A 106,639-nucleotide genomic window follows, 5' to 3' on the forward strand; every position below is an offset into this window, starting at 1 on the left:
GTGGGGGATGTCTGCCTGCTTCCATTCAGCCACCAAAGGGATTTTCCTAAAGCTCAGGTCTGACCATGTCATACACCCCCATTCAGTAATCTCCACTGATTTCCTGTAGCTTTCAGAAGCAAATACAAAATGCTGTTTGGCACCTGAGGCCCATAACCTACTACCTTACTCCTGAACCTCTCCTCTTTGATCCAGTGACACTGGCCTCCTGGCTTTTCCATGAACAAGATATTCCATTTCTCGACTCCAGGTATTTTCTCTGGCTGTCCCCCAAACCCAGAATGCTCTCCTTCCTCATCTCTGCCTCTTGACTTTCCTGGATTCCTTCAATTTCCAGATAAAATCGCACCTTCTACAGGAAGTCTTCCCCATTCCCTCTTTTATTTAAAAAAAAAGAATGCTTTTATTTTACTTTTCCTAAATTACATGTAAAAACAATTTTCAACATTCATTTTTTATAAATTTGAATTCCCAATGCTCTCCTTACCTTCCCTCTGAACTCCCTGAGAAAGCAAGCACTTAAATATAGGTTATATGTACAGGCATATTTCCATATTAGCTATCTTGCAAAAGAGAACACAGATTCCCCCCCTCCAAGAAAAAACTCCAAGAAAAATAAAGTAAAAAAGTATGCTTTGAGCTGCATTCAGACTCCATCAGTTCTTTTTTTGAGGGTGGAGAGCATTTTTCATCATGTGTCCTTCAGAATCATCTTGTATCATATTGGTGAGAATAGCTAAGTTATTTACAGTTGATCATTGCACAATATTGCTATTACCTGGTTCTGCTCACTTCACCTCGCATCAGTTCATATATGTCTTTTCCAGGTTTTAGAAACTATTCTGCTCATCATTTGTTATAACACAATAGCATATACCATGACAATCATATACCACAACTTGTTCAGTCACTCCCCAGTTGATGGGCATCCCCTCAATTTTCAATTCTTTGCCACCACAAAAAGAGCTGCTATAAATATTTTTGTACATATAGGTCCTTTTCCTTTTCCTTTGATCTCTTGGTGGTACAAACCTACTAGTAGTATTACTGGGTCAAAAAGTATGCACAGTTGTATAACCCTTTGGGCATAGTTCCAAAATGCTCTCCAGAATGGATGGATCAGTTGACAACTCCACCAACAGTGCATTAGTGTCCCGGTTTTCCTACATTGTTATTTGTCATTTTCCTTTTCTTTCATATTAGCCAATATGATAGGTGTGAGGTGGTACTTCATAGTTGTTTTAATTTGCATTTCTCTAATCAATAGTGATTTGGAGCATTTTTTTCATATGACTATAGATAATTTTAATTTCTTCTTTGGAAAACTCCCTGTTCATATCCTTTGATCAATTGAGAAGTGACTTGTACTCTTATAAATTTGACTCATTTCTCTACATATTTGGGAAATCAGACCTTTATCAGAGAAACTTGCTGTAAAAAGATTTCCCTCAGTTTTCCGCTTCCCTTCTAATCTTGGTTCATTGGTTTTGTTTGCGCAAAACCTTTTTAATTTAATGTAATTGAAATTATCCATTTTATATGGTATAATACTTTCTATCTTGTTTGGTCATAAATTCTTCTCTTATCCATAGATCTAACAGGCAAAATATTCCATGCTCCCTTAATTTGCTGATATCACCCTTTATGTCTCAATTATGTACCCATTTTGATCTTATCTCAGTATACAGTGTTTGATGTTGGTCTATACCTAGTTTCTGCCAAACTGCTTTCCAGTTTTCCAAGTAATTTTGGTCAAATAGTGATCCTTGTCCCAAAAGCTTGGATCTTTGGTTTATCAAACACTAGATGACTATGGTCATTTACTACTGTATTGTGTACCTAATCTATTCCACTGATGCACCACTCTCTTAGCCAATACCAGATTGTTTTGATAATTACATTTTGTAATACATTCCCAGCCCCTCTTAATTCCAGTGCCTTCCCTCTTTTGATTATTTCTTATTTTTCCTGTATACAGCTTATTTGTATACATTTATTTTGCTTAATGTCTCTGCCATTAGACTTTAAGCTCCTTGAGGGCAGGGACCGACTTTTGCCTCTTTTGGTATGCCCAGTGCTTAACACAGTTACAGCCTCACTGTATGATGACTAACTTTGATAGACTTGGCTCTTCTCAGCAATGCAAGGTTCTAAGACCTGAGGTGGAATAATGCTATCCACATCCAAAAAAAGAATTAGAGAGTCTGAATGCAGATCAAAGCATACTATTTGCTCTTTCTTTTTTATTTTGTTTCTTCTTTCTCATGGTTCATTCCATTGATTATAATTCTTCTTTGCAACATGACTAATGTGAAAATATGTTTAATGTGAATGTAGATGTAGAGCCTATATCAGATTGTATGCCATCTTGGCGAGGGGGAGAAAATTAAAAACTCAAAAGTCTGTGGAACTGAATGTTGTAAACTAAAAGTAAATAAATTAATTAAAAAAAAGAAATGTGGGGATCAGGTCCTGGGGTGGAGCTGCCACTGAGAGGCTAGAAAACCTGTGTGTCAGGGGAGGTTGGGGCAGGCCCGGTGTTCTTCCTAGAAAAGGAGCCCCAGGAAGATGGGGAGGTGGTGCAGGGGACCCAGACAGAGGGTGCTGGGAGCTGCGCAACCTGGCTGGGCTAGAGCTATTCTAAGAATCTTGGCCCGATTTCTCTTGCTTACCAGTTAAGACCAGAGATTGCCGGGTGAATTGAGTCCAGGGGGATTTGTCCTTGGATTTCCTCCAGCCAGAGTCATTGGCCACTGCCACTCTTTAGGATGATGTCATTTCAGGGTTGCTCCTCTGCTCCAACTCTCCCCGTTGCTTCCCAGATTACTGAAGAGGAAACTAAGAGAGGGGAGGAAGAGATCCGTCCACGGTTCGCATAGCTGCCAAACTTAAAACGCTAAAGCGATCGAACCGCGTGCCTTCCTCTGGTCAGGAATCCTCAATGCCTCCCTATTGCTTCTAGGATGAAATACAAAAGTCTCAGGCTGTTCTGCAGAATTTCAGACTCTCCTACAAGCCTCTTCACCCTCAAAGCTTCCATCACCCCTGGACTTCTCACATTGGCCCCGCCCCTGCAGCCTCTAGCTCTGATTGGCTGATTCCTCTCAGAGGGGGCCCCCCCCCCCAATATTCTTAGGAGGAAGGTTCTCCCCCACCCCATTTTTAGGAAGAAGTCCCGGTCTTCATTCCTCTCCAAGATGCTCTCCAGACTCTACACCCGGACTCTCCGGACTCTCCAGACTCTACACCCGGACTCTCCCCACCATGTCCCCAAGCTGGGTACCTTCATTTCTTCCCCTCTCCACCTTCACTTTTTTCTTTTGATGTGTTTGTTGTCTTCCCTCCACCCCCTTGACGGCGGGACTGTCTTTCTTGTTTTTAGTATCCCAATTGGTATCTTAGCACCGCGGTGCCTAGCACACAGTAGGTGTTTAATCAATGCTTGTTGACATGACTCGGTCTGGAATGTAAAGCCCTTCACAATTTGACTCCCAACCCTTCTAAACTTTGATCTGCAGCCAAACTTTCCTGCTTATTTTCCCATACGGTGGTTCTGTCTCCTGCTTTGGCATGGGCTGTTGTTTCTTATACCTCAAATGGTCTTCCTAGTCACCTCGACCTCAAAGAGTCCTTCTCATCCTTCCAGCGTCTGTCCAAGCTGTTCCCACTTCCTTCAAAATGCCTTTTTAGAGACCAAGATTGGCTCATAGCTTTAGAACTGGAAGGAACTGTCCTCTATCTAACCAAACTATCTAATGTTACAAATGAGGAAACTGAGGCTCAGAGAAATGATGTAATTTGACCAGAGGTGCACAGGTGACAGGTGAGGTTTGAATGCTCTTTCCACTATCTGTCCCCACTATCTTTGTCACAACTGGAAGGGCCCTTGGGAACTGCCTAGTCCATGAGCCAGGAGTCCAACCTGATAGTTTTAACTGTGGGGAAACTGAGACCCAGAGAGGGTTAGGAATTTGGCTGAGGCCTGAAAGTCAGAAGCCCTCATTGCAATCTGAAGCTTATTTACTATCTGTTCAGTATTCTGTGACTCCGTGACATTGACTTCTTTGCTATTCCTCTATCAGAATACTCCAATCTCCTGACTCCAAGCATTTGCATGGGCTGGTCCCCATGCCTGGAACATCTTCCTCATCTCTGCCTCCTGCCTTTCTTGGTTTCCTTTAAGTCTCAGCTAACATCCCACCTTCTCCACAAGAAGCCTTCCTTCATGCTCCTTCAGCTTCGTTCCTTCTCTCTAAGATTCTCCCCAATATATCCTGCATCTACATTACCTGCACAGAATGGTTTGCATGCTGTCTCCCCCGTTACAATGTAAATTTTAAAATTTTCTTTGTATCTCCGGTGCTTAACACATAGTACACCCTTAATAAATGCTGGTTGATAGACTGTGATCCAGCAGGGTTCTTCTTCAGTCAAATGTAGCCATTGGATTGCACAGCCTCTCTGAGAGTCCCTGCCTGAAATCTTTGTCTTATGACCAGAGTCTAAGTATCATAAAGTACCCTCCCTGCCCTCCAAATTAAATCTCTAACAACTGTTATGTTCTGCCCCAGGACAAAGACATGGTGGGGGGAAGGAGCTGTGTGGGACCGTCCTGGAGGAGGGGGAGTCTTGGAAGGCAGTTTTGTCTGCCCCTTTCTCCCCTGGGCATCAGAGAACTCAGCTTAGTTGTAGACAATGTGGAACAATCACCTGCTGTGGGCCAGAGGTTCCCCTGTTACCCCCACATGATGGAGACTCAGCCTTGACCTCAGAGAGCTTCTGGTCTGAGGCCAGAGACCAGGACTTGTGCCCAAGGACTCCTATCCTCAGTCTGGGGGGAAACAAGCCCTAGTCCTCCCAGCACTCAGTCAGTCAGTCAACAAACATTTCTTAATCACCTACTATGTGCCAGGCATTGTTCTAATCACAAGGGCAGAAGTGAAACAGTCCCTGCCTTCCAAGAGCTTACAGTCTGAGGGGGTGACTTGTGTACCCAGAACGGGACCCAGGGTACAGAGGAAATGAATCCAAGGTGGTTTTTGTAGGGAGGCCATCAGGGGATCAGGAAATGTGGAAGGTGGTGTTTGAGCTGAGACTCAAGGTAACCATCGATTCTGGGAGATGGCAGTGAGGAGAGAGTGAATTTCATGTCTGGGGGACTGCCAGGGCAAAGGCTTGGAGGTGGGAGATGGAGTACAGTGGCTGCTCACTGGGCTCGAGAAGCCAGAACTTGGTGTCTTTTAAGAGTTGGGGTGACCACATGACTCATATAGAAATATATTTTGCATGATTGTACATGTATAACCTATATCAAATTGCTTGTCGTCTCAGGGAGGGGAGAAGGAAGGGGGAGGATTTGGAACTCAAAACTTCAAAAAACAAATGTTTTTATATATAATTGGGGAAAATGTTATTCAAAGAAAAAAAGCTGGGGTGACCAATCATGGAGGAGGCTGATTTGAGTCCAAGGCCTGGGGAGGGAGGGAGGGAGGCAACAAGCATTGAAATATTAAGCTCTTAGTATGTGGCAGTCAACACTGGGAATACAAATACAAGCAAAAAGAAAGACAGTTTTGTTAGCTTATGTTCTAATGGTGGAAGACAAATCACAAAAGGGCTCTGGAAAGATGAGGGGCATGGTGCGGAGAGCTCCCCAGATCAAGGGGCATACTGGTGTTTAACAACTGTTTCTCCAGGGGAAAAAATGTACACTGGACACACTTTTAAGTTTAATCTGTTTTATTTCTTAAGGCTAGAAATCAACTGAACGATAAATTGACTTAAGCCATTCTGAGCTGGCTCCAGGCGTGGAGAGAGCCAGCCTCGGATTCATGATGCCTTGGGCTCTGGTTCTCCAGACACAAAGTGTATGACTTTAAGAAAGCAACAACCTCCCAGGTGCCCCAGGTACCTCTGGAGCTGTAGAAAGGAAATCATAGTTCAGGGCTGAAAAGATTTTTTTAAATGACGTAATAAGTAGAAGAAGGAAATGACAAACCACTCTAGTATCTCTGCCAAGATAACACCAAATGGGGTCATGAAAAGTTGGACATGACTGAAAAAAAAAAGACTCAACGACAACAACAAAGGGGCTGGAATACAAATCAATCAATGTCCAGTTATTAAGCGCCTACTGTCTGGGCGTACAAAGAAAAGAATATCCAAGTCCCTACCCCTCCTGGGTGCTTAGATTCTACTGAGCTTGCTCTGGGAACCTAGAGGGGCTAGGAGTGAAGGCAGAACTGAGAGCTGGGATGAAGCCAGAGACCTTCTGGAAGAGGTTGAGGGAAAATCTTGCTGGGGTGCTTTAGAAAAGAGACAAGAGTGGAAAGCAAACTTGGAATATTTATGCCCTGCACATTTGCATCTGCATATCATCCCTGGGTATGGTGGGCCTGGGGGTCATTCCTGCTCAGGATATTTCTGGGGTAGCTCCCCGGAGGCTCCCAGGCTTAGAGACTGACCTAGAACGAATACCTCTGGAAGCTTGAGGGATTTCCTGCCTTTGGTTGATTGCAAACTCTTAGAAAGCAGTGTGTGTATATCTTGGTTATCTTCTAGGAGATGCAGGGTTTTATTTTTTTTTTAAAGGGTAACAGCTGTAAAAACTGCAAAGACCTTTTTACACATTCAGATTGGATCTTCACAACAACCCTATTAGGTGTATGCTATTGTTCCTCCTATCTTAAAGATGAGGAAACTATTCCAGGAAACCTCTCCTCATCCTCCCCAGCTGCTAATGCTTCCCCTCAGATTGCCTTACATTTCCTCTATATATATCTTATATGATCCTAGTTATTTACCTGTTGACGCCCCCTTTAGGATGTGAGTGCCTCAGTTTGAATATTAAAGGTCATACCATAAAAAAAAAAATGGAAAGAGAAGCAAGTCCTATCCCTTTCACAGTTATAGGTAGAAGTAGTCTTAATCAAACAAGCTATAGAGGCAATTGCAAGAGATAAAAAAATATAATTTTGATTATGTGGAATTGAAAAGCTTCTGCACAAACAAAATCAATGCATCTAAGAAGGAAAGCCATTGAATGGGGAAAAATTTTTTGTATAATATTTCTCAGATAAGGATTCAACATCCAAGAGACACAACTAACAAAAGACCAAAATAAGACCAAAATCCACGTGAAAAGATAAGGACAAACGGTTCTCAAAAGAATTGCAAACTATTAGCCACCGTATAAAATAATGCTCCACGTCACTAAAAGAGATTGAACCCTTGTCATTTCCCATCCTCCTACTTTCCTGGACCTCCTGATTTCCAGCACCTCATTGTTCTGCCAGATCAATCACCTATGTAACTGATATCTCTACGGATCATTTCTTTCCCTGGTTGTAGGACTTTATCATTCCCTCCACCTTTAAGCCCCACCCCTTGAACTTTTTTATGTGTCTTCTCCAATTAGATTATAAATTCCTTAAAGGTAGAGACTGTCATGTCTTTCTTTGTATCCTTAGCGATTAATGCAGGGCCTAGCTAGCACATAGTAGGTACTTAATGTCTGACTCTGACTGTAACCCTGAGGTTTCACCTTTCACACAGCAAAATGGGAAGGATGACAAAGTGAAAGGACTGTGAAAAGATAGGCGCACTGATGCATTGTTGGTGGAGCTGTGGATACTAGTATAACCATTTTGGAAAGCATTTCTGAATTAGGCAAATAAACTGACCGAAATGTCCAAACCCTTTGACCCAGAGGTTCCACTATTAGGCATGTATCTTTGGGATAATTGATAAAAAGAATGTTCCCACAGACACCAAATATTTATAGCAGCACTTTTGGTGATAGCAAAGAACTGGAAACAAAGTTGATTCCCAGGGATTGAGGAATGGCTGAACAAATTGTGGTACGTTTATATAATGGACTATTATTGTGCAGCAAGAAATAAAAAAAATAGGAATACGAAAGATTATGAAAACATTTAAATGAAGTGAAGCAAGTGGAAATGCCAGGAAACAAGAGCAAACTTATGTCCCCAAATCACAAAGAACAAGCTTTACCTCAAAGGGGAGATGTGAAGACGCCTCCCCCATTCCTTGGCAGAAGCGTGGATAGGTGTGGCCAGTGGCGTGGAATGATTACACACATTTTTATATTTACAAGTTTTATGGTATTCGTCTGTGGTGCAGATTTTTTCCTTCTCTTTAAAAAATTCCTAGTTATATGGGATGGCTCTCTTGGAAGGGAGGAGGAGAGATACAGGGGAAAACTTAAGTGATTCGTAAAAGCAAGAAAGATCGATTCAACTCATTTAAAAAAGGACAGGGACCGCTTTTGCCCTTCCTCGTCTCTCCAGTACTTAGCACGGAGCCTAGCACAAGGGAGGCGCTTCATGAACGCTTGTTGATTGACTGAGGCTCAGAAAGGTCAACCACTTGCCTAAGGCCACAAGCGTTTGGAAATTTCGGATCCGCTCTTCCCACCTCCCAATCCAGCGCAGAAAGAACCAGTTCCGCTTCACCCTAAGCGGGTGTCAAGGGTCTCCCCCTCCCCAGTCCTCAAGGGTGCCTCAGCTCTCTGTCCCCAGCACCCCGAGAGGCTCCCCAAGGTCCTCTCTCTCCAGCATCCCTCATCAGCATCCCTCGCGGCTCCCTAATGTCCCCTCACCCCAGCACTCCTGGAGGCTCCCCGATGTCCCTTTCCGTAGAGTCTCTCGTGATCCCTTTGGCCCCTCCCCCCAGCTTTGTGGGTTCCACGTGTGCAGGTGGGCAGCATCCCTGGGCTGGGGAGCCGTTGGGGGCCGGTGTGGACCAGTTGTTGCTTCTGGCGGGAAAGCCTTCTGTTCTCGCTCCTCCACCTCCCCTACCAAGCCCCCAGAAGCCCCGCCCCGCGCATTGTTTTCGTCCCCTTCTCCCTCCGCCCCCAGCCCCAGAAGTCGAGACTAGGCCGGGAGAAGGAGGCGGACGGGCGCCGAGCGCTCCTCGGCCAATCAGCACCCTCCGGGCTCTGGGCCACTCCCCACGGGGGTAGGGGCGGGCGGGGCGGGGCGGTCTCGTAGCCCCAGTTTAATCCGCTCGCTTCCGCTGGAGCGGTTCACTGGCACGCTGAGCGCCGGCTCCCACGCCCCTCTCCGACGGTAGCATTGCAGCAGGGGCCGGCGGTCCAGGAGTCGAGACTCTTCCCGGGACCCCGGCGTCCGTTGACTACAGGACGCCCAAGGACCCCGGGGCAAGGCTAGCGGACCGCAAGAAGGGGTAGAAAGAAGGAGCCGGGCTTTGGCCTCGCTACCCCTCCGGAGGCGAGAGGCGCCAACCCCGGGGAAAAAGCCCGCGGAGCCGGCTCCCCTTCAAGGACCCGCAGGGCTGAGTCGTCCTGCCTCGTTAGTCCGCAGAACCTAGCTCTCGGGACCCAGCGGACCCCTCCTCGGACCTCAGCCCGGGAACCCCAAGGGGCAGAGATGGTGGCGGAGGGCGTCCCCGGCAGCCTCAAGCGGGGCGCGGCCCACGGCGCGGTGGCAGGTCCCCGCTCGGAGACCCCCGGCTGCGGCGGGGGGCGGGTGCGGCGGGTGCGCTCGTGCCTGCGTGCCAACCTGCTGGTGCTGCTGACCTTGGCCGGAGTGGCGGCCGGAGCGGCCGTGGGCCTGGCCGTGGCGCGTTGGGCGCCGCCGCTGACCCGGGCGCACCAGGTGGCTTTCTCGTTCCCCGGGGAGCTGCTGCTGCGCCTGCTGCGCCTCATTATCCTGCCGCTCGTGGTGTGCAGCCTGGTGAGCGGCGCGGCTAGCCTGGACCCGGCCTCGCTCGGCCGCATGGGCGGCTGGGCGCTACTCTTCTTCCTGATCACCACGCTTCTGGCCTCGGCGCTGGGCGTCGGGCTGGCCTTCGCTCTGCGCCCAGGCGTGGGCACCCAGGCCCTGGAGGCGCAGGGCGCGCATCTGCCCCAGACCAAGGAGGTGCTCGACTCCTTCCTGGACCTCTTCAGGTACCCGGCCTGCCCAGGGCTCCACGTGGTGCGGCCCTTTGCCACGTGGTGCCCGGATGTGGGGTCCCTCTCCCCCACATCCGTCCACTGAGTGACCTGGCACCCTCCTGCCCCCAGCTGGAGGTCGGACGGAGGCAGTGGTCCTCAGTCCCAGGAGCTTGGCCTCGCGGAAGCAAGCAAAAGTTAGCCCTTTCTCCCGCCCCCCCCCCCCCCCCCCCAGCCCCATCCCTGCCATCGGCGAAGGATGGATGGACCAGACTTCGCTCCTTGCTCCATATCCCAGGGATCAGCCCGGGCCCCACTTTCCCGTTTCACCGTCCCAAGCCGGCTGATGCTCTCCCCCTTTGTATTTTGCTCGTAGTTGGTGGGTGGGCTGAGTCTTTTCTGATGTCTTTGGGGAGGCGGGAGCTTTTGCTTCTAACCCAGTTCCATGGGTGTATACATGCTGCTCTTGACTCCCCGGCTAGCTCAGCTTCGGGACAGGGGCGGAGGAGTGTGGGGGGGGGGGCGCCCGACTTGCCTGTCCTCCCAGTTTCCAGCCGAAAAGCCATGCCCATTCCTGTCTGAGGATCTGGGATTTTTAGTGGACAGCTGTTTCCAGATAGGTCCCCTCCACCACCCCCAGGCTGATGATTCAGTATTTCTGTTTAGGGAAATGGAATGTTTGATCGGAACAGTCTGAGATCATGAGCAATTCACTTAACCTCTCTGCTGTGGAGTGCAGAGCTCCATCTCGGGGGTCCCCTTTGTGCCCCACATTCCAGGCATCTGATCAGCTCGGCTCATTTGTACAGAGAGGCAGGCTGAGGTTCAGTGGAGGGGTGGGGGTCGCTCCCCATCTCCTGATCCCTAGCTGAGGGAGGTAGAGGTCTCTGGTTGGCACTAGGGGTGCTCCTCAGTGACAGCAGGAGGAGGAGGAAGAGTAGAAACATTTCTCCCACCCCACACTGAGAGAGGAAGAAAAAGTCCCAGTGATTTTTCTACAGCCATACCCTGGTAAACTGCAGAGCCAGGGTTTTTGTTTCCCAAGGCCAGGGCAACCTCTCCTTTGGTGGTTCTCTCTGCCCGGCGCTGCAGCTGATAGACTGCTGGACCTGGAGGCAGGAAATCCCACCTCTGACATCCTGGTTGTGTGACCCTGGGAAAGTCACTTAACCTAACCTCTGTTTGCCTGGATTTCCTTGGCATAGGAGTAAAAACAGCACCTACTTTGCAGCCTTCCTTAAGGATCAGATGACGTAATATTTGTCAAATACTTGGCAATATGAAAGCTTTTCCCCTTTCCCTCCTCTGCTGTGGAGTTTTCGGGACTAGGGATGGGCCTTGATTTCTCTGGGGCTGTGTTTACTTTGCACAGTCCGGCGACAGTGGGATGGGCAGACTGGGTAGGTTGCTTCCTCCCCTTCCCCCTCCCACCTTATGGCCTGACAGGGAGATAACCCTGGAGACCGAAGGAAACCTCTTGCAGTCCTCTGATAAGCCTTGACCTGTTGAGGAAGGAAGCAAAGTGAATTCTGGTGATGAAGTGAGCTTCCTACCCCAGGGGGGTTTGACATCCCTGCCTCGGGGATCAGGTGATCCACAGGCCCAATTTTCACACTCACTGGGCCATTGGCTAATACCCTTTTTTTCACTCCATACATACACTCTACTCTCATAGAGACAGAGGATTAATACCTGGACACATTGACACTTGAACCTGGCAGGGTGAGCACTTTTTCTCCCTGAGGGACTCAGCGACTGATTCTCTCTCCCTCCCTCTCTCAGTCTCTCTCTCAGTCTCTCTCTCTCTCTCTCAATCTCTCTCTCTCTCTCTCTCTCTCTCTCTCCCCCTCTCTCCCCCTCTCCCCCTCCTCCCCTCCCTCCTCCCCCCTCTCCCTCCCTCCCCCATTCTCCCTCTCTCCCTGCTTCCTTCCCCTCTCCCCCACTCAGATAGTCGCTGGAGCACACACTCTCCCACACCCCTTTTGCTTCTCCAAACAACTCTTGTCCTGACACAATCCCCTGGCCACCCCAGGAAGGAACAAAACTCCCCGGGGTGATTGACACTTGCAACCTCTGCAACGTCTGCCTGAGTGACCATCTGTCCAAGAGCAGGTGCTTGAGAGAGAAGAGGATGACCCACAGGGTGAAAGCGTGCTTGGCTTTTTTCTCTAACCTGTGTATGTGACCTAACCCATCTGTCTGAGCGTGTCACGGTGAAGGGTTATTTTTTTTTTCTGCTATATGTGGCTGTTCTGTGACTGTCTGTTAAGTTATAGAAACACAAGCCTGCACAAAAGGCCTTTGGTTTGAGTGTGTTTATACATACATACATACAGATGTGTACATATGTGTGTCTACTGGAAGAAGGGTGGTTTTTCTTCCATAGACTTGAGTGTAGGGTGGAATATTACCATGAGCCATGAAAATTGGGTTTGCTGATGACACATTCTTAAGTCCCCAGGGCGTGGCCTTTGCCTAGGGCTGAATTGTGGGTTCCTCCCTTTCCAGCCAGGTTACAGCTAATCAGCAGCTTGCAGGAGGGGTCCTGTCCTTGGGATGAGCTCCCTGAGGTCCAGTAGAGGGGAGGGAGTTGGTAGAAGGCACACAGGGAGCAGCAGAGGCTGGATTGGAACCCCTCTCCTCCGATTTGCAAACCAGTATACTTCCCTCTGTCCAGAAGGACTCCTACTTGGGCTGTGCTAATGAAGCTGGCACCCTGATACCTCCCCCTTCTCTACCACAGGCCCACCTGCTTTGCTGTATAGTGATGTCAGGGTGTTCACTTTGCCAGCTGGTGGGGAGGGCCAAAGGGCCGGGTATCCAGGGAGGCCTCCTTGACTCTGTCTCAGAGAAAGGCCTTCCCTTGAACGGCCTGCCACATCTTCTGGGCTGTAAGGCCCCTCTTGAGAACTGGAAAGGTTTGGGAGAAGAGAGCTGAGAAGCCAGTTGTCCCAGATTTTCTCCCTTCTTCCCCTTCCTCCTTTCTCCCCCAGGCCTGGCTCTAACATGGAAGTGGATGGGCTCTCTCATTTTCTTTGCTGCCACCCTGTGCCCCCCCCCCCCCCCCCGCCCCATGCTGAAGCTGGTGCAGAGCAGCCTCTAAGAATGCCACGGGCTCTAACAGGCTTTCCTCTCCTTCCACTTGTTCTCAACCTTTCCCTGTTGCCTTTCCCACCTCCTTTCCACTGGTGTTAGGGGCTCATGGTCCTCTGAGAGGGAGAGTGGGGCCAGGTTCCTGCCCCACCCCCACAGCTGGGTGACAGAGAAGAGACTTCGGGAGGGCCGAGAACACCAGGGTCAGGCTGCACAGGGAAGAGAATTTCTCCTTTTGCTCTATCGAGTATTTAACTGTGTCTTGTGTTTTTATAGGAATATCTTTCCTGACAACCTGGTGTCAGCAGCCTTCAGATCTGTAAGTCTTCAGGGTTGAGGGAATGGGAGGGGAGGAGGGCCCGGAGTGGGCTTCAAGAAATAACCCTCCTTTTTTCCTTAATTCTTTTCACCTCAGTATTCCACCGAGTACAAGCTGAATGAGATCAATATGACCACACTGAAGGTAATTTGGGGGGAGTAGTGCAGGGGCAGGATCTCTCCTCCTTCCTTTCTCCTCCCTCCCTTTCCTCTCCTTTTTCTCTTCCCTTCTCCCTCCTCCTCTTTCTCTTCTCCCCCTCTCTTCCTCCCCCCTCTCATTCCCTCCCTCCCTCTCCTTCCTTCCCTTTCTCCTTCCTCCTTCTCTACTCCCTCTTCTTCCCCTCTTCCTTCCCTCCCTCTCTCCTTTCTCCCTCTCTCTCCTTCCTTCCCCTCTCTCCTTCTTCTCTACTCCCTCTCTTCTTCCTCCCCCCTTCCCTCCCTCTCTCCTTCCTTTTCTCTCTCTCTTCTCCCCCTCTCTCTCCTTCCTCCCTCCCTCCCTTTCGTCTCTCCTCCCTCTCTCTTTCTTCTCTCTTCCCTCTCTCTTTCTTCTCTCCTCCCTCTCTTCTTCCTCCCCCTTTCCTTTCTTCCCTCCCTTTCCTTCTTTCCTTCCTCTGTCTCTCCTTTCTCCTTTCTCTCTCTCCTCCCCCAACTCCCCCCTTTCCTTCTTCCCTCTTTCCCTCCACCCTACCCTTCAGCTGATTTTTCCAGTTCTTTTCACTTTCTTCCTGTCTAGTGAGCCCTGGACTGAGCTTGCCAGTAATCGTTAGGAGAGCAGAGCAAGGCAATTGAGAAAAGGGTTATTCAGAGAGGAATTAATGGAAAAGAACCAAGTGACTTCTTTTCTGACCCTTGGAATTGTAATGGCGAGAGGCAGGAAAGGCCGAGCAGTCACCGGGATGGTGGTGGCAGCAGCGGGGGGCTGTGGGTGCCTACCGAGCTGTGACCAGCCCGGATCCGGGTTAAGTCACTTCCACAAGCGTTTATTAAGGCAGCTCTATCTGGCTGGGGGGAGGGGGTTGTTTCAAGTCACTTCTAGCCTTTCCCTAAAATGCCTTGTCCCATCAGTGCCCCCACGGGCAGGCCCTGGGCATCCTCTCATCTCTAATCCCTTCTTTTAACTGAGCTAGAATAATCTCTTGTGCATGGATCTGGTCCAGCCCCTCTCTGTTGCCAAACAAGTCAAGTTCAGCCCTTCCAGCTGGGGCATTCAAGACTACAGTCCAGCATTACTTCACATTGCTCCTCTCTAGCCAAGCTGGACTAGTGTCTGCTCATGCCTCAGCCTCCTTCCTTTGCCCAAACCTTTCCCCAAATGCATTTTCTGCTCCTCCTGGCCGCCTGGGGACGTATCTAGCCCAAGCCCTTGAGATAAGGATGTTGGCATTCAGGAAGGTGAGTGATTGGTCTGAGGTCATGCAGGTAGTGAGAGTGTGTAGTGGGATTTCAGCCCCAAATTTCCACCCATCCTTCACAATGCAACTAAAATACCACCTCCTTCAGGGAGGCTTCTTAGATTCCCCGCTGTGGAACTTCACCTTCTCTCTCTAATGGAGTTCTCCTGGAACTGGGTCGTGGGTTCTAGGAGGATGGACTTGGAGTGAGAAAGACTTGGATTGGAATGCTTCCCTAGACACTAGATCTGTGACTAAACTCCCTGAGACTCAGTTTTTTTATCTGTAAAATGGGGATGGTAATGCCATCTTTCTCATGGGGCTGTTTGGAGGATGCAACAAAGTCATTCCCATAAAGCAGTGTACAAACATAAGCTGTAATTTAAACTTCGTTCCTCTCCTGACACAGTATTCTGCACACAGTAGGCACTTGGCACGCCTCTTTGTTTTGTCTTGACTTCCCCTGATAAATGTCTCCTCCTGGTCCTAGGAACCCATTGGGAGGGAAGTAGAGGGGATGAACATTCTGGGGCTGGTGGTGTTCGCCATGGTGCTTGGGGTTGCCCTCCGTAAGATGGGGGCAGAAGGGGAGCTGCTCATCCGCTTTTTCAACTCCTTCAACGAGGCCACGATGATAATGGTGTCCTGGATCATGTGGTACGTCCCCCAGGAATGGGGCCTTCTGGAGATACAGACTCTCCCTTGGGGAAGCTGGCTTAGGGTTGGAGGGCAGAAGGGAGCTGTCCTCTATTTGGAAATCCTGAGGCCGAGAGGGTGGGCAAGTGGGTGGCCTGAGTCCCACCTAAGGAGAAGGGGAGAGGTCAAGGCAGAGGCCTCTGCTTCCTCACCACAGGTATGCTCCTGTGGGCATTATGTTCCTGATTGCGGGTAAGATTGTGGAGATGGAAGATGTGGGCCAGCTCTTTGCCAGTCTGGGCAAATATGTCTGCTGTTGTATCCTGGGACACATCATCCATGGGCTGGTGGTGCTGCCGCTCATCTACTTTGTTATCACCCGCAAGAACCCTTACCGCTTCCTGTGGGGGATTGTACCAGCCTTGGCCACCGCCTTTGGGACCTCTTCCAGGTACTGTGCCCAGGGAGCTGCCCTAGAGCTGGCTTTGACTGGTCCATCAAAGCTGCTGTTTGAACAGGAAAGGTCTCAAAGAGATTCTGGTCTAGCTTCCTGAAGCCAAGTGTGGCTGAAGCCTTCCAGCTCTTGGCTTACCATGTACTCTGATACCCCAGAACCTCCTCCCTTGAGCCTCGAATCTTCCCACTCACAGTTTCTCCCAGCATGGTATCTAGCATCTCACCTGCACTTGGGCAGATCACATCTTTGCAGGCCTCAGTCACCTTGTTCCTAAAATGAAGGGATTGGCCTGGACCTATCTCCTTGTGAAGTCCCTGAATTGGGAATGGGGATGTAACTTGGAGTAGAATCAGGTCAGGTTGCACTGACCCGACCCCACCCCACTCCAGTATCCTTTATTATCTCCAGCTCAGCAACTCTCCCACTGATGATGGAGTGTGTAGAGGAGAAAAACGGTGTCTCCAAACACATTAGCCGGTTCATCCTCCCCATTGGAGCCACAGTGAACATGGATGGCGCTGCCCTTTTCCAGTGTGTGGCTGCTGTCTTCATCGCCCAGCTAAACAATGTACCCCTCAAATTCATCCAAGTCATCACGATCCTGTGAGCAGGGAGATCGGGAGGCAGGGCACCCGGTGTGGGGGTGGGGGAGCAGGGGATCGAGACAAAGAGAATCTGATATGTGGAGCCAGTGTGGACCAGGGCAAATCGAGATACACTGGAATGATTGAGAATGGGGGCAGGAGAGGCGAGGGAGACCCTGGAAGCTTGGGATGGATGGGATAGGGAGTTAGACCTGGGACAAGTTGGGGCAAGGGGCTCCGCTGACTTGTGAACTGATTCCCTTCGGCAGCATCACTGCCACAGCCTCGAGTGTGGGCGCAGCTGGCATTCCTGCAGGGGGTGTACTGACTCTGGCCATCATCCTGGAAGCCATCAGTTTGCCTACCAAAGACATCTCCTTCATCCTGGCTGTGGACTGGCTAGTGTGAGTACTCCGGTCTCCTCTTTCTCCTACCCCCAGACTCTCAGGCTGAGTGTATTACATGGTTAGGGCAGGTGTTCCTGATTTGGAGGGAGTGAGCCATGGGGGGACCAACCCAGCCTCCTGCAGGCTCTCATCCATCCGCCTCTTTCCTCTCCCCTCCACCTGTTCCCAGGGACCGCTTCTGCACCATCATCAACGTGGAAGGGGATGCCTTTGGAGCTGGCCTGCTTCAGTGCTATGCGGAGCACAATGAGGCAGGCCTGGGGAGTCTAGGGCCTGAGCTGGCAGAAGTCAAAGATGATGCCTCTGTGGTCCCCCTGTCCCCTGAGGCTGACCCCCTCATTCTCAAGACGGTCAAGTTTGGTGGCCCTGCTGGGGACGCAAACAGCTGTGAGGAGGAGTCAGTCATGTAAAGCTGGGGCCCCCAGAAAGATGTAGAGACAATACTTTTTGGAGGGGGTTCCTTTCCCACACTCCAGTGGCCCAGGTGTGCCAGCCCTCCCTTTCTGGGCTACATAAACAGTTTGCTGCTGCTGGGGAGGGTCAGTTCAAACCCATGGCCTATCTCCCCCATTCTCTCCCCTTTGGGACCCTGACTGGTTGTGTTCTGGAGGCAGCTTCTAGGGTCCAGAGAAAGGGCTGGGTTGACAGATGGGCACTTCTAACTTCCTTTTGCTGCCTGGGGACCTCGAGTTGGACAATTTGGCTCCCCTTGCTGACCAAAGTTTTTGGTGTCTTCTCCCACCTACCTCCACACCCCTTGCAGGCCGAATGTGCTAATGTGTGCGCTCTCCTCCGCCTGTCCTCAGGACACACTGTTCTGGCCCCTGTTCTTGGGCCATCAGAGCCAGAGTGACAGCAGCATCTGAGGGCTGGGGGGAGGGGAGCAGATCTGGCCCCCAGCCTATTCCCTAGTTAGGTTGGGGAGGGGTCTGGTCCAAGGCAATAAATGTGTGTCTAACCATTCCCGGGCTCATGTGCTATCTTGGGGGCACCTGTCAGAGGATGGAGCCCTTTGGGCCCTCTGGAGCTGGAGGGTAGAAAAGAGGGAAAACCAAAGACTAGTGGCATGGGGTGGCAGGGAGTAGGATTCTGAGGTCCTGGCTGCCCCAGGAATAGGGGGAGAGTGCCATCTAGTGGTTGGTGGGATCTGTGAACCACACAGCAGACAGTCTGGGCCAGCCCAGTAGCAGGGAGTCTTTTATTGCTACCCTTGCTGAATACCCCTCCCCATGACCCCCGGCATTCCTGGACAGCCTCGATCTTCTCCATGCAGGATGGAGAGATGGCTCCTGGTGTGGAGCAGCCACCAACTCCTCACCACGTCACCCGCTGCCTGCGAGGCTCTTGAGAGCTGGGTTGGGGTACTCCGGGTTCTCGATGGCGCCGGGCCCAAACTTGAGCTCCAAGAAGCGGCGGTAGTTGTTGGGGGCCTGGGCCAAGAAGCCCGCAAACTGAAGTGGCACCAGCGGGTGGAGGAAGTGCTCGGGGAACTCCACATCCTGGCGATGGTCGAGCCATGTGTCCTTGGTCATGACGCCATTCCGGGGGTAGAAGGGCCACAAATCCACGTGGAGGTGGTTGGTCTCACTGTACTGGACCCGGAAGAAGTCTCCCTCTACGGCCTTCTCCCACACGAAACCTCGCTCGTCCACCACCGAGCCGACCTCAGCCCCCCGCAGCTGTTCGCAGTTGGCCACGTCCTCGAGGTAGATGCCGAGGTCAACGTCATAGTCCCATGGGATGATGTCGCCGTGTCTCACTGCTCCCAGCAGGCTCCCCCCTTCCAGCCAGTAGCGGACCCGGGCAGCCTCGAGGACTCCGATGACGTGCCGGGCGGTCTCGCGAAGGGCCTGCAGGCAGCAGGGGGGCGTCCAGCGGCCCTCATAGAGGTAGGAAGGGGTGTCACCCACCACCGTATCAAAGCACCTGGCTGTCTCCTTTCCACAGCCAAACCACTCCTGCCTCCCACCCTCCCAGCTGACCAGCCGCATGCCCAGAGTCCGCAGGAGTGCATCACGCCTGGCACGGCTTTCCTTCTCAGCCTTCCAGCGGGCGTGGGCTGTAGCCAAGGGAGGCTGCCGGGCAGGGGCAAAGGGCAGGTCTAGGAGGCGCACAGACCAGCCTCGGACGGACGTTTGAAGGAAGAGGCTGGTGCTCATGGGCCGGGCGAGGGGCACGGAGAGGTTAAAGAGATCCCGTGTCCTGACTACCACCACTACCTCTCCATCCAGGGCATCGCAGAAGGGGGGGTCTGGGGCTGGGCCATAGCTGGCTGTCCACTCACGCAGATTGACCTCCAGTGCCAGACAGTGGGGGGGGTTTGCTGTTGCCACAGGTGCAGCCACCAGTCGGGCATGGGTGTTTTTCAGCTCCTCTGCCATGCGCTGGAGCTGCCCGGGGGACTCTGCCCTCGTCCCATCAGGCACCAGGGCCACAAACTCTGTGTCCACGTAAGTCTCAGGCTGGGAAGCAGCAGCTGGCCGATCTAGGGAAGGCTGAAGCAGGGCCAGCCGGACATTGGGAACAGCAGGCAGGGCCAGGGGTGGGTAGGGGAGAGTGTCAGCAGCCACCACGATGGGCTGGGTAGGGTCATGATGCAGGAAGGAGGCCACCACCTCGGGTACAGCATTGTCAAAGGCTTCAAATTCCCGGATGAGCACGGTGACCCGAGGGTCTGGGGCTGAGTGGGAGAGTCGGGGGGGCCGGGCTGCCCGGCCCCCCCGCCGGCGCTGCTGCTGCAGCCGCGACACATAGAAGAAGACAAGGAGGTTGAGGGTAATAGCGGCCGCCAGCGCGACCTGGCATCGGGTAAGACGCATCTGGCTTTCAGAAGTAGGGCTAGCCCCAGGATCCTGGCAGCCTGTGTGGGTTTGGGAGGTGGGGGAAAGGCAGGGAGGCATTGAGGTTTACACCCCCAAAACATCCCCTCTTCTTCCACTCCCTCCCTCCCTTCTTCACAATGTATAGCACCCCCACCCTCCCCACTGACTTCCGCCCTGCCACTTCCTAAGATTGAGAGCTGGTGGGACCTTGGAGCTTACCTAGTCCAAACCCCTCATTCTACGGAGGAGGAAACTGAGGCCTGAGAGGCAGCAAAACCGCCCAGTCTGCTTCCAATTCAGCGCTGCTTCTGTTACCACTACACACACTCCCTGTTCCCTTGACAGGCCTTCTGTCCCTAGTGGTAAACATCACAGGCATTTTCTGCTTAACCAATCACAGGCCTTGTCTCTTGGAGAGGATGAAGCCCCTCCTGCCCTCTCCCGCCCCCCAAACTCAGCCGGACCCTCACAGTCTGAGGGCCCGGGACCATCACTGCTGCAGGCAGGCCACACACACACACACACACACACACACACACACACACACACACGGGAAACTTGCTTCTTTCTGTCTCTACTTTGAGTCCCACACATGGGAGGACTTCAGTCTGCCTATCTGTGGGGCACACTGACTGCTGCCCCCCTTTTCTGTCTCTGCTCTGGAAGAGCCCTGGGCTCACCTCAAAGAAGCCGTGGGGCCTGCACCTCTCACCCTCCCTGGCCTGAGGCCCCCAGGGTCAGTGCCCACCCCTAAGCTCCTGAAGCAGGGACCACTTCTGAAGAAGCAGTCAGTGGAACCGGTCGGCAGTCAGAGTGCAAGGTCTGGATGATGCCGGGCAAGCCTCAGTTTCCACATAAGGCTGCTGAAAGGAAATAGCTTCACTCAGAAGCTCTCTGTAACCCTTAAAACACCGCAGAAACCTGAGTTGCTGTTCCATCGGACGATTGTCTGCACTGGATCTGGATTCAGCGGGCAGGAGGTCAATAAATACCTGAACCTAGAGGAGAGTCTGTCCCATTGTTGGCACCCTGGGCCCTGCTCTACCCTGTCCTGTCTCTGTCTGACTCCAGACTGGTCCTACCAGGCTAAGCCAGCTCAAGAAAGCCTTCCGGTTCCATCTTTCAACCCTCCCAAGCCCCCTAACCAAACCAAACAGCCTCCTTTCCAGACCTGGAATTCTGTCAGTCCCTGCTAGTACACACAATGGACAGGTGTTTAAAGGCCTCATAGAAGGATATAGCACAGTACGGTGGCAAGTTCACTGACTACAGGTCTGAGTTCAAATCTTGCTGCTCACCCATAGGACCCCTCTGGCCTCAGGTTCCCGAGCTAGGTTTGGAGGTCCCCTCTGGGCCTAACCATAGCATCCTATGATCAGAGTCCAACCTGGCCATTTTCCTGAGGCTTAGGAAGGGAAGGATTCTAGGCAAAGCTGCCAGAGCAGTGGGCAGCAGCCTCTCTGCTGGGAAGAGTCTACACATCACAAAGGTTTGCCACCATGGGGAGCAAGGCCCTGGACTGGGTGCAGGGGGGTGGGGTGGCAGGAAGAACCCTGAGAGGGGTAAGGCATAGTCCTGATCCTCTCCGGATGTTGAGTCTAGGAGGGGAGACAAGACAGACATAGATAACTACTATACCAGTATACTGCTGGATTGAGAAGGGCTATTAGATGTCATATCCAAGGCCCTGGCTGCAATCCTAGCTCTGACCCTGACTTCCTGCAAGCCCTTACAAAAAATCCCTTCCTTTCTCTGAGCCTCAGTTTCTCCATCTGTAAAAGAGATGTTCTGGTTCTCTGCTGGTCTAGGATTCTGAGAAAATGAATGTGGACATCTGGGTGGAAGGGGGATAGCCCATCCTAGGTCCCAGTCCATCCCAGTTTCTATTCTAGCCCAGTAGGCAATCTCATGCCCCCCAAGGTAGGGGGCCCTAGAGCTTACCTTTTTTAGGAGAGAGATGTATAGAAATCCCCAAGGCTGACTGCTTTTCCTGCTGAGGGGTTAGGGAGGGAAAAAGGCTGAATTAGATGTGGCTTTGGGACCCCTTTCAAGGAACGGGCATCTCACCAAATAGCATAGCTGCACAGCTTTGACATCTCCCCCTCCTCAGGTTTACATGGTGTATCCCAGTGAAAGGCAGAGCTGGCCCCTTGAAAGGGGCAGGGCTGGTTGTCTGCCTTTCTCAAGGAAGGACAGTGAAGGGGGGAGGGGAATGAGTTGGCCTCTCCTTAAAATGGGTGGAGTAACCTCTGGTAACTTGCAGCACCTTCCCTCTTCTGCATCTGTCTAGATTTAGGAAAGGGGCGAGTAAAAAAGAGGGAGCCCGATGTCCAGTAACCATAGCAACCTACCTCCCTCCTCCCAACTGCAAGCCCATAAGCTCTCCCCAAACACAGCATCCCATCCCCAGTGGGTCTGGACACCTTAAACGAGACTGAGAAGAACTGCCTGTTACCACAGCAACCATTATTCCTAATTAGGACCCCCTCCTCCAATCTTCTCCCCAGCTTGTTACCTGTGTGTGGTGGTGGGGGGGGGAGGGGAGGGAGGGAGGGAGTAGGAAGTATCACAATCACCCTTTCTTTCTCTGGGCATTAGCTCACCGGGGTCTAGGTGTGGTACTGGGCCTGGATACCATAGCAACCTGCATAGCTGGGGATGGACTAAGCGGGAGATGTATGGGAAGGGGCAAGATTAAGGTGACCATAGTAACAGCTCTATGGCAGTTGCCATGGCAACTGACCTATGTGAATGGGGGGGAGGGACTAGGGAACAAAATCAAGGGTTACTCTAGCCACTGATCCTGGCCCAGGGAATCCTAAAATTCCGGGGTCCGGGGAAGGGGGTAAAGGGTTTGAAGCAGGTAAGCATTGCCATGGCAACCAACCAGGTCGATAGAGGGGGGTGGGATCGGCTGGGGATTGGAGAGAATCACTGAGGCCAGCAGGATTGCTATAGCAACCCATAGGGAAGGGAGGGGGGAGGGGGGAGGAGAAGAAATCCAGGATTGGCAGTTTGGAGTACCCATGGTAGGCAAGATAGAGGTGTGGTGTGTCGGGTCACTGTTGCTATAGCAACCGGTGGAGGGGAGGGGTGGGAGCCAAAGTGCACACTGGTTTCCCGTTGCTATAGCAACCCTATAAGGATGGGGAGGAAGGGGTATAAGGAGGGGCTAGAATGGGAAGGGGACGCGAAGAGGTGGGCCAGTTGCCGTAGCAACCGGCGGGCCAGGATGTGTCTTGGATGTGAGGTTGGGAGGGGAACGATGCAGAAAGGCCGGTCAGTTGCCATAGTAACTGGCGCGAGGGGCGGAGCCGGGAGTCCGAGTCCGGTTGGGGTGCTGGGTAGGACGGAGAGGGGAGGGGTGTCAAACGACTAGCACCAAGGGCAGCCCTCCCGGCGCGCGGCCGCTGCCCCGCGCGCCTGCCTCGGGGGCTGAAAGCGCGCGTGCGCGGGCTGGCGCGTCGCGACAGCCACGCGAGGCTCCTCCTTTCCCTCCCTCCCTCCCTCCATCCCCGCGGGCTCGAGCGCGCGTGCGCGAGAGCAACTGCCTTCCGCGAGGGAGGCGCGCGGGGCAGGCGGCGGCCCGCGAGGGCGCGCGCGCGCTCCAGCCGCCGGCCTCCATGATGGAGGAGCGAGCGGCCCCCGCCGCCGCCGCCGCAGCCGCCGCAGCCGCAGCCGCCGCCGCCGCCGCCGCTGCCGCCGCGACCGCCCCCGCCTGCCGCCCGCCGGCCCCCGGCCCCCCCAAGGGCGGCGGCGGCGGCGGGGGCGGGGCCGGCGGGGGCAGCCCCGGGGCGGGCCCCGAGCCGCTTAGCCTGCCCGGCATCCTGCACTTCATCCAGCACGAGTGGGCGCGCTTCGAGGCGGAGAAGGCGCGCTGGGAGGCCGAGCGGGCCGAGCTGCAGGTGAGCCGCCGCCGCCGCCCCCGCCCCCGCCCCCCGCCGCGCCAGGACCCGCCCCCGGCCCGACCCAGCCCGCCCCCCGCCGCTGCCCCGGGCCGCGGGCCCCTCACCCGCCACCGCCTTCGCCGCCGCCGCCGCAGCCGCCATCTTGGAGAGCAATGGCCGCCGCCACCCCCCCCCGGCGGGAGGGAGCGGGGAGGGGGGAGCGGGGAGCGACCCCCCTCCCCGGGCTCGGGCTCCTGCCAGGGAGGGCACCGCACAGGAGGGGAGGGGGACAAAGAGAACACACACCCCCCGACCCAGGCTCCTGCTCCTGCGGGGGAGGGGAAGGGGGACAACCACCCCCCCCACCGCGGGGGAGGGGAGACAATGGCCCACCCCCCAGCCCCGGACATCCCCCCTGCAAAGAGAAGAGGGGAGATAGAGAGGACTAGAGGGGCCTCCCCCTCTCTTTCCCAGGCCTGCCCGGAGAAGGTGCTGGGGGCCAGAAGTGGGGCCCTGGAGGGGCAGGGTGCGCCGGGAGACAGACCTGGGAAGGGGGATCCCCACGGGCATTCCTGTGGCCCGGAAGAGAGGGCTGCTTCCCGCATGGAGGAGGGGAAGAGGCTCCTGCCCGGGGAGAGGGGGAAAGGGGACCCTTGAGGGGCGAGAGAGGGTTTTCCCCGCCCCCCACCCCCGTAAGGGTTTGAGGGGACCGGGGGAGGAAACAGCTCCCCATCGGGAGGAAAAGATACTCCGGGAAGCTGAGGGGGGTTGGGAGGGCCGGGTGGGAGCGTGAGTTTTAGACGTAGAGTAGAAATAATTCTATGTAAGGGGTAAAAGGCCCCTTGCTCCAGACTGGACGAAGGGCATCCAGAGTTTGCTTCCAGGTTTCTGTTAAAGAACAGCGTCTGCCTCTGAGAGTGCCCATGGCACCTTTGGGGCAGCTCCCCCCCCCCCTTCTTTCTGACTCCTGGGGAGTCAAGGGGGACATTCTCCTTTTCGAAGATCACACTCAGGACCCTTTGAAGACTATCTCTTATTCCTTCACCAGCTCTTCTGGTGGCATGAGTTCAAGATCCTAATTTACCATACTAAATGCGGCCCCCATGAGGTAGGGTCTTCCAGAGTTGAAGGGGAGGATCCCCAGAATAGGAGAGCTAGAATGGGAGCAGGTATTGGCTGCTCTAGGGCCTCTGGCCTAATGGGGAAGGTGGTGCTGAGAATGGAGTGTGGGTGGAGGCGGCCTGGGAATGAGGGATGTTGGGGTCACAGCCCCTAGAATGAGATTGGGAGGGCCAAATTTGGGAGAGGGTGGGCAGGACCCCAAGCTGGGGCAGGAATAGAGGTTTGAAGAAGGACTGCGACCCCAGTAATAGCAATATTTGTAAAGCAATCTGTTGTCGTAGATCAGGGCTGTCAAACCTTAGGTTATCTTAGGGCCACGTTAAAATAAAATAACACCCAGAATAAAAAATACAGTGCACCAATACAAAGTGGGGGAGTGGGAGTCATCAATGCCACAGGCAAAGCGCTAAAGCAAACACAAAGCCCAGAAGGACAACACGACAGTATAAAGGTAGGTGCATACTGACCCGTCTGCATCACACAGATCGATTCATATGTTCCATCCGTAATACTGCTTAAAAACACCAAAGAAAATTAATGTCAGTGAGATTATTTATTGGTGATGGAATTAAAAAATCCGATATGCATTTCATGCAAATTATTATTTTATTTTTTCGCTCGTGATCATTAAAACCCACAGGTGGGCCGCATAAAATCACACTGTGGGCTGCATGAGGCCTGTGGGCTGCGTTTTGGACAGCCCTGTTGTGGATCTTTGGCTTCTTGATATGTGGGAAGAGGGTTGGATCTAGGTTCAAGTTGGGGCTCTGCTTGGTGACCATGGACAGATCATTTCATCCCCTTGGGCCTACGTGAGGGGGTAGAACTAGACAGTCTCTGAAATCCCTTCCAGCAGTGCAGCCATGGGCTTGTGTCTCTGATGGGACTTGGGAGGAGGGAATGAAGCCTCAGGATGTGGGACCCTCCAAGACAGAGATCAGGGCCACTGGGAGTGAAGACAGAAGGAAGCCAGTGACAGGAGGCGAGCGGGGGCCCCGGCATGTGGATGGGGAACACTTGGGTGCCTGCTTCCTGTGGGTACTGAGCTGGCAAAGATGAAGCAGCCCTTGCCTGTAATGAGCTTACATTCTGGGGAGAGGCAGTATAGGCACAAGAAGCCCCGAAGAATTGGGGAGCAGGGGAAAGACCCCAGAATCCAAACCAGGCCTCTGATACTCACTGACTCTGTGACCCTGGGCAAGTTATTTTACTGCTCTCTGCCTCAGTGGCCTCATCTGTAAAATGGTAATAAAAGCCCCTGCCTCCCCCCCAGTTGGGGTGATCACGTGGGATTGTATAGGTGAAGTGTTTTGCCGACCTGAAAGAGCCATAGAAGTGCTGCTGCTTAGTATTTAAGCCCTAACAATTGTGTAGACAATTTAACCATTTTAGGTGGACTTTTTTTTTCCCAGAGAACAATGTTCTGTCTCCATTGTGTACAGGCTCCTGAACAGAATTCACCTTTTTGTGCCTGTTCAAGGTGATCGTCGTGAACTTTTATTCACTTTTGGGGCCGCTCCCCCTGTGCCCTGGTCTGCCTGTGATGGGCTTCCTTGGGTCTTTGCTGTTGCGTCCTGCTGTTTGTGGGGTGCCTGCCTGGAACAGCTTCTCCCCACCCTTTTCATCTGCTCTTGGTTGGGAGGCAAGCTGCCCTCCGGTCCTGCTGGAGGGCCCTGTTGGGGGATGCTGGGTGGTCTGGACTCCCCTGGAAAGGCAGAGCTGGGGCTGGAGCCTGTCCCTCTTTGTTCTTCGCCGAGGGGTGGCCAAGAGAGGATGAGGAGGGAAGAATGGGGCAGAGCGAGAAGCACCAGAGGTCCCATTCACTGACTCTTATGTGCCCACTAGGTGCGGAGTGAGAGGCCCTGACCCTCAGGCGGCTGATGTGATGGCAGACATTTGTGTGGTGTCATTCTTGTAGGAGGCTGAAGATCCTGTTATCCACTGTTTGTAGATGAGGAAACAGGCTGGGGGTCACATAGGGACAGCTGGCAATCCCAAAGAGGCCATGATTGGGGAGCCCTTGGGGTGGGGGAATCCACCCCGAGGCCCCATTTTGTAGCTGGAATCCCTGGCAGTCAGTCTCTTTCTTATTGATGGTCTGTGCCGGCCACTGCTCTGGGCCCAGGAGAGGAGAGAGACCTTTCTTCAGGTTTATAACTTGCTTTACGTGCATGCTTCCTGAGGGAGGCGCTCTGAAGATACCGTGGCTGTGTGTGTGTGTGTGTCTTTGCACGTGCATGTATGCACAGACACAGACATGCACGCACCCACACTGTTCTAGACCTGGGGTTCCATCCCTCAGACTTCCAGGCATTTCCTGGAGCCCTGAAGTCACGGAGCCTGGGTCGCTTGTAATTCCAGTGATACTGCTGGTATTGTGTCCATTTTACAGAGGGGGAGGTTGAGGTCCAGATGGGTGTGGTGGCTTTTCCAGGAATGCCCCCCAGGTGTGTCCACTTCCAAGCACAAGCCACTGGGAGGATATGAGAGGACAACAGGGTGCTAGATGCTCTTGGGCAGCTTCCTTGTACCCCCCCCCCCCAGCCTCAGTTTCTTCTATAAAAGGAGGGCGTCAAGCTAGCTGGTCTCTAGGAACCCTAAGAACACAGGGCTAGGCAACAGGTCTGGGATTTCATTGGGACAGGGAGCTCCTGGAGGAGAAAACTGCCAGTGCTGCCACCTCCTCTGCAGTTTTGTAATATGTGAGGGTTGATGGAAAGTGGGAGGGGGCATGGCTTGCCGAGGTCAGATAGGCTGACATGTCAGAGGCAGAATTTGAACCCAGGGCCTTCCTCTGTCTGAGGCCATTCTGCATGTCGCCTGGGTTTTTGAGGGGTGTGTGGGTCAGGGTTGGACATGGCATCTGTCACATGAGTAAAGGTGGAGGCTGCACCTTCTAGGCACTTCCTGGACCTCAGGAGCCTCAGACCAAATGGGTGGGAAATGTACTGCTGGCTAGAGCATCTGGGGTCTCCAAGGAGGGGGAATGTGTTGGCATTCAAAAGACTAAGTGATGGGGCAAGAGCCCTGGATTAAGGAGTCCAGGGGCCTATGTTCAAATCCCCAATCTAGCACTCACTAGCTTTGTGACCAGGAGCATTCAGGTAATCTCTGAATGTATTTCTTCTTCCTACTAAATGGGGATCAATAAATAAACAGTAAGCATCTGCCGTGTGCCAGGCATTAGGAATCCAAAGGGGAAAATAATGGGAGTCCTGTCTTTAAGGAGAGACAGCACACACACGTGGAAGCGTATATAAAACACATGCAGGATAAATACACTGTTGTTTTTGGAGGGGAGGCTTCTTGTGGAAGGGTTGGTGGAACTGCATTTTGGAGGAAAAAACACATTAAGAGTCAGAAGGAAAGAGGGAGGGAAGGAGACCATCCCTTCCAGGGTGCTGGGGAGGCCCATGGGGTGAGGAGGGTAATAATGGGATGACCATGTTTCATTATGAATGAAGACATCGAGGGCTTCATTCACTCTGCTCCTGAGAAGAGCCAGCCTTGCTTAGTCACTAACCAGCTGGTTGTCTCTGACAGGAAGGAGAGAGATGAACAGCAGGAAGAGAAGTGGGAGAGATTTCTCAGCTCTGACTGAGTGGGTGGGTGTGTGGGGATGAGTTCTGGAAAACTGGAACCATGTAGAGGGAGGGGGGGAGGGTACAAGTGTGCACCATGGGAGTGGTGGAGGGAGGAGGAGAGGAGAGGGTATCTTCTCCTCAATCCCTGTGACTTGGGAGAGGCAGAATTGAGCCATTGGTTGAGTGTTGGAGATTATGAGCTGACCTGGTCTGTAAATCCCAAACTTAGCAGTATAGGGGTGGGGAATGGGGAGGGGAACAGCCATCATTTATTAAGTGCCTATGGTGTGGGCATGGGTGTAGCATCCCCAGTAGGAAGCTGGGCATCCCTCTTGTCTCCTGTTGCCTGCTTTCCTCGACTTTCCTGCCTGTTCCTCCTCATCCCCTCGGAGCAAGGCTCCTGAGTGTTTGGTTGGCAGATCACCCACAGTGATCTTTGGGGTGGGCAGACAGATTGAGTTGGGAGAAAAGAGGAAGAGAAGGCCTCGGTAAGAGATTTTCCTACTGAGACTTTGAAACCACAGGAAAGACACTGAGCTTGGGTTGGGAAGCAGCAGGTTCAAGGCAGATTATGAAAGGTGACTGAATAAAAGTGTCATTTTAGGGATGTGAATCTGGCAGCTTGAGTAGTGAGATGAATGTGAGGTGAGGGTGCCAGGGAGGGGGGAAGCAGGGCCCTGACCTGGAGCTGTCACCTCCTAACCTGAGCAGGGGACATAGCAGAGCAGCATGGTGAAGGGAAGATGCTGAGTGAGTCGGTCTTGGGCCTTGAGGTCATTGTAGAACCCCATCCCAAGGGAAGGCATCACAGAATCATAAGACTCACGGCCTGGGAAGCATTGCTCATCTAAGCTCCCCTCAAGCATCTCTAATTGGTATGTCCTATTGAAGCAGGACCTTGAGTGAGGCTTAGATGGTCCTGGGCTCAACTAAATGTTGCTGAGGGAGTCAGCAGACATGCAGGCTGGTGGTTGTCCCCGGCAGAGGGCTTCCCGGCAGTGTGGGCCCTTGGCTAGTGGGGGCATGGTCATGGTCATCTGGAGAGCCTGTCTGGGCCTGGGAGAAGGGCTGCAGAAGAGTGCATTTAGCTGGATGCTAACCAGACAGGAATCTTCTTAGCAGCATTTTAGGCTCTCACCTGAAGACTTTCAGAGATGAGAGACTCACTATTCCTCCTTCTCTCTCCTGCCAAGTGGGGCATTCTGTTTTTGGATAACTCTGCTTATTAAGGACTCTTTTTCTTATGGGCTTTGAACCTGGAGTATTCCATGGTATGTTATATCTCTTGCCCTCTAACCTGTGCCCTCCCTCTTTTCCTTCTTTCCTCCTCAGGCCCAGGTAGCTTTTCTCCAAGGGGAGAGAAAGGGTCAAGAGAACCTCAAGACAGACCTGGTGCGACGGATTAAAATGTTAGAGTTTGCACTGAAGCAAGAACGGTGGGTGAGCTTCCCCTTCCCCCCTTGCCCCACACACCTGGAGCTCTTGGGCAGAACCTTAGAGCTGGAGGGAGCTGGGAGGACCTCTGGCTCAGCTTATAGGCTGGCTTTGCCAGGAGTATCTCTGAGGCTTCATGGGGAGAGCAATCCTGCCACAGCCTGGCCAAGTTTATGGCAGCACCAAAGCCTGTGCCCAGCTGTGGCCAAGGGCACAAGGAGAGAAGATGAAAGAAAGCCATGCTTCCAAAGGGCTTTCGGTTCACTTGGGGAGCCCGGACATTGATACACGAAACAACTAGAGGGCTACAGAACCATGTGGAAATAGGGGAACAAGAGCTAGAAGTGATCTGGGCACACATGCCAACAGGGCCCCCACTCTAAAGCTGCGGGGGACTTTTGAGACCCTCTGGTCCAACCTCTTTGTTTTCCAGCAGAACACATGGAGGGCCGTGGAGAGCTGAGTTGCCTAGGATAGGCCATTGAGGCCATAGGTGTTGGGGCTGGGGGGCCTCCCCTGGCTCCAGAGCCAGTACATTAAGGGACAGGGGTCTCAGCTAGATATGCTGGCTGTTTTGTAGGTGAGCCACTCCCTTGTGGGAGTGTGGGTGGTAGTATCTCCTGGCTTTGGACTGGGTGACTTTGCAAGCCTCTGGATCCTTCTATGACATCATTTGCCTCTTTAAAGGGGTCACTGGGCCTCCAGGAACAGGGAGACTGTTCCTTGCTGAGGCAGACTGTGCCACTGTGGACACCTCTGGTTGTCAGGAAGATTTTCTTCACATTGACCTGCAGTCAGCCTCTCCACAACACCCATGCACTGCTCTTTGCTGGGTCCGTGGAGTGTAAAGCTTGGCTTTGGCAACCCTTGCACTTTGTGAAGACAGTGCCATGGCCCTCGGAAGCCTTCTGTCTTCCAGGTGCAGCCTCCTTGAGTCATGTCTCTGAAAGGGTCCTCACCTGACAGGGCTGCCAGCATCTCCACCGTCTCTTCTGCCTGGCCCAGGAGGCTGGTGAGGCCTTCAAGGCCTCATTTTACAGAGAAGGAAACTGAGGCCCAGAGATAGGACGGGTGGTCAGCGTCCTCCCGCTCCACATGGCTGGCTCAGCAGAAGGAAGGGAGGCTGCTGAGTGGGGAGCTGAGCCTGCCCAGACAGGACGGCGGCCCAGAGAGGCAGTGGAGTTCAGGGGGAAGGTCCTGGCCCCAGCCCTATCATGAGTGCTGGGCTCTCTTTACCTCCTTTGGGTCCCACTCCCCTTGGACAGTCTTGGGGAAGTCCAGGGATGGACAGATGCCTTTCGACAATCATGTCTGGAAGTACAGGAAATGAAATATCAAGGAAGTGGCCAATAGTGAAATAAAATAGAAGTTTTTTCCCCTGTAAGGTCATAGAACCCCTCAAATCAATCCATGGTACCCCAAGTTAAAACCCCTTTTCTGGACTGTACATTCTAGAACTCTCTAGGTCACACAGATCCCAAGCCAGCTTGGGGTCAAACCCAGGGCCTTGGATACTACATCTGGTATTTTTTCCCACTGCACAACTGCCTTCTGGCAGCTTGGCCCAGTGGCTCGTGGCTCTCCAAGGTACCTCTCAAGTCCGAATTAGTCTAGCAGTTCTCAAATTCTTTGGTGTCAGGGCCCCTTTACACTCTTCAAAATTATTGAAGCTCCCTCTCCCCCAAGGGCTTTTGTTTATGTGGGCTATATGGATATTTGCCATATCAGAAACTAAAGCATGGCAGTATACATAGAATGGATTCTGTGAGTGACTTGGGACCTTCAATGACAGCTTCCTTTTCTTCCAGAGCCAAGTATCACAAACTGAAGTTTGGGACTGATGCAAACCAAGGAGAGAAGAAGGCAGACATGCTGGAGCAAGGTGTGAAGAGCTGGCCCCTGGATGGAGCTGGGGGTGGGGGTGGGGAATTGCTGGGAGGGCAGGGGCTCCTTCCAATCCCTGCCCACTGCGGGTGTCCCGGCTGCTGTCAGGGCCATCACCTTAGTCTCTCTCTGGTCAGTCCCCAATGGTCCTGTGGAGCCGGTGTCTTTGGAGAGCAGCCAGCTGGTGTGGAAGGAAGGCCGGCAGCTGCTTCGACAGTAAGTGTAGCCTGAGGTGTGGGGTGTGGGGTACGGTCAGAAGGTCTCTGAAGGTTGCAGAAATGATACTTCCGAAAGAGCTTGGGTGATCCTTGGTGATACCTGTCATCTCTGGGGCTGACCCTGCTCTGAAAGCCAAGTAGCTCACACTTTGATCCTGCCTTTTGGGTTGAGGGAGGGTGAGCAGAAAGGAGACAGAAGCCCTGGGGGGAGGGATGAGTTAGTGGCCCTTTGGGGAGCTCCCCCTTTGCCAAGAAAATGCCTGGTTTGAAGGACAAGCATCCACTCTCCCTTCATTGGCTTTGCCTTAGGTCCAGAGCTTCTGGGCTCTGTAGGGCTTTCCCCAAAACCGATTTCCTTTCCCCCCTCCCTCAAAGGTACTTGGAAGAAGTGGGCTACACGGACACCATCTTGGACATGCGTTCGAAGCGTGTGCGTTCCCTGCTCGGCCGCTCTGTGGAGCTGAATGGTGTAGCCGAGCCTGGTGATAGCAGCCCTGGAGGGCTTCCTGCAGGGGAGTCAGTGTTGGCAAAGCAGATTGAAGAGCAGATCAAGAGGTTAGGGCCCCCAGCTCTGCCTTTTTGTCTGGATTTTGGCCTGGGTCCATCCCTTCCTGCCCAGCAGCCCAGAATTCCATTCCTTCCTCACTTCCCAAAGCTGATGGCTGGTTGTCCCGAGCTTCTGACACCCAATAGGAGGGGAGCATTTGTTAAACACATGTGCTGTGTGCTAGGCATGGCTGTGTGCTTGAAAAATACTACCTCATTTGATCTCTGGTAGGTATGTTGTGGTGTTTCTGTGGGTGTGTTTGAATTTCTGGATTTATCATACATACATGGGGGGATTGCAGAGAGTGGCCTCTGCTCACAGCATCAGTCAAGTCAGAAGGCTACTGCATTTAGGCATAGGCCTAGGACCATCAAGCCTGACCAGGGCTAACTGTTCTTTCCTGCTGGCCACTTTCCCTGGCTCAGGGTGCCCCCTGGACCTCTGGGCAGCCATTGGAAAGATGGGCCTGGCTCAGGAGGTGGCTGGGTGGCTGGGGGCCGGGACTGGGAGGCCCTTGTGGGACATTATAACCCAAAGTTTGGGGAACATTACAGCCTGATGTTGCCTGATGAGAATGGAGCCTGGGACTCTGCTCTGGCTATAGATCTCTTGGGCTCTGGTGGACCCCACCCCTTTCCCCCTTCATGTCTTGGATAGGAATGCTGCAGGGAAGGAAGGTGTGGAGCGGCTGGGCAGCTCTGTGTTGGAGAAGATCCCATTCCTGCAGAATTGTGAGGATGAAGACAGCGATGAGGAGGAGGAGCTTGATAGCTTGCAGCCCAAGAAACAGCGGGTCAAGGTGGGGCTCCCCGGGCCAACTCCTGGGAGGGCTGCTGCCCAGGCAGTGACCTTGCAGCCCAGTCGAGCCTTCCGCAGAGTAGGCGGAGATGGGGAGCAAAGGACTCTTCCCTGACCCCTCTTCTGCTCTGGCAGCTGGTAGAGACAGCCATGGAAGCTGGCCTGCTCTGTGCCTCCCAAAGATAGAGAAGGAGTGGGGCCCCATTTTTGCCCTCAGGGACTTTAGAGTCTGACTGGGGAGATAAGAGATAAACAGAGAGAGAGGGACAGGGAGGTGATGGGAGAGGAGGGACCACAGTGTATGGGGAGGACGAGGAGCTGTCTTCTCAGATCCAGGGCCCTGGATTCAAATCTTGGCTTTTCTGCTAACTAGCTTTGTGACCTTGAGCAGATGAGGTCTCCTTCTTGGCTTGTGGTTTCTTCTTTGGAGTAATGAGGGAGCCTGACTCCAGATGGTTGAGGGGCCTTTTAATTAATTCTGTGGTTGGTGTATTTGAGGGAGAGCAGGGGTAGATGAGGCTGACTCGGTAAGTTCAGACAGCTTTGGATTAGACCTGACCAGAGGCATGCTGGGGTCTGTAAATAGAGTGTTTGTGGGCAAGAGGAATCTGGACCTTGTCCAAAGGCTGCTTGATCAGCAGTGGCGGGGAGGGAGGTCTGGGGTCTGTCCTGTGGCCCCCAGTTTCTTGTCTTCTGTCCCCTCAGTTATCATCGAAGCCCCTGGTCCCAGAAATGGATGAGGATGAGGATGACGAAGACTCTGAGGATGCCATCAATGAGTTTGACTTTCTGGGCTCCGGGGAGGATGGGGAAGGGTCTGCTGATGCTCGCCGCTCTGGGGATGGCACCGAACTGGGTAAGCAGAGGGGACCTGTTCCCAGCTCCCTGAAGGATGTAAGCCCAGGCCTCTCCCTCCCAGGCTGTAGCTGCTTCCTGCCCCAGGCTCCTCTTCCTCTGCTTCCTGAAGGGGCCTCCCTCTGGAGGCCATGAGGAAGCCTGCAGGCTTGACCTGTGCCCTCGGAGGGAGGCTTGAGGGAGAGAGCTGTGGTCCAGGGAGGGAAGTAAAGGGAGGCCCTGCCCTAGCCCTCCTCTCCCTCACTTCTTGCTTGGTGACATGCCCCCCAGCTCTGCCTCTGCTTCCAGGGGGCCTTGGCACTGACCTCTAGGGGCCCCAGGGGGTAAAAGAGCTCATGCTCCTGCCCGGACTGGGACAAAGGGAGGGAGAGGGGAGCCCTGAGGGGACTGGCAGCTCACCCTCTCTGTGGTTTTCTTTTTCCCACCCGGGCAGAGAGCCGGCGGGTGAAACTGCAGGGCATGCTAGCTGATCTTCGGGATGTGGATGGGCTGCCCCCGAAAGGGACTGGGCCCCCGCCTGGCACGCCGCAGCCTCGGCCCCATGATGGTGAGGATCCTGGGCTCCTGTGGCTCAGTCGGCCGAGCATCCTCCTTCCTGCCTTTGGAGACGGACTGGGGCTGACACCGGGGAGAGATTTAGAGGCGGGGTAGATGTCAGCTCATTATAAGGAGGATTTGAACTGACACCAGAGCCTTCTAGCAATCAGTTGTGCTTGGGGTGGTAGTGAACTCTTTGTCATTGAAGGGCTTCCAGCAGTGGCAGGCGAGTCAGTGATCAGAGGTGCTTTCTGGGGATTGGCTTAGGAAGGCAGCGCCAGGCAGCAGGAAGAGTCTGTAGGTCCTGCCTCGAGGCCTCAGCCCAGTCCAGAGAGGGCCGTGTCCTCCAGGGCTCGAACTGTGAGCTGGCTGTGCTTCCCAGGTTCCCTCGGCTTCTCCTCTGATGTCTTCATCATGGACACGATTGGGGGTGGAGAGGTGAGCCTGGGGGATTTGGCCGACCTCACCGTCAGCAACGACAACGACCTCAGCTGTGATGTGAGTGTGGGCCTGCCTTCCCCGGGCACCCCAGGGGTTAAAGGACCACAGAGGCCTCTTTCCCATTCTAAATCATCTCCGTGGCTGCTGTCTAGACATGCCTGGCCATTCAGTAGCCATGTGACCCTGGCAAAGTCATTTCTCCTCCTAGGCTTCAGTTTTGTTATCCACAAAAGGAGGGGGCTGGATTAAATGGCCCCAAGGTTCCTATGGCTTATGACCCTAGGAGTGTTTCCCTGGCCCTAGGGGGTAGAAAGGTGTGTGAGAAGCAGAGGCTAGTGGGAGTGAGTGAGCTGGGAGCATGGGGCCTGGGGCCTGAGTGGCTGAAGAGACAGAGGGACAGGTTGTGGGCAGGAGCTGCAAAGGACATCTACTACCCAAAGTGGAGTGGGGTGATTTTCTAGGGAGTGAGCCTGGCAGAGATGCTTGGTCTTCTGGCCCATGAGTTTGATTTGGAAAGGCCTTGATAATTATTTCAATAGAATTGGTTTCCCAGGGGCTTGGTGACCCATGATTGTGGTCTGGCTCCTGGGGGAACTGAGGCTGCTGGGTCACTCGCGTTTGGGGGAGTTTGAAGTGTATTTGGACTACAGTCTATGGGGTATCTGTACTCAGGCTGGCCCCACATGGGGTGGGCTGTTGGCTGGCCTGGGCCATCATAGAGAAGCAGCTGCTCAAAGTTTCTGTCCCCCCAAGACTGCACTTGGAGCTCCAGCCTCTCTTCCCCCCACCCCAGACAGATGCATATACATGGGTGTGGTTTCCTTTGTAATCGGTCTTCTAAAACCTTTTGAGGAGGGGCCCATAGGGGTGCATGCCACAGAAAAGGGGAAGGACCCCTGCTTCTTTCTTCTTCCTCAGTGAGGGGGCAGACTAGATGATCTCTGAGATTGGGAGATTCTCTCAGCCTGACCAAGTCAAGGAGGATGCGTGGCTCCCTGGGTCCCAGATGTCTTTGCAGCTGTTGGGCACACCCCCGGAGGTGTGAAAGAGCGGGGTGTGGAGGGGGAGTGCAGAGAGATACTTTGTCTTACCTTCCCTCCAGCTCTCCGACAGCAAAGATGCCTTTAAGAAGACCTGGAACCCCAAATTCACCCTCCGCTCCCACTATGACGGCATCCGCTCGCTGGCCTTCCATCACAGTGAGTCAGCCCTGCTCACGGCCTCAGAGGATGGTACCTTGAAGCTTTGGAACCTGCAGAAGACAGTGACAGCCAAGAAGTAAGTGGGGGTCCCAGGAGGGGGCCAGTGAGCACCACAGCCTGTCCACTGACACCCCATGTCCTCTCTTCTGTGCAGGAATGCCGCTCTGGATGTGGAGCCCATCCATGCCTTCCGGGCCCACAGGTGGGCAAAGGGCAGCCTGTCCTTTCTCCCCTTTGAGAGCCCAGAGGCTGCTGGGGGGTGCCACAGTGCCTAGAGCCCTGGACCTGAAGTCAGGCAGCCCCGAGATCCAGCCCAGCCTCAGACCCTTATTAAGAGCTTTGGGACCCTGGGAAAGTCTCTGCACACTGCCTGCCCTCCCTCCTAAGGTTGTTGGGAGGGTCAAAAGAGTGTGTGTAAAGTGTTTAGCCCAGCGCCTGGCACACAGTAGGCACTCCATACGTGTGAGCTACATTATTATGATTCTTGTTACTGCCCTGAGAAGTGGACAGGGTGAGCAGGGCCCATGCCAAGGTCCTCCCAGATGAGAATGACGTGCCCTGGGCTGATGACAGGAAGTGTCTCTGGAGGGCTGGGTCAGGGGACTGCCTGGGGCCCAAGCTTCTCAAGGCTGTGACAGGGCTCAGGGCCTCACTGCTGAGGGTGGCTTGGTGTTGGCTCCTTGCTGAGCTGCCAGGAATGGCTCATCTCTTCCCATCCCTCCCTCTGCAGGGGCCCTGTGTTGGCAGTAGCCATGGGCAGTCACAGCGAGCACTGCTACAGTGGGGGAGCAGATGCCCGTATTCACTGCTGGAGGATCCCAGACCTCAACATGGACCCGTATGATGGCTATGGTGAGGGCGGCCCTCCCTGGCCGTCTCTTCTCCTGCAGGCTACAGGGCATCTACCTTAGATTGCCTCATTCCCCCAGACCCCCTCCCTGGGAACCCACCCCAGTTATGGACTAGCCAGGCCCCTCCTATGTGCTGTTCCTTTCTGAGTCCAAAGTCTGTCCCTGAAGGCATTGGAGGCCGAGCCAGAGTAACGTTCCTATGGCATAGGCAGTGGGACTAGGAGGCTCTGCTTAGCCAGACGTGCTGCCCTTAGGCCCTCCATCACTGATTGGGAGGAACAGAGGTGAGTCTGGCCTTGGGTCCCTCTGACACTTGGCATTTTCTCCTTGTGGGTCGGGCCTAGATCCTGGTGTGCTGAGCAGTGTCCTGGAGGGCCACGGGGATGCTGTATGGGGCCTTGCCTTCAGCCCTACTTCGCACCGTCTGGCCTCCTGTTCTGCGGATGGCACCATTCGTATCTGGGATCCCAGTGGCAATAGCCCCACTTGCCTGTGCACTTTCCACACAGCTGGCGGTGAGTGGGGTTGGAAGTGGGGGGAAACAGAGAGCCCTGGGGAGCTAAACCTCCCATTGGAGGGGCCTTAGAGGTGATTGGCTCCTGCCACCCACCCTCAGTCTGTCTCTCTGTCCCCTTCCTGCTGGGGCAGACAGAACAAGCTCATCCTTCCTCCTTCCTGTTCTCCAGGGGCTGAGCCCAGCCTCAAACCCTGCACTCTCGGGCCTAAGGCTGCTGCCGTAACCTGCCGGGGTGAGGTGGGGTGGGAGAAGGTGTCGCACAGCTTTCTGCCTCTCTTGCCCTGAACAGAACATGGGATCCCCACGTCCGTGGCCTTCACCAGCACAGAGCCAGCCCAGGCCGTCGCTTCCTTCCGCTCAGGTGACACGGTCCTCTATGACCTGGAGACTGGCAGCGCCCTTCTCACACTGGAGTCCCGAGGGAGCAGCGGTGAGCAGGAGTCCCTGGGGAGAGACTTTCCTGAATGTTCCCTCCCATTTCTAAGGCAGGAGGCAGGAAAGGGGAGGTTGGGCCCTTGTCCTTGGCAGAATCACAGAATGGGGCAGCTGAGAGGGATTCTCTGATAGGAAACAAGATCCAAGTCAAGCATCTGCCATGTGCTTTCCATGGTTTATTTTATTGGATAAAACCCTTCCCCTGGGTGGAAGGTATTGTTCTTATCCCCATTTGACAGATGGGGAAACCGAGGCAGGCCAAGCCATGTACACACAGTAACCCTGTGAGGAGGTATCTGGAGCTGGATTCCAGTCCTGCCGGTTACACTTAGTGTGACTCCACCTTTAGTACACATTTAGCAGCTGTTCTTGTTCCATTTTATAGATTGCTGGATGGGACCATAGAATGGGGAATTTCAGATCTAAAAACCACCTTAGAATCTATTCAAAAGTCCCATTTTACAGATTGGGGGAGACTGAGGCCAAATGCTAGGAAGTGACGATGCAAACATGGACGAGGCTAATTGGTTTATCTCCAGTCCTGTTTTTTTTTTTGCTCTTCACTCATTCTGCTCCTTTTAGGTCCCACCCAGATCAACCAGGTGGTGAGCCACCCCAACCAGCCCATTACCATCACTGCCCATGACGACAGAGGCATCCGATTTCTGGACAATAGGACAGGTAGGAACAGGTGGCATGTGTCTCTGTCCTGACAGCAATCCCCCACCTCTTCTCGGCCTGACCCTGAGATAGGTATACAGACGGGGAGGTGAGCCGCAAATCCCTGCAGGTTTGGTCTATGGGGAGCAGGCCCATACTTGAACCTGCTCTCTGACCTGGACAGGTAAATCTGTGCATTCCATGGTTGCTCACCTCGATGCGGTGACCTGCTTGGCTGTTGATCCGAATGGTGTGTTCCTGATGTCTGGAAGTAAGTCCTCCTTTTCTCTGCCTGTCCCTGCCGCCCAGATGCTCCCTGTCCTAGGAAGCAGGACAGCAGGCTCTGTGGGAGCAGTGAAAGCAGCCTGGCCAGGAAAGGGAGGCTCATTTTGGGCATAGGGATAAGGCTTACTAGGTAGAACAGAATTGGGGGGCCATGCTGGTGCAGGGCAGAAGGATTTGGTTTAGGGGAATTAGGGAAGGCTCTGAGCAAAGTTGGAGGAAGGAAGCTGGAGCTGGGTCCCAGGAGGTTCAAGAGTGGGTGATATCAGCAAGGGAAGAGCAATCGTGGGGACTGGAAGGCACTGAGGATGGGGCGCCCTTCTCTAGTCCCAGCTCTGGCCCCGACTTCCCATGGGACTTTGCTCTCAAGGCCATTGTTAAATAGGATGGGGTCCTGGATGGGCCCTATCCTGTGGGCCGGGAGGCAGGAAAGAGGCTAAAACTCCGGTAAATGGCTCCTTCCCCACAAGGCCACGACTGCTCCCTCCGCCTCTGGAGCCTGGACAATAAGACATGTGTGCAGGAGATCACAGCACACCGTAAGAAGCATGAGGAAGCCATTCATGCCGTGGCCTGCCATCCCAGCAAGGCGCTCATCGCGAGCGCGGGGGCTGATGCCCTGGCCAAGGTGTTCGTATGACCCCCCCGAGTCATGCCCTGCTACCCCCCCCCCACCTCTTCCCTGAGGAAGGGTGGGGTGGGCAGGGGGCCCGAAGAGGTGAGTGGGTAAAACCCTCTATCTGTGACTTCGGGCAGTCCCTCATCCCTGGACTCCAGGTCTCTACTAGTACAGTTTGGTGGGGGGGTGGGGGGATGTGGCTTAAGATTATTTTGGTTCTAATGTGTGCGGGTTTGTAGGAGGTTATAGGTGGGGCTAGGTCTCTGTTAGCTCTGCCCAACCATGTATCTCCTCTCATCCAGCCGGTGATTTTCTCCACTCCACGTCTAGTCTGGGGGAGCAAGATGCCTCAGCTCCGTGAGCCTCATGGTGCTAGCAGCCTGTGGGGCTGGCCCTCTCCTTGGTCACTTTCCCCATTTCTGTTGGGGTTGAAGATGGGAGCCATTCTCTCCAGCCATTAGGGACCCTATGCTTCCCTGCCCCTTCAGGAATTTGTTCCTTTTCTCCCCTCCCTTCCCCTCTGGGGCCTGGACTCATGTCCAGAGCTTTCCATTGGTCTTTGAGCCACAGTCATAGGGCTGGACATAGGGGTGCGGGAGTGGTGATGCTGGGAGGTGCAGCTCTCGCTCTCTTAGGACCCTCCATCTGCCTCACTGTCCCCTCTTCTGGAGCAGCTGAAATGGACCAGAGGAGTCAGGTGGTGCTCCGGGTGGGACACATGGGAATACTCCCTTGGCCTATGGACAGTTTGGAGGAAGGAATGGGGGTGTAGACTGAGGGTTGGGGGGACCAGGATCACATTCTTGGGTCACCACAGCTTGCCCCTGGGGCTGCCCTGCCTCTCTCTCCAAGGCGTAGAAACACACAAACACACATACACAAACACACACACCCCAGACACTAGCTCCTCCCCTACCCCAGAAGCATTAACCGCCTGGGGGGGACTATTTTTGCCTGGGGGGGGTGCTCCTTCCCTCTCAGCTCCCCTGGGACCAGGGGCCCATGGGGAGGAGAGGGAGGCTCATTGGCTCTAGGGAGGAACATTGGGGTGGGGGTGTTGAAACCCTATTTTCCCCCTCTAACCCCCTTTTTCACACTGTATATTCTGTATAAATCAATACAATTTTAAATGGAAGCCCAGACGTCCCCTCCCCCCTTCTCCCCAGATACCCTCCTTTGGTTGTTATCACTGTGTGATAGTCTCTGTCGGTCTCTCCCCTGTCCCTAGTCAGGGTTCCTAAGCTTTTCTTTGTATATTTATTTCACTCTCAATTTCAGCTGTACCCCAATCCTTGGCCCATCCTTGGCCCACTCCTCTTCCTGCCTTCTCCCAATTGTATGTGAAAACTTGCCTCAATAAAACCTTTGGAATAAGACCAGTTGTTTTTTGGAGTTGGGAGTGGGAGACTGAGGGCCTGGGATTTGGAGGGAGGGCCCCCTGTGTGAGGCCTGTGGGTTCAGGGTTGGCTATGGCTAGGCCTTTGGTGAAAGGGAATGGCAGACCTGGAGGGGAGGTGTTTGTAACTTGGGGGAGGGTGGGGTGGGAGGAGGTGGAGTCTGCCTCCCCTGTCCTTGTGGGACAAAACCTGTCCATCCACCATTTCTCTTCCCTAAGTTGGGGGAGCAGTCACTTCTCATTAGGCTGCCTACCCAGCCTTCCCAGCCAACATTCTGAGTGTTGTGCTCCAAGACCCATTGGAGATTGTCCCTGTCCTGGGGCCACTCCTGGTACTTTAGGGGAGAGAAGAACCACCACTATCTTTGGTACCATCTAGTCCCTCATTGTCCCCATAGAAAACAGGTCCAACGGCAGAGGTAGAATTGGATTTGGAACTGGTCCAGAGCTGTGGTATGCTTCAGCGTGGCCCTGGGGGAGCTGCCATGGGGAGGGTGTAGCCTCTATCTGGGAGAATTTCATGAACAGCGTGGAGACTGAGGCCACTTTGGGATGGGTTGGGGTACAGACTGCTCCATCCAGAAGCTCATACCACCTCCCCCCACCCCCCCCAATGCTGTGGTTTGGGTTTCAGCTTGAAGCCTGAGACTTCCTTCCCTTGGCCCCAGCCCCCGGATGTGGTCTATAAACAGCCACTACTACTGTCTATGGCCAGCGTATCTCAGGACTCCTGGGGGGGGGGGCAGCCTTATTCCCCACCCCACCTTGTTCCAGCACTTCTTTAGGGGGGTTATTACAGTAATTGGGTCCTTTAGCAAGCCCCCTCATGGGAGGCTGCAGTGATCCCTCTTCCCAGCTTGCTTTGCCCCCCACCCCCATAGTGAGTCCTTGCCTGATGTTTTAATACAGACTCCAGAGCTAGACCCTGTCAAGTGTAAGATATGAGAAAAGACAGGTCTTCTGGAACCTTAATCTCAGCAGCTGGAAGAGACATGAAAATAGAATGTTAGAGTGGCCAGCCCTGAAAACACAATGCTGGAGGCAGGGAGGGCTGTGGACCTGGAGAGGGGATCACACCTGCTTCACTGGGACCCCAGTCCAGGGCAGATTTTTGCCTCAGAGGAAGAAAAGACCACTTTTTTTTTGGAGGGGGGAGAGAAAGGGGAAACACAGCTTTCTCGATGAGGGAGGCTTTTAATCTGGTCTTTAGGGTTTGCTAAAGACTGTATATTTATTAACTCATCTGATGCTCTCCACAGCCCTATGAGATAGGCGCTATAATTCTCATTTTACAGATGAGAAAATAGAGGCACAGGGAGGTTAGGAAGGCTTGGGACAGTCATCCATCCCACCCCCAACTCCTTGAGCATCAATGCTCCCCTGCCCCCCAAACCTCCAGCCTCTGAGGACCCTCTCCCTCTTGAGCACCTCCAGCTTCCCGGTAAGGGGGGAAGCACTTCTGCTCTAGCGCTGGGTTCCCTAGGCAAGACTTCCTGGCCTCCCACCGCCCTTTTACAAGTTGCGCCGGAGGGTCTCGGGGCCCCCCACCTCTCCCACTCTGCGCAGGGGGGTGGTGGTGGTGGTGTGTGTATACTCATCTACGGCCCCACGGGCATCGTCCCCGCCGTCTTGGGGTAGCCCCCTCCAGGGCGATCTGGGGCCTCGAGCCCGGGGAGGAGTCCGGGCCCACGCGTGGGGGACCCGCGCGGCGCTGAGGAAAGTTTGTTTCCGGGACCTGGGCGGGGCGAGGCCGGGGGTGTGGGGGAGGAGTCGGCCTGGGAGTCCCCCGCCCCACTCTCTGGGTCTGGGGAGAGGGCTTCTCGCGCCCCTTCCCTGCAAGCTGGGCGGCCCCTGGAGCCCAAGCCGGAGCTTTGGGGGCCGTTGGGTCCCCAGGGTCCCGCGGGTCCTGCCCCCCTCCAGGCCTCTGACGTCACCGCACGCCACGCTGATTGGCTGCCCGCGCCGTCGGTCAGGATACTTCCTTCTGGGCCGCCGCCGCCGCCACTGAGTTACAAAGTTCCCAGCGCGGGGGGCGGGGGCGGGAAAGGAGCCCCGCGACCCCCGCCCGCCCGCGGCTACCGCGACCCCTGCCCGCCGAGCCCGAGCCCACCCGGTAACCCCCGAGCTCCCCAAACTTCCCCGGATCCCCCAGGGGCCGATCCTCTCCGCCCGCGTGGGGTCCCCGCGGGGTGTCTGGACCTTTAGGTCACCGGGCCCCCCCACACCCCATCTCTCTCTTCCCGGGCCGGCCTATCCTCCAGGCGCAGGGAGCCCCGACTCCACAGTGCACCTCTCTGTCCCCGATCCACGGGCCCCCTTCCCACGATCGCGGGTGGATGTGGGCGTGAGGAGGCCGGGCGCCACCCCGTCGCTCCCCCGATGGCCGCCCCCGCCCCTTCCTCCCCTCCCACGGGGCTCCCGCTCTCCCCGGGGCCGGGGTCGCCGCCCCCAGCCCACGCGGGACCCGAGCAGCCGCCGCCGCAGCAGACACCGCCCCCCCTGCTGCTGGCCCCGGCCCCGGCCCCTGGTGGGGTCTCCTTCCACATCCAGATTGGGCTGACCCGCGAGTTCGTGCTGCTGCCCGCCGCCGCGGACCTGGCCCACGTCAAGCAGCTGGCGTGCTCCATCGTGGACCAGAAGGTGTGGGGCTGCATTCCGGGGAGGGGACGTAGAGCAGGGAAGGTGGGGCCCCCGGGGCTCCTGGAGGCTAGGAGCTGGCACCGTGGAGGACCACCCACGGGGGTCGCCAGCCCGGAGAGGCCCGGGTCACGCCACGCCGGAACCTAGGCCAGAGCGGGGGCTGGAGCCCAGCTCTCCCGACCCCCAGGATGGGCTCTTTTCTCGAAAGGGGCCAAGGGGGCAACACATGGTTGGGGGCAACCGTGGGGGCACCCAGGGGCTCCGAGCCCGGGTAGGCGGATCGAGCCCCCAGGGAACTCGGCGTGTCCTAACTAGTTGTTTTCTGGAGGAGGGAGCTCGCGGAGGGTGTGTAAGCGCTACATGGGAAGGGGCCAGGTAAAGCAGGTGTGTGTGGGGGGGAGGGGGGTGAGAAGGATGGGGCAGATGTGAGTCCAGATGTGGAGAGAAGGGGGCTGGGCGCTGGCCCCCTCCCCCCTCCCCGTGTTTTAGTGGAAACTGAAAATTGGAGTTGGGTTCCAGAGAGGGAAGCAACGGGGACATGAGGTCGTGCATGTGTGTATGTGTGTGTGTGTGCACATGCCCCCCAGTGTGCCTGGGGAGAGGTCCCCTGTCTCCTTTTCTCCCTTCCCGTTCCATCCTCTCCCCCTGCCAGCTGAATTTAGCCTCCCCTTCAAAATATGTATTCCCTTGATCAGGTAACTGCCCCAGGTGGCAGAGAGTATGGGGAGGGGGGCAGCCTCCATGAGATGGGGGAAGGATGGGGGGGCGGGAAGTGAGAGGGGGGAAGGGAGCAGACCTGGACAGGGCATAGAATAGGGGAGAAGGGGCCCAACCGTGGGGAGTGTGCCAGGCCATCAGGAGAATGCTTGGAGATCCTGGGACAGCCTGACTATGTGAGCTGGCAAGGACCTTAGAACATGGAGTGTCCTAGCTAAGAAGTGCTCTGACACAGGAGATATCGAGAGCTGGGGGTGGGGGTGGGGCTTAGAACATGGAATGTCAGAGCTGGGAGGGCCCTTAGAACATGCAATCAATCTCAGGGCTGGGAGGGCCCTTGGAGCATGGGATGTCAGGGCTGGGAGGGTCCTTGGAGCAGGGGATGTCAGGGCTGGGAGGGCCCTTGGAGCAGGGGATGTCAAGGCTGGGAGGGTCCTTAGGACAGGGGATGTCAGGGCAGGGGATGTCAGGGCTTGGAGCAGGGGATGTCAGGGCTGGGAGGGCCCTTGGAGCAGGGGATGTCAAGGCTGGGAGGGTCCTTAGGACAGGGGATGTCAGGGCTGGGAGGGTCCTTGGAGCATGGGATGTCAGGGCTGGGGGGGCCCTTAGGACAGGGGATGTCAGGGCAGGGGATGTCAGGGCTGGGAGGGTCCTTGGAGCAGGGGATGTCAGGGCTGGGGGGGCCCTTAGGACAGGGGATGTCAGGGCTGGGAGGGTCCTTGGAGCATGGGATGTCAGGGCTGGGGGGGCCCTTAGGACAGGGGATGTCAGGGCAGGGGATGTCAGGGCTGGGAGGGTCCTTGGAGCAGGGGATGTCAGGGCTGGGGGGGCCCTTAGAACAGGGGATGTCAGGGCTGGGAGGCACTTTAGAATGCTGGAGCTGGGAGGCAGACACCTTAGAGACAACTGAACCCATCCCATCTTCTGACTAAAGAGAAGGAAGAGGAAGCTAAGGTTCTTGGGCTATACAGGAAAGCCTGGTGATCCTAACCCTAGGACTTACCTGAGGCCACACAGTCAGTTGGTCAGAATGGAGCCTAGGTCTGTCAGGACCGAGACCCTGGACAGGACAGCGGCCCTTTACCCCTCACCCTCAGGGCCAGGCCCCAGCCCTCCTCCGTCGAGGCATGTTTACACCTTCTCCTCGATCCTCTACCTGCTTGGTTTCATTTTCTGTTTCTAGGATGGTTTCACTTCCTGACCCCCCAAGGAACTGATCGAGAAATGTGCCTGTGGGTTGTGGGTGGAGGTCGATTAGGGACAGTGATGGTGCCGGAGGGCTCTGGTTGGAGGTCTGGGGCACTTACTCCATCCTACCTTTTAACTCATAGCCCCGGACCCCTCCCTCCCCTCCCCCCCCCCCCCCCCCGGTCTGCCCCTCTATATACATGCCAGTCTGGAAGAGAGAAGACCCAGGCTTTGGATCCTAGATTCCTTCCTCTGACAGTATCAAAGCCGCCTCCCTTCCCCCCCCCACCCCTTTTTAGCTCCTTCAAGGCTGGGCTTCAGGCCAGGTGTTTGGAGAACAATAGGATCCGGAAGGAAACTGGGGGTGGGGGAGAGGGGTCTAGGGTTAGGATCACCAGGCTTTCCTGTATAGCCCAAGAACCTAGAGCAGACCCCAGGTGTCCCAGTGTCCCCTCCCCTGCTGGTCTTTGCACTGATCCCACCCATTCCAGAACACCTGGGCCCTGGGGTGTGTGTGTGTGTGTGTGTGTGTGTGTTTGGGGAGGGGGGCGGGGGAGAAGGAAGGGAGGGGCAGGGGCTTTGAGGTCCTAGTGTTTCCGGGGGAAGTGGGTCCAACCCTGGGAGGGTTCTGGGCTGAGTCAGGAGAACACTTGGAGATTCACTAACACCTTGACTCCCCTCCCCCCAGTTCCCCGAGTGTGGCTTCTATGGGCTCTATGATAAGATCTTGCTCTTCAAGCATGACCCCACCTCTGCTAACCTCCTGCAGCTCGTTCGGTCTGCTGGGGATATACAGGAGGGAGACTTGGTGGAAGTGGTGCTGTCCGGTAAGGGGACTGGGGTGGGGGGGGTGGGGGGGGCGGGGTGTCACTCTGGCAGGGAGAACTGGGGGAGTAGATAAGGGTTGGAGGATCCTTTGAATTTGACAATTATCAAATCACAGAACCTTAAAAGGGCAGATCTGGAAAGGATCCTTTTGGTCTGTAGCCCTTAGACAGAAGGGGAAACTGAGGCCCAAGGAAGAAGAAACTTGTCCATCCATGGTCATACAGTGAATTAGTGGTGGAGAAGAAGGGCCAGGGCTCCTGGTACCCTTTCTAGGGTTCTTTCCTTTCTTATATTTCTCATAAGAAGGAAAGTGAGGAAACAAGTCTCTATGAAGTGCTCCCTCTGGGCCCAGTCTGTGTACACAGGAGGTCAGGATCCCTGCCCCCCTGTCCTACCAAGTCCTGACCATGAATCACCCACCTTCCCTCAGCTTCTGCCACCTTTGAGGACTTCCAGATTCGGCCACACGCCCTCACGGTACATTCCTACCGAGCGCCGGCTTTCTGTGACCACTGTGGGGAGATGCTGTTCGGGCTGGTGCGCCAGGGCCTCAAGTGCGATGGTGAGCCAGCGTTATGGGAGAAGGAATGAATGGTGGATCACTGAGGCACGAGGGCAGGTTTGGTATGTAGAGGTGTACCTAGGCCAGGGTAGACTGAGCTTTGTGCTGGGGTGCTGAAATTTAGGAGATGCTCTTTTAGCAGAAAGAAACCATTGAGCTTAGTACCTGAATAGCAAGATTTTTTTTTACCAGACTTGTGATTACTTTGGTGTAGGGAGCTCCTGGTCAGCAAGCCCCTCTACCAGGACAGATCAGTACCTGCTCTTCAGCTTGTGGTCTTAGTTACCTTAGGGAGCTGAGAGGCTAGTGACTTCCCCAGGGTCACACAGGTAATAGGCTATGGTATGAAGGCATGCAAACCAAGTTTCCCTGGCTTGGAGGTACACTCTGTAAACATGCTGCTTCTATGTTCAGAAGAACAGCTCATTAAAAGACTAGAATACTGTGTCACCTAGTCACACTGGCTCATTTAGATCAAGAATCTCAGATCTTGCTGAAGGTCATACAGGTAGTAAGCATCAGAGACAGGATTTAAATGCAGGTCCTGAGACTCAAGTAGGAGCCCCTTTCCCTGTAATGTACACTACCTCTTCAAAAAGTGAAATGGAGGGTCCTGCTTGTGCCAGCCCCCAAAACTCTTAGGTACGGCTCTCCCTGTGAGAAGAACCAGACAATGGAAGAGGTGGGACCCTGTTAAGGGAGGAGGAGAAGGCTACATTGGGGTCACCTCAGCGGTGGAACGTTTTCTGGGTTCTGTGACAGGGAGAGATAGAGACCTTTAGCTGGAGGGAACCTTCTGGGAGATTAGAGGTGCCCTGGGGGGCTCCTTTTGAAATGGGGAGGGTCTAGAAAGAGGAAGGAATTTGGGGGTATCTATGGCTTTGAGGTAGACAGAGGAGTTACCATAATGTGGGGGAATCTTGGGAGGTCTTCTAGGCAGAATTAAGGATTGTTGGAAGGATGCTAGGCTGACCTCAGGTCTGGGGAAACATCCTGGATGGAATCTGGGGTGGGGAGGCGATTTGATGAGCGGGCCGAGGACCACTGTCTGGAAGGGGCACTGAGTATATGTTGGAGGGGGCAGGGTCTAGGCTGCCTGGGGTCTCTCCCCTGAGTCTCTCCCCTCTGCCTCCAGGCTGTGGGCTGAATTACCACAAACGCTGTGCCTTCAACATACCCAACAACTGTAGTGGGGCCCGTAAGCGCCGTCTCTCCTCCACCTCCCTGGCCAGTGGCCACTCCCTTTGGCTGGGCACGTCTGAGTCTCTGCCTTGCACATCCGATGAGCTGGTGAGGGCCCTGGGGCTGGTGCTCGGGGGCAGCAGTGGGGGTGCGGGAGGCTCCTGCCAAGAGAGGAGACCTGGGCTTGGGGCCCTGGATTCTTTTCCCCCGCCCAGAATAATTGGACTTCAGGCCAAGGGGTCATGGGGGTGGTGAAGGGACTGAGACCTCCTCTCCTTCTGGACAGAGCCGCAGCTCAGGTGACACATCCTCACGCCGCCTGCCTTCATCTTCCTCCTCCTCCTCCTCCTCCGCGTCCTACATGGGCCGCCCCATTGAGCTGGACAAGCTGCTGCTCTCCAAGGTCAAGGTCCCGCACACCTTCCTCATCCACAGTTATACTCGGCCCACGGTCTGCCAGGCCTGCAAGAAGCTCTTGAAAGGCCTCTTTCGACAGGGCCTCCAATGCAAAGGTCAGCAGGTAGAGGTCAGAGGGGCCTGAGGGATGCGGAATTCCCAGGGAAGCGGAGAAGCTCAGAATCTTAGCAAAAGATAGCTAGAACGTTAGATTGAAATCCTTGGAATCAGGCATCATCTAGAACATTAGGCTTAGAACAGAGAACCTTGGGGGCAGACACCTAGAACATTAGACTTAGAATAGAGAACCTTGGAATCAGACACCTAAAACATTAGGCTTAGAATAGAGAACCTCAGAATAGATCCCTGGAATGTTAGATTTATAACAGAGAACTCTGGAATCAGACACCTAGAATATTAGACTTAGAGTAGAGACCCTTAGAAACAGACACCTAGAATGTCAGATTTATAACAGAGAACCTTGGAACCAGACACCTAGAGCACTAGACTTAGAATAGAGAGTTGTAGAAACAGACACCTAGAACATCAGGTTTATAATAGAGAACTGCAGAAGCAAATACCTAGAATAGAGAAACATAAAAAGACACCTAAAACTTTAGACTTAGAACAGAGAACCTTAGAAACAGACACCTAGAATAGAGAACTATAGAAACAGCTAGAACACCAGACTTAGAGAACCTTAGAAACACACACCTAGAACTTTAGGCTTAGAACCTTAGAAACAGACTCCCAGGATGTTAGACTTAGCTTAGAATCTTAGGCCTGGATACCTAGAACATTAGAGACTCTTTTAATCATGAGAATGAGTGAAGCGCACTTATCCCCCTAAATGAAGGGGATACTTTTGCAAAGTCAACATCACGGGGTATGGATCCCAGAAGGAAATGTGAGGATCTTGGACTTTTGGCAGGACGACTTCATGGAGGCTAGATTTGCGTCGGGAGAATCTTTGGGATTTTAGAAACTCAGAGTGTGAAATCAGAGTAGAATCAAAGACTTGGCATTTTAGAGGTTTGGGATCTTAGAGCGTCAGACTTTTAAAAATTGAGAATGTCGTGCCGGTCATTAAAGACTGTTTCAGGCCACCACCCTCCACTTCCAGGACTGACGGCAGGAGAGGTGGAGTTGGGGGGTCAGATAGTCCATGGATCAATCCATAGGTGTTAGTTAAGTACCTACTCTGGGTGACTCTTAGTGCTGCTGGATTTGCTGTGGCGTTTGGGGGGGGTGTGAAACCCCAAATCCTAATAAGGGAAGGGAAGTTGCTGAAATGGATGCTTGCTGGTCCTCAGCTCCCCCATAGATGGTGGGGATGATCTGGGGAGGTGGAGGGGAAAACACCAGAACTGATGAGACTTCCCATTAACCTTCCCCACCTGCAGATTGCAAATTTAACTGTCATAAACGCTGCGCCACCCGAGTTCCCAATGACTGCCTGGGAGAGGCACTTATCAATGGCGGTGAGACGGGGAGGCTGGAGGGCAGGGAGAGGGCTGGGCCCATGGGAAGGAGACGTCTCAAGGGATCTCTGAGCTCTGTGGTCCCTCCCATCCCCTCCGACAGATGTGCCCATGGAAGAGGCAAGTGACTTTGGGGACTCTGACAAGGGCTCTATGATGGATGAGTCCGATGACTCTGGGATCATCCCGGGGTCCCATGCAGAGAATGCCCTGAGGGCCAGTGAGGAGGAGGAAGGTGAAGCCGGCAAGGCCCAGAGGTATTGACACTAATGTCCAACCAAGTCCCTCCCTACCTGTGGTCTCACATGTGGCTTTTAGCTTGCTGTCTGGCTTCCCAAGAATCCCTTTATGCTCTGGGCCTCAGTTTACCCAGGTCAAACTAGGGGGTCTCTAAAGTTCTCTCCAGCCCTGACATAATTTTATTTTTTTTAATCTTGTTTAAATTGATATATTTTCACTTCCACTCTGCCTTCATTTCAAAACTTATCATGCCCCATCCCACTCCTCATCAAGCCAACCCTTGTAACAAAGGTTAAAAGATAACAGTTCATCCAGACTAACCAACACACTCACCATCCCTGACAATGCATGTGACGTTCTGCCCCTGTGGCCCCCTGCTTCCCAAAGAGGGGAGGCAGGTCCATTTCCTCAGCTCTTTTCAGAACCAACCTTGGTCATTATAATCTTGGTTGTTGTTCAGTCTGTTAGTCCTGTCCGACTCTTTCTGACCCCATTTGGGGTTTTCTTGGCAGAGACACTGGAGCGGTTTTGCCATTTCCTCCCCCAGCTCATTTTACAGATGAGGAAACTGAGGCAAACAGGGTGAAGTGACTTGCCCAGGGTCCCACAGCTAGGAAGTGTCTGAGGCTGGATTTGAACTCGGGTCTTCCTGACTCCAGGCCTGGCACCCTTATCATCATATTTACATAGCATGAAGTTTTCTTTTGTTGGTGTTTTTTTTTTCATTTACCTTGTCATAGCCCTTCTCTTTACTGTTTCCCTGCTTCTGCTACTGTACATGTCTTCCCGTATTTCCCTGATTTCTTTGTATTTCCTTATGGTGCAGGAATTGTCCTCTACAGAAATTGTTTGGCCGTTCCCTAATCAATGAGAACCCAAGCTGTTTCCTGCTTTTTGCTACCCCTAAAAATGCTGCAATGAATACCTGAGTGTGTTAGGAACCTTTCCTTCTCAGGGTACATACCTAGCAGTAGGAATTCTGGATCACAACGTCTAGATATTTTTGTCTCCCCCTACACACTTTTTTATAGCACCATTCTAAATAGCTTTCAGTGATAATTGGCTGGCTTAACAGCTCCACTAACAATGTATGGGTGTGCCTGTTTTTTCCCAGCCTTCCCAGCATTGATTCATTCCTTCCTTAGCGTTTTGTGTCTCTGACTTGTCTGTAATTGATTTTGACTGTTCCCTTTGACTATGATTCATTCTCTTTCCCCCTCCCAGTTCTCTCGGGTATATCCCCCTGATGAGAGTTGTCCAGTCGGTGAGACATACAACCCGAAAGTCCAGCACGACCCTCCGAGAGGGGTGGGTTGTTCACTACAGCAACAAGGACACGTTGGTGAGCGGACCTTGGGACTGACGGGCGGGGAAGGGGAGCCGCTGACTCTGCCATTGCTTCTTCCTGGGTTTGTCTAGCCTGGAGGTGGGCTGTGGGCTCCAGGGAGGAGCTGGGCTGCCCTGGCCTGACAACTTGTCCCTCCTTCCAGAGGAAACGTCACTACTGGAGGCTTGATTGCAAGTGCCTAACCCTTTTCCAGAACAACACAACCAACCGATACTACAAGGTACATCCCAGGCCCTATCCCTCCTGAGCTGGGCCTTGCCCCACCCAGCCTCCTTGGGAGTGGAGATTTGAACCCAAGACTCCCACTGGGCTCCCGAGAGAGGCCCCCTAGGGGCTGGGGGAGGTTTATTTCTTATTGCTGCCCACGGGTGGTGGTTGGATAGAATGGTGGAGGGCCAAAACCCTGAGAACTGGTTGGCTCTAGAAGCAAAATCCAATTTCTCGTTGGCTGCATCTTGACCTGTGCCCTCTTGTGCTCTACCAGGAGATCCCCCTGTCTGAGATCTTGGCTGTGGAGCCGGCCCAGAACTTCTCCCTGGTGCCCCCGGGCACCAACCCACACTGCTTTGAGATCGTCACTGCCAACGCCACCTACTTCGTGGGCGAGACACCCATCCTGGCCCCTGGCGGCCCAGGCGGTGGGCAGGGGGCTGAGACAGCCCGGGGCTGGGAGACGGCCATCCGCCAGGCCCTGATGCCCGTCATCCTGCAGGATGCTCCTAGCACTCCTGGCCACACGCCCCACAGTGAGTCCCAGGTTGTCCCAACGCCCAGTGAGTTTGGATGCATGAGAGGCACTGTCCCAGGGGCTGGTAGCCTGGGCCAGGGGTGATGTGGCCTTCCTTATGTCTCCGTTACTTCTCTTCAGGGCAGGCATCTCTAAGCATCTCTGTGTCTAACAGCCAGATCCAGGAGAATGTGGTAAGACTGCTCCTGCATCCCTCCAGTGCTTCTCTTTAATGCTCATCTCTGCATTTATTCTGCCTGGCCCCCTCCCTGAACCCTGCCTCCCTTCCTATGCCCCCGGTCCCCAGGCCCCGCTTCCATTCAACCCCCTTCTCCCATTCCTCATTCTTTCTCCCCTGTCTCTCCATCTCCCTCTCATCTTGTTTCTCCTCATCTCTCTCCCTCTGATCCCTTTTCCCTCCTGTCTTCCCTGCTTGCTCTTTGGTTTCCCCAAAGCCCTCCCTTCCTCCCTGACCACTCCGCCTCCCCCCAGGACATCGCCACAGTCTACCAGATCTTCCCTGATGAGGTGCTCGGCTCTGGGCAGTTTGGAGTTGTCTATGGAGGTAAAAGTACAGAGTGCCATTGGGCCGTTGGGATGGAGACGCCGTGTTCTGAACCCTCTGAACCCTCGGCACATTCTCACTCGCCACCGGGGCTCCCCCCATCCTCTCCCTAGTGTCCTGTCTGCCCTAGTTCTTCCCCATTTCCCCAGTGAGGCCACTAGGTGGCACCGTGGATAGAGGGCCAAACTTGGCACTCTGGAAGACCCAAGTGTGAATCCTGTCTTACACTTATCACTGTGTAATCTCACATTCCTCATCATAATGATAAACTCTCATTTCAGAGGGTTGTCATGGGGATCAGATACATTAATATACTGAATGAGTTCATTGGCAAGCCTCAGAGCGTCATGCATATATTTGTTATTATTGGTGTACCCCTTGAGGTCTTCCTACCTCAGTAAGAATATTAGCTCATATAGAGGGAGTTCCAAAAGTCTTAGTGCAATTGGAAGACCTAGTGCACCAAGACTTTTGGGACACCCAGGGTGTATAATATAATAAGGGCTTCCTCCCACCCTGGCTTCAGAAAGAGCTGGCCTCAGATTATGAAGGACCTGGGTTCAAGTCCTGCCTCTGACATTACTAGTTGTGTGAACATAACCTCTCAGTGCCCCCAGGCAGGTCTGTGAGATTATAAGGCATAGGGTTGATGATGAGGCAGCTATAGGTGGTGCAGTGGTTAGAACACTGGGCCTGGAGTCAGGAAGACCTGAGTTCAAATCCTGCCTCAGACACCAACTAGCTGTGTGACCCTCAGCAAGTCCCTTCACCCTGTTTGCCTCAGTTTCCTTATCTGTACAATGAGCTGGAGGAGGAAATGGCAAACCCCTCCAGTGTAGTTGCCAGGAAAACCCCCACCGGGGTCAGGGAGAGTCAGATATGACTGAAGTGACTGAACAGCATCCCAATCCTGTAAGGGCAAGTAGGACAAGGTAATTATTAATCTCATTTTGCAAATGAGGAAACTGAGTCTCAGGACAAGGGACTTCCACAGCTAGTGGGTGTCAGACCCAGGATTTCAGCCCAGCCCCTTCTGGGAGTCCCCCTTGCAAACTGGGCTGCCCTCTAGGGGTGGAGGAGCAATGTCGTAAGATTGACCCCCCACACCTACCGTCCACAGGGAAGCACAGAAAGACAGGCAGGGATGTGGCTGTGAAGGTGATCGACAAACTGCGGTTCCCCACCAAGCAGGAGAGCCAGCTCCGGAATGAGGTGGCCATCCTGCAGGTGAGGACCCTGGCATTCCTGGCCCCGGTTCAAGGCAGCAGGGTGCACGCTCTGTCCTCGGACACAAAGTCCCCATCCCAACCCCTGCCTGGCTGGGGCTGTTGGGGGGAGAGGGAGGGAGGTCTGCAGGAAGCTAGATGGGATTGGAGGGGTGGAAGGGCCTGAATCCTGCCCCTCCTCCCATCTGGCCTTGGCAGAGTCTCCGGCACCCAGGGATCGTGAACCTGGAGTGTATGTTCGAGACCCCTGAAAAGGTGTTTGTGGTGATGGAGAAGCTTCACGGAGACATGCTGGAGATGATTCTGTCCAGTGAGAAGGGACGGCTGCCTGAGAGGCTCACCAAGTTCCTCATCACTCAGGTGATGCCCTGGCCCTGGTCCCGTCCGATGGATCCTCTACCCCCACCTTAGGGCCCCCCTTCAGCTCCCCAACTCCCTGCCTCTCTTCCCACTCCCCCCTACCATCCGTCCTTCCTTCCCTTTCTTTTATCCACTTCCTCCCGTCATCCTGTCCCCCTCTTTTCTCCATTCTGTCTCCCTCTTCATCTTCCCAGTCCATTCCTTCTCCCCTAGGCCAAAGTGATGGGGATGAGGAAGGAGAAGCCTTGGGATTGGAGGAGAAATTGGGAGGCAGGGTCTCTTCACTGGGCCCCTGTTTGGTACCTTCCTCAGATCCTGGTGGCCCTGAGACACCTACACTTCAAGAACATCGTTCACTGCGACCTGAAGCCGGAGAACGTGCTTTTGTCCTCAGCGGATCCCTTCCCCCAGGTCAGGTCTTGAGGAGCCCATCCCCAACCTTGCCCTCCTGAACCTAAGTTAGTGAAAGGGCATTTATTAAGAATCTGCTGTGTACCAAGCACTGTCCTAGGGGCACCAGGTACAAGAGTGAGCTTATATTCTAACAGGGGGAAACTATTAGGGGAGTGATGGGGGAGGGGGATGGTGTTCATCTGGGAAATGCCAGGGATGGGGCCCTTTCCAGAAGCAAAAGTGTTGATTAGATTACTGATCCTCCAGCAAGATGGGGGCCCATGCCTGGGGGGGATGGCTGGAATGGCTGCCCCAGAGAGGAAGGCATGGTCTCTGGAGGTCTGGGCTGAGGGTTCAGGTCCAGATGGGGCAGATGTGCCAGTCTGGACCACCCCTACTACTAAGGGATTCAGGATGCACGGAGGTTCCTCCTACATAGCAATGCTGAAGGTTTGGAGGTGGGGGGACAGGCTGACAAAAGGAGATGGAGTAATCCAAGGTTGGGTGGGGGTGGCACCCTGGGAAGCTATCACCCACCTAGTTCCCTTTTTGAGTCTGTAGTAAAATGGGGGCCTGGCTTAGGTGGTTTTTAAGGCCCCCTCCCTGCCCACAGGTGAAACTCTGTGACTTTGGATTTGCCCGAATAATCGGGGAGAAGTCTTTCCGCCGCTCAGTAGTGGGGACCCCCGCGTATCTGGCGCCCGAGGTGTTGCTAAATCAGGGCTACAACCGCTCACTGGACATGTGGTCTGTGGGTGTGATCATGTACGTCAGCCTCAGTGGCACCTTCCCTTTCAATGAGGATGAGGACATTAACGACCAGATACAGAATGCGGCCTTCATGTACCCGGCCAGTCCCTGGAGCCACATCTCTGCTGGAGGTACCCCACTGGGACCAGGGGGCAGGAGGAGGAGGAGAAGAGGCTCCTCCAGCTGATGGGTCAAGCCCGAGGGTGTAATGCTAACTCGCTGTGTGACCTCTGTCCCGTCAGTACTGAGCCTCTCACACAGCAGGCATTCAATCCATGCAGAACTGTGGTATCAGAGCTCAACATCCCTTCTTCCTTAATTGTTCTAATGTGATACAGTCTAAGAGGAAAGTGCCTTGGGAGCAGGCCTTGGAATCCAACCAACCTGGGTTCAAACCCTGCCTCAGACAAGTACTAGCTTTCCACCTTGGGCAAGGGATTTAGTTAGCCTCTCAAAGCCCCCAGGAAACCTTCGGAGACTTGAAAGTACAACTCTGTAGAGGCAGAGAGTGTAGCCCGTGTCTCCTCTTCAGAGAGCTTACTCATCATTCAAATGAACCCAGGTCCAGATCAGAAATGATAGGCCACCGGCCTCATAGAGTTCAGAGGCCATACAGAAAGAGGTGACCATTGTTGTATTGAAGGTACATTTTAGGAATGCCAGCTAGGTACCTACCGGGAGGCGGGAGGGGATGGGAATGAATGAGGGAGGGAGGAATTGAATGCCCACATGTCTGACACCTTGAAGAGGGCTTGGCTGGTCCAGGGAGGGAGGCTTCCGCGACGGGGCTCTCCTTGAGTGGCTGGACCGGCCCCCCACATCCTTTCTCCCCCCCACCCCGCCCCCGCACCCACAGCCATAGACCTGATCAACAACCTGCTGCAGGTGAAGATGCGAAAGCGCTACAGTGTAGACAAGTCGCTCAGCCACCCCTGGCTCCAGGTGAGCGGTGGGGGCGGCCCCTGGCCCAGAAACGGATGTGCACCCCTCTCCCATTGGCCGAGTGGGCAATAGGGGCGGGAACCTTGGGATCCCATTGGTGGTGGGGCTTGTGGGTGGTCCCCTCCCTGGTTAACTCTTCCCCTCCCAGGACTACCAGACTTGGCTGGACCTTCGGGAGCTCGAGGGCAAGATGGGGGAGCGGCACATTACCCACGAAAGCGATGACGCCCGCTGGGAGCAGTTCGCTGCGGAGCACACGCTGCCTTACCCGGCACACCTGCGCGGGACGGGAGAGGGCGGGGAGCCCGGAGACGGGGTCGGGGGCCTGGGGAGGGTTGAGCAGCCCTTCCCGCCTCAGGACCACGAGATGCAGGGCCTGGCCGAGCGGGTCAGCGTCCTCTGAGGCTGCTTGGGAACCAGGATCTCCAAGCGCCTCTGTTGGAAGGAGGGCTGCCTTTTCTGTTTATGGACCTGACTGGCCTATTCCAGCTCCTGCCCCGCCCCCACCCCCTTCTCGCCTTACACCTGGAGGACTGAGGAGGGCCAGAGGCGGGCTGAGAGACGACCAGGAACAGCCCTGGGATGTGCCCTTCCCGCCTCGCCCCTACATGCCCCTCCCTTGAGTATCTTCACCTGGAACAGTAAAGGGACCTTGGCTTTGAGCCCTCCCCTTTGTCCGTCGGTCTGTCTAACTGTCCCCTGATGCTGGGTCCTACTCTTAGAGGGTCCTCTAGAAACTCCTTTTGGGGTGCCTTCCCTTTTCTCCCAGCATAAGGACTCTGGGGCTCCCGATGGATGCTACAGCAGGAGGTGATGGGGGCAGGATGTGGTCGCCGAGGACCTCTGTGGGATGGGGGAGGGGCTTCCAAGGTCGATTCCTGCTCTCAATCTATGAGCCCATGAAGTCCTGCGGAGAGGGGAAGAGTATAGGGCTGCCACGCAGTTGGACCACCAGGGGGAGTCAAGACCCCTCCTTTCAAAAAGATGGGGCTGGGGAGATAGTGCTCAGTCTATTGAGGGGAGGAAGAGAGACCCTGGGAAGATTATGCCATGTTTCTGAATTCTACCTGAGCCTCCCAAGATCAGCAGAAGGAAGGGCCCTTAGAACATGATGTCAGAGCTGGGAGCGCCCTTAGAACAAGGAATAGCCGAACTGGGAGGGGCCTTAGAACAGGGAATGTCAGAGTTGAGAGGGCCCTTAGAACAGGGAAGGTCAGAGCTAGAACAGACCTGACAAGGCCATCTAGGTAGAGATACGGAGGTCAAGATGGGAAGGGAGGGGCAGGAGATTCCTGTCTGCCCTTGTACCTGGCTGAAGGTAGGAGGCCACTTTTGAAACAAACCCAATTCAGTTTGTCTGGACTGTAATTTCTGAGATGAATGGGACTTTGGAAGCCACTGAGATTGGTCCCCTCATTTTATCAATAAGGAAACAGCCTTAGACAAGAGAGATGGTTTGTCTGCATCACAGCCCACTTGGGTGACAGGACCAGGACCAGGGCTCAGGCTCTCAGCTCTTTTGCAACTCTTATGGCCAGAGCATGAACCAGCCTGATGCCCTCCAGCCAAGCTTGAAGACCACTCCCTTTGCTCTGATAGGAAGGTTTTTCTTACTTGGAGACAAAAATTTGCTTTAGACTACTCTCCCTCTCTCCCCCTCTTTGGAATAAAATAGAAGTTCAATCTGGCCGACAGAGTCCTGGACCCTGGAATCAGGAAGGCCACACTAGTGTGACCCTGGGCAAGTCACTTGACCTCTGTCTCAGTTTCCTTATCTGTAAAATGGGGATAATAGTAGCACCTACCTTCCAGGGGTGTGGTGAAGGTCAAATGACCTATTTGTAAAGCGCTTTTCAAATCTTGATCAATGCCAGCTATTGGTTATTGTTGTGACAGCCCTACAGATACTCCAGGTCAACAGGCATGAAGCACCTACTGTGTGCACTTAGAGGTGGTGTAAAGATTAGAGAACCAGCTTCCGGGAGCCTGGGCTCTATCCAAACTTGGTGCAGATGTGTGTTGGGGGGTGGGGTCGGGAATTTTCTCACCAGGGAGTCCCTACGCTGGAGGGTGCAGACACATCAGGCCCTGCCCTCAGGGGGCTTACAGTCTTTATGGCTACTGACCGTCCCTTCAGTTCTTCTAAGTCTTTTCCGGGGAAATATTTTCAGTCCCTTCAGAGGATGCCCTCACAGGAGCCCTTTCCACCCTGCGCTGCTGTCTTTTGGCTCCTTCGGGCTCCATCCCGCTCATAGTCAGAGCCTGGCCCAAGATGGAAAGGATCGTACCGGCAGCCAGATTGTAAATGCTGCTGCAGGCTGGAGGAATCACGGAAGTCTCCCTGGAGGAGGTAGAGCTTTGGGACTCTGGCAGGATGGGGTGGGGGCGGGGGCGGAGAGGCTGGAGGATTTGAGGAGGGGAGGATTAGGAGGAAAAAGGACGGACCGCCTTTATTCCCCTAACCGTCACCCGATTGGGTGAGCGGAGAAGAGAAAGGACGCTTAGTCCCCTCTTTTACCCCCGCCCAACTTTCTCTAATTATAATATTCAAGTTCCCAGAGACCATTCTATCGATGCCCGCCCACAATGGGGCGAATCCAAGGGAGACACCCCGCCCTTCCCACAGACAGACGAATCAGCGGGCGCCGTGAAGCGAGGGGGCCTTGCGCATCAAATCACAGGAAGAAAAGGGAGATGGAGGGTGGGACTGCACTATTGAAGGACAGGGCGGCGTGGCGAATCCGAGAGGTTCAAATGGGCAGAATGAGATCGGGCAGGGGAGAGAAGGCGGGCTTATGCAGATAGAGGAAATCTCACCAATGGCCGGCAGCCCCCGAGGGCAGTGGGGGGGGAGGGGATGTGGGGGGCGTGGCTATGCTGCTAATCAGGGCCCCGAACCCCGAGGCCCACCAATGTTCCCCGACCCTGGGTTCTAGGGGCCGGGAGGCGTGGTCTATGCAGATCTTCACTGCTCAGACCCCGGAGGCCCACCAATGGCCCTGCCGCTGGGGGAGTCGAGAGGCGTGGATCACCGGCTTGCCACCAATAGGCAACCCTCTGGTAGAGCCGAGGAGGCGGGGCGATGCAGATCAGCCTCGGCTCGGCGGCCCAATGGGCTGTGGCCTATGCAGATGAGACGGTGACAGCCGGGCCGGACCGGCGGGCGGGCGCGCGGCCGGCGGGGCGCTGGGGGCCCCCAGGGAAGCCGGGAGCGGGGGCCGAGGCCCGGCGTAGGGGACGACGCGGCCATGATCCGGGCCTTCTCGTTCCCCGTGAGCCCGGAGCGGGGTCGGCTGCGGGGCTGGCTGGAGGGCAGCCTGGCCGGCCTCTGCGAGCTGCACTGGCTGCGAGAGCGCCAGGAGTTCCGCGTGCGCCAGGCGCTCCGGCTTGGCCAGCCGCTGGCCAAAGGCGCGGGGCCCGGCGGGGCGGCAGACGACGGCCGGGACCAGGAGGACGAGGCTCTGGGCGACGACGATGGCGAGGAGGACGACGACGAGGCGGCGGCGCGCCGGGCCGCGGCCGCCCTGGAGGAGCAGCTGGTGAGTGCGGAGAGGACGCTTGGAGATCCCCCCGTGGGGTACGGCCCCTCCCAGCCCCCCGCCCTCGTGTCCTTCTCTTCGTCCTCCCCGCCTCGCTGGGCCTGGGCGACATCCCACCCTCCCGGCCGGACCCCCGGCCCCAGCCATCCCCCGGCGGATCTCGTGCCCTCCGAGCCCTTCCCGCGGGGATCACGGCCCCCCACCTTCTCCCTCCCTGTGCTTGTGCATCTTGGCCCTTTCCCTGTGCCTTGGCTTCGGATCCGTTAGAAGAGACTGGAGGGGGAGGGGGAGTCGGAGCGGGAGGCGGTGGACCTCCCCCTCCATCCCCAAGCCGTCCCCAGGTCTCTCTGTCATTGGGGAGCCGAGATTGGGGGTCCCCTCTCGCTTTGGCAGGGCTGGGAGGGGGCTCAGCGTTAGAACTGTTGGGGGGACTTGAGGCACCTCCCCAATCCCCGGGTCTCATTATGGGCTCCCCGTCTTCACTCTCTTCCTTACGCTCCCCCCCTGCTAGGGGTCTTGGCGATCTCACAGGAGGAGAGGGCCAGAACCCAGGGGAGTCACTTGGAGGCTGTAAGCACCCGTGGAGGGTTCTTGGGGCCCTCCTCCCTCCTTCTCCAGACTTGAGCTTAGTCTAAGAGCTCCCAGACCTGGGGTAGGGGGATGAGCCTGGCAAGGGATGCGAAGGTCAACTGGGGAGGGGGGCGGGGCATTGTCGCTCCTCGATCCCTCAGGCTCTCCTTTCTTGGTCTCTCTGTGTATCGTTTGGTTTCAGCTTCTTAAATGCGTCCCCTTTTGACCATCCAGATCTCCTTCCTTCTATTCCTGCCCCCCCCGACCCCCAATCCCGTGTCATTCTCTCCAGGCCCTAATTTCCCTGACCTGATGCTCTCTGGTCGAATCTCCTCCCGTTTAGCCCAACCCTGGCCTTCGGTTGGGGGAGGAAATGAGGGCCCCTATTTTTTAGGGGAAAGAAGTGGGCTTTAACTCATGGAGGGGGATGGGGGAGAACAGGCCTAGGGCTGTGCAGCCCTCCTTCACACTCCCCCCCCCCCTTTCCCCCGGGAGGGCCTGGCCACATTCCTCTCTCCAAGCAGAAACAGCTGTGGGAGGCCCCGCCTCTCCTGGCCTCCGCCTCGGCCCTTCTCCAGGAGAGGAGAGAACCACTGGGATGGGGATGGGGGTGGGAAAGGGGAGGGGGTAGAAAGGAGAGGGTCTTATGGGGGGGTAGTACCCAGGCCAGCCGTGAACTTGCGCTGGGGGGGTGGGGGAGCCAGGTGGTCGAGGAAGCTGGAGGAGTAGATGATTCTCCCTATCTCCATGTCTCTATCTCTGTTTCTGTGGCTCCCTCTCGTTATGTCTCCATCCCTCCCCATCCCCATGTTTCCCTGCCTTTCCCTTGTGCCTCCCAATATCCGGCGACCGGGGGGGTGGGTGGGAGGGAGAAGGCTTTCTCACCGCGGGTGGGCGCGAGGAGGGCTGGGCGCCCTGGGGAGTCTCAGAGGAGAAGGTTCATTCACCCGCTTGGGGTCAGGAAGCCTGAGGGGGGGCCGGGGAGGTGGGAGAGGCCGCCCCAGTCAGAGCTGTCTCCAGGCAGAGCAGAAGGGGGGCGGGGGGAGGGGAGGAGGAGGAGGGAGGGAGAGACAGCATGGGCTGGAGGAGGAAGGCTAAATATACTCTCTGAGGGGAGGGTGAGGAGGGGATAGTGGGGGAAACCTATCTTCCAGCCCGAGCCCCGCATACACAATGTACCCTCATGAGGAACTGGGCTCTCTTAGCCCCGCAGCAGGAAGGACCAAAGTTAGTGTTAGATGGACTTTCTAGTGGGGATGAAGGGCCACTGGGGCAATTTAGAAGAGGAATGGAGTGCAGTGAGGAAATGAGTCTATATGGAAATCTATTCTATTTGAATCTTAATCTCTGTGTAACCTTGGGTCTCAGTTTCCCTCTCTGTAAAGGGAAGGGGTTGGACTAAATGAACTGGAAGCTCTAAGTGGTTATGAAATCCTGGATCTCTAAACAGTGTTCTCTGGCATCTAGCCCTGAAGGAGCTGAAGGGAGGGTTGGGGAGGAGAGGTGGGGAGAGTTTCCTCCAGGGCCCCCTTCTTTCTGCCCTAAATAGGGAAGGAACTGACTCTTCTGGTGAAGCCCTGCCCCTTGCCCCTCCTCTCCTCCCAGCTCCTGGACCAGGGAGGCCAATCTTCCCTTATTCCTGCCCTCCACCCCCTAACACCCAGACAGGAATCTTTTTTCTGAGGGTCAGGAATGGTAGTGGAGGGAGCAGGTACTGGCAGTGCTCACACCTGGCTTCTGATCTGGACTTTGGATAGATACCCTGTATGGGAGAAGGCATGACCTTCTCCCACTCTGGGCCTCAGTTCCCCCAATTGTAAAAGGAGAGCATTGGAGAAAATTATCTTTGAGTTGCACTTTAGCTTTTTAATTTTCTTTTTCAATGAATGAGCATGTATTTTTTTCCTCTTATCCACTCTCAATTTAAACGGAAAAAGAAAAGAAAAACAAAACTCTTATGACAAATATAAGATCATGAAGAAAAAATTTCCCCGTGATGTCCAAAAAATATGTCTTATTCTCCATCTTGAATCCATCACCACTCTTAGGAATCCTTTGGCATCATAGTTGATCAAAGATCTGAAGTCTTTCAAAGACATGATTATTGTATAAATTGTCCTCATGGCTCTTATCACATCACCCAGCATCGGTTCAGAATGTCTTCCCAGATTTCTCTGAATCCATCTCTCTTGTTATTTCTTATGTCAGTCAGTCTATAAACATTTATTAAAAATCTACAATGCGTTAAACTCTGGTAAAGAAAGGCAAAAGACAGTCCGGCCCTCCAGGATCTTCTCACAGTCTAATGAGGGAGACGGCATGCAAACAACGGCACATTCTATTACATTCCCATTGCATGATTTTCTTGGCCATTCCCCAGCTGATGGGCACCCCACCTAGTTGCCAGTTCTTTCCCTACCACAAAAAGCTGCTATTAATGTTTTTGTACCTCTGGATCTATTTCTTTCTTTCGATTTTGTCTGCCTTTTAGCTTCGAAATCTTATCCTAAGGAAATTACAGCTCTGAGTATAAGGACCTAGGTTTTAAGTTTCTATGGGTGTAAACATCCACTATTCTAAGTTTCTAAGTGAAAGATTTAATGGGTGTAAAGTCCTACAAACGTTGACCTACATTCCCTAAGCTCTGGCTTTAGATGAACCAGGTTCAATCACGGGGAATTATAGGGGGAAAATCACTTATTGGCTCACTTTACCCCACCCAGTTTCCTCTGGGGAATCTCAAAATATAATTTCCAATACAGCTTTTGTCTGGGTCTTCATAGCAGTAGGTAAAAGTCCTCCATGTCCATTAAAGCAACAAAAGTAACAATGCATATATCAACTCTAGGACAGTCTTTATTTTTCCCTGCAGAAAACATATAAAAGGTTTGTAGTGGTGCATAAACAATGGCCCATTCTCCTTTGGTGAGTCTCTCTCCTCTCAGGATTCTATACAATTCCCCAGACCCATGGTACCCTCATGGTACCATGGTTTGGATTCCCATCAGAAAGAAAACAAAATTGGGGTTTCTCACAAGGCCTCCCCCCTCCCCTGGACAACTTGGTGAATCTAATTCTGCCCAACAGTCACCTTCAGGTCCCCTGCCTAATTTTGTTATCCTAAAGGGCTGAACTTGCCTGAGAAGGAATATAAACTTGGTTTAGCTAGACAGGCAAGCTTCTAACATTCCACTGAGCCCCACTCTCACCCTAGAAATTCATGCTGGTACCCAGCTTTGTAGCCCTACCTTGAGGTCCTCTCATTGCAAGGAAAGAAACTTCAAGTGGCTAAAGAGGCAGCCCCTTTCCAGTGAACCTGTGCTATCTGAATCACTCACCAAAATAGCTTAGGGAAAAGTCCAGCTATTCTTCTCTCCCCATGTTGCCTTTTTGCTCCCTTTCAGCTTTCTGTTCCTTTAGCTGTTTGTATTGGCGAGGGTGGGGGGAACAACATTCTTTTCTCCCAATGGGCTGGTAGTGCTCAGGTCCAATAGGGAAGTGCCTCGTGGAAATCCGGATGAAGTACAGAAGAGATAGACCGGGGGACAGAGAGGTATGGGGGGAAAGTGGGGCTTTCCTGGCGTTCTTTAGAAGGCTGGGTCCCTGAATTCTTCAAGCACTCAAGTATTCTGTGAAGTTTGGATCCAGTCAGAGGGCCACACTTGAGGACCTAGAGGGCCACATGTGGCCTTGAGACCAAAGGTTCTCCAGCCCTGGTGGGAAGTGATAGTACTGGCACTCTCCAAGTGCCCTGCCTTGAGGCACAATAACTCTAGGCCAATCAGCTCAAGTTCTTTGCCTGAGCCCTAGCCACTCATCTTCATGGAGCTAGGCACAGGTGGACCCGCAGTATAACTGAACTGTCCCTTGTGCCCTTCCCCCTCCCAAGAGGGTGTCTCCAGGGTGTCCCAAAAGTCTGAGTGCGTGTATGGTGCTCCAGACTGATTTCGCTTTGCTTCCCTTCTGCATTCAGGAGGGGACATCTGGATACCTGCCGAAGTTCTGCCACTGCTTCAGAGCCAAGTCCAAGCTCCGCTTCCTCCGTGAAGCCTTTCTGATCCCCTGGACCACCCTGCCTTGACCTCCTCATATTTTGTATTGCTGCTGTCAATGGTTGACATTGACAAGATGCTTTTCAGCTGGCAAAGGCATTCACAAACACATTAGTGGATCTGTCATAGATAGGGACCAGAGCTTTAGAATAGGAAGGGACAGCTAAAGCCATTGAGACCAAACCTCTCCTTTTTGCTTTTCTTTTCTTTTCTTTTTTTTTTTTTTTTTTTTTTTACAAAGTGGGGAAACTGAAGCCGGTGGAGGTGAAGTGACGGGATCATAGCCATAGAGCTGGGAGCAACTTCAGAGGCCTCCAGTCCAGCGGTGGGGAAACTTCCGGCTCAAGGCCACATGTGGCTCCCTAGGTCCTCAAGTGTGGCCCTTTGACTGAATCCAAACTTCACAGAACAAATCCCCTTAATAAAAGGATTTGTTCTGTAAAACTTGTGGCCTCAAGGCCGAGGATTCCCCACCCTTGATCTAGTCCAACTCTCTTCATTTAAGGAACTGAAGTTCAAAGAGGCTGAGGGATTCCTCTGAGCTCACGTAGCTAGTAAGCAGCAAGTCAGGTTTTGAACCCAAGTCCTCTTACTCCTAATCCAGTGCCCTTTCTCCTGCACCACTGATGGTTATATCAGCTTTGTAGCTTCCCCAAGCCACTGTAGCCTCTTAATAAGGGGTTGTTAATTGAGCTGACTTGAAAATTCCGATCTAAATCCAAAGGGAAGATGCGGGTTGGGAGGAGTAATTGTTTTCCAAGGCAAATTAGAGAAAGCTCATTCCCTTTCCATCTTTGCCCTCCCCTTCAGGAAGGGATTAAGAATAGGAGGGGCCTTCAGTCATGCCCTCCAGTGTCATGATCTGAGCGAGTTGGGAAGTCCTGGTGAGAAAACTCTCCCCACCAAGATTTCAAACTAGTCTAGCACAGAAGAGTATAGAGACTTGTCCAAAGTCACACAAGCCAGAGGAAGGACTCAGATTCTTCTTGGCTTCAGGCCAACCTCTATCCAAATCAATTCAACTAGCATTCATTAAGCACTTACTGTGTGCCAAGCACTGTCCAGGGTGCTGAGAGTACAAAGACAAAATACAAATAAGTTTCTGCCCTCTAGGGGCTTATGTTCTACTGAGGGAGAACCAAGTAAACAGATAAGTAAACACAAAACGTATACATAGTGGGGGTGGGGGGAGGGTCCCCTAGCAACTTTGGGAACTTCAGCTGAGCCTGGAAGGGAGCTTAGGATCCCCAGAGGTGGAGGTGAGTAGAAAGAGCATTCCAGCCTGACAGAAAGAAACCCTGTGCAGAAGCATGGAAATGAGACTTGAGATGTCCTGTACTGGGGTACAGCAAGGGAGTCACTTTGGCTGGAGTGCACATCATGATGGGAATAATGGATAATCATCCTGGAAACACAGCCCAGCGCAAGATGCAGAAGTGTTGCCAGCAAAGACATTGGTCTTTTATTCTAAAGGCAAAAGGTTAGCCCCGGACTCTTCTTGATTTAGGGGAGCAACATGGTCAGTGTCTGCAAAGGTGCCTCCTGCTTTGAGTGGAAGGTTCTCCAACTCCAAGGCTCCTTCAGCCCCCCCAAGGAGTCTCTGGTCCCTTTTCCTTCTCTCTTCCTCACTTTTAGTCTTGTTTATTCCTGGTGTTCTTTGTAGGGGACTTGAGGCCCCGGGTTTCAGGGCAAGAGTGCAACTGTGCAGGAGTGTCTTTCCTTGGGTCCTTCCTCTTTCCTTCCCCTCACACTCATTGTTGTTCCAGGAGGCCTTGCCTGGGTTGATGTGGGAACTGGGTCAACATCTGGGAGAGCTGAGCTTGGATGCTGAAGGCCTGGAGGAAGATGTGGGGCTGAGCTCAGGTGAGAGGAAACCCAGCAACCAAAATCTAAATCCCCTCAACTCTCAAAGTTGAGGCCCCAACCTACCTTCCCTCTTTTTGTCTCTCAATCATCTCTCCCCTCCCTTCCCCTTCCTTCTTTCTCTCCTTCAGTCTCTCCCTTCTGTACCTCATCCAGGTTTCTATGAAGGCCCTTCCCCTACTGGTCCAGACTCCCCTCCTTCAACATTTGGAGGTGACAGTGGTTTCTCTGGCTCTGGTTCCTACAGCCGTCTAGGCCCCTCTGAGCCCCGGGGAGTATTTGCCAGCAAGAGGCCCAAGTCTCTGGGTAAGAAGGCCAGGAAAGGGACACTTGGTTAAGTTGGAGGTGGAAAGAAGGAGCCTTGGAAAGGGGGCCATTGATTTATGGAATTTTGTGACTGGAAGGGAATTGTGCTGAGGGTTTCTGAAGGAAGTGTGTGTATATGTGTGTGTGGTGTGGGTATGAGTGTATGTATATGTGTGGTGTCTATGTGCTTGTGGTATGTGTATGTGTATGTTGTGTGGTATCTATATGTATGTGTGGTATGTGTATATTGTGTATACTGTGGTGGGTATATTGTGGTGTGTATGTGTATGCATATGCATATGTGGTGTGTGTATGTATGTGTGGTGTATATATATGTGTGTGGTGTGTATGTGTGATGTGGGTGTGGGTGTATGTATGTGTGGTGTGTGTCTGTATGTGTATGTGGTATGTGTGGTATGTATGTGTGTGGTATGTGTGGTGTGGGTGTATGTGTATTGTGGTATGTGTATGTATGTGGTGTGTATGTGTGTGTGGTGTATGGTTTGTATATATGTGTGTGGTGTGGATATGTGTAGTATGTGTATGTGTGAGGGATGTGTATGTGTGTGGTGTGTATATATGTGTGTATGTTGTGTTTGTGTGTGGTATGTCTATATGTGAGGGACGTGTATGTGTGTGTAGTATGTATGTGTTTGTTGTGTGTTTATATGTGGTATGTGTATGTGTGAGGTATGTGTGTGTATGTGGGTGTGTGAAGGGGGAGAGGTGAGGACAAGTAAGGAGGGAGGAGAACAAAGGGAGGAAGAAGGTGGGGACCAGGTTTGTCCAAAGGGCTGGAGGGAGGGAGTGGGGTAGGTGAGTAGCTGGACTCGAAATCATGGTTTTTATTTCACATCCCTAACCTGCTGTGTGGCTTTGGGTAAGTCCTTCCTCCTCTTTGGGCTTCAGTAAGGCCCTCAGAATGCTTACATTCTGCCAGGATAACTAGGCAAGAGAATGGGCAGGGAAAGGAATTGGGGAAAATGAGTGGAAAGAGGACCATCCATTTAGAGCTAACACCAACAACTTAATGCTTTGAGGTTTGCGAAGCACTTTGCCAGTCAGTCCTGTCTGCCTCTTAGTGACCCCAATGGGGGTTTTCTTGGCAAAGATGATGGAGTGCTTTGCCATTTCCTTTTCCTATGGATTCAGGCAAACAGGTTTAAATGGTTTGTCTAGGGTCACAATGATAGTGAGTGTCTGAGGCCAGATTTGAACTCAGGTCTGCCTGACTCCAGGCCCAGGGCTCTATCCACTGAGCTACCCAGCTGCCTCCCAATTCTGCTCTTCTAATCAGTAAATAGGAGAAAGAGCAAAGAGAACTTGGAGAATTGTCCTCAGCAGCCAACCCACCTGGGAAGGGAACCATTCCCTCACTGACTGGCTAAGGCCGCTGGGTCTCCCGGTTAAGTCCTTTCTGGAGTGGCTGCAGTGCAGAGGAAGGTATTCTGAACACAGCGTTAGACACCTGGGCATTCTGGGAGTTCTGGCTCTGCACCCGAGGCTGTGCCGAAAAGCCCCTGGACCTCGGGGTGCTTCAATCTCCTCATCTCCAAAATGAAGAGACCAGACGCTATCTGAGATCTGTTCCAAAGCTACGTTTGGTAGTATTGAAATGACATTTCATACCAATGAAATTCATACTATATTCCTGTCAGCAAAATCATTGAGGTGCCATTAATAGTCTTTTAACATCCTTTCTTCCAACTCTAACTTTACGGGTTCACTCGAAGGGAGGGAGGGAAGGGGAGAGAATGGGGTGAGGAAAGAGATAAGGTGGGGGAAGGGAGGGGGGGAGGGGATTGTCTTGGGATGGGAGGAGGAGACACTGTCCCCAGCTCTTCTTGTCATCTCTCTCCCTGTAGGAGAAGCGGGCCCCAGCTCCCACGAGGCCTCCTTGGGAGGCCAGGCAGGGGTGCCTCGCTCCTTCTCGGCTCCCTATCCGACAGCTGCCCAGGAGGCCGGGCCCGGGGGTGTGACCTCCTTCCTGTCGCCCAGCCCGCTCCATGCGGTGGCTCTGCAGAGCCCCCGCCTGCGCAGCCGCCTCTATACGGACTCATCCATCGCTGGGTCCCCGGACGGCGCTGCCCCGGGCCGCCACCTGGAGAGCTACATCTCAGGCCTTCTGCGGCGCCGGCGGCGACTCCGTGGGCGTCCAGGGCCGGGCCAGCCCCGCACCAGTCCCGGCCCCGGGCCAGGTGAGCAGTCGGCAGCCCTCCGAAGGCAGAACAGCGCGCGGCAGCGGTCCGAGGAGTCGACGCACCCCGGCGTGGGAGGCTCTCCCGGACCAGGGGGCTGGCCGCCCTGGGACTCCAGCCCGCCCCCAGCCGAGCCTGCGCCTCCGGTAGGCTCCTCACCCCCCAGCCCGGGAGAGGGCCGGCTGGTGAAGGCCCAGTACATCCCCGCAGCACACGGAGGAATCCGCGGGCCTCCAGTGGCCCGCTCTGCCCGCCGCAAGGGTCCGCCACCTCCCCCGCTCACTCGGGGCCGCAGCGTGGAGCTGTCGCCTCCGAGGGAGCGGCCTCGGCCGGGCGGCACCAGGAAAGGCCGGTTCCCGGACGGGGCGGCCCGCCGGGGCTCCCCGCGAGGCAAGAAGGCAGCTCGCTCGCAGTCAGAAAACAGCCTTCTGAACAGGCCAGGCGCTGGCCCGGGCGAACCCAAGTACCATACGGTGGAGAGGGAGGAGCCGCGGCCGGCCCGGCCCCGTCGGACCCCGGCGGGCGCGGCCCCCGCCTCCTCTCGCCGCTGGCGCTCCACAGCCGAGATCAGCGGCGAGGAGGCCGAGGGCGGGCGGCGGGTCAAGGCCGCTCCTCGAGGGAGCGGGGGCCGGGCCGTCGGAGGGGTCCCGGGGCCCTCACCTGCCCCTCCGCGCCGCCTTCTCTACGGCTGCGCGGGCAGCGACTCCGAGTGTTCGGCGGGCCGCGGCGGGGCCGTCGGACGCCGGGGTCCCTCCCTGGGAGGCAGCGGCAGCGGCTACGGGCCTGTCTACGGCGAGAGCGAGTCCAGCGCCAGCGACGGCGAGTCCCTGGCCTTCAGCTCAGCCTCCAGCGACTCGGAAGGCAGCGGCGGCGGCCTGGTGTGGCCCCAACAGTTGGCGGCCGCGTCAGCGGCGGCTGGGCCGGGTGGAGGCCCCGGGGGAGCCCAGGGCAAGGTCTTCGTCAAGATCAAGGCCTCCCACGCGCTCAAGAAGAAGATCTTACGGTTCCGCTCCGGCTCGCTGAAGGTCATGACCACGGTGTGAGCTCGTCGGGAGCAGCGCCGAGGCTACTTGCCCAGCCCTGCTTTGGCTGGCTAGACTGGGAGCCAAGAACGCCAGGGTTCGCCCGCTGATTCGAAGTGTGGACTTGGGCGAATTCGGGGCCTCAGTTTCCCTGGCTATAGAATGGACTCAGTGAAGCAGGCAGTGTGGTGTAAAGAAATTTGGAATGAAGAGATCTGGGTTCAAATCCTGCCTCTGCCACTCACTAATTGAGTGACCTTGAGCAAGTCCCTTCGGCTCTTGAGGCCTTAGTGGCCTCTTCTGTAATGTGAGGCGTTTGGACACCCGATTTCTAAGGTCCCTGCCAGCTCTGACATTCTGTGAACCTACGAGCCTCTAAGGAGCCCCTGCCCTGTACTGAAGGGCTCTCTACTTTCCTATCCCTTTCTGGCCAAGGAAATACTTTAAGTTTGGGCCTCTCCTCCAAGTTCCTTCTTTATCGGGTGTTCTTCTCCTTTTCCCATCTTCATTGGCCCATTTACAATCCTGACATTCAGTTGCTGGGCCATGTTTCCATTCACTCTCCAAACCCTACCCTATCTGTCACCGAGATGACAGAAATGGCCAGTAGATGACGAGGGAATACTCTCCTAACCTCTGATGGGGTACACTGTGGACTGCTCATGGGTCCCGGGAGAGTCCAGTAGGGCTAAGCCTCCCTGGGATCTTTTCTGATGGCTCTGTTTATAATCTAATTTGGGGGCTCAAAAGTAGTTGAGGGCCTGAGCTCCCTGTTGCTTCCTAGCCCTTTCTTGGTGACCTTGAGTGAGAAAATGGAGTGGGGGTGGGAAGGAACAAGTAGATTTTCAGGGATAGAGGAAGAGGGAGGAGGCCAGAGGGGCACCAATTCCTAATTAGTTTTGTTTTTTAAGTTGCTGTATTTATTATCCTGACGGCGACTCCCCAGACGAGTGAGTGTGTGAGGGCTGAGGATGGCGATCCTGCCCCCTACCCACCCTTGCCCCACGGGAGCCAGACCCTTTTTGTTTCTATATTCTCTTTGTAAATAAATTCACAGTGTTATTCCGGAGGTGGTTTCCTCTGGCCCTGGTCCTGACATGGTGGCCATGCAGAGATGGCAGCCTTGGCTTACTCTCTTCCAATCTAATCCAATAAGCATTTTTTTTTGAAATGCGTTTTCTATAGCTCAATGGATAGAGAGCCAGTCTCGGAGTCAAAAGGACTTAGATTCGAATTTCATTTCCGACTCATACAAGCTGTGTGACCCTGGACAAGTGACTTCACTTCTCAATGCTTTAGGCAACTCTTGAAGACTGTAGGCCGCAGAATTGTGGTTGAATTGGTGTAGGAATCATCCTATGCCCTTTCAGACCAGAATCTCCTTGGCCACCTCTAGTTATAGTGCATTCTTTCGAGGTCCTGGGGTGCTGAGAAGTTCAGTCTATCCCAGGCTCACATGGATATGCTGTGCTGGAGGTGGTCATTGAAGCCAGGTGGTCCTTACTTCTGGCCACCCCCTTAGCCTTGCTGCCTCATGCCCTGAGGTTACAAAGACAAAATGAACAATCCCTGCCCTCAAGGGGATCCCATTCTACTGGGGAGGGGAGGGGAGCAAAACATGAAAGCAGATAGGTAGAAACATGACAGTTTGAGGAAGAGGAATCAGTTACATCGATAACTAAAAACACCAAGAAGGGCTTCCAACCTTCCTGTAAGAGAAGCACCAGTGTGCCAATAGGGAGCAATAGGAGGTCTTGAGCAAGGGAGTCATCTGGCCAGACTTGTACCTTGAAGGAAGCTAGGGATCCCAGGAGGTTGATGTCAGGAGAGAGAGCATTCACTTGGAGTCAACTGTCCCTTATTAAGTGCCTATCAAGTGCCCTGCACTGGCCTAGCAGTTGGGGACCCAGAGATAGGAAACTTAGGTTGGATTGGGCAGAAATTCCCAGGCAGAGTACCCAGACAAGTAAATCCGAAGGAAGGGTAGGGACTGAGATCTCATCGACATAGGTAACTCTCAGGTGAGGACATTCCCTCCATTCTTGCAGGTCTACGCCTTCTCTGCAAATTCTAGTTTTAGAGAGTTGCCTAGGTCATAGAGTACTGAAATGACTCCAGGATGACTCAGCCAAGAAAGTATCAAAGGTAGGACTTGAACCTGGGTCTTCCTGGCTAGGAGACCAGCTTTCTATTCACTCTGCCTGTCTGGATGCCTCTCATACAATACAAAGTAATTTGGGTGGGGAGCATGAATAATTGGGGGAATCGGGAAAGGCCTTTTGTGGGGGTACTTGAAATAAGCCTCATTTTCTCTGTCTCTAAAAAAAGGGACGAGATGGGTCTCTCAGGATGCTTCCCAAGCCTGACATTTGATCATTCTGTATGTCTCTGGTGTCCCCACTGTTCCTTTCAGCTTCAAGGCTTGTGGTCCTGCCATCCACCTCACCCTATGACCACTTAATGAGGGCACCATGTGCCCTATGTGGGCAGGGAGATACTCGCTAAACTTAGATGGGCACAGTAGCTGCCTTCACCAATCGGTCAATCCGCAAACATTTACTGATCTCCTCTGATGTTCCAAGGCACTGTGATAGACATTAGGAGACCAAGAAGCCGTTCCCAGTGCCTACTATGCTCTCCTTTGTCACCCCTATCTCCCAGAAGCCCTAATTTCCTTTAAGACTCTACTGGAGGTCTTTCCTAATTTTCTCCTCCCCCCACCCCCAGCTGCTAGTGGCCCTATCCCATGGCCATGTAAATAGTTGGTAAATATCTTGTATATATTTATTTATGTACACATTGTCTCACCTGAAAGAATGGAAGCTCCTTGAGGGCAGGGACTGTTTTTTCATTTCTGTCTTCGTGTCCCCAGCGCCTAGCACAGAGCCTGGCCCATAGTAGGCCTATAATAAAAGCTTGTTGACTGATTGCCTTCAAGGAGTTTACATTCTATCGGGGGGGGGGGAAAGAGCCTGTATTCGGAGAAGCTTAAGGCCTCTTCCCAGAGATGGTGCTTGGGCTGAGCCTGGAAGGAAGCGAGGGGTTTCTGGGGGGTGAAGATGAGGAGGGACAACAGCTAGGATGGGTCCATAAGGGTAGCTGAAACTTGCAGGGTGCGGGTTGGGGTGGGGGGGAGTTCTTAGAGAATTTTAGTTCGTTAGAGACCATCTCATCTCGCTCGGGTTTCTATGTTTCTCTCCCTGCCCCCCACCTGGCACTGGGGGATGGGGAACAGGGCTAGGCCGTCCCCTCTCCGCGGCTCAGCCTCCCAGCCCCTGCCTTATGAGAAGCAGATGTTGGGGCCGGCCTGGAAGCCGGGAATCGGCCTCCACCCCGCGCCAGCACACAGACGCTGCTTTCTCCTCCAGGAGAGGGAGGGGAAGCCCACCCCATCCCCCTCAGAATGTTAGAGCCCCAAAGGTGCGCCAGGGGCTGGGGAGAGGGAGGGAGCGGCCGGCGGACAGACCCCTCCTCCCCAGGCCTGGGGAAGGAGACCCTACCCTTCCCCTCTCAATTCCGCTCCCCGCCCCCGCCCTCCCCCCCCGGGTCCTGGCGCCGACTTCTCTTTCAGAACGCTCTGTGACTGGGGGGCCCTGGTCCCTCCTGGCAGCTCCAGTCGCCTTGATGTGTTCCAGATGTTGGAGTCGGTGCCCCTTCCTCCTCCATTGCCGGCACCTTCTGCTCCTTCTGTTCTTTGCCCCTCTCCTTCCGCCCAGACTTGGAACTGCATGGGCTGGGGGGGACGCCAGGCTTCAATCCTCCCCCCACTAAAAAAAATCCCAACTAGGCCAGGGACTCAGAAACCCCCAGCCTCCCGAGCAGGCAGAAGGAAGCCCCCCCTTTTCTTCTCTGCCCTCCCCACTTCATAGCCGGCCTGGCGCCGGCTGACTCAGCCCCTATAAATAAACACTGAATTTGGGTGAGCTGAGAACTCTCGCCCCCTTCTCTCTGCATCCCTCCCACCCCTGATTTTAGGCCCTGCCCCCAGTGTGCCTCCCTTTTCTCTAGACCCCTCCCCCAGACAGTCCCACCTTCTATTGTCGCCACCTCTCCAGGGCATCGCCCTGATTGGTCGAGGTTCTCCTAGGCCCTCGGGGATCTCCTCCTTCCAGTTGCCGCTGCCCCAGGGCCTCTTCTAGATTGATCTCTGCTCCAAGCCCTTGTCTTCCCCCAGGCCCTCGGGGATGTGGACCAGTTCCCTTCCCTGGGGGGCACAAGATCATTTGGAGGCCCAGCTCTGCACCTGCCCTGGAGACTAGGGGAATTAACTGGAGGTGGGGCGTGAGGGGAGCGAAGTAAAACAAAGAGAAAGACCCAAAGACACCCTGATGTGTATAGATAGAACTGGATGGGCCTTAGCTCAACCTTCGAATTTTTCTAGTGAGGAAACTGAGGCCCAGAGAAAAGAAAGTGATTTGTCCTCTGAATCCAGGTCTTTTGACTCCAAAGCCAGTGGACGTACCACACTGCCTGGAAATACAACACAAGCCTCATCTTGATAGCTGCAAGGTGCCTTACAGGCCCTCTGATGCAGCTTCGCCTTGAGCACGAATCCACACAATATTGACAAGTGATAACTTTGTCTTTTCTTGAAGGAGAACATCCCGGAAGGAGGTGTCGCTACCTCCTGAGGCAATCTAGTAATCTTCTGGGCTGGGCAGCTAATAGATAGAGCCAGTCTCCATCTGTCTGCCTGTAGCTCCCAGGCTTTGAAGCTGGTTTTACCCTGTGGGGCCAACCGAATGAAGCGAATCCCGCTGCTTCCGCCTGACAACCAGCCCTCCTCATTCTCAAGTTCGCTATGATGTCTTCCCCGGGTCTTCACTTTTTCAGGCTAAACCCCCTCAGATCCTCTCGTGGCGTCATCCGGATGTCCTGATCATCCTCGTCTGGATTATTTCCAGCTTGTCATAGAGACTTAGACAGAGATAGACTGAGACACAGAGGGAGAGAGGGAGAGAGAGAGAGAGAGAGAGAGAGAGAGAGAGAGAGAGAGAGAGAGACAGAGAGACAGAGAGAGAGAGAGAGACAGAGAGACAGAGACAGAGAAATGGAGAGATAAAGAGAAACAGAGAGACAGACAAAGAGACAGAGAGACAGAGACAGAGAGACAGACACACAGATACACACAGAAAGAGAAACAGACACACACACAGAGGGAGAGGGGGGAGGGAGGGAGAGAGAGAGAGAGAGAGAGAGAGAGAGAGAGAGAGAGAGAGAGAGAGAAATGGGAGCAGAGCCAAGCACAGGCCTCAGGACAGAAGAAAGGGAGTGTGGGAGGAAGGGAAGGAGATGGAGAAAGCAACAACAAGGGAGAGAAGAAGCCACTGGCAGGATGCCTACACAGAGAGGGGGAAATTAGCTCTAAAACGACCATCAATTTCCATTCATTTAAATTGTAACATCAACACCCTCCTACCTGGCAGGCACTGTGCTAGGCACTGGGAACACACAAAGATTAAATAATCCCTACCCTCAAAGTGTTTGCATTCTGCTGGGTGATACACAACACATACACAGCAGTAATTGATTGAAATGGAATAGGAGGCAGCCCCTGGGCTGAGCTTAGAGTGAAACTTCAGATGGAAGAGATGGGAGGTGAGGAGGAAGAGCATTCCCTGTTGAATGGGGGCCTGTATATGCAACAGAAATGGGACTTGGAATGCATGTTAGGCATTAACCTCTGCCTGCCTCAGTTTCCTCAACTGTAAAAATAATAGCACCTCATAGAGTTGTTAAGATCAAATGAGATAATATTTGTAAAGTGCTTAAAATAGTGCCTGGCACATAGTAGGTGCTTAATAAACGCTTATTCCCTTCCCTTCCTCCTCCTCGTAACAGCCAGCATCTATATAGAATGTTAAGGTTTGTAAACATTTTACAAATATTGTCCCAACTTTTCCTTAGCCCTAGGAGCAGGATACTTTTACTAACCTCATTTTACAGATCATGAGAGTAAGGCAGAGATTAAATGATTCCCCAGGATTACATTGCTTGAAAGTGTGGGAGACATGCTTTTAATGCCAGGTCTTCTAGCACACTGTCCACTGTGCCACCCAGCTGACTCCATCACCTCTGCTCATTAGCTGGAACATAGAAGTATGGGCTTGGGGGAAGGAACAAGTGGCAGGCACCGTGCTAAGTGCTCTCGTACCTCTGGGAGGGAAGGGCTACTATTATCCTCATTCAACAACTGAGGAACCAACTGAGACTGGCAGAGTTGGTCACAGAGGTAGAAGTTGTGTGTGCTAGCTCTTGACCTCAAACTTGGTGAATCCAGGTCCAGCTCTGTATCCACTGGGCCACCCAACTGCCTCATGGAAAACAACTGGAACATAGTCATGAATGGGAGTAATGTGAAATAAGTGAACAAGTCAGTCCCAGCCAGATTAGAAAGTGGATGGAGTACCGTCCTTGAAGTCAGGAAGACCTGAGTTCAAATCCAGTCTCGGACACTTACTAGTTGTGTGACCCTGGGCAAGTCACTTAACCCTGATTGTCTCCAAAAAGAAAAATGGAAAGGATCTTAAATGCCTGGCTCAGGAGTCCCTGTTTAATTGCAGAATTAGTAGGTGGCCACTGCAGATTTTTGAGCAGGGAAGTAACATAGTCAGACCTGTGATTTAGGGAGATTATTTCTGTATCTACAAATGGGTTGGAGAGGAGAAAGACTGAAAGTTTTTAACAGTCCAGGAAAGGTGAGGGGAGCCTGAACTAGTTTGGTAGTAGCTAGAGAAAGGAACACATACAAGAGACATGGACAGGACTTGCCAACTGACTGGACATGGAAGGTTAGGGTGAGAAAAGGCCAAGATGGCTTCAAGGTTACTAACCTGGGTGATTAAGAGAATGGTGGAGAAACTGGGAAGTTTGGAGAAAGGAAGGGTGAGTTTAGGGGGAAGATAATGAGTTCCGTTTTGGACATATTAAGCTTGAGATGCCTCCAGCTGGGGGGTATTTAGCAGGCAGCTAGAAGAGAGATTAGGGCTGGGTAAGTAGAGTCATCTACATCAAGATGATACTTGACTCCTTGGGAGCTGATGAGCATTCCAAGGGATAGAGTGCAGAAGAAGAGAAGGAGACTTCTCTTTCTGAAAAAAAGGGAGACAGGGAATGGACAGGAGAAAGAAAGATGGGATGAATTGGGGGAAGGGGGTGGCTGGTAATTCTCTACCAGTGCTTGGGATTTCTAAAATTCTGCTCCTGACTCTTGTGATATTTGGCTAGTTTCCCTCTCTGGGCCTCAGTTTCCATATGTGTAAAATAAGGGGGCTCAAACTCAATGATTTAAGCTCCCTTCAGCTTTAATATCCTGGGATTGTGTGGACTGATCCACGCGCGCGCGCGCACACACACACACACACACACACACACACACACACACTGGGTGATGTAGGGCTCAGTCCTCTCATCCTCCCTCTCCCCAGAGTTCCCAGGGCATTGAGTTTCCTTATGACCCTGAATGGTGGCTAAATAAGGGGCTTTGAGATCCTGAGACTGGCCTTCTAGGCATTTAGGACTCCTTTTTGCTACTTTGTCACCGCCCTGTGGCTATTTTCAGCATTACAGCCTGGGCTCTGGGGGATCTGGGGTCATTCCAAGGGAGAGAGGGAACTGTCTGTTCCGGGATGGAGAGTGGGACAAGGTTTCTTGATCTGATAATGACACTATGGTCCTGGTCTCTGGGAGAGAAGAGGGTGAAGAGAGGAGAGGGGAGAGGGGAGACAGAGGGGGGCTGGAGAGGAGAGAGGGGGAGAGGGGGGAGAGAGAGAGAGAGAGAGAGAGAGAGAGAGAGAGAGAGAGAGATTGATTTTGAATGTGTCCTGAATAGAGTGTGTGAGTGGCTGCCTTCAACTGTGTTCCATAATGTTTGCCACTAATTTAGTATGAGACACGCATGTTGCTGTGTGTATGCCTGTGTGTGCAGGGCTCACTGATTATGTGTCTGTGACTGTCCAGTTGTGTTTGCAGGGGTCTGTGCATGGGAAACACTGGGTGTTATGATAGAATGTGTGACTGTGCACATCTGATTGTGTGTGTGAGATGTGTATCTCTGTGATTGTAACTCAGGGAGTGTGTGTGTGTGTGTGTGTGTGCATGTGTGTGTGTATGCTCGCTTGAGTGTGCGTGTGTGAGATCAGGGCTTGAAGAGGCCCTAGGGACAGGGAGCAGGGGAGGGTGTGGGGGATCTGAAGGGAGGGGGGCAGGGGCGGGGCTGCCCCCAGGGTGCTGTGGCAGCTGCTCCCTCCAGCCTCAGCCTCTGCTATTGAGGCAGAGAAGGAGCAACAGGTAAGAGCCTCTTCCTGCCCCTTTCCTCTTCATTTGCCTTCCTTCTGTCCTCCCATCTCTGGGTCCCCAACCAGCTATCTGTCCCTCCATCCCTCTCTTCCTTGATCCTTCTATCCTCTCCCTTCATTCCTCCTCCAACCCTTGTCTCCTTGTCTTTCCCTTCTTTCTCCATCTAATTGTTCCCCATTATTATTCTCGATCTCTCTGGCCCCCCTCCTTCTGTCCCTCTGTCCCTCTGTCCTTCTTTCCCAAGGGGGAAGGCCAAGGTTTGTTTGTGCTGGGGGCTGGGAGCCTGGATGTCTGGACCCTTCTCTCCTCTAGTGCTGGCTAATGAGTCAGTGACTTGGAGCTGGGGGTTGGGGAAGAGTGGGGGCCTCCTGGTGAGGAGAAGAGGGGGCAGCTGGTGCTTAGCTCTTAATTAGCCCCCCTCCCCAGGCCCCCTCTCTTCTCCCACCAGGACCTTAATTCCCTTTTGCTTTAGAGCTGGTGCTAATTGGCATGGGGAGTCCTCCCCCCTCCTTTCCATCTTCCCCCCCCACCTTGGCCCTGACACTCAACAAGACATGAATATAGTCCATCCCCCACCTCCCTCAGCTCCGGGGGAATCATAGGAAATAGACAACCAGGGTGGGGGGCAACTGCTACAGAGACCATCCCCCATCTATTCTCCCCTCCATGTTCCCAATTCTATGTCCTAATTCCCATCTCCTTTCCCCTCTCTGAACCCTGTTCTTCATTCCTGTTTCCCCATTCCTCTGTTCTTCATCACTATCTGCTTATCTCTCCATACCATTCCCTCTCTATATCCCCAACAACTGCTTTCTCCATCTTCTTGCTCCTTCCATCCTTTTATCTCTCTGTTCCCCATTCCTGTTTTCCCCATCCCTCTGTTCTCTCATCTTCCTCTTTTCTTCCATCCCTGTCCTTCATCTCTTCCACTCTCCTGTCCCTTCATCTCTCTTTCTACATCTCTCTGGTTTTTCCTATTTCCCTCCTTCTTCTCACTGAGTTTCAATTTTCCTTCATCCTTTTGTTCTTTATCCCTATCATCCAACTCCCATCCCTCCATTCCTATGTCCCCATCCCTGATTGTATCTACTCTTGCCCCTCCACTCTATGTCTTTCCATCTTCCTCTCCCATGCTTGTTTTCTTGCATCACTATCCCTCATCTTTGGCTCCCCATTCCTGTTTCCCTCCACCCCACCCACCCTGATTCTGCCCCTTGTCCCTTATCATTGTCTTCCAACTCTATCCCTCTGCTCCCTTTCCCATTCATGTTTTCCCCAATTCCTGTGCCTCATTTCTTATTCCTGATACTCCATCCCTTGGTCCTTCATCCTTCTCTTCCAACCCTATGTCCTTCCATCCCTCTGCCCACCCATGTTTGTTTTTTCTCATCCCTCTTATTTCCCTCCATCCCTCTGTTACCCATCCTGGTTTCTCTACATCTCATTCTATCTCAACCCTGCCTTTCAACCCTTTGCTCTGCAATCCTTCTCTACCAACCCCCTGCTCCTCAATCTACTCCTGGCATTCCCACTTCCCTCAACTATCCCTCATCTTCATTTCTCCATTCCTGACCCTTCACCACTGTGACTCATCCATCTGTCCCTCCATGCCTGTTTTCTTTAATCCCTAACCCCCATCCCCCTTTATATTCCTAATTCCTGACCCTTTACTCCTGTGCCTTATTCCTACATCCCTTCATGATTATTTTCTTTAATTTTTGTCTCTTTTCTCTGTTTTCCTGTTTCTCTCTGCTCCTGTTCCCTATGTCTCTATCCTCCATCCCTTCATCTTTCATTCCAATTTCCCTCCATTTCCCTGGCCCCCTTCTTCCAATTCCTCCCAGCCCTCTGTTCCCTATCCCCTTGTCCCTTTGTCCCCAGGGCATCTGTAGGAGCATTAACCCCTTCCTCACAACAATGTCCAACAACATGGCCAAGATTGCCGAGGCCCGCAAGACAGTGGAGCAGCTGAAGCTGGAGGTCAACATCGAACGCATGAAGGTACGCACAGTTTGGGGACTGGGAGGTAGGAACGGAGGCTAAGGAAACAGAGGACAAAAGGATCCACTCCTCAGACCTGGGACTTACGTTGTGCAGTGGGACTAGAGAAAAGAAAAGAAGGAAAAACACCTGGTGTCTGGTGTAGTAAATATAGTGTTGGACTGAAAGACAGGAGAATGGGTTTGAAACTTTCCTTAGACACTTACTCCTCTGTGATTATTGGTAAGTATTGGTAAGGGAGACCTCTCAGAGTCTCAGTTTCCAAATATGGAAATGGGGACAATAACAATCTATCTGCCTTGCAGAGTTGCAGAAAAAAGGTATTTGTGAGTTGAAAGGCATTTTGTGAAGTATCTCATCCAATTCCTGTGAAAAAAGATGGAATGAAGTGAGCTAGATGCAAGTATAACTGGATGGATTCTAATGGCCAGGACAACTTTGAAAGAGGTCTCCAGTAGAGTGCCTTGAGGATCTGTAATTGGCTTTGTAATGTTGAATTTTTTTATTAATGACTTGGATAAAGGCATAGGTGGCATCTTTATAAAATGTGGAGATAATACAAAGCTAGGAGGGAAAGCTGACCCTGGATGAATGAGTCAGGATTCCCAAACATCTTGACAAGCTAGAACACTGGTTTGAATCTAAGAAGATAGGCAGCCAGATCCCAATGAATGAAAATAACAAATCTCCTGAAGGAGTTGAATATGTTTGAATTCACACTATTTGAAGATATACGTGTAAAAATAGAATATATAAATATATAAATGTAAAGTATTGTAAGTGGTTTCAGCCCAATGGAAATATGCAATGCAAATTCAAATAAAAGACCACTTCAGGGGATTCATTATCCACACTAATCAGGACCTAGGTCTAATTCAATAAGGATAAAAGGAAAGTTTTATTCTTAGGTTCAAGAAATCAATTTCACTAATACAAGATGGTTAAATAGCATTTGTCTGAAAAAAAATCTGGGGTCATTAGTGGATTGTAAATTCAGTATGAACCAACAGTGTGGTGTGGAAGAAGAAGAAGAAGAAGAAGAAGAAGAAGAAGAAGAAGAAGAAGAAGAAGAAGAAGAAGAAGAAGAAGAAGAAGAAGAAGAAGTAGAAGAAGAAGAAGAAGAAGTAGAAGAAGGAAGAGGAGGAGGAGGAGGAGGACCTTAGCAGTCATTGGATCCAACTTCTTCACTTTTCAAATGTGGAAACTGAGTCACAGAGCAAGGGAGTTACTTGCCCAGGAACACATAGCTAGTAAGGGTTTGATGAAAGATTTAAATTCAGGTCTTCCTGACTCCAACTTGGGTTCTCATCCCACCTCTGACATATCCTGGCTCTGTGACCCAAGGCCAGGCACATAACTTCTCGGTGCCCCCAGACAACTCTCCAAGGCTATAAGTTGCAGAAGAGGTGACTATCTATATTGGAGAAGAGCAGTCTAAGGATGAGTGTGATGATAGCTGTATTTGAGTACTTCAAAGTGGAAAAGAGATTAGGCTTATTTATTTATCGTCAAAGGCAAGACTAGGAGCGAACAAGAAAATCTAAGCTTCGTGTCAGGAAAAAACTTCCTAATAATTAGTCTTATCCAAAAGGCTTCCACGGGAGGTAGTAGGTTCTCCCTCACTAGGTGTCTTCCAATAACCAAACAAGTGTTGCATGGCCATTTGTAGGGTGGGTTCTCTTGGGGGATATCTTTTATGAGCACAGATTTAACCAAATGATCACTGAGGTCCCTTCTAATTGGAAAATTCTTTGCTATAAACATGAGTTCTTACTAGTGGCAAGGACATAAGATGCAGGGATTTAGGTTGGAGTTGAGGATCTGGTTCTTGCCGTGTGACACTGGGTGAGACACTTTCCCCTCTCTCATGTGTAAAATGGGTGAGCTGGCGTAGTACCATGGTGCTAGGGGAGGGGGAAATGCTGGATTTGGCATCGGAGGGCCTGAGTTTGAATCCAGGCTTCTCCTCTTACTCCCTGGGTTATCTCGGGTGGAAACTCTTTGGATGTCATTTTTTCTGCTATCAAAAAGGAAGGGGCTTGACTTGAGGTCCCCGTTCAGCTTCAGATCTTTGACCACCTCTCAGATATCCTTCAGCCCTAATCTTGTGATCGCGTGACAAGACAGCCGTAGGTCCAGGCTGTCACTGTTGTCACTGTCGGCATCAAGACTGAGAAGGGACTCATGTCCTTCAATCTCTGCTGCAGTTTTGGGGTCGGCCAGCGGGTGTCGCTGATGGGTAGGGGAGGAGAAAGGCTTGGCCAAGTGGTGGAGCTATGAGTATCAGGACTGGGTGGGGAGCCTAGACCGATGGCCCCGCCCGTGGGTGTCCCTGATGAGCGGGAGGGTCAGGGTGCATTCCCAAGCTCGGCCACGCGGGGGCGCGGCTATCATTAGGTCTGTGAAGAAGACTGCGATTCCAGCCTTGGCCATGTGGTGGTGCTGCGCACCGGCGACCACGGAGATTACTTGGTGTAGTTCCAGACCTGACCAGAGGGTGTCGCCTAAGGGGGACTCTGCTGGCTTGGGTGGGTGGTGGCTAGAGATGCGCTTAACCCTTTACCTCCCGCCTCAGGTGTCCAAAGCTGCGGCCGAGCTGCTGGCCTTCTGTGAGGCGCATGTGAAGGAGGATCCACTGGTGACCCCGGTGCCCGCGGCCGAGAATCCCTTCCGCGAGAAACGACTTTTCTGCGTCCTGCTCTGAACCCCCCAGCTCCCTAAAAATACAGAAATAAAATGAATGACTTCTGCATCGCCTGGCCTTGTGGGGGAAACTGAGGCACCGGGAGTGGGGGCGGTTGGGGCAAGAGATCTAGATTGACCGGAATCCCGCGTCCTCCCCTGGGGCAGTGGGAGCGATAGGGTGGAGATGCTCAGAGAGGGAGCGTTCATCTCCCCTCCGCCCCGCATCCCTTCTCCAGCATCCTCAGCATCTGGCGGCCCGTGGGCAGTCCCGAGCCACTCCCCGCTCCTTCTGGACCACCCCTGAGGCCAGCTCCCGTGTTCTTCACGCCTGGTCCCCTCTGTTCTCCATATTTGGCTACATCCCATAGCCCATCTCCCGTTCTGACCCAAGCCGAATCCTGCGTATTAGCCGCCGCATCTGGGTGGGCGACGCACTCACACTTGTCCCCCAGGGTGCTCTAACCGAGCCCATGCATTGTTCCCCATTTGCTCCCTTATATCGCCCCCCCCCCCAGCTATGCCCTCCCATGTACTGCTTTTCGCTGTCCGTGCCCTCGGAGGGAAGCTGCCGGAACCGAGACCCCTGCCCCCCATCCTTGTCTCTCGGAGGCAAGGCGCGTCTAGGCCCGGGGGCACATTGATGGGCTCTCTGTGGGGAGGGGGATGGAGGCTCAGGCTGCTACAGCAGGAGGGCCGGAACAGAAGGAGGCCCACACTACTCCATTCCAGCAGCGTAGATGCGGGCCAGGGGAGGGAGAGGGAATCAGAGAAGGGGGGAGGAGGGGACAGGTCGTTGCTCAGTTATTAACAATTAGATTAGGGTCCCTGGGGTCCACTCCTTCCTGCCGGGAGGACAGCGGAGCTGTAATTATATCTCTGCATCCCCTCCCGCAGCCGGCTCCGGGCGGGGTTGCGTCATGTCTGCTGGAGCCCCGGGGGAAACGGTACTGAGGCAGGATTTTGTGGGGGTTGGGCTGCAGGCGGAGGGCTGGGGGAGTGAGTTTCTTTGGTGGAAAAAGGAAAAGAAAGAGCAGGGAGGTGGCTAGACCCAGGGAATTCCAGAACCCTACACCCTTGGAATCAATGAATCCCAGGTTTTTAGAAGCTTAGTCCCATCAGCTCATGTTAAGACCCAAAGGAGGGAAAGGTATCACAAACCGATTTGTGAGAAACAGATGCTTGGAGAAAAGGGGCTGTGGGGTAGGTATTGGGGAAGTGTGTGGGGGGGAATAGTGGCAAGAGCTGGGGATGGGACTTGGGGGGGCCTAGGTTCAAATTCCAGTTCTGAGGTGAGGTTGGGTAGGTAGCCTTGGGTGAGTGCCTTCCAGATTGGGGACCTCAATATCCCCAACTATACAATGGATGAGTGCATGTGTGTGTGAGACAGAGAGAGAGAGACAGAGAGACAGAGAGAGAAAGACATACAGAGAGTGATGGTCTCTATAATTCCATACCTGGAGGATGAAGTCTGTTAGGTGAAGGAGGTGGGGAGGCAAATGGATGGATTGGGGGAATTGGTTGGATTCATATAAATTGAAGGGCTGGCCAAAGAATGGCAGGAGAGTTGAAATTGATGAAACTGGAAAGAAAGAAGATGGGCATTGAAAATAGAGGTGAAATGCCTAGGAAGGGGAGGGGACAGGAAGCTCAGCACCAGGGCAGGGGCACCTCCTCAGAATCCAAGAGGTCAGGGACAGGGCAGTTCCTTGGAGGCTTCAGGAACCTGGTGTCCTGTGAGTCCAGGCCTCATTGATCTCATTACGGAATGGGATGAAACCACAGGCCTCTGGCCTGGCTGTTTACCTCCTACAATGGTGGTGCCAGACTCAGGCCCCACAAGATGCAAAAACACCAGAGATGAACTCTGATGGGAATTCCACACTCTCTGGTTCCCTCACATTTGACCGCAGACAAGTTCCCTGGGTATCGTACATTGCCTTCATCCCTCCAACAAGCATAACCAGAACATCTGTGTCATATGGACCATGGAACAGAACATTTGCATTCTCATTAGTTTTCCCTGATTAGGGAGAGCCTGGTCTGAAGTCATAGACTACCGCCTGTGTCTGGCAGCCAACATCTAACTTGGTGCTAGTTAAAATATGGACCAGCAGACTGGTGTCCATCCACACTTGGGATTTAGCACCCTACTCACAGTCTTTGAACTTCTCAGTGATAGCCCACTTTAAAGCCAAGAACTCCAGAGTATAGAAAGGGTAAGTTTCATCACCCAGAGTTTCACTCTGTTGGCAAATGTGATGGGTTATAGTCACTGTGTTGGTACAAGACTGCTCCCAAGCCTTTCAGGCTAACATCTATCTGCAAGCAGGCCAAGAAGCACACTTAGGTCTGCACAGACCCGATGGTAGTGTATCTGGGGGCAGCAGACTAAGTTATTCCAAGCTTGTTCACACCTATCGATCCAACCATCTCCCACTGGTTTCAGATAGCTCAACCAAATAGCCTTTCCTATCCATCTACCTCTGATTCTTGATCATACATGCTCAAAAGTGAGATTGTTGTTGTTCAGTCATTTCGGTCATGTTCAATTCTCCGTGACTCCATTCTGGGTTTCCTTGGCTGAGATACTGGAATAGTTTGCAACTTCCTTCTGCTGCTCATTTTACAGATAAGGAAACTGAGTCAAGTGACTTGCCCAGGGTCACACAGCTAGTAAGTGTCTGAGACCAGATTTGAGCTCAAGAAGTCTTGGTGCTCTATGCACTATGACGCCACCTAATGGTTTAGCAGAACACTTTACACACTTGTGACAAAAGCCACTAAATCCTGGAGCTGTCCTCAGGTCTCAAAGATCCTTTGGAGGTGACCGCTTGAAGGTAACTTTTGTTTTCTCTGAGTCATTTCTCCTTGCTGAGATACTCGATGATTCACATACGAGTAGAAGTCCTGTGTGCCTGATGTTTGTCACAATTTCACACTTACTTCCTCTAGTTGACCTAACATTTTCATCTGTCTTTTCTCATACTTTTGCAGGATGAAGTCACCCAGATCCATGTCATCGTGTTCATAGAGATCATGCCTCCAACAAGTTCCTCCAGAAGCCATTGAAAAGTGGCAGGCACCCCTAAGACCCCTCGGGGCAGTGACTCAAACTGGGAAAATCCATCTGGACAAATGAAAGTCGCTTTCTCTTTGTCTTCTTCTGCAATAGGAACCAGATGCTATCCAGATATCTGGCAGCATCCAGTCTCCAAAAATCCAGCACTGAGAACCACTGGCTGCCCAGCAGATCTTCCAGGCACCTTAGCTCCTGACATGTTGCCCTGGTCCAATTTAGATCTCTCATTCAAAGTCCTCTAGTACATGAACATTCAGTCTTTTTTTATATAACTATGACTACTGAGATCAGTGATGCATATAGGTTATCAGACTTTACAATGACGCCATCAATCACTTACCATTAGACTGTGAGTTTCTTGAAACCAAGAATTGTCTTTTGCCTTTATTGTTTTTTTTTTTGTATCCCTGGCACTTAGCATATACAGTGCCTGATATATTAGGAGGTACTTAAATGTTTACTGACTGACTATGAATTCACAGGGTTTCAGATGGTATCTGTAGGAGATGAGAGATATAGCCAGAGTCTCAGCCCTGCTGTTGCTGGTGCCGATGCCTGGAGACCACCAAACTCCGTCCATCTGCCCACCACTGCCACTGCTGCTGCTACTTACTCTAGGCACAGAATATTCAGTCATGGATAAAAATGAGCTGGTGTAGAGGGCCAAATTGGCTGAGCAGGCTGGGAGAATGATGATATGGCAGCCTGGGTGAAGTCTGTAACTGAGCAAGGAGCTGAATTATTCAGTGAGGAGAGGAATCTTCTCTCTGTTGCTCACAAAAATGTTGTAGGGGCCCAAAGGTCATCTTGGAGGGTCATTTCAAATATGGAACAAAAGACAGAAGGTGCTGAGAAAAAAAAAAAAACAACAGGTGGCCAGAGAATACAGAGAGAAAGTTGAGACTGAGCTAAGAAACACAGTGCAATGACATATGTCTCTATTGGAAGAGTTCTTGATTCCTAACACTTCCGAGCAGAAAGCAAAGTTTTCTGTTTGAAAACGAAAAGAGACTGTTTTTTGGCTGAGGCGGCTGCTGGCGATGACAAGAAAGGAATAGTCAATCATTCTCAACAAGCAATTTGAAATTAGCATAAAGGAGATGCATCCAACGTATGCTAGAAGATTGGGTCTGTGTTCTCTTAGGAGATCCTGAGCTCTCCAGAGAAAGCCTGCTCCCTTGCAAAGACAGCTTTGACTGAAGTCGCTGATGAAACTGATACATTAAGTGAAGAATCGTACAAAGGTGGCATGCTCATAATGTAATTACTGAGAGACCGCTTGGACACTAGCACCCCCAGACTTAAGGGGAAGAACAGAGAAGAGGGTTAACCAGTCTTCTAACTTTTGTCTGCCTCATTCTAAAATTCACATGGTAGACCATTGGTCATCCATGCTGTCCTACAAATAGTTTTTGTTTACTCTATGACAGATTTATGTTACTTCTATTTGGATTTTTGTATTTCCCATGTGGTTTTCGTGTTTAATATTAGGGGAGTTGAGCCAGTTAACATTTGGGGAGTTGTTTGTTTTTATCTGTTGTGGCCAAGATGGGGATGTGGAATTTTTATATGCTTTTTACATGTCTGTCATAGTCCTTTTGGCACATTGTGATTTCACAAGTCTTCTGTATCTAAGCAGAGAAAACTGCCACCATATTGGGCTGTCGTGATGGGAGGAGGGGAAGGGTTAATTGGTTTCAATGACAGGTATAGTTATCTGGGTTACTTTAGGGTTGGAGAACTTAGGGCTGTAGTGGAAGCAGATGTCCCATAGATATTACATGTCATTCCGTGTGTATCTGTGGAACATACAATCTCAACATGTGCCCTTTGATGATTACCGTTGCAAAAACATTCCTTAAGAAAAAGTTTTAGCCTGGTCAGTTTATTTTGGAGAAAGACAGAAACAACCCACATGTCAAAATTTGTATCTAAATGTATCTAAATCTAATTTGTATCTATAAATGGGCTCCTATTTGTATCTAAATGTATCAAAATTTGTATCTAAATGTATCTAGATGGCAAGTGGATAGAACATCGGCCCTGGAGTCAGGAGGACCTGAGTTCAAATTCAACCACAGACACTTTCTAGCTCTGTGACCCTTGGCAAGCCACTTAACCCTCAATTGCCTCAAAAAAAGGTATTTAAATGGTTTAGGAAACCTAAGAACAAATATGCAAGTAGAGAAGCAGTAAGAACGATTGCTTGATATTCATAAAGTCCCTGGATATCAAGCACAGCAGTAAAAAACAAACCCACGCATTTAACGTTTCTTGCTTTTATAATTTTGGGGTTGCCTGGCATTCATGTATTGTAAAAAAATAGTTAATAGGGAAATAGCTCGAGATGGTGGCTAGCTAGCTGGGTCTAATGTCTTATGAAATTTTCATGAACAATCCAAGCACAATTAAGAATGTGTGTATGTAACATAACAGCAAGCACCCTAGCATATCCAGGATGGCCTGCTAACACAGGTTCCTTAATCTGCTTTACTAGGAAAGATAGCTTTTTAGGGGTCAACAATCTTCTTTAATTACATTCATTAGTTCAGGGGAAAAGTCAGCACCTTGAATGTCAGAGTTAAAATAAGCAGAGAATTTCAGACCAACAGACAGGGCTCTGACTGCCTGAATCAAAGCAATATTGCTATACACTTTACATACACCACTGCATCAACAGAGCCTTTACATCTGAGTAGTGGGGGGAGGGAAGGGGTCTGAACATGCGGCTACTCAGAATCTCGACCAGGGAATCACAAGGTCCTTCTCATAAGTGAACCTCCAAAGCAAAATACCAACTCAGAGTATATATACACTTCTCAGAGCCAGAAGGCATCCCTCATGACTCAGTGCCTAATTAGAAATTAGCTAAAGGTGTGAAAGCCTCCCTACAAGTGAGCCTCTCCTAAGTAAGCTTTCTTTAATGGGCTCCACTTGAAGCTTATTAATGGGCAGGGAAGATCTTATATCCCATTAACATTACAGCACATTAAGTGGATGTAAATGGAGTTCAAGTTTTATGAATGGACTGTTCAATCACTTTCTCTACAGCTTTTCATGTAAATCAGATCTTTAGTTCTGAAACTTCTTTAAAGGAAATTATACAGTTTGAAGATTTACTTCCCACTTGGTAGCTGTAATGGGCTTAAAAACAAACAAACAAACAAGTTTAAGAATAAAATCATCAAATGACAAAAGTTTCACATGTTTCATATTGTTCCAAATGTTACTCCCCTCACCACCATCCTGATTTAAAAACTAAATGGAAGGGCAAGTAGGTGGTGCAGTGGATAGAGCACCATCCCTGGAGTCAGGAGGGCATGAGTTCCATTACTAGCTCTATGATCCTAGTCAAGTCACTTAACCCTGATTGCCTAAAAAAAGAAAAGAAAAGGTAGTGGTCTGAATAAAATCATATGTCCCACTTACACTTTTGGTATGGAATTTTTCTAACCTACAGAGGCTATAAGTCTCATGGTCTGCTGTGGCATTGGTTAAGTATCAGGTTTGTGCTTCCAAGTCGCTTCTTAAAAGAATTTGTTGCTACTCTTATATACTGCTTTGGATTTTAATGCCATGTTCTAATTTGTCAGGTATGCCTTTTCTCCTCCTGCCTTGTCACTAACCACATTCCTATTCTGATGGTGGAGGGTGGGGAAGGGGGAGAGGATGTTGTGTGGGGAGAGATAGCATGATTATTTTGGGCTCAGTATCTGAGATTCTGTTCTCCCTTTGTTTGCATCCCACAAACTTCTTGCCTTTAGTCCTGCTTCCTATAGGAAATCTTCCATTAATTTAGTGAGATAGAGGCTTTAAAAAAAAAAATCTCCCTCCAAGCCTTACCCTGAATGGTCTGTTATTGTCTGCCTTAAGCTCTTCCCCTAACTCAATCCTCTCACCAAGTAATGATGGAGCTAAGTCAGACCCAAAGCTCACACTGCAAAATCTTCCCTCACTACCCTTATAGGAAACACCAATTGTCTTTACATATAATTAGAAAAAAATTAATTAAAATATGATTAAAAAATAAAGTGGGTATGAAAATTTCAGCCTCTTTCCTCTGTAATGGTGTTGGCTGAGTGTTGAGTTCCCTTTTACCTCATTCTTCCCTGCTCTTCATTCCTTTATTAGGTAATTTAGATAATATTTTTATTTTACTGGTTCTATAAATAAAGGAGTAGTCTCTAATTGGCATCATACTGGCTCTTTGTCTCAAATGATTGATATGTAAGGTTGAGCCCTGATGGGCTCTGAGCCTTTTTCTAGAGCAGGGCTTCTTAAACTGTGGGTCACCACCCCATATGGGGTCTACTCTAAACTCTAGAGAATAGATACCTCTTCCATCCCCCCATCCTCACTCCATGTGCTGTCCACTTATGGCCTTCCAGGCTATGTGCTGAGACTGTCTCTGATAGCATTTATTCTCCTCCTCCCCTTGTAGGGGTGTATGGGATGTTCAGGAAGGACTAGCACCTTTGCTGTGAAGGCTTGCTGAGCCCTTTTCAGGGCTTCTCATTTATCTTTGGTGTTCACCCTCGCCCAACTCTCACCTGTGGGCTCCGAGAAGCTATGGCACACACAGTGGCCACACCCCACTAAACTGTCTTGGCAGACAGGCTAAACCAGGTTGAGGTTTAAACCAAAAGGCCTCAAAACGGTTGGTAAGTTAGGGGAATGTCTACCCCAAGCATGTGAAGATGTCCCCCGGTGGAATGGGTAGATGAGAACAATTTGTTCCAGCAGCCATGAAAGCAGCTGAAGCAGCAGAGGACTTAGAATGTGGTTGGACATCAGAGATACCAAGGTCAGCTACTGAGTCCTGGGCCACTGCCAATCATCTTGACCTTTGTCCTGCTACAGGACTTTGATGACACTGGAAGAGAGGGGGAAGCTGATGATTGCATTACTCTCCCTCATTTCAGTCCAGGTCATGTACAAGTCAAGACCTCATCCATGGTGTCATTGATCCTCTTCCAAAATGAAGGATAAACAACAACAACACAGCAATAAAATTTCTTAAAGCTATCACTCTGTGGGATGAGGCTTTTCATCTGGACTCCTTTGCTCATTCTCATAGAATGTTTAGAAAACAATGGTCACTTGGGACTTTGCAGTTTAGCATAGCAAGATACTCTACACCTTCAATTTTCAGAGTCATAAATCACTGGTGATGATATCAGGCTAGTAATATTTTCAGGACCTGGGTGACCTCAGCCTCTTATCCTATCCTTGCTTCCCAAAGCTAGGCTGATAAATTTGTGGTTAGCTCTCCCACTTAGCATACATGTGACTACCTCGTCCACATCTGTAGCAGAGGATAGCTCCATTTCTTCAGCAGCTCTCTCTCTGTGGCTGCCTCCACCAGTGGGATCTCAAGCTCCTTTATTATTATTATTAGGAGGAGGAGGGGTTCTGCCCACAGTTCCACTTATTAGGAGGATTTCTGGGAGTTCATGCCTTCAATGACCAGTGGTGGTTTCTTGCCTTGCTTTTGCAGCCCATACATGACCAGGTTTCCTGGAGCGAGCTGAAGATAGATTTTCCCATGTTAATCCCCTCTTTGAAGACTTTCCCACTTCTCCTGTCTTTTGACTCTTTCATAGCATCTGCTTACAAGTCCTTCATTTCTATTCTTCAGTTAGCACAAGTGATGCTGTCATTGGTATAGTCAGACTTTGACCATATATGCCATTAATGCCTTGTTAATTTCTGCAGTTTGTACTTCATCCCTGCCTTTCTACTCTACCACAAAGTCAGAGGTCTTCTCTCTTTTTTTGCTGAACATAATTATCTGGAACTTAGCATCTGCCTCCTGCACATCCTGGTCCCTGCCAAATTGCCCTAGCTTTTGCAAGCCTTTATACCATGGGATTTCAGGATTGGCAGTCTTCAGAACTGGTGCATATGTGGAAGATGGTCCTCTTTTGATGCTTATTTTCCACTCCCTCCCCTTTTTTCTGTTCTATAGTACTGTAATTTGGCTGTGCAACTGATACACATATTAGTGGTTTTTCCTTAGGGGGATATCAGTTGTCTTTTGAGAACTAAATTGGACCTGTGGTTTCTGTGTCAGAGAGATCCAGACCCCATCACTAGGGAGACAGGGAGGTGCAGTCAGGGACTCTAGAGGCAGAAGGCCTGGGTTTAAATTCTGGCTCTGAGGTTTACTGTCTATATGACCTGGGACAGCTATTTCACCTTTCTGGCCCAAAATATTCCTTTGTAAAATGAGGAGATTGTCAGTGGTTTCAAACTCACAAAGGAGGGAGGAAAATTGACTTAGAAAACCACAAATTAACTTTGCTTATGTTGTATTTTTATATATTTTGTTAAAAATTTTTCAATTATATTTTAATCTGGTTCTGGCCTCACTCAGGAATTCTGGAGGCTGCTGAGAGTTTGACTCCTCACAATTAGATGATCTCTGAGATCTTTTCCAGTCCTAAATCTATGGTCCTTTGACCCTTTCAGGATCCATAATTGGTAAATGGAACCACTTTTTCAGACCTAATCAATCTTTTCAATTTGTCCACTAGCAGATTCTATTTTCCTATTAAGGCTTCCAATCACTACGCCCAAAGGGCAACCAAACCCTTTGATCCAGCAATACTACTGTTAGGTCTGTATCCCAAAGGGATCATAAAAAAGGGAAAAGGACCCCCATGTACAGAAATATTTAGAACAGCTCTTTTTGTGGTGGCCAAGAATTGGAAATTGAGGGGATGCCCACGGCTGAACAAGTTGTGGTGTGTGAATGTAATAGAATACTATTGTGCTGTAAGAAATGATCAGCAGGCAGATTTCAGAAAAACCGGGAAAGACTTATATGAACTGATGCTGAGTGAGGTGAACAGAACCAGGAGAACATTGTACACAGTAACAGCAACATTGTTTGATGATTAACTATGAGAATTTAGCTCTTCTCAGTAATACAATGATCTAAGACAACTCCAAAAGACTCATGATGGAAAATGCTTTCCACATCCAGAGAAAGAACCATGGAGTCTCAATGCAGATTGAAGCAGACTTCTTTCACTTTTTTTGTTTTTTTCTTTCTCATGGCTTTTCCCTTTTTTCTGATTTGTCTTTCACCACCCGACTAATGTGGGAAATATGTTAAATATGATTGTACATGTACAACCTATAGCAGATTGCATGTCGTCTTGGGGAGGGGGAAGAGGGGAGGAAGAGGGGGAGGGAGGGAGAAAAAATTTGGAATTCAAAATTTTACAAACATGAATGTCAAATACTATCTTTTCATGTAATTGGGAAAAATAAAATAAAATATTGCTAAGGAAAAGAAATTAAAGCTTCCAATCATTTAGGCAATTCCTTCTCTTCAGAGGGAGGTGGCTAGATGGCACAGTGGACAGAGTGCTGGGCCTGAAGTAAGAAAGAATTGAATTCTCAGACACTTCCTGGCTTTGGGACCCTGGGCAAGTCACTGCCCTCTGTCTGTTTCAGTTTTCTCATCTGTAAGATGGGACACCAACAACAATAGTGTCTACCTCCCAGGACTGTAAGAATCAAATAAGATTTTCTAAAGCACTTAGCACATAGTAAGTGCTTAATAAATGCGTGTGTCCTTCCTTCCTTTAGTGATAATTTTCCAAGTACTATTCCTTACTCTCACCACATCAGGACATTTTGAACAATTGAGTAGTTCTGATAATTCACAAAAATCCAGCCTGAAGCACTTGGAGTGGATAGAATGCTGGACTCTGAGGCAAGAAGGCCTGGGTTCCAATTCCGTTTCAGACACTTGCCATCTATGTGACCCTGGGTCTTGGTTACCACATCCATAAAATTAGAGGTTGGATTTAACAGTTGGGATATCTTCTAGTTCTAAATCTATGATCCTAAAACCGCATGGTAAATCCTGGATTGAATTTGTCAGTTATCATTCTCATATTTGGTACTTCTTTTCAAGGTTTTATTTGTACAATTATGTTCTATTTGCTGGTGCAGTGGATAGAGTGCCAGGCTGGGAGTCAGGAAGACCTGAGTTCAAATCCAACCTTAGACACTTCCTAGCTGTGTGATTCTGTGCAAGTCCCTTAACCCCATTTGCCTGTTTCCTCATTTGCAGAACGAGTTGGAGAAGGAAATGGCAAACCACTCCAGTAACTCTACCAAACAAACTCCAAATGGGGTCCCAGGGACTCAGACATGACTGAAACGACTGAACATCAACAACTATATTCTTAGAATTAAGAAATGTCTATTCATTGCTTTACACCTCATTTCTAATCTTTCAGGCTCCATTTTGTTCCAATCCAAAGCTCTATTCAGCAAATCAATAACACAAAAGCAACCAAACAATACATATTACCATGGAGGCAGCTAGCGAAAATGCTGAGTAGGAATCCATGACTTCAAATCCCACCTTAGCCTATGACTTTGTCCAAGTCACTTAACCTCAGTTTCCTCACCTATAAAATGGGGATAAGAAGAGCACCTCGCTCTCAGGGTTGTGAGACTCAAATGAAATAATATTTGTGAAGTTCTCAGTAAAACTTAAAGTTCCATTTTAATGCAAAAAAAAAAACATATAAAGTATGTATTAACCAGAACTGTAAAGATGGCACCAGCTCTCTGAGTATGAAAAGGCAATAGCAGTGAATTCAGCGCCTCATGCAATGAGCTGCTGGGAAATCAGAAGCAAATAACTTCAAAGAGGTTGATTAAGAAGAGTCATCATTATTTTAAGCAGTAACACACTGCGAATCACAATGTAGTTTGCATTTGGAATCCTATGGGAGAGGCAGAGTTGGTCAGAAGAATGAATCCCAGTGGGAAAAACAGACAGAATTCTGTAAGTTGGAAAAAAATACCTACAGTGAGGAAAGAAAAAAACAATTAAGGTAAGTTAAAAGAAATACTTGAAAACCTGAAAAAATGTTTCATAATGAAACAAGAATGATAATCCTGGTGGGAAAACATTCCAAATATTAAACTGGAAAGAAATAAATATAGTGAAGAAAAAGAGAAAAATTAAAAAAAATGAAAATTCAAACAATTATTTTTTAGTTAAGTGGGGAAAAAATCAAGCCTAAATGAAATATCCTTAAGAACAAAATGGTCAAGACTTCAAAATTAAAAATATCTCAGATGCAGAGGTGTGCTAGGCACTGGAATCCACTCCTTACCTGCTAATTGGAAGTGGAAAGACAGGTGGATGGACTGCAATACCCATATTCCTTCCAGGGGTGTGGCCTGAGATAGCTACTCAGAATAAAACTCAGCATGAGCCACCAGGTGGTGCTCCAAACTTAAGTGAATAGTTCCAGGTCTCTTTCACACATGGGTAAATATAGACTGCTTACCCAGATCTCTGTTCATGTGCTAGGAAGCACTCCTAGCTTCCCAGTGACTGCCTGGGTTCCACTCAGCGTCATCACTGTTTTTCATATATCAATCAGAAAGGCTTGTGCCTCCGTTTCCTTTAAGATTCTTACTTCCTTCCAAACTTCAAGTGGTCCAAAGAAATACACATTCCATCTTGTAGATTAAAATCCATTTGCTAATGGAGTTGGAGTTTATAAAACATAACATTAGAATATTTATTATTTAAGACTTGAAAATTTCTACTTTGGAAACTTCCATTCTTAGGTATTCCTTGCATGTTTGATAACCTTTTAGAAGAACATATTACTGCACTCCATTTGAAAAAGGATAATTTTAATTTATTGTTCTGAATTTGACAACCATCAAGAAACAGTTCCACATAAAAGAACAGAAAAATAGAATTGTATGCAAAAAACATGAATCTCTATTATATACTGTTTGATTTTTACACTAATTTTTTAAAAATTGATTTTTATTATCTTTCATTTTTATTTCACTTCAATTTCCCCTTGTATCCTTCCCTCTCTGAATCACCCATCATTACAAAGATTTCTTTTAGATAAAGAAAAAGAGGAAGGGAAAAACTGCCCCCATATTCTAGAACCACAGGGTAAAATAGAAATTGAAAGAATCCACTGATCACTTCCTGTAAGGGATCCCAAAATTAAAACTGTCAGGAATATTATAGCCAAATTCCAGAGTTCCCAGGTCAAGGAGAAAATATTAAAAGCAGCCAGAAAGAAACAATTCAAGTATTGTGAAAACACAATCAGGATAACACAAGATTTAGCAACTTCTACATTAAGGGATCGGAGGGCTTGGAATATGATATTCTGGAAGGCAAAGAAGTTAGGATTACAACCAAGAATCATCTACCCAGCAAAACTGAGTATAACCCTTCAGGGGAAGAAAAGGATATTCAATGAGAAATGCATATTAAATGCAATTAAATTGGAGAATTGCAATTATTCTTGATGAAAAGACCAGAGCTGAATAGAAAATTTGACTTTCAAAGACTCAAGACTCAAGAGAAGCATAAAAAGGTAAACAGGAAAGGGAAATCATAAGGGATTTACTAAGCTTAAACTGCTCATATTTCTACATGGGAAAAGGATATTTGTAACTCATAAGACCTTTCTCAGTATTAAGATAGTTAGAAGGAGTATATATAGATAGAGTGCGCAGATGTGAGTTGAATTTGAAGGGATGATATCTAAAAAATAAAATTAAGGGATGAGAGAGGAGTGGGAGAAAGAGAAAGGGAGAGGTAGAATGGAGTAAATTACCTCACATAAAAGAGGCAAGAAAAACTTTTACAGTGGAGGGAAGAGGGGGGAAGGTGAGGGGGAGTGAGTGAACTTTACTCTCATCAGAATTGACTCAGAGAGGGAATAACATACACACTCAATTGCGTATAGAAATTTATCTTATCTACAGAAAAGTAGGAGGGGAAGGGGATAAGAGAAGGGGGGGGAGGGTGATAGAAGGGAGGACAGATTTGGAGAGAGGGTGATCAGAAACAAAACACTTTTGAGGAGGAACAGGGTAAAAGGAGAGAATAGAATAAACTGGGGTGGGTATAGGATGGAGGGCCATAGAGTTAGCAGTAGTAACTGTGAAAAAAATTTTGAAGCAAGTTTCTCTGATAAAGGCCTCATTTCTCAAACATACAGGGTATTGAGTCAAATTTATAAAAATGAGAGTCATTCCTCAATTGATAAATGATCAAAATATCAGTTTTCAGATGAAGTAATCAAAGCCACATGAAACAAATACTCTAAGTCACTATTGATTGGAGAAAATGCAAATTAAATGCAACTAAATTGGAGAATTGCAAATTAATAAACTGGAGAAATGCAAATTAAAGCAATTCCCAGGTACTACCTCATGTCTACTAGATTGGCTAATAGGACAGAAAAGATAAATGACGAATGTTGGAGGGGATGTGGGGAAAATGAGACATTAACACATTGTTAGTGGAGTTGTGAACTGATTCAGCCATTCTGTAGAGCAATTTGGAACTATGCCCCAAAGGCTATAAAACTGTGCATACCCTTTGATCTAACAGTACCACTACTAGGTCTGTATCCTAAAAGACATAAAAAACAAAAAGGAAAAGGACCTATGTGTACAAAAATATTTATAACAGCTCGTTTCTGGGGGCAGAGTTAGAAATTGAGGGGATGCCCATCAATTGGGGAATGACTGAACAAGTTGTGGTATGTGATTATGATTGAATATTATTGTACTATAAGAAATGATGAGCAGGATGCTCTCAGAAAAACCCAGAAAGACTTGCATGGGCTCACGAGAAGTGAAATGTACTGTGTGCAAAGTAACAGCGACATTGTAAGCTGATCAGCTGTGAATGAAGTAGCTATTCTCAGCGATACAACAATCCATGACAACTCTGAAGGACTTATCATGAAAAATGCTGTCCATCCCCAGAGAAACAACAGAGGGTGTCTGAATACAGATTGAAGCAGACTTTCTAAAACTTTATTTTTCTTGAGGTTTTTTTGTTTTTTTGTTTGTGTGACTATACATGTATAACCTATATTGAACTGCTTGTCTTCTCAATGGAGGTGAGGCAAGGAGGGAGGGAGGGAGGGTGAGAATTTGGAGCTTAAAGTTTTAAAAATGAATGTTGAAAATTGTTTTTACATTTAACTGGGGAAAAATAAAAAAATGAAATATTAAGAGAAAGGAAAAAGAGAAGAGAGAAAAACCAACCAACCAACAATCAATACGTTGAAAAAAATCTGATGTCCTATACAATATGCCATATCCATCCAAGGGAGTGAAGGGAGGTGTCTTCTCATATACCTGCTTTGGGGCCAAGCTTGCTCTTTATAATTTTGTAACTATATCCCATGGCTGAAAACCCTTTTTGTTGGAGGGGAGAAGGCAGGGTAATTGCCCAAGGTCACACAGCTAGTAAGTGTATCAAGTGTCTGAGGCCGGGTTTGAACTCAGGTCCTCCTGACTCCAGAGCCGGTGCTCTACTCACTGCACCACCTAGCTGCACCTGAAAACCAATTTTCATAAGGCACTTCTCACTAGTGGAGGCCAATGACACAATGCTCTCCACGTTCTTAGGGGCAGAGTTGGTGAGAGCTTGGGAGAATAGAGGGCCTGGTCTTTGGGATTCTATCTCTGAGAAAGAAGACACCTGGTTCCAGATTCCCTTCAGGTTCCTGAAGGGAAAGACTTGGAAAAAGCTGACAGGTTGAGCACTTGGCACTTCAATTATGTCTCTGTCCCCAATTTATTACACTAGAGACCTTGGGGAATTTCCCTTTGGGTGAGATCTGAAATTCTCTCTCTTGGTTGAGCTGAGTTATCTTGCCTCCAATAGGAGAGTTCATTCACTCTGTATTTGTCTGTTATATATTCCCATATGTATATCTTCTCTGATTTCTGTTTGCTATTGGTTTGGATAAAAGAGTTTATTTGCTATTCTTTATGTATATTCACTATTGGGCAGCTAGGTGGTATAGTGAATAGAGGGCTGGGTCTGGAGTTGGGAAGACCTAAGTTCAAATCTGGCTTCACATGCTTACTAGCTGTGTCACCCTGGGCAAGTCACTTAACAGGTTGCCTCAGTTTTCTCATCTGTAAAGTGAACTGGAGAAGGAAATGGCAAACCACTCCAGTGTCTTTGCCAAGAAAACCCCAAACAGGGTCATGAAAAGTAGAACATAACTGAAATGACTGAACAAAAACAACAAGAAAATGTTATTCCTTGTGAAACTGGCATTTGATGAGAAGAGAGTCAAGCCTTGGCTATAGAGCTTGAGGTTCTCTTTCCCCATTAAGGGACAGTAATCAAAGCAAAGCTTAAACCTAATACATACATAGATAAAAATAGGTATATACATATATTTACATACATACACATACCTCTGTATATATATATATATATATATATACATTATATATGTTCCCTTGAGTAACAATATTGAAGGGATCAGATTGCTATCATTCTATCCCCTCTGAGGAGAGAAGAGTGGTCAGCCTTTCTGACCCTAATCCTGCTTCCTTTTTTTGGCAGGAATCAAAGTCTCCCTTGGAGAAAGGGGTGGGTAAAAGACTTTAGAAATATCTATTTTTGCCTCCCTATGAGACACATCTACAAAGACCCATGCCTTATAACCTACATAGGAAAAACACCACACCCTTTATGCCACGTTCAATTTCTCTTGTTTCGTAGTTGTTCTTTCCAATTGCATTGTTGTAGGCCCTTCACCAAGAGCTCTTCATCTCACATTACCCAGAGGCCTTCTGCCACCATGTCCTCCTTCACCTCAGTCTCCCACGAGGTGGCCCTTCTCATTGTCAAGACAAATCCCTCCACATGCACAAAGGATCTCATTCCATCCTGTGTTTTCTAGCAGATTGCCCCCTCTGTCATGACCACTCACTCATTAATCTTCAAACTCTCCTTTTCTGCTAGCTGCTTATAAACGTGCCCATGTTTCCCTCATTCTCAAAAAACCCTCTCTTGACCCACCTCTCCCTACTATATTGTCCCATATCTCTCTTGCCTTTTGTGCCCAAACTCCTTGAGACCATTTACAGGTTGCTTCCACTTCCTTTCCTCTCACTCTCTTATTCTCTTAAGTCTGACTTCTGACCTCACCCTTCAGTCAAACTGCTCTCTTCAAGGTAACTAACGATCTCTTCAATTGCCAAATCAAAAGGCCCTTTCTCATTTTTCATCCTTCTTGATCTCACTGTTTGTCTTTCACATTGGCCACCATCCTCTTTTCCTTGATGCTATCTTTTCTCTAGGTTTTTCCAGATACTATACATTCCTGTTTCTCTTCCTACTTATCCGACCACTCTTTCTCAGTCTTATCTATGTCAGCACTGCTAACCTAGCCCCGCAGGGTTCTGTCCTGGGTGGTCTTCTTTTCAACCCTTCATTACTTCACTCATTAATCCACATTCAATTATTATTTCTATGCTGACGATTCTCAGATCTACTTGTCCATCTCTAACCTCTTTGCTGACCTCCAGTCTCACATCTCCAACTGCCTGGTGGACATCTTGAACTGGATGTTCCATAGACATCTTAAACTCAACATATCCAAAACTGAACTCATTATATTTCCCCTCAAACCTTCATCTCCTCCTAATTTGCTTATTACTTTCCAGAGTAACACCATTCTCCCATCCACCCAGGCTTGAAATCTGGGTGTCATTCTTGAGTCCTCATTCTTTCTTACCTCCTATATCCAATATGTTGCCTGTTGATCTTATCTTCATATCATCTCTTGCAAATGCCACCTTCTCTTCTCTGACATTGCCCAACATAGACCCTCATACATGCACTAGCCTGCTGGTTGGTCTGCCTGCCACAAGTCTCTCCCCCATCCAGTTCATCTTTTACTCAATTGTCAAACTGATTTTCCTAAAGTGCATGTCATCCCTCAATAAACTCTAGTGGCTCCCTATGACTTCTAGGATCAAACATAAACTCCTCTGCATGGCATTCAAAACCTGGCCTTCCTCTGGCTTTCTTAAACCTTACACCTGGGCTCTACCCCTCCCCCTAAACACACTCTTTGTTTCAGTGCCACTGGTCTCCAGACTGTTCCTCGAATGAGACACTCCATCTCTCCATTTCTTTGCTTCAGACACTTTCACTGGCTGTCCCCACCATGACTCCCCACCCTATGCCTGGAATGTTCTTCCTCCTCATCTTTGCCTTCTGGCTTTCTTCAAGTCCTAGCTAAAATCTCACCTTCTACAGGAAGTCTTTTCCAATCTCTTTTATTTCTAATGCCTTTCCTGTGTTACTGATTTCTTATTAATGCTGTATAATTTGTTTGCATGCTGTCTCCCCCATTAGATTATAAGCTTCTTGAGGGCAGCGGCTATTATTTATTTTTCTTTGTATCTCCAGCTCTCAAAACAGTGCATAGCACTTAAGAGGCTCCTGATAAATGTTCATTGACTGAGTCTTTGTGTATACTATTGTCTGGGTTCTATTTATTTCACTTTGTATCCATTCATATAGATCTTCCCATACTTCTTTGTATTCATTATGTTTGTTGTGTCTTCCAGTACAGTAATATTCCATTACATTAATGTACCACAATTTGTTTAGCTATTCCCTAGTCAATGGGTATGTACTTTGTTACTACAAAAAGTTGCTCTCTGTTTTCAAAATCTTTGGGGAAAAGGGAAAGAATTGTCTTGCCAACATCCATAATGACTTCCAGTGGCTCAGGAGCCACTTTGGTCTTCCCAGGGGCTGTTACTTTCCATTTCTCTCTTTAACCCAGAATCTCTACTCATCACTTTGATATGCCATCTCTGCCTTCTCTGGCTGGCCTTTTGCAGCTTCTGCCTGTGTCTCTAGTACCTGGGGGCTCCCAGCTTCTGCAGCTCACATTCTTAGGAGCTGGAGGGGGAGATGAGTCCCCAATCCCTCAAAATGTGGAGTGAACCACTACTAGGCTAGTTGAAAGTATCTCTTTGAAACTTCTCTACTGGTGTACCTGCCTTGTATGTCATAAAAGAGACAACTCTTCTGGTAATAAATCAGTATGGTTTAGTCCAAAGAGTGCTGGAGTAACCCCAGAGTCAAGGTACATGGTTTGGAGTCTTGACTCTGCCACTGACAGCATATGGACCAAGGCACATCCCTTCCCTTCTGTGGGCCTCAGTTTCCTCATTTATAAAAATGAGAAGGGTGGACTAAATCAGAGGAGTCAAATACACAAGCTTCATGCAGCCCAAAATGCTCTCTAGTGTGGACTGAACCAGATTAAAATGTCATTGGGAAATATTTAACAAAATAAATAAAAATAAAATAAAACACAGATAACGTTAATATGTGGTTTTCTAAGTCAATATGAGGCTTGCAGGAATCCTTATGTGTGGTTTAGTGGCCCCCTCCTCTTTCAAACTACCCCTCCTTTTCTATTTGAGTTTGACATCACTGGACTATACAACCTCTGTGGCTCCTTCAAGTTCTAAAATGCTCCATTCAACACTAGAACAAATAAGGAGGTTCGACATTTGACACTCTTCTCAGAATCGTGTTTTTAAATGTGGAAAATAAAATTCATAAGATTATAGAGGAAACCCCCAAAGTATGCATGCGATCTGTAGATTAGAAAATTGGTCTCATCGGCTGTAGAAGCGGGTCTAATAGCTACACTCATTCTGAAGCAGTGATGAGAAGAAATGATTATCTTGAGATAACCTGTGACCACCACCATGTGTTATGAACACATCTGTGATTTCTATTGGCGTTAAGTCCCTGGTGCTGCTGATGATGCTGTTTGCTGTCTTGGTTGTTGGTTGTCATCCTTTGTACTCGGAGAGGACCAAAATAACTTGACTACGTTGCGGCCACGATATAATCATAGTTGAAGGAAATGCTAAATTTCTACAGGATGCTAATGAAAATAAAAATATAATTTTTTTCTCAGTCAAGTTCATGGATCCCATGGGTTAAGAACTCCAGCTCTAGGTGGACAGCTGAGCTATGCTGGCTCAGAGGAAGCAGGGACTGTGTCCACGTGGGTGGATCATCCTGGATAGGCAGAGAGAAAGAGCCATTTCAGCTCAGGTGGCATTAGAAGCCTGAGCAAGGCTAGAAAAACTGATGAATGCAAGCACAGAGAGAGCTCCTGCCTGGAGGGAAGAGGACAGGAGGCTCGTTGAATTGTGAAGGTGTCAAATATCAGGCTGAGTTGCCAGCCCTCATTACAGGATCTTTACTGGTATGGTGGAGGAGGGGATGGTGACAGAAGGGAAGTCTGCTCTGGGTCTAATGTCCTGGGCTAATCATAGGATCTAACTGCAGAAGGTACCTTAGGGATGACTTAGTTTAATGAGGAAACTGAGGTCCAGAGGTTATGAATACATGCAAAAACAGGTGATAAATCGAGCAGAGCAGGGTTTGAGTCCTGGGGCTTTCCGCTCAACTACCCTAAATCGCTTCCAGATCACTTCTCCCTCCCTAGACTAGGATGATGTCTTGGTAGAAAATATTATCACTGTTCCCCCACTTTGGTTGAACTAGGGTCCCCATCCAACTTTGTGGGCTTGGGATTTCTTCTGCCCCTCCCCCTTTGGGCTGGGGACACAGAATGCCTGAGTTCAGTTCCTTGACAGGGGACCACAGAAGAAGACGATGTCTTTCTCAGGCCAATTCCTCTGCTGACTCACTGTCCCTAAGGACTTCCTTTCCCCAGCTACTCCGGAAATCTCTCCTCCCCTCCACCTACACCCTAGGCACCAGGTTCCTGAGGGCACCCAGAGAGCAGAGGCCCCCCCGGGTGCCCATCTGAGGCGAGAGAGTGGCTGGGCATGTGGACAACCCCAGCTGCCCCCCTAGTGTGTCTAGGGAAAATAGCCTGGCCAGGGGATGGGAGAGGATTAAGATGTCTGAGGCCCATACCAATCCTAGGCTTCCAAGGAAGCCTGGGGTGGGAGCTGGCAGGGGGCCAGAGGCTACCAGGAAGCTGAGTCTCTGACTTCCCAGCTTGGGGCATAGCCCCCTCCTCCCTTTGGGCCCATTAGCTTGGAGGCAGAGCCAGGCTGCCCCTCCTTAGTATTCCTAGTACCTCTGAGAGAACATTATCCGCTTGGAGCCAAAATGTGAGTAGAGAGTGACAAAATGTTAGAAACCTTGAATCACAGGGATTTCAAAGAAGACAGGACCAGGATGTTAGAAGCTCATAATTAAAGGATGTTCGGGGATTGAGATTCCAGAATATTAGAAACTAATCAAATAATAGCCTTTGAATCGCACAGTTACAGAGGCCTGGACTATCAGAGATGGAAGGGGCCTTTGAATTCATCTCTAGCCTAGCCTCTCCATATTATAGAGGGAGGAATTGTGGCCCAGAAGGGAGAAGGGCTGGTCTGCAGTCACACACAGCTGGCAGCAGACCAGGCTAGGAGGAGAGACCATTCACCTCAGAAACAGAACCTGTCAGTGAATGATGGAAAGTTAAGGTGATGGACATACCTTTTCCTGGACTAGGGAGCATCAAAAGGGAGGCTTAGAGCTCCAAGAGGAACTGGAAAGGTTGGAACCTCCCATAGACTCCTCATTAATATTCTGCTCAGTTTCTTTTTAAACAGTTCTTAGTTCTGGGTTTGGCCGGTCTGGGGAGGTTGGGGGAGTTGCAGAGATGGGGTATGCACAGATAGACACAACTGCCATTCTTGAGGTGGGAAGATCCACTCTGGCCCTCCGACCAAGGATTTCTCAGCTAGTGGGGTGGAGTGGGGTGGGGTAGAGAGACTATGACTTCCAGGTTCCCTCTTCTTTGTTGGTCTTTGGGCCAGTGTCTAACTCTTCTTGAGCTCTATTGCTGCTGGAAGCATGAGATGCCATGAGAAGCATGAGGAAGCTGGATGCAGAAGATAGGAAGGGAGGGTGGCAGCAAGCAGGGGGAGATAGGACTATATTTGCAGACCAAGACTGTGGTACAATCTAGGGTCTGGAGGTCATGTGAGAGTTGTCTCCCAGCTTAGACTCTACAGTGTGGGGAAGGATGTTACCTTATCTAGGGGGGCCCAGGCACCCCTTGGATCCTTCCCTTCTTATGGACACAGGCTGAGGTCTCATTTAGTCTGCTTAGTCCAATCCCATTAGCAGACAAGGGAGGAAACGGAAGACCAGAGAGGGAAGGAGACCTTGAGGGGAGGGAGGGGAGCCAGGACCATAACCCAGGTCTCTGCTGTCAATCTGGGCTCATTCCATTCTGCCCATCAAGAGAGGGATGGCTGGGGAGCTAGGGAAACCCAGCTATCTCGGGTCTTTCAGTTGTTGGCCCCCATTACCGTACCCCCATCCTAGGGCCAATGAGAAAGTGAGTAGTGAGGGCGCTGCAGACCTTTTGTGCCCCAAATATTATTCTTGGAAACTCCATCGCACAGTACTGGCTTGGGGCCTGGGAGACATGAAAAGAAGGGAGGGGGGAGGTATTTTGGGGCTTGTATGGGAAGTCTCCATTCCCCTCCCCAGGAAAACTGGTGGCTAAAATATATTCCAGCTGTGACCTCTCCTCAAGCAACTCTCTCCTCTGAGGCTCCTTGAAGGGGATCTCCAAGTACTTAGCTGGAGGATATCAAGAATCTCCCCCTCTAATTCCCTCCCCGGGTTGGGGTGAAAGGGGCTGAGAGAGCTCATGGCCCCTGGAAAACATCAAATCAGAAAGGCATTTCCTGGTTATTTCCCAACCCCTGGACAGCATCCTCACCCCCAGGGCCAGAGTCCTGAAGAGATCCCGGAGCCCTGACCTCCCTCCTTCCCAGCCTTGACTTTTGCCACTACCTCCTTCTGATTGGTCGATCTTATCCCAAAGAAGAATCACTGGCTGCTCATTGACCGTTCCCTTTAGGGCTGGAAGCCCTAGGGGAGGATGGGGAGGGGTGGGGGGAGAGGACAGAGGAGGAGGTAGGGTTCTGGGGGGGATTGTGAGAAAGAAAGGGAAAGCAGGGAAGTTGGATGGGGAGAGGAGAGGGAGAAACCTGGGCTGCTGAGCCAGACATGGGGGTAGGGGTAGGGGGATAGGGATGGAAGCTGGGAGAGATGGGGACGTCCAGGTGTTAGCAATGGAAAGTGGCAACATGGAGCAGAGACTGATGTGGAGGAGATGGGCTTTTGGGGAGATAGGGGGAGAGACATGGAAGGAGGGGAAGAGGGAGAGGGAGGGAAGTCAGTCAGTGCCAGCGATGTGGGGAGACATTAAAGGGTGAGGCAAAGGCTGGAAAGATGGAGATGTCGGGGAGAGACAGATGTGGGCTGGGGAGTTAGAAAGAGATAAACACGGTGGGAGAGAGAGGTGCAGTGCCAGAGATAGAGAAGAGACAAGAGTGTGGGGGAAATGACAGTGGAGAGGCGATGCGGGGGAGGGAGCTGGATGGGGAGGATGGGGGGAGCGATGGAGAGAGTGAGCTGGACGGGGAGGATGGGGGAGCAGAGGAAGGAGGAAGATGGAGGAGGGGGTAGATGGGGCGGAGGCACAGAGAGGAAACAAAAAACAGCCGTGGGGAGTAGATCAAGTGAGATGGGGAGTGAGTGAGGGAGAAAGGAAGGGTGTGTAGGAGAGCTGGGGCAACTCCAGAGCCCAGAGACAAGGAAGAGGCAGCCAGGGAGCCATGGGGGAAGGGGGGCGGGGAGGGGCAGGGAGAGAGACAACGAGAGAGAGAGAAAGAGACTGAGGCAGATTCATAGAATAGACAGAATATGAATCAAGACCAAA

At 51.4% G+C, this 106,639-nt stretch overlaps 7 protein-coding genes across 9 annotated transcripts; 6 read left to right on the forward strand and 1 right to left on the reverse strand.

The window, feature by feature from the left end:
• Positions 1-9,074: 9,074 nt before the first annotated feature.
• SLC1A5 (solute carrier family 1 member 5) lies at positions 9,075-17,744 on the forward strand. Its single transcript, XM_036742757.1, has 8 exons — positions 9,075-9,931; positions 13,286-13,328; positions 13,425-13,472; positions 15,209-15,375; positions 15,572-15,805; positions 16,220-16,414; positions 16,665-16,799; positions 16,972-17,744. The coding sequence occupies exons 1-8, from the start codon at positions 9,411-9,413 to the stop codon at positions 17,210-17,212; spliced, it is 1,584 nt and encodes a 527-aa protein (XP_036598652.1). The 5' UTR covers positions 9,075-9,410; the 3' UTR covers positions 17,213-17,744.
• A 227-nt stretch (positions 17,745-17,971) lies between these two features.
• On the reverse strand, positions 17,972-22,128 carry LOC118837628 (fukutin related protein). Of its 2 annotated transcripts, XM_036744612.1 has the most exons (4): positions 21,976-22,128; positions 21,566-21,617; positions 19,844-19,980; positions 17,972-19,662 (listed from the first exon to the last, which is right to left on the reverse strand). In XM_036744612.1, exon 4 carries the CDS (start codon positions 19,619-19,621, stop codon positions 18,125-18,127), a length of 1,497 nt encoding a protein of 498 aa, XP_036600507.1. In that variant the 5' UTR covers positions 19,622-19,662; positions 19,844-19,980; positions 21,566-21,617; positions 21,976-22,128; the 3' UTR covers positions 17,972-18,124. The 2 variants fall into 2 exon arrangements, with proteins under 2 accessions (XP_036600507.1, XP_036600508.1); XM_036744613.1 differs by lacking the exons at positions 21,566-21,617; positions 21,976-22,128 and having other exon boundaries at positions 19,844-20,059.
• A 1,119-nt stretch (positions 22,129-23,247) lies between these two features.
• STRN4 (striatin 4) lies at positions 23,248-40,873 on the forward strand. Its single transcript, XM_036744614.1, has 18 exons — positions 23,248-23,529; positions 29,550-29,653; positions 31,460-31,533; positions 31,673-31,751; positions 32,129-32,308; positions 32,958-33,099; positions 33,804-33,954; positions 34,387-34,500; positions 34,873-34,988; positions 36,034-36,209; positions 36,288-36,335; positions 36,864-36,985; positions 37,329-37,499; positions 37,791-37,931; positions 38,519-38,617; positions 38,781-38,867; positions 39,349-39,596; positions 39,800-40,873. Exons 1-17 carry the CDS (start codon positions 23,248-23,250, stop codon positions 39,516-39,518), a joined length of 2,256 nt encoding a protein of 751 aa, XP_036600509.1. The 3' UTR covers positions 39,519-39,596; positions 39,800-40,873.
• Positions 40,874-42,265: 1,392 nt separating this feature from the next.
• Positions 42,266-43,098, forward strand: LOC118836348 (basic salivary proline-rich protein 3-like). The gene is made up of 2 exons (XM_036743666.1): positions 42,266-42,334; positions 42,532-43,098. The coding sequence occupies exons 1-2, from the start codon at positions 42,266-42,268 to the stop codon at positions 43,096-43,098; spliced, it is 636 nt and encodes a 211-aa protein (XP_036599561.1).
• PRKD2 (protein kinase D2) lies at positions 42,898-57,100 on the forward strand. Of its 2 annotated transcripts, none has more exons than XM_036747669.1 (18): positions 42,898-43,533; positions 46,127-46,265; positions 46,697-46,828; positions 47,964-48,118; positions 48,297-48,522; positions 49,810-49,887; positions 49,991-50,144; positions 51,352-51,469; positions 51,618-51,695; positions 51,960-52,248; positions 52,344-52,396; positions 52,695-52,767; positions 53,888-53,994; positions 54,192-54,353; positions 54,666-54,764; positions 55,360-55,627; positions 56,353-56,438; positions 56,587-57,100. In XM_036747669.1, the coding sequence occupies exons 1-18, from the start codon at positions 43,273-43,275 to the stop codon at positions 56,839-56,841; spliced, it is 2,733 nt and encodes a 910-aa protein (XP_036603564.1). In that variant the 5' UTR covers positions 42,898-43,272; the 3' UTR covers positions 56,842-57,100. The 2 variants fall into 2 exon arrangements, with proteins under 2 accessions (XP_036603564.1, XP_036603565.1); XM_036747670.1 differs by having other exon boundaries at positions 51,960-52,221.
• A 2,586-nt stretch (positions 57,101-59,686) lies between these two features.
• On the forward strand, positions 59,687-72,823 carry DACT3 (dishevelled binding antagonist of beta catenin 3). The gene is made up of 4 exons (XM_036742498.1): positions 59,687-59,977; positions 66,366-66,462; positions 66,619-66,768; positions 68,634-72,823. Exons 1-4 carry the CDS (start codon positions 59,687-59,689, stop codon positions 70,007-70,009), a joined length of 1,914 nt encoding a protein of 637 aa, XP_036598393.1. The 3' UTR covers positions 70,010-72,823.
• A 7,380-nt stretch (positions 72,824-80,203) lies between these two features.
• GNG8 (G protein subunit gamma 8) lies at positions 80,204-82,991 on the forward strand. Its single transcript, XM_036742601.1, has 2 exons — positions 80,204-80,287; positions 82,863-82,991. The coding sequence occupies exons 1-2, from the start codon at positions 80,204-80,206 to the stop codon at positions 82,989-82,991; spliced, it is 213 nt and encodes a 70-aa protein (XP_036598496.1).
• Positions 82,992-106,639: the final 23,648 nt, after the last annotated feature.

The sequence above is a fragment of the Trichosurus vulpecula genome, chromosome 2, assembly GCF_011100635.1.
Source record: "Trichosurus vulpecula isolate mTriVul1 chromosome 2, mTriVul1.pri, whole genome shotgun sequence".
In the NCBI taxonomy this organism is placed as follows: Eukaryota; Metazoa; Chordata; class Mammalia; order Diprotodontia; family Phalangeridae; genus Trichosurus; species Trichosurus vulpecula.

What these genes read in the sequence shown, in the direction of transcription:
- STRN4 (XM_036744614.1), top strand. Translation starts at nt 23,248, where the DNA reads ATGATGGAGGAGCGAGCGGCCCCCGCCGCCGCCGCCGCAGCCGCCGCA. An exon ending in TTTGCACTGAAGCAAGAACG is followed by an intron (nt 29,654 to 31,459) that starts GTGGGTGAGCTT and finishes CTTTTCTTCCAG; the next exon opens with AGCCAAGTATCACAAACTGA. An exon ending in ATTGAAGAGCAGATCAAGAG is followed by an intron (nt 32,309 to 32,957) that starts GTTAGGGCCCCC and finishes TGTCTTGGATAG; the next exon opens with GAATGCTGCAGGGAAGGAAG.
- SLC1A5 (XM_036742757.1), top strand. Translation starts at nt 9,411, where the DNA reads ATGGTGGCGGAGGGCGTCCCCGGCAGCCTCAAGCGGGGCGCGGCCCAC. An exon ending in ATGGTGTCCTGGATCATGTG is followed by an intron (nt 15,376 to 15,571) that starts GTACGTCCCCCA and finishes TCCTCACCACAG; the next exon opens with GTATGCTCCTGTGGGCATTA. An exon ending in CTGGCTGTGGACTGGCTAGT is followed by an intron (nt 16,800 to 16,971) that starts GTGAGTACTCCG and finishes ACCTGTTCCCAG; the next exon opens with GGACCGCTTCTGCACCATCA.
- DACT3 (XM_036742498.1), top strand. Translation starts at nt 59,687, where the DNA reads ATGATCCGGGCCTTCTCGTTCCCCGTGAGCCCGGAGCGGGGTCGGCTG. An exon ending in CCGCCCTGGAGGAGCAGCTG is followed by an intron (nt 59,978 to 66,365) that starts GTGAGTGCGGAG and finishes TTGTTGTTCCAG; the next exon opens with GAGGCCTTGCCTGGGTTGAT. An exon ending in AGATGTGGGGCTGAGCTCAG is followed by an intron (nt 66,463 to 66,618) that starts GTGAGAGGAAAC and finishes TACCTCATCCAG; the next exon opens with GTTTCTATGAAGGCCCTTCC.
- PRKD2 (XM_036747669.1), top strand. Translation starts at nt 43,273, where the DNA reads ATGGCCGCCCCCGCCCCTTCCTCCCCTCCCACGGGGCTCCCGCTCTCC. An exon ending in CCAAGTTCCTCATCACTCAG is followed by an intron (nt 54,354 to 54,665) that starts GTGATGCCCTGG and finishes TACCTTCCTCAG; the next exon opens with ATCCTGGTGGCCCTGAGACA. An exon ending in GAGCCACATCTCTGCTGGAG is followed by an intron (nt 55,628 to 56,352) that starts GTACCCCACTGG and finishes CCGCACCCACAG; the next exon opens with CCATAGACCTGATCAACAAC.
- LOC118837628 (XM_036744612.1), bottom strand. Translation starts at nt 19,621, where the DNA reads ATGCGTCTTACCCGATGCCAGGTCGCGCTGGCGGCCGCTATTACCCTC.
- LOC118836348 (XM_036743666.1), top strand. Translation starts at nt 42,266, where the DNA reads ATGCTCCCCTGCCCCCCAAACCTCCAGCCTCTGAGGACCCTCTCCCTC. An exon ending in TGAGCACCTCCAGCTTCCCG is followed by an intron (nt 42,335 to 42,531) that starts GTAAGGGGGGAA and finishes GTCTTGGGGTAG; the next exon opens with CCCCCTCCAGGGCGATCTGG.
- GNG8 (XM_036742601.1), top strand. Translation starts at nt 80,204, where the DNA reads ATGTCCAACAACATGGCCAAGATTGCCGAGGCCCGCAAGACAGTGGAG. An exon ending in TCAACATCGAACGCATGAAG is followed by an intron (nt 80,288 to 82,862) that starts GTACGCACAGTT and finishes CTCCCGCCTCAG; the next exon opens with GTGTCCAAAGCTGCGGCCGA.